The sequence below is a fragment of the Cnephaeus nilssonii genome, assembly GCF_951640355.1.
Source record: "Cnephaeus nilssonii genome assembly, chromosome: 5".
NCBI lineage: Eukaryota > Metazoa > Chordata > Mammalia > Chiroptera > Vespertilionidae > Cnephaeus > Cnephaeus nilssonii.
Window position 1 is genome coordinate 88,523,881 of NC_137076.1, and position 140,779 is coordinate 88,664,659.

At 54.0% G+C, this 140,779-nt stretch overlaps 3 protein-coding genes and 1 pseudogene across 9 annotated transcripts in view; 3 read left to right on the top strand and 1 right to left on the bottom strand.

Annotated features, from left to right (window-relative positions):
• The window catches only part of RPS14 (ribosomal protein S14), a 4,852-nt gene extending 3,909 nt beyond the window's left edge, over positions 1-943 (bottom strand). The window contains exon 1 of the mRNA XM_079770513.1: positions 788-943. The gene's annotated coding sequence lies outside the window, so the exon portion shown is untranslated. The remainder of the gene's footprint in view (positions 1-787) is intronic.
• Positions 944-1,759: 816 nt separating this feature from the next.
• LOC307099142 (GTP-binding nuclear protein Ran-like) lies at positions 1,760-2,782 on the top strand (annotated as a pseudogene). The gene is made up of 2 exons: positions 1,760-2,349; positions 2,743-2,782. The product of its transcript is annotated as a GTP-binding nuclear protein Ran-like (transcript).
• A 22,277-nt stretch (positions 2,783-25,059) lies between these two features.
• Positions 25,060-77,557, top strand: NDST1 (N-deacetylase and N-sulfotransferase 1). Of its 6 annotated transcripts, none has more exons than XM_079770509.1 (16): positions 25,060-25,245; positions 26,086-26,142; positions 52,320-53,219; positions 59,092-59,586; positions 62,549-62,636; positions 63,121-63,275; positions 63,907-64,092; positions 64,720-64,848; positions 65,611-65,793; positions 66,726-66,822; positions 68,343-68,466; positions 70,435-70,609; positions 72,692-72,862; positions 73,513-73,622; positions 75,283-75,385; positions 76,370-77,557. In XM_079770509.1, the coding sequence occupies exons 3-16, from the start codon at positions 52,707-52,709 to the stop codon at positions 76,487-76,489; spliced, it is 2,649 nt and encodes an 882-aa protein (XP_079626635.1). In that variant the 5' UTR covers positions 25,060-25,245; positions 26,086-26,142; positions 52,320-52,706; the 3' UTR covers positions 76,490-77,557. The 6 variants fall into 6 exon arrangements, with proteins under 6 accessions (XP_079626635.1, XP_079626633.1, XP_079626634.1 ...); XM_079770507.1 differs by lacking the exon at positions 25,060-25,245 and adding an exon at positions 25,530-25,664; XM_079770508.1 differs by lacking the exons at positions 25,060-25,245; positions 26,086-26,142 and adding an exon at positions 42,535-42,609.
• Positions 77,558-112,481: 34,924 nt separating this feature from the next.
• SYNPO (synaptopodin) overlaps positions 112,482-140,779 on the top strand; it is a 59,876-nt gene continuing 31,578 nt past the window's right edge. Inside the window, exons 1-3 of the mRNA XM_079770506.1 lie at positions 112,482-112,546; positions 113,322-113,367; positions 134,699-135,307. Of these exons, the coding sequence (XP_079626632.1) occupies positions 134,908-135,307 (400 nt within the window). The 5' untranslated portion in view covers positions 112,482-112,546; positions 113,322-113,367; positions 134,699-134,907. The remainder of the gene's footprint in view (positions 112,547-113,321; positions 113,368-134,698; positions 135,308-140,779) is intronic.

The following is a 140,779-nucleotide window of genomic DNA, read 5'->3' on the forward strand; positions in this document are numbered from 1 at the left end:
GCCTGTAAAGGATCCCGGGGAAGCGCGCCGCACGCGCGTGGGCCTCCGCAGCTGTGAACACTCTGGCAACCAGGATTCCCAGGTGTGTCTTCTTAGTGGAAAACACCCAGTGCAGCCGCTCCCTACCGGCCCTGACAAAACTTGAGTCCCACCCCCACCTCTGTCTTTAGGGTTAACAGGCGCACGGCAGGTGCTCAGCGAACACTGGCGTGCAGTCCCTAACCCCAATTTCTGGCTTTCAGAGGCCTTGCCCCGGGCGCCCAGAACTTGCAACGTGCCCGACTTGGCAATCAGCCCGACTTAGAAACACCTATCACAGGGTCGTTTTTCCTGCATTCCCTCCTTGAATCCTCACTACAACCCCGTGGGATCAGCGCAATCACTCCTATTTTCCAGACAGTTAACAAGTTAAGAGTTGAGGCGCCTGGCCTGCGACCGCCCAGAAAGAAGCTGGCGGGGTAAAGGTGGGAGCCCACATCAGACTAGAATCCGCGCTCCCTCCCAACCACGCCGCGCGGTCGCTTAAACGTAGCGGTGGTCATAACGCGGGGCCAAGGCTTTGGACGCAGGACCCGCACGCACCCCCACTTCATCGGCTCCTTCTCTGAAGCAAGACCTCCGCTTCCCAAGACAAGGCGAGAACCTGTGTCTGGGGTCGGCCGGCCGCACCCTTTTCTCCCAAAACCTGGCCCGGCTTCCGCGGAAAGTCCCCAGCCCCGCGCCCCCGGCCCCGCTGGACCCCCTTGCCACAGGATGCCACTGGATTGTCCCTGCCCAGGCCTCTTACCTGCGTGTCTCGTCCAGACTCCGCCACCGGAAAGAGAGATGGAAGAGGGCGAGGCTACAGGTCACGTGAGCGTCCCCGGAAGTGTACGTCTGAGGTCACCGGGCGAGGCCTCCCGGAAGACACCGCCTTTAGCGTTCACCAGGAGATGAAGACTCGCCCTCGGAATGACGGTTTACCTAAGGGAGCTGCAAAGGAGGTAAGAGGTTGGGTGTAGCCGGCAGCGGGCCGGTCTCAGACTGCACCATGCAGCCACATCTGCAGAGAGAGGCAGGCCTGTGTTTTAAGATGGCAGCCGCCCCGGCTGGAAGACTTCCGCCGTTCTGACCCCAGGCCTGATCAGCCTGGAGGCGCAGCGCACCCAGTGGCGCGGAGGGGAACAACAAAAATAAAACGGGCAATGAAGGGATTAAGCAAAAACAAGCAAGCAAACAAAAAAACCTCATAGACAAAAGTTTGGTGATTGCCAGAGGAAAAGGGCGTGCGGGGAGATGGAAGAGGGCAATGGGGAATATATGGTGGCAGAAAGAGACTTGACTTTGGATGGTGAGTGCAGGATGCAGTCAGTATGCAGATGATGTTATAGAATTGTATACTTGAAATCTATTTTGTTTTATAAAAGTGTTACTCCAATAAATTCAATTAAAAATTTAAAAACAGCCCTAGATGGTTTGGCTCAGTGGATAGAGCGTCGGCCTGCGGAATGAAGGGTCCCAGGTTCGATTCTGGTCAATGGCACGTGCCAGGGTTGCAGGCTCATGCCCAGGAGGAGGCGTGCAGGAGGCAGCCTTCAATGATTCTCTCTCATCATTGATGTTTCTATCTCTATCTCTCTCTCCCTCTCCCTTTCTCTCTAAAATCAATAAAAAATATATTTAAAAACAATTAAAAAACAGGCAATCAGAGTTTGGTGGACTCTGTACTGGGCAAAATAAGAATAAGTTATCCAGAGTCAGGGGGTTGGGGGGACATCAAATGGCTGTCCAAGGAGAGTTTCAAGTTCAGTTCAAACTTATATTGGTTGATGATGGTGGGACAGGAAAAACTACATTCGTGAAACCTCACCTGACTGATGAATTTGAGAAATATGTAGGTACCTTGGTAGCTGAGGTCCATTCCCTCCTGTTCCACACCAACAGAGGGCCTATTAAGTTCAATGTATGGGATGCAGCTGGTTAGGAGAAACTTGGTGGACAAAGAGATGGCTATTATATCCAAGCCCAGTGTGCCATTATAATCTTTGCCGTAACTTCCAGAGTTACTTACAAGAATGTGCCTAACTGGCATAGAAATCTGATAGGAATGTGTGGAAACATCCCCATCATGTTGTGAGGCAACAAAGAAGATGTTAAGGCAAAATCAGTTGTCTTCCACTGAAAGAACAATCTTCATTAATATGACATTTCTGCCAAAAAAATACAACTTTGAAAAGCTCTTCCTTTGGCTTGCTAGAAAACTAATTGGAGACTAACTTTGGCATTTGTTGCCATGCCTGCTCCTGTCCCACCAGAGATTGTCATGGACCCAGCTTTGGCAGCACAGTTTGAGCATGACCTAGAGCAAGGGTGGGGAACGTCCGGCCCATGGGCCCCATAAGGCCCACGAAATCATTTGGTCTGGGCCTGTCAAGGCATTAGGGGTGAGTTAATTAAAAGTTTGACTAAATATAGCAGGCTGACTAAGTTGATCATTTTGTATGGCCCAAGAATTCTATATAATAAAAGGCTAATATGCAAATTGTCCCCTTGATGGGGAGTTTGACCAGGGGGTGGGGCTGGCCGGCCAACCTCCTGCGTCCCTCCCCTCTCCCCGCCTCCCCGGGCTTACCCGCCCTATTGGCACAGGCCTGTTGGACCCTACCCATGCATGAATTCGTGCACTGGGCCTCTAATAATGTTATAAATATCCAAATGGTCTTTGGCAGAAAAAAGGTTCCCCACCGCTGATCTAGAGGTTACTCAGACCACTGCTCTGTCAAAGGAGGATGACGACCTGTGAGAAAGTGAAGTTGGAGCTCAGTATCAGAAATCTACTTTTATGGGCAACTGTCGTGTGATGTCGGGGTGCAGCATGTTTGCCACTTCACTATATAGCTAAGCAGAACGTGTGCTTGATCTTTGGGATGCTGAAGGAGATGAATGGGCTCTCAGAGCGAATGTGGCAGTTAAAAAAATAACTTCATTTTGGGGGCCTGCATATTTAGCTGTTTTAGAACACAGTTGTTTCCTTGCTTTTAAAAAAAATGATTTTAGAGAGAAAGAAAGAGAAACATTAGTTTGTTGTTCTGCTTATTTATCCACTCAATGGTTGATTCTTGTATGTGCCCTGACCAGGGATCGAACCCACAACCTTGGCATATCTGGAGGATGCTTTAACCAACTGAGCTATCTGGCTAGGGTTTCCTTATTGAGTTTCAAATATAAGACTGCTACAGTCACATCACAATATTCAGTGGTGAAACTTTGTTTGATCCTGAATATTCCTATTCCTTTTTACTTAGAATCAGAAAAAAAAAGTTGTATTTCAAATATCTAAAAGAAAAAATAAATTATTCGGTGCTTGTTATTGTATTCCAACCTGGGATAAGTGATTTATATGCATTGCTTCATTTAATCCTCACAGCATGATCAAATAGATACTGATTTGATTTCCCACTTATAGATAAGGAATTTTAACTGAGGTTGCACATTCGTGACCAATTTGGTATTCTGACTTCAAAGCCTATATGTTTAATAGCTACTTCCATATATCCCTCTAATAACACTACTGAAGGACCTTAAAAGATTAGAAAAATGGCCCTGACCGGTTTGGCTCAGTGGATAGAGCATCGGCCTGCGGACTGAAGGGTCCCAGGTTCGATTCCGGTCAAGGGCATGTACTTGGTTGCCGGCACATCCCCAGTAGGGGGTGTGCAGGAGGCAGCTGATCGATGTTTCTCTCTCATCAATGTTTCTAACTCTCTCTCCCTTCCTCTCTGTAAAAAATCAATAAAATATATATTTAAAAAAAAAGATTAGAAAAATGTACAGATGAAGATATGTGGAAGGGCCAAGAAGTAGGTTGCATATATTTATGTGTGTATGTATATGTATGCATGTACATATATATGTATATACACACATATGTGTATAGGTGTGTATGTATGTATAGGATATATGCCTATACATATATATAAGGCCCATGTAATGGACTTAATGAACAAAATGAGTAATTATGCAGAATTATCCAGCCCTTTGTGCACTGGAATTGATGCTGCTTACTGAACAACTTCAGCTCAATTTAAGGAAGAACTTCTTTTTTAAAATGTAGCATCCCCTTTGCCCTTTACAAAAGCAATTAAGTACAGAAAACCCATAAAATACAACATGCAGAATGGCAAACAAAAAAGAACAAAGAAATGACAGTCTTGCCCACCACTATTAACATCTTGGTATATACCCTTCTCAAACAGCATCTATGCACAGAAGAGACACTTTATTTTTTAAGAAAAGAAAATAATATTAGCAATATTTTTCCTTGATGGTTTAAAAAATCTATGCTCATTACGAACAATCCACACAATACAGAAAAGTATGTGAAAAAAGATAAAAGTCATCTCTATATTTTTTCTTCTAGAGATACCACCATTATCAAATTGGAACATCAATCCAGAAATAACTTTCTATACTTATATCTATTCCTATATTTTAATATGTAATATATAATTTTTTGTAATATACAATTTTACATAAATGAAATTGTATTCTATATGCTACTTGGTAACTTTTTTTCATCCAACATTATGGACATCTTCCCATAACAACTATTAGAGATCTGCAACATTTTAAACAAATATTTTAAATTTTATTATTTTGAATATTAAATGCATTCACAAAAATAACAAACTGCAAAGTTACCAAAAAGTATACAAACAAACAAACAAAAACCCTCCATTGCAGCTCTGTCCCCAGCAACCCAATCCTCTTCTTTGTCAGCAACCAGAATACCTGTATTGCAGGATATTCTTTTGTGTAGCTGTACCACTAATTTTTTTAACCAGTTCTCTATTGTTAGACATTTTGGTTATTTCCAGAATTTGCAAATATAGACAAAACTGTCAAGAACACACCTGTACTATTTTTTCTCAGGGAAAATTGCCAGAAGTCAAAGGCATAGGTATTTTACATATAGACATATGTTGCTAAACTGCCCTCCAGAAAGTTCTTATCAATTTTTATTTCTGCTAAACTGAAAATGTCTCCTTGTTGTATTTCTTCCATGGTTAGTAAGCTCAGCCATCTCTTTATGGGTTGTTTTGAGCATTTGCATCTCTTCTGTGAATTGTCTATTTTTATTCTTTGAAAAAGAAGGCTTTTTGTGCTCAATTAGTGAGTTCCCCAATAGAGGAGGTATGTTAGCAGAGACTGGAGTCTTGTCGGGGGATTCCAGACCTCTCAGCCTCAGCAAGGAAAGGCCTGGTGAAATGAACACAGCTTGATCTTATGGCTGAAGGCAATCCACACAATTCCCTTAGAACAAATTTCTCCACAGGAAAGTCTTATCTTCATCCCAGAAACCATTCAAGTCACTGTTTTCAAACTCCACTTTGGTTATTTAATCAACATGTTTATTATTTCTGCAAATAGTTATTAGCTGTGGGTCCTTGTGAAAAAATTGCCTTAGTTTTCTCATCTGTAAGTGGGATAATAGCAGAATCTTTTAAAATGTATAAACATATATCTTTACTGGTTATTTACTCAGTGTTAAGCTCTGAGATGCATTTAAACTAAGACTTGAAAACAGAATAGGAATTAGCTAAATGAAGGGGGAAATAATGGTCCAGGCAGGAAAAATAATAAATGCAAAGGTCCTGAAGTGGGAAGGCACTTGGAGAGTTCAAGGAAATGAAAACATGGCCTGTACCATGGGTGTACTGTGTGTGAGGGAAGAGGGCTGGAAGGTCAGGCTGGAGGAATGGTGGGAGCCACTTTCTGCAGGGTCTTACTTCCCTGTTGTCCTGTCTGTTTTCCCCATTCTACCCCATCCCACACACTGTCAACACTATGAGTACAGGAAATGTATTTACAATCACCTCTCACAGTTGTTGTTTTTTAAATTATATTTTTATTGATTTCAGAGAGGAAAGGAAAGGGAGAGAGATAGAAACATCAGTGATGAGAGAGAATCATTGATGGGCTGCCTCCTGCACACTCCCCCCTGGGGAGCGAGACTGCAACCCGGGCATGTGCCCTGACTGGGAATTGAACTGTGTCTTCCTGGTTCAGAGGTCGACGCTCAACCACTGAGCCTCGCCGGTTAGGCACCTCTCATAGTTTATTCATTCATGTAACATATTCTTATTGACCATAGGAGTGACTGGCCGAGATGGGCTTGGGGACAAGATCATTAGAGAAGAGCAGGTCAAGTGACCAGGGACCAAGTACCGGCAGCGTCATCCATGTGAATATTGAAATGACCAAGAACTAAAACAGAGACAAACCGATTGAGAGTGACTTTGAGTCCAGGGTAGAGCCCTCAATGATGGGAGGGTGTGACCCAGGGATTGGTAGATACCTGTGCTGAGGTGGAGTAATGGGTGCTACGGTATAGCAACAAGATTCAAAAGGAGTGTCTCCTAGGGAGATGGGAGGGAGAATGGCCTGAAAGTGACAATGAGGAGCAGAGAGGACAACATGCTCACATCCTGAGGCTTCTCCCTCCCCTCTCCCCACCTCTTCTCACTTCCACAGGCTGTGGAAGAAAAAGGAGAAGCCCTGGGAGGCCTGAGGGAGAATGTAGCAGCCTCAGGGGACAGACAGCCAGGTTTCCTAGGACAAGACGAAAATCATCAGAGAAAATGCTGGGATGGAGGAGATTCCTCTCCAGATGTTCTGGGATTCCTGAGGGTGGCAGAAGGCTCTGAGGCCTTGGGGAGGAATCGAGGGAGGGACTGAGGGGCTGCCAGGCCCCCTAGGAACCAGAGAGCTGGAGACAAGGGAGGCCCTGGGTGCAGGGCAGGCAGATCAAGGCAGCATGGGATGAGTGACTGACACTGTAGTTGCTCGGTGAATAATAGTAGCCCTGATAGTGCTCACTTTAATTGAACATTTACAACATGCTGGACCCTGTACTGAGTCGCATGCATCATCTCATTGAATGCCCTCACGAACCCTATGAGTTAGAAATTTTTATTGCCCTCATTTTATAACTGAGGAAATAAGTTAGTGATCAACAGCCATACGTGGTGGTGCTGGGACCTGAGCCCAGGCAATCTGACTCCAGAACCACACTATTTTTCATCATGGATCCAGGCATTTTTCAAATATCTGTTGAGTGCATGAATGCAGACAAGGAAATTGGCCTTAAGAAGGCCAAACCCAAGCCTTTTCCTGGACCCTCAAGCCCAGCCTGGAAGGCCCCTTACTTCCCATTCTTAGCAGCAGTTTATGTATGTGTATGTGTGTACACACACACACACACACACACACACACACACACACACATACACTAGAGGCCCGTTGCAAAAAGATTCATGCAATAGGCCTTCCTTCACCTGGCTGCTCGCACTGGTTTTCCTCCAGCACCCAGGACCCAGGCCTTCGCTCTGGCTGCCGCCTTCCACCTTTGCTCTGGCTGGAATCTTCGCTGACTCCGGCTGGAGTCTTCAGGCTTCGCTTTGATCTGGGCAGAACGCTGTTCCTGTAGCTCCCTCCGCCCCCCCCCCTCCCTCCCCCTCATAGCAGGCATCCTGCCCCTAGAGTGGCTGGGCGGCGAGGCTGCCACCATCTTTGTCCTGCTAATTTGCATATTACCTCCTGATTGGCTGGTGGGTGTCACAGAGGTATGGTCAATTTACATATTTCTCTTTTATTAGTGTAGGTGTGTGTGTGTGTGTGTGTGTGTGTGTGTGTGTATGCACACTTTTTTAAGCATGTGATTTTTCTTTTCTTTTAAATTGATTTCAGAGAGGAACGGAGAGGGAGAGAGAGATAGAAACATTAATGATGAGAGAAAATCATTGATCAGCTGCCTCCTGCATGCCCCACACGGGGAATCAAGCTCACAACCCAGGCATGTGCCCTTACTGGGAATCGAACCATGACCTCCTGGTTCATAGGTCGATGCTCAACCACTGAGCCATGCCAGCCGGGCACAACAGTTTATATTTTAATTTACATGTGGGATCCATCATCTCCTCCCTTTGGAGGGAAGTTCTGCAAAAGGGAGCAAGGAGAGAGTAGGGAGGAGAAGCTGTGGACCAGAAAGGGCGAGTTAGTTCACCCTAGAGCAGTGATGGGCAACCTTTTGAGCTTGGTGTGTCAAACTTCACCAAAAAACTGAGCATAACTCGGGTAGTGTGTCACTTTGAGGGAAAAACTAACTCCAAGACTCTAGTCGCAAATGTTTCATCCTCAGGAGCAGCAAATGTTTCATCCTCGGCATGCAGCCGCGTGTCATCAGAAATGGCTACGCGTGTCAGTGCTGACACGCGTGTCATAGGTTTGCCATCACTGCCCTAGACACACAGCCAGGCGTCAGAAACCAATTGCACTGAGTAGGCCCTGGGGCTTGGAGGGGGGCCAAATGAAGCAGCACCCTGCATTCTTCCTGGAAACCCCAAGGTCTGTCCTCTACAGGCGTGACCGGCCTGCAGTCTAAGTGTATGGGCCCCAGACTCTCTCAACACTTAGTATGTGGAGGGGAGCATTTCAGGGCCTCTGCCAAGGTCTTTGTCTAACCGGGAATACGAGCAAGAAATGTGGAGCTTGTGGCACAGGCTTAGCAACGGTGGGATGGGGGCTGGGGGACTATGGAGCCGAGGGCAGCTCTAGCCTGGCCAGGGGCCATTTAAGTAGAAGCCCAGTGAGGGAGTAGGGCTGAGCCAGGACAGGGAGAAGAGGTGGGGGAGAATTCTCAGGCTGAGAAAACTGCCTTTGGGGAGGTCTTGAGTCAAAGGAACTTGGGTCATTCAGAATCATTTGTGAAGTTCTCTGTGGCAGAGGGGAGGGAATGGTGGGAGGTGAGCTAGAAGGTTGGGGGATGGGCCCACGGGGGGTACAGGATCTGCATTTTATGATGGTGGGCAAGAGGCTAAGCACGTCCCCCCACCCCCACCTCCACCCCCCGCGACAGGCAGCGTTTCTGCTCCTAGGCCCAGCTCTCCCCAATGAAGACCATCGGGGCAGGTCCCACCCTAAGTGGAACAGACAACAGAGGGGCAAAGAATGCCTGCTCTCCCCGACGTGCCCACTAGATGGCGCCTGCTCTCTACACTGCTGGGGAATGATGGGGTACTGGCTTTGGTTTGGAGTGAAGAGCGTCTAAATCTGCACTTCAGTCAGGACATGCACCTGGGACACGGTTGTGTTGTCGGGTGGCCTTGGTGTACTTACTCCTTTTGTGCCTCATTACACCCCAAGGAGCTCAGATTTTTCCCCACATTTTCCAGAGTAGGAAGCTGAGGCAGGAGAAGGTTAGGGATGTGCCTAAGGTCCCTTGGCTGGTTCACAGTAGTGTAAATGGACACAGATTGCTAAGAGGTCTCCTAAATGCTGATACAGGCCTCCCTGCGCTTTGCCACACCACAGGACCAGGTTGTGAATGACCTGCTCTGGGTCACCCCAAAAGGAAGAACGGGGCCCAGGATACAGATCCCGGGTCACTTATTCACTTAGCACATTGGTTGAGCACCAACTATGTGCCAGGCACTGTGCTAGGCTTTGGAGAGTGATAAAGCAATGGGTAGCATAGGCATTGGAGCAGTCTAGCAGGGGAGGCAGCCAGCTGTTAAACAAGTAAACCGGCCAACAGTTTTATCATTTCAGGGTGTGGTAAGTGCTGAAGGAAACAGGCAGACCCGAGAAGGTTACAGGGGTGGGCTCACTCCCTTTGAGGAGGGAAAGACAGGACTTTATGGAAGAGACCAGAAGGGTGAGAAGGTGCAGCCATGAGAAGGGCTGGAGAAACAGCCAGCATTGGGGCAGAGGGATCGGCTGGCTGAGAAGAGCCTGAGGGACTGCATGGAGGTGGGGGCACAAGAGGGGAAAAGAGGTGAGATCATCCGGGAGGCCAGGGTTCTGTGTGCCCTGGTGAGGAGCGTGTGTTATATTCTGCAGGCCATGGGAAGGCAGTGAGAAGCTTTAAGCAGGGTGTGGCATGTTCTGATTTGTGTATTTCAAAGTCCACACTGGCTTGGTTTGGAGAGTCAGGTGACGATGGCCATACAGGTGAGACATGATGTTGGCTCAGAGCATGATGGCAGCTGGGAGGATGGAGGACAACATTGAGATTTGAGAGACACTTTAGAAGCAGAATCTACAGGATTTACAGATGAATTGGATACAGAGGTCAGGATCATTACAGGTCCTAAGACTGGGCAATAGATAGACCATGGGGCCTAGAACCCAAGTGGGGAGGTCATGACCTGGGTGGAGGGTGGGAATTAAGCTTAGGCCCTCTTATTTCTGGAGCCGCCTCGTGACATCGTAGTAGAAAGATGGAGCAGGCATTTGGGGCTCATGGGAAAGGTGGGGGCTACTGATGTAACTTCAGGAGCTTCTAGATTGTACTTAATGTCAAGGGATTGGATGAGATCACACAGCCCACTGTCCAGGCAGCTCAACAAAGAACGGGAGGTAGCGAGGGCCCCATCACTGTAGGTGTGCGGGGGAGCCTGGCTGATGGCTGTCACTGTTGCTGGAGAGGGGAGGCCCCTTTGAGAGAGGTGGAACAAAACGGCCTCTGAGGATGCCACAGACCAGGACCCCGTGTGGTCTTGGGGCTGCGTGGAGGAGTTGGACATGCTGACTCAGTCTCTTTGTCTGTTAGATCCTCCTTCCCAGTGGTATGTCCCTCACTGCCATCTGGCAGGGCCCAGAGACACAGGCCCCCAGGGTGAGGTGGGGGGTAGCCGTGGGGCTGGGGCTGTAATTTCAGCCGAAGGCAGGGCTCCTTAGTTTCAGTGCCACCTGGTATGAGGTTCCTCTTTCTGGCACCTCCCCCAGGACTGTCTCTGCTGACAGCCCCGCCCCTCCAAGGGCAACTACTCGGCGTCTCTCAGAGGAGGGCCAGGCCCAAGAGCAGCTACTGCTGCATGCCCACCTGGAAAGGCGTGGAGTCAGGTGGCACAGCATCCTGGACATGGGGGGTGGGGGTAAGAGGAGGGGGCTGCCAAGTCTAATTATTGTTTGTGAAGCTCTGTCACCTGCACCTGAGAGGCCCCCCAGACTTTCATCTTCAAAACTTCCCCACCAGCCTGGATGAAAGGGCCAGGGAGGGGCTGGGTATTAATAGTAATTATTAGTTTCGCTAATAAAGAGAAGGCACGGGATTAGCACCAAGCCCAACTCGTTCTCCTTGTCTGCCTCTTCCCTTCTTCCTCCAGCTCTGTCTCCCTTTTCCTTTCCTTTTGGCCTCCTTCGCCCTCTCTCCTCCCTCTTTCTCCTTCTCGTTTTCTCCCGGCTCTGCCACTTCCGACTGTCCTGGCTTTGAGGCCTCAGATCGAGGAGGGGTCTCCTTGCTGGGTCTCCCGCTGGTCTCATCAGCTCTCTGTGTTGGGATGTCTGAGCACCTGGATGTTTGGGGAGCACCCCTGTGCTTGTCTGGTTGCAGAGGGAGGGTGGGAGGTGATACAGGAGTGGGGGAGGGGTGTGTCAGGGTGTCTGTGTCCATGCATGCCTTTATGCATTCACTATTTTACAAATAGTTATTGAATACCTACTATGTGCTGAGCACTGGGTTGGGCCCTGGGTATTCAGTCCTGAGCAGGACAGCCCTGCCCTTGGGAAGATGGACAATACATAGTAAACTGACAAGTACACGTGAGGTCACAGATTGTGATGCACACTAGGAAGGGACAAACAGCAGACATGATGGAGAGCTATGCAGGTGGCCACTCTAGACTGGGGCCAAGAGGGCCTCTCTGAGGAAGTGGCTTTGAGTGACACCTGAATGATGAGAAAGACACAGCTATGAGAGGAGATTGGGAAAAGGGTCTGCGGCCAGGAGAACAGCCTTTGCACAAGCCTTGAGATGGGAAAGAACTTGATGTGTGAGGATATAAATGGAGGATAAGGTGGCAGGAGGGGTGGGTAGAGGGACAGGAACGAGATGAGTGGAACAGGGTGGCACATGGGCATACGGGCACGCCACGTCTGTACTCGCTCTGGGTCCCATGCTTGGTTGAGTGCTCTGCTGTGACTGTCTTGAAATTCTCAATTTTTGAATAAGAGGTTCTGCATTTTCATTTTGCATTGAGCCTCATAAATAATATAGCTGCCACTGGTTGGGGAGGCCAGCAAGTAAGTGAATGTCTGTGTGTGGAAACATGAGGGCCACTTAGCTGGTGTTTGGTGAAGGAAGGAGGAAGGAAAAGGGAAGGAATTTGTGCACACATGTGTGAGCTCATGTGTGACGTGTCACAGGGCCACAGTGACCTAGGCCAGCGGCTGCTGCTACATGTAGCTGCTGCTACTCAGACGTGCCCCCCACGTGCCCAAAGTCCTGCACGGCCTGCTCCATTTCCCAGGGCCTGCTGCCTGAGGGGCTCCCGGGAGCTGTGTGCACCAGGCCTGAAGCAGGCCCATGAACAGGGGGGAAGGCCAGGCTCATCCCAGGCCCTACGATGACTCCTCCACCCCAGGTGGAGACGCCCTGTCTTGCCTATAAGACCTGAGACTTTGGAGCCCGACAGACTGAGTTCACATTTGGCTTTGATACCCTGTGGATGCAAATACTGGACTTGGGTAGGTGATTTGCTTCTCTGTACCTCAGTTTCCTTGTCTGTAAAATGGGGTTCTCTATTGAGTTGCCGAGAGGATTAAATAAGGTAATGAGAGGAAAGCTCTTGGCAGAGTCAGAGCTTGGTAAATCCTTTCAATAATATTAATAGTTATTACAATAATAATAATAAATCTTTGGAGACTGGGATAAACATTTGCTTCTGCCTCCAAATACCTGCAGAATCATGAATGAGTCACTTATTTCTCCTGGGCCTCAGTTTCCTTTTCTGTTAAACTGGGTGATGGCAATCAAACCGTCTAAGCAGGCTGGCTGGGATGATCCGCACCATCACTGTGGAGCTTCTTTGTGAACTGATGTCAGTTGTTGGCACATTCCCGACCCCCACCTCCTCCATCTGGGGGCCAGATTTCTCCAAATCTGCCCACCAGGAAAGGAAAGCACCCTTTGGTTCTTGGCAGAGCATGGAACCATGTCCCTGAGTTATTGTTGCTATCGCACTGTAAAGTCTGCCTGGGAATGAACTCCAAGTTCAGGGTCAGTGGTTGGACAAGGAAAAGGAAGGTCCAGAAGTCGGGGCAGGGGAGGGGGAGGATGAGTTGAGGGAGGACAAAGGATCTGGAGCCCCTGCTTCCTTCCTCGTTCTGGGCAGGAAACACCCAGAAAATGGTGAGAATTAGTCTCTGACAAAGAGCCCAGGCAACAGTCTTGAGTGGGCAGAGCGCCCACTTCATCCAAAACCCATGGGAAACCCTGAGCAGCACCAGCAGCCACCTGGGGAGGGGCGCCCTTCCCCCGGAGGTCCTGGCCACCCCTAAGAAAGACCAGGAGCTCTGGGACAGGATGGCTGGTCCACATCTAGACGTGGCTGCCAACCAGCAATGTGACTGTGGGGCCACTTAGCAACAGTCACCCCTTCTCAGAGTGCTGCTGGGAGAACTTGGTGCTTTAAGCTTCTTAGCAAAGCCTGGCACATAGTGAGTGCTTTAGAAAGGTTAGTTATTATTATATTCCTTAAAACCTGAGGCCACCTACTGAGTTGTGACAGTCTGTCAGATCTGATAGACTAGTTCAAAGCCTTCCCCTATATTTTGCTGTATTTTGGGCTGGCAACAATCATTCATTCATTTGTTTATGCAGTAAATATTTATGGGCCATATTTATGGCAGCCAAGGGGAGCAGCTGGAGGGGGCAGGGCCTGATCAGTTCCTGGAGGGGCATGTGGGCGAGAACTAACATTCATTCAGCACTAGCTATGGGCTTAGCTTGTGAGCACTCAGACTCCCACTACCCTGGAGGTGGGTGACAGCCCAGTTAACAGCAGAGGGAGCCCAGGTGAAGTCATGGCTACAAGATCACACAGCTGCTGAGTAGCAACCCTGGGATTCGAACCCAGGCCCACTCCTAAGTTTCACTCCTAAGTTTGTGCTTTTCCAAATCTGGATTCCAGGTCTCCCTTCATGCTGCCGGCCCCACCTGCTCCCCCCTCCACTTCAGCAGAGCCAGATCCCAGAAGCCAAAGGTCGACTGTTTTCGGTTGCCCTCTGTAGCAGGATCTTTACCATTTCCTCCCTGATCCTCCTGACCATTCAGATGGCTTTGGGGCTTTCCTGGAGGGGAAACCCAGCCGGGAAACAGTCCAGCTTGGAAACTGTGAGTGCAAGTGACTCCTGACATTCTGCTCTTCAGCTGCAGAGTGTCTGGGTGCCTGGGAGCGGAGCAAGGTGGGGGCTCCCTGGATGGGTGTTGAGCCAATGATACCTCAGGGGCCTCCCTCTAGCTCTGTAGCCTGAGACAGGTCATAGCCCCACTTTGGGCCTCAGTTTCCCTACCTGTAAAACATGAAACAGGAACAAAGCCCCAGCACTGGCCCTCTGCAGGGCGTTAGGGCTGGGAGTTTGTGTGCTGATGGCAAACCCTCCTGCCCACCCTTCCCCTCAGGCTCTTGTGAGGATAAAAGGGGACTGTAGCTACAAAAGGACTTTGAAATGGAATCCAGAGCTGGATAACGGAGCAGATCCGGAGGCTGGTCCTTGTGTTGACTGAGACCCTCCACATCTGGCTGCAGCTCCTGCCTCACCCAGACTCCTGCCTGTGGGCCTGGAGCAAAGGAAGCCTGGGGCAGGGTTGGAACCTGGAGGCCTCTGGACCTGGAACAAGTATCCCAAATCCAAGAAATCACCCACATACGTATAATACTGGGGGCCTTCCCACAGCCTCCCTGCCATTCGGTGGAGCTGGATCTGCATCTTGACTTTTGCTGAAAGTGGAGCCAGGAGAGGGAGTTTAGGAAAAGGAAGAGGAGAGCCCATAGCTGACACTCTCCTTGTGCTTGGCTCAGGAAACCCCTCTGCTCTTCGGCCTGTTCCCCCATATGCACCAGTGGGGCATAGATCACATGACCTCAGAGAGACCTTCTGGCTCTCCCAGCCCCAGACAGTGGGTCTCTGACTTCTGCCCTCCAGGCTATAGCTTCCAGCAAATGGAGACCATTTCCACCCGCAGGGGACTCCACGTGGGGTTTTAACCGCACTCCCAGCTCCATCTGCTGCAGCCGCCCCCAGAGACTCTCCAGAGTGGACAGAAACCAAGGGAGGGAGGGAGGGGCCTGCCCCTCCCCTGGAGGACTCAAAGGCAGGAGTCTCACTTCCAGGCTCGTGCGCTTGGATGGAGAGATGACAAACTGGAGGGATGGCTGGCAAGGCAGCTATACATGGAGAGGCCGGCACCCCGGGCACAGGGTATGTCCGCGCCGTTTCCACGGGCTGGGCCAGATGGTGGGGGCAGCTGGGGGGGGGGGGCTCCTTGCTCCCTCACCTCCCAGGGGCTCTGCAGGGGCCTGGATTTCTTTCCACACGAAAAACACGTGGGGAGAAGACTTACCCACAAGCAGACTCCGGGAAACATTTTAATCTGGTGGAATCACAGTTATAGCATTACAGATGCTTAATATGCCACAGACTTCTAGAATCTCAGAGGCATAGCTTCCTAGAGTTTGAAGAAAGTGAGTCATAGATTTTAGGTTTCTAAACTGTGCAGTCCAACACTGTAGCCACTAGCCATGTGTGGCCATTGAACACTTGAAATGTGGCTAGCCTGAACTGAAATGTGCTGGGAGTCAGGTACACAGAGGATTTGGAGGACTTAGTACAAAAGAAAGAACTTAAAACTTCTCACTATTTCTTTATATTAATTACATGTTGAAATTATAATATTTGGGGTATATTGGGTTAAATATATTATTAAAATTAATTTCACCTGTTTCTTTTAACTTCTTAAAACATCTACTAAAAATAAATTTCATGTGTGGCATTTCAGAACTTCATTTTTTTAAAAATTGATTTCAGAGAGAGAGGAAGGAAGAGAGAGAGAGAGAAACATTGGTTTGTTCCACTTATTTATTCATTAATTCATTGAGCCTTGTATGTGTCCTGACCTTGGCATATCAGGACGATGCTCCAACCAACAGCTATCCATCCAGGGCCGCATTTCAGAACTTTAAAGGGACAGAATTTTAGACCCAGATTTCCAGATCTTTACGTCATTGAATCTTAAACAGTTACTCTCAGAGCCGGGAAAAATCTGAGAAGAGTTCTGGTCCTATTCCCACCCAACGCAGGGATCCTCCACCGCTGACCCGCGTCTGCTTACCCCTTCCCTTCACCCGGTTGTCACCCTGTGGAGAAATTGCTGCCCCCGAAGCTGCTGGGCCTTTGGACTGTTATGAGTTTTCCCAAGTTGGGTATGTGGGATCTGCTTCCCGAAGCTTCTTCCAACCTCGTGGTTGGCTCCCAGAGCACCTTCCACGGCCTCCAAGAACAAATCTGCTTCCCTCTCCCCATGAAAGGTGGGGAGTCCTGCAGGGCAAACCTCAACACCTTTGATACAGGAGCGTTTCGGGGACACCTCCCTCAGCAGGGACCCTCAGCTCCAGAGGATTCTCTCCATTCCCCATCCCTCAGCAGAACTGTTCCTGGGACCCCAACCATGGATTGAGGGTCCTTCCAGCTTCTCCAGTTTGTCATTGATCCTGTCTGTCCACTGGGCAACTGGCCTGTCCCCCAGGCCCTCTACACCCTGCCCTGTTTCCAGCTCCAGGAGGATGTATGATGACGGGTGACTACAGTTATTAGGACTCAGGGTGACACAGGAATCAGGAGGTCGGCTTAAGGTGTCCCAAATCTGCCTGGGAAGTGTTTTTTTCAGTTTTAAGAGACTCTGGGGAGGAAGAAGGAAGAGGCTTTCTCGCTGCCAGAGTAAGGGAGTCTCATTACCAAGTGGCGATGACTCAGAGGGCTCAGCAATTAGTGGAGGAAATCAGAGGTCAATCCAGGAGGCTTCCTGGAGGAGAAGGACCTGAAGCTGGGACTTGAAGGGCAGGGGGCAGTTAGCCTTGTGAAGAGGTGGCAGTGAGGGCATTCTGGGAAGAGGGGATGCTGGGCACACCTGGCACATACCCAGGCCTTGAGGGCTCCAGGCTGCCTGGAGTGGAGGGGTCAGAGGGTGATAGGTCTCTGAGGGGGGTCATCTGGCTGAGGATCGGTGGGCGTTAGCCTCTGGGGTGTGTGTGTGTGTGTGTGTGTGTGTGTGTGTGTACAATAGAGGAGTGTTGGATAAAATGACAGTAATGACTATAGTTATGCCAGGCATGGTGCTAAGTGGCTTCTCATTTAATCTTCTCAACCACCCTTTGAGGTAAGTACTATTATCCCCACTCTACAAGTAAACAATTGAAGCCAAGTTAAGTGACCATGAGTGAGGGCTGACTCTAGATTCCAATACAGGACAGTCTGGCTCCAAAGCTCTTAATCACTCAGAGGGGGGAGGTGGGGGGTGGTGAGTGTGTGCACAGCATATGAGTGAATGAGTGTAATTGTGCTGTGGGGGGTGGGGGTGGGCGTGGGGATGGTATATGAGTGTAATTGTGCTGTGTTGGGGGGTGGGCGTGGGGTGGTATATGAGTGTAATTGTGCTGTGTGGGGGGTGGGCGTGGGATGATATATGAGTGTAATTGTGCTGTGTGTGGGGTGAGCGTGGGGTGGTATATGAGTGTAATTGTGCTGTGGCAGGGGGAAGGGCGGGGGGTGTGGTATATCCCTTCCGTCTCCCTCACTCTTCTCTCCCCCAACTCCAGCTCCATCTCAGGACAGACCCAGTCCAGACAGGTGGGTATGAATGGAGGACCTTGGAATGATAAGAATGTCCGTGCCTGTTGGAGCAGATAGCCCCAGACAAGAGTCTGGCCACCAGGCCAATCCCAGAGCCAATTCCCCCTTGGAGTCAACACTTCCCCCCTCCCAGCCCCTCATGCTGGCACATCTCCAAGGGCCCGGGAATGGTGTCTAGACTTGGCCCTGGTAGTCCTTGCCTCGCCGGTGCCACCTCCTCAGCTTCTGATGCACAGACACACTGGGCAGTGGGGCGGGGTGACCGGCAGGGGCCTCCCCGGGTTGTCCTCGCTCAGCTCTGTCATTGTGATGGGGGCACTGCTTCTCCCCCTGCTCCTTCTTGGGCCTGGTTTGCCCACTGAATTCTTTCTGGAATCCTCAACTAAGACGAAAGGGAGCTCAGGAGAAAAATGCAAATGAACAAAGCGGGCTGGATGTGTGTGTATGGACTGGTGGCCACAGAGGACTGGGTGGGCAGCAACCCCCAGACCAGGTGACCCCCCCCCCCATCCCTCCCTGCTTCACTGGGTGGGGTTTTTCTGGACTTCTGCTGTGGAGGTACCAGGACCCTGAGCCTCAGTTTCTTTAACTAGAAAGTAGGAATTGTAATGCCTACCTCCTACCCCATGGGAGTGGTGAGAATGAACTAAAAGAATCGATGGGAATCTTGTGGAGAAATCCCACCCCTTTTTAAAAATTAATAATTAATATAATCTTTTTTTATTAGTCCTCATCTGAGGATATTTTTTTCCATTGCTTTTTAGAGTGAAAGGGAGAGGGGTAGAAGAGAAAGAAAGGCGGGGGGAGGGGGGGAGAGAGAGAGAAAGAGAGAGAGAGAGAGAGAGAGAGAGAGAGAGAGAGAGAGAGAGAGAGATCGAACATCATTTGAGAGAAGCACATCAATTGGTTGCCTCCCGCATGTGTCTGGGAATTGAACCTGCAACCCAGGTTCGTGCCCTTGACTGAAAATCCAATCCATGACCCTTCGGTTCAAAGGCCAACATTCTAACCACTGAGTGACAATAGCCAGGGCTAAATTAATAATATAATCTTTTTAATATATATATATTTTTTATTGATTTCAGAGAGGAAGGGATAGGGAGAGATAGAAACATCAATGATGAGAGAGAATCATTGATCGGCTGCCTTCTGTACGCCCCCCACTGAGGATCGAGCCCACCACCAGTCATGTGCTGTTGTCCGGAATCAAACCCGAGACCCTTCAGTGCACAGACTGACGCTCTGTCCACTGAGCCAAACCAGCTAGGGCTAATATAATCTTTTGATTTGAGTGCTGTTGAAAGTATTTAACTCCAGGTGATCAAGTGAAAGAGAATGAAGAATGAGGAGGTCAGATGGTGGAGGAGTGGAGGAGACATGGCCTGGGGTGAGGGCGAGGTCAGGGCAGATCCCTTCTGAGTAGCAGCTGAGAGGTTTGGGAAAGTTCGTCCCCCTCTGGCCCTAGGCACCTGCTGTACTGATGCTGGGGCTGAACTTGGCCTGGCCCTGCCCTGCCCTCAGAGGACTTTGAGCTGATTGCTGTCACATCATTTAGAGACCACACGTGCTTCGAAGTGTTTTTCTTTGCCAGGTTGTAATTGGTGCATCACAATGAACACCGTAAAAAGGGGAATTAAGTGATTTACATTTGTTTGCAAAAGCCATTATCTCCTCTGTGTGAGGATTCTAAAGATGCCCCATCCCTGTTCTCTTGGTCAAGTTGCACCCTCCAGACACTTGGAAGAATGTGGGCAGAAGGCCCGAAATGTGTATAGGCACGGCTCGGCTCTTCTGCAAGTTGAGGGGATTTCCCACAGGTTGGCTGAACCTCCACTTGCTCATCTGTACAATGGGGTGAAATCCTCTCTGTACCCACCTCTCAGGACTGCTGCAGAGTCCCCAGGAGTTGGTGTATGGGATTGGAAAATGCTTTATAAAAATCAACAGGAAAAGTGCTGCACCCGGGAGGGACTGTGCCGGCGGAGGCTGGCCCAGTGGCAGCTCCTGGGAGTCAGGGATGGCCCGGGGAAGGTGTGACACACATCCTCAGATTCTGCCGAAACAGGAAACCTGGCCCCAGAGATGGGGCTGCTCTGGAAACCAGCTGCCGTGCTCTGGGAACGCAGTGGCGTTGTTGACAGTGGGTGTACCAGGGGGAAGGGTGGGGAGGGAGCCCGTGGAAGCAGGGGAGCAGGCACAGACCCAGGTGGTCGTGCACAGTTTGGGACCTCGTGACACCTGGGTCCTGAGAGGTAGAGTCAAATAGTGACGAGAACTTTGTCTTGTAGTTGGGTGGGTCTGGATTTGAGACCAGCTCTACCACTCCTGTCTGGGTGACTGGGGGGAATTTGCTTCATCTCTCTGAGCTTCATGCTGTCAAGTAACAAAGGGAAAGCGTATGGCATGCTCCAGAGTAAGTAATTTTTTTTGGTTCTTTTTATTGATTTTAGAGAGAAAGGGAAGAAAGAGGGAGGGAAAGAGAGAGAGAGAGAGAGCGCGCGAGCGAGCGCTCACACCATGTGGTCAATGTTGTAATTACGGTGACCATGTTCTCCAAACCACAATCAGATCACATGGTCTGACAGAGGCTATTTTCTACCTCCACTGAAGTCCAACACGAAATAACATGTAGTTACACGTTCATTCAATCACCTTTTACTTTTTTTAAAGCAGCAAACAACGTGAAATTTGGATTGTCACTGACAAATCTCACTATAGTCCCACAAAATCATTAGAGCCAGGATTGGGGCCCATACAGAGCCCTGGCAGGAGCAGGAAGACTTCCCGGGGCCCGAAGGCTGAATAGGAGGTCTCTCGGCAGTGGGTGGCCTGAATGCCCTGGGGATGAGACCTACCCTTCTTGCTCTAAAGACCTCCCTGCTGGGAACTGGGGGTGCCGGCCAAATAGACGGCACTGCTTGTTTTCAGTTACTTTTCCCTTCCATGGTTCCAAAGACCTCCTGGGAAAAGGAATTGTTGCAGGCCATTATAACAACAGTTACACTGCAATGTATCTTCTGATTCATTTACATGGCTGTCTCCGCAGTAGACTATCCATTCCTGAGGACAGGGCCACAAAGAATGAATGAATAAATGAATAAAATACCACTGACGGGTATTTTATAGAAAAGCAGTGTCCTCTGTTTTATGACGACCCTGTTGACGTTCATCGCATCAGTATAGTCAGGCGATGTGAGCGGGTTCCTGCCCTGCGCCTGGCACTATGATAAACATGGTCCTCTCCACACAGAGTTTGCGCTCTAGAGAGACAGGCCGCCGACAAGTAGCTCCAAGGGTGATGAAGAGGCAGATGGGATGTGTGGAGCGGGAAGCATGGCCTGGGTTAGGGGTGTAAGGAAAACACGAGGAGGAAAACGCAGGCAGTGCTTATCATGTGATAGCGCGTTGAGGGTTCTACGATTTAAACAAATTTTTAAAAATTTATTGTTGATTTTAGAGAGAGAGGAAAGGAGAAACAGATTTGTTGTTCTACTTATTTATGCGTTTAGTGGTTGATTCTTGTATGTGCCCTGACCGGGGATTGAACTTGCAACCTTGGCATATCAGGATGATGCTCTAACCAGCTGAACTACCTGGCCAGGGCCACACTGAGGGTTTTACATATTTAGCTCATTTCATTCTCACAACAGCCCTATGAAGTACATAGTATTATTCCTGCTTTAGAGGCCAGGAAACTGAGCACAGAAAGGTTGAGAAACTGGCCCAAGGTCACACAGCTTGTGAGTGGGAAGCCAGCATTCATTCAGACCCAAGCAGTCTGGCTTGAGTGCACTCTTCACAAGGAATTGGGTAAAGGTGAAGGGTGGGTAGACCGTTTAGGACAAGAGATGAGACTGGACAACAAGGCAGAGAATTTGTCTTAGAGTAATGGGGCGCTGTTGGTGGTTTTTTCCCCAATATATTTTATTGATTTTTTACAGAGAGGAAGGGAGAGGGATAGAGAGCTAAAAACATCGATGAGAGAGAAACATCGACCAGCTGCCTCCTGCACACCCCCTACCGGGGTTGTGCCCGCAACCAATGTACATGCCCTTGACCGGAATCGAACCTGGGACCTTTCAGTCCTCAGGCCGACGCTCTATTCACTGAGCCAAACCGGTTTCGGCTGTTGGTGGTTTTAAGTAAGAAATGGGCACAAGGAAATTAGAATGGGCAATGTGGGCCCTGGCCAGTGTGGCTCAATTGGTTGAGCACCATCCTGTGCACTGAAAGATAGCTTCCTGGTCAGGGCACATACCCCTGTTGTGAGCTCAATCCCCTGTCAGGGTTCATATGGGAGGCAACCAATCGATGTTTCTCTCTGGCATCAATGCTTTTTTTCTCCTATCTCTCTCCCTCTACCTTCCTCTCTAAAACAAAACAAAACAAAACACATTTTTTAAAAAGAACGGGCAAAGCGGGATGTAGGTCATTAAGACAAGACATTAATGCAAGGCAGAGACAAGATGGGGCTCAGACGAGGGTGGCAGTGATGAAGAGTTGAGGTTGGGTTAGAAAAAACTGGAGGCTGAACCAGTGGGACTGGCTGGTGGATAGGATGTGGGGACCAGGCACTGGGGTCAGATTTCTGGACTGGATGTGTGAAAGGGTACCCAGGAGGAGGGGAGAAGCAGGTTGGGGTGGAAGATGAGTCCAGCCTTAGCTTTATGGAGTTGGATAAAGGTGCCCTTGGGACAGTCAAGGGGGGTGTCAGGTGGGCAGTGGGGGGGGGGCTTAGGGCTGAGAAGGGGGTTTGGGTAGGGGGAGCTGTCAGCATGAAGAAGGCCCCCAAAGCTCTGGGAGGTGTGGCTGGGTCCTGAGGGGAAGGAGGGGCAGGACAGTCTTCTGCTGAACCTCCCAGGGTGTGGTTAGAAATGCAAGTCCTTAGCTTCACCTAGACCCATGGAGGCCATTTCCTGGGGTGGGGCGTTGGCCTCGCCTTCTCACAGGCTTTCTGGGTGACAGTGAGCTGGAGGGCCTTGGGTACAGCTTGGGGAACAGCAACTCTGAAGACTCACAGGTGCTCCCCCAAAACAGTGGACCTGCAGCTCCATTGGCAAGATACAGCATCTCACTCAGCTCAGGTGATCTCCTTCCTCTCCACCTTCCCACACGGTGGGTCTTACCACTCCCTTCACCAGCTACCAATCTTCTCACTCCACCAGGCAGGCCCTCAGATAATTCCAATCAGCGGAGCACCTCACACAGGGCCGCTCATAATCTGCTCCTAACCCTCCTCTCCAGTTTTCTTTCTCATTCTTTCCTTCCTGTTTCCTCTGCTCTTTTCACCCTGTCCCCCTCCCCCTGCCTCCTGTCCATTTGACACTCAACTTTTCCTGAGCGTTCTCCATGTGGCCTTTGCACAGGTTGTCCCATGTGCCAAGAATGCCCATCTCCCTACCCCGATCCCACCCATTCTTCTTGCTCCTGGTCAGAGGCTGTCTCCCTCCCACCCCCCAAAACTCCCTCATTCTGCTTCCCTCTTACTGTGGGCCTTAGCACTTGCCCTGGGTGTCCCCAGCATGCCTTCAGCTCCGATAGTCTCTGGATACAGGGAGGGACATACAGAGCATCTCCAAACCCATGTCTCTTTACACGCTGCGTCTCCTTGCCAGGAGCACAGTGCTTGGCACAGAGAAGGTGCTCACAGGGCCTCATGCAGATAGAAATGGTCTTCCAAAGCAGAGATATGCATGAGCAAGATTCTAGGGCCTTGCTTAGCCTACCTAAGACCCAGACCATCTTCAAGGACCAGTTACAAACTACAGGAACATGGATTTTTAAATATATATATGTGTGTGTGTTTTTAATTGATTTCAGAGAGGAAGGAAGAGGGAGAGAGAGATAGAAACATTGGTGAGAGAGAATCATTGATTGGCTACCTCTTGCATGCCCCACACGGGATTGAGCTGGAAACCTAGGCATGTGCCCTCACGGGGAAGTGAACCGTGACCTCCTGGTTCATAGGTCAGTGCTCAACAAGCTATGCTGGCTGGGCAGGAACATGGATTTATAAAGGAGAATTTGCTGGTGGGTGCTGATTTCCCTAGTCATCCTGGTGGGGTGGTGGGAGTATGTACCAGAAGTCACAAACCTATCTTTGAAGATGGCCTGCAATTTAGGCTTGTGGCTGCTGCCATTAGGCTGTATCCTGTCTGATTACACTAAGTCCAAAGCTGTCACGTGGACCTATCTGGGAGTCAGAAGCCTGGTCCCATCCCCCAGCCCCTCCCCTGAGACATATGTGGGCTGGCTGAATACCCTTTCCCCTCACTACAGGACATTACCCTTTGGGGGCACCAGGATGAGTCTATCCTGCTCTCATGGTCAAACTTGGCTTCTCTACCTCCCTTTGCTCTGTTCTGGTTGCTGATGTTTTTGAGCTTTGCTTCTGTAGTTAGAGAATCTTGAGCTTCTGAAGGTCCTTAGGAAATCACCAATGCACTATTTTCTAAATAAGCCCAGCCTCATCCCAGACCCACCTGGAATCAGCATGTTGGGGGGAAGGGGAGGGGAGGGGCCTGATGGTCTACATATTAGCAAAGCAAGCCCCTTAAGGTTCACTAATCAAGCCCTTAAGGCTCTCCCCCCCCCCCCCCCCCCCCCCCTTTACAGGCTGGGCCCCGGAAGGGAGAAAGCTGAGGTCTGGAGCAGTCAGATCTGAGTGCAGGCTACATAGGAGACTTCCAGAAGTCATCTCATCTCTGGGCCTGGTCGTCCCATCTGTTTGCTGAGAGCGGGCGCTGTAACCTTGCCCCGTGCAGGGGTGTTGAGATGGCTGAAATAACACCGGGAGTGGGAAACTGAGACTCAGTGGGAGAAGAGATTTGCACAAGGTCATCCACCTCTCCATCTGCCCGCTATGTGCCAGGCTCTGGGGATTCATCTGGGAACAACTTGTTGGGGGAGATGACATTTTAGTAAACAGCGAAACCAGTAAATGAACCAGATAATCACGCTAGAGTCAGGGCAAAGGTGGGAAGCGGGGTGGGGGGTGGGGGATGGAAGGACTGCCCAGGAGGGGTCACTCCAGCAGAGACTTGGATGTCGGGGCGCCCTGAGACGAGGCCCAGGGCGGTTGTCCTAAGCCCGGTGGCTGCAGAGCCGAGGCCCCTCGGAGGCGCGGCGGACGCGGGTCTTTGTCTCCCAGGTTCTCGCTGAAGCATCTCCGACCCCCAAGCGCTGTTCTCCCTCTGACCCCGAATAACTTGTTGGTTTCCCCCGGGTTTGTCTCCTCGGGGTCACCACCCCCGGGACGTCGGGCAGCCGCCCCCAGTCCTCGTGGGTGCCGCATCTGACACCCCCCGGCCCCCGCCCCCTACCCGCTCCGAGACCGGGGTCAAAGGCAGCCGCGTCACGTGGTCGCCGAGCAGCACCGAATCGGCCGGGAGAGCCGAGGGAGAATCCGGGTGGAAACCGAGAAATCCAGCCCCGGGAGCACAGCGGGGTCCCGCCCGCCCCCGCCCCCGCCCCGGGCGCTCCCCGCACCCCCGCCGCCGGGCCCCCGGAGCCGGTCTTTGCCGGCACCTCGCTTCGTCACGGATCGAGCCCGCTCCCACGCCGCGGCTCGGGAAGGTGGGCGCCGGGCCGGAGGGGGAAGGGGACGCGGGGCTGGGGGCCCGGGCGCGCGGGCTCTCCCGTCTGTGCTCCGCGGGTCCCTGGGGGCGAGGGAGATCGCCCCAACTTTCCGTCTTCAGGGGGACCCCCAACCTCGCGGCCGCGGGAGGAGGGGCGGCTGTGAGCGGCCCCAGCGCCGTTCGGGGGGCCGGGATGGGGGCTGGGAGCCGGAGGGAGTGGAGAGGGAGGAGAGCGAGCGGAGGCGGGGCGGCGGCGGCGGCGCGGGGCGGGGGCGGGGGCGGGAGCGGCGGGGACGGCCGCGAAGGGGTTAACCCGGCCCGGGCCGATCCCGGCGGCGCTCGCAATGCTGGGGGACCCAGGCGTCCGGCGGCTCGCCCGGAGCGCCCCCTTGCCCGGGTAGCGCCCCGCTGTGGCAGGTAAGAGGCCCAGAGGCCGGAACCGGCCGGTCCCCAGTCGCCCAGCCGGCGGGGCCCGAGCCGGGCGTGCAGGCCGCGCGGCGCCCCAGCGGCCCCGCTGCAAGTTTGGGGCGGGCGGGCGCCGGGCGGGCCGGCGGAGCTGCGGGCCCCGCGCTCGGGGTGGGAGGACAAAGGGTGGGGGGCCGCGCGGGGGCCGGGGCAGGCCGGGGTGCGCGGAGGGCAGCGCGGCAGCTGTAGGTCACGCATAATGTCACTCACGAGGAATGCCCCCTCCCCCTCCCCTGCTCCCAAACAGGGGAAACTTTTGTCTGGCGAGGGAGGGGGTTAGGGGCCGGGTCCCCGCTTCAGGAAGGGGAAGGCAGCCGGACCGGTTTTCTCCGGGCTGTGAGCGGCCCGATCCACAGCTCCCCTCTTCCCTCAGGTTCTCAGGAGCGAGGAGCGCCGATTTGAACGCTGCCCTTTAACACCCTGGGACCAGGTGAGGAGGGGGCGCCCGTGGACGCGTGGGACGCGTGGGTTCTGGGACAGGCGGGGAATCCGGGGACTGGCCTCCCGGCTTTTTCCCAGATTTGAGCACCTGGGTCAGCCAGGAGCCATGCCAGGGTGAGGAGATATACTCCAGTCACGCCCCTGTGCTGTTCTTCCTCCCCTTCCCCCCCCCGCCCCCCCCGGAAAAAAAAACCCATTTGGAATGGCCTGGGGTAGTATTGGCCCCTGGTCTGGGGTTCAGACTGACCTGGGTGTCTGTCACTTTCCAGATATGTGATCTTGGGCTGGTTCCTTACCTTCTCCTAGCCTCAGTTTCCTCACCTGTGAAATGGGCAAAATAGAGTATCTGCCAGAATAAGGATGAAATAAGAACAGTGGCTTGTTTATATTCAACAAGTACTTATTGCATGCTTACTATGGGCCAGACACTGGGCTAATTGATTTACATATGTGATCTCATTTAATTCTTTGACATTACTATTAACCACATTTTACAGAGGGGGAAACTGAGGCACAGAATGGCAAAGGTCAAGTAGGTGGGAAGTAGTGGAACTTGAATTTGACTCCCCTCCCCCAGCCTGAGTCTCAACTAACAGGGCTCTATAAGGTCCTGCTATGACTGAGCTCACAGTTTCATTTTCAGTTGAAATTATGAGGACACCTGCTCCCTCTCCCCACGCCCCTTACCCCCAAGTGATGCTCCTTCTGGCGGTACTGGTGCGGGTGAGGTCTTTTGCCCTGGCTCTTGTTGTGGGCAGCTGGAGCAGGAGGGGAACTCAGTGGGAGCCTGGGCCTGGAGCTCCGTGAGGGTCCAGTTTCTGTTGCTGCCTGGATCCCTGGCAGGAAGGCTCTCCCAGTTCGGGTGGTGCAGGGAGGAGCCCGTGTCCCTGGCTTTGGCTGGGGACAGCTGGTGGCTTTGTCAACAGACCTCTCCCCAGCACCCAGGGGAGCGCAGTGGCTTTCATCTCCATTAGACCAGGTCACTTTCAGATCAGCAGGGGGCAGAGGTGGGGCCTAGAATTGAAGCCCTTGGGGTGATGAGAGCTGTAAGGCCGAGGCACTGACATCTCAGCATCCTCCTGTGTGACTCATCAGCAGTCCTCAGTGCTAAGCTTATGGGCTGCTCTAGGTACCCCAGCCCCAAAGGTTCTTGAGGATAGTAATGAGGAGTGGACTTTGAGCCAGCGTCAGGACTGCAGGATCCTCGTGGAAACTGCGTGTGTGTATGGGTGTTTGAGCCTAGGACACACGGCGGGTCCTCATTAAATACCCTGTAAGTGGATTAGTGGGGTGGCCCAGACTTCCACTGGCTTTAGTGCCCTGTGCAGGGGGTACCATCTCATATGATTGCTGATTGGACTTTCATTGGGGGCTTTGAGTAATTTCTTTAAAAATGGAAAGCAAATTGTTAGTGCATAAATGACGTCCTAAAACAATCGAGTGGGATAGATAATGAAAGAAGTTCTTGGAAGATGAAAGTTTGTGCATTGCTGTTCTAACTGCTCCGAGGGCAGGTCCAGCACTGTGTATTGGACCTGCCGGGCCCGTAGGCGTTTCCTGGGTCCCGAGAATACGGGCCCTCCAGGGTGGACAGTTCACTTTCAGCTTGTAGGGATGCCACTGGACAGTCCACGACTAGCTGGACTTTGAGGGGATTCAGAAACTCGGGGAAATGGGTAGAGGGGCCGGAAGGCTGAAAGGAGTCCTGAGCAATGGGGATGACTCTTGGCATGTGGTCAGACCTTCCTGTCATCATGATCAGAGCAGGGGAAGAGGCCTCTTGGATAGTCAATAGGTGAAGGGAGGGAGCCAGCAAGCAAGAAAAGATGGAAAGCTAGCGTCCCATCAACAAGGGGGTATGCAAGGAACAGTTTTGCAATCACAAGTTGAAGATGTGATCAGAAGTAAGAAATCATAGGCTGGGGTTGGCCTAGGGGCCAACTGAGAAACTCTGCATCTGAGAAATTCACCAGAGAAAGCTTAGAAATGGCCTCTGGTCTCTCTGCCCTGGGCTATTGACCCACCTTCCATACTCTGGGACCAAAACCAGGCCTGAAAGTCCCTAAGACTGGACAGAGGTTGGAATTTGCTTTGGGGTATGGCTTGAAATACCTGAACTGTTTGGAAGATTTGGACAGTCTTTATTTGAAATGGAACGTTAGAGTAGTTTGTTAAATAGCTCTGGGAAAAGTCTGTGGACAAGGGTGATGGAGACACAAAATGGGCAAAAGGTGCTGCTGGCTCCTGACTGGAGAGGCTGCCGATCTGATGGGGGAGGGAAGACAAGGATCAGGTGATGGTGAAGGTGATGGATGGGCTTTGTAAGGTCAGTGGGGCGGGGGGGGCGGGGGGGAGCTTCTTGGCTGCTAATGTCCACAGAGCTTCCTGGGGGAGGAAGTAAGTGTTGGTGAGGCGCAGGCTGGGAACCGGGCAGTGGGAGATAAGATTGGGCGGGTAGCTTGCAGTATCTGCCCCGAGCTTGGATTTTATCCTGAAGCCGGTGGGGAGGACAGAGGGTTGTAAGCAGCTCGTTGAGTCGATGCCTGTTGCTGTGCCTTGTGCCAGGCTTCTTACAGACGCCCCATTGAAATCTCACAATACCCCTTCAAAGTAGCTGCTGCTGGTGGTCACCCCCACCCCTGCCCCGTTTTCAGATGGGGAAATGGAGGCTCAGAGGGATCGGGTCACTTACGGAGCTATATTTGAACACAGGCCTGAACTGTTTCTGTTCTGCTGTGCTGCTCCTCTCGGGTCATTTGGCCAAAGATGGTGGCAAGACTGGCTGGGTGGAAACCAGCTCAGAGATGATGGTCCAGCAGAGAGATGGCCAGAGTGTGACTCAAGCTACGGGACTAAGAGGGAAGGCGGGGAGGCTGCAGGACCTTGTAGCTGCCTTGGGGACTGGGGTCATCACAGGTGGTCTGAGATTTGGGGAAGGACCATTAAGTGGCAGTGCCACTGCTTTCAAGTCCCTGCAGGGCTCTCTGTGGGGAGAGGACATAGTCTTGTCCTGTGTGGCTCCTGGGGGCACAGACAGCATCAAGAGTGACAGGGAAGCTACTGGGAATAAGCTCCTTGGCGAGGAGATAGATCCCCATCCCCGAAGGTCTGCAGAGAAGCTGGAGAGTTGGAGAGGCTGCAGGCAGCATGTACCAGGAGGGTCAGGCCTGGGTGACCTCTTTCAGTTCCCAGTTCACCCTAGAATATTAGCATTGGGGGTGGTGCTTGGCCCACTTCCACCCTGCTTTTCTCACAGCTTTTCGGAACTGCCCCTTCTTGTACATCTCGGGATGTTCCTCATAAATGCCAGGCCCGCAGGGCTCCGCCTGGGAGAGTCCTTGCCCCGTGGAATATCCTCCGCCCAGCCTGCCGTCCAGAGGCCCCTCAGGGTGTGTGGATCAGCCACCGGAGCCTGCGCTGGCGGAGACTGGTTTCACAGAGGACTGACCTTTTTCTTCCATTTCCCAATCTGTGAAATGGGTTCAATTTCTCTTTCCTCAAATATGAGGAAATAAGGCTGAATCATGAATCAGGCTGAATCAGCAGGGGTTGGAGGAAAGGGCTGGCGGGTTTGAAAGTGAGGAGTGGGAGGGGTTGGGGGCAGGGTAATCCCCTTCCTTCCCTGAAGTAGAGGCTAAAGCAGGATCTGCTGATCTTGGGAGGTTTGGAGCTTGGTGGAAGGGGCGGACATGATTGTCTTGGACCATGTGCCTCAAGGCTAGTCTGTCTGTCACCAAAGGAGTCAATTTGGGGATGAAGCACTCTTCTAGATGGAGGATAGTTTGTGTTAAGTTGCTTCCTGGCCCCTTTTATTACTACCTGTTTTATTTTTAGCTATAGATTGGAATTATTGAATTTTAAAATGTGTATCACAAATGAACACGTATTTACTGGAAGGCACGGTATGGGAGGTGGCTGGCTAGGTAAGTGCCCTGTCTCCCATTGGCTGCCTCCTCTCCTTCCCTCTGTGCTCCCTTTCCCTTGCTACCTCCACATCCCTGCTAAGAGTGGGGATGCTGCACTCTAGTCGCTTCCCCTCAACCCCCCAAATCCTTCCCACCAGTGCCAGCTCCAGTGTCACCTCTCCATGCAGTCATTCCTGATTCTGCAGAGCTGGCATTGCCCACTCCCTGCTTTATGTGTGCAGAACCTGTTATCTGGCCCTTCATGGGCCCTTCACACACCTGGCTTTGAATTTGGTTCCTCAAGAACATGTCTCATCTTCCCTAGGCTCCGTGCCCCAGAAGCAGGGGCTGGGTGTGGCCCATTTCTGCCCCAGCAGAGGTGGGCAGCATTGCAGAGTGGAATAGAAAGTCCTGGGTTCAAATCCCAGCACTGCCACCATTGGCTGTGGGATCCAGAGCCAGTTACCCAAATCTCTCTGGGCATCAGTTTCCTCAGTTGCAGGAGGAGGAGAGTAAGAATCCTGCTTTGCTAGGGAGGTCGAGCAGATCACAGTAAGGGCCCAGTACGTAGGAACTGTTAAAGTTAACAGTGGTTGTTATTATTATTGCTTGTTTACATCTAGGAAGCGATCTGTTCTTTCCAAATGAAGGGAAGGCTCCCGGGAGTTTGAGTTCCTGAACTTTCTGTCTCAAGGCTTGTTCGGGTGATGAAACTGAGGCTGGAGAGATGGGGCAATCTGCCTGGGGTATGGGAGCTGCTGGCCTTATTCAGGAAGCCTGGCAGGATTTCTGCTCTTTGTCACACCTGTTTTTCCTCTTCTCCCCTTTCATTCAGGATAAGGTGCTCAAGTTCTGTAAGCCCAGACTGGAGGCCATGTTGAACGGTATCTCAAACAGTGTGCCAAAGAAGATGACCTGGCTGCAGGCCCTGGGGCTGCCCTCAGGCCAGGGACCCGAGGCCCGGACTGTGTGCACTGAGGGCCGGAGCCTCCAGAGGCCTCCTGCCCGTCTCCCGGTGCCCTAGGAAGGGGGAGAGGGTGGGGGCAGGGAGAGGTGACCTAGGCCAGGTCTAGGACACAGACAGCAGCAGAGGCTGGGAACTAGGCTCTGGGGCCAGACAGTCTGGGTTCAAATCCCTGCTGGGCCACTTCCTACTTGAGGGACGTGGGGCAAGCTGTTTAGTTTCTTCATGAGTACAAAGGGGACCATAATTGTGCCCCTTTCCCAGCATCTAGAGAGATAACGCAGGAAGGTGCTAGGTTATGGTGATTGTTATACTGATGATGTTGTTATTGACTGAGTAGCTCACTTTACCCCCCCTCCCCCCAACAGCAGTAGGAGAGAGGCACAGCGTCATCCCCTTTTAGCAGATGTGATAGCTAAGTCTTAGCGAGGGGCACAGCTCAGCCTGGAGAGGTTCAGACTTGGGGGGTTACTGTCTGGGTCTGCTGGTTTCTGAGGGGCTGCTCTGGCCAGAGGAGGCACCAGAAATGAGGAAACGAACCAGCAGAGCTAGCCAGGATGGCAGGTTGTCTGGAGGTGTGGGGCAGAGTCCTGGCGCTCACGTGGTTGGGATGTGGCGGAGACTGGCCTGGTTCAGACCTGAGGTCTGGCTCCACGAAGCGGGGCGTGGATTCCCATCACCCCTAGGCCGGCCAAGGATCGGCCTGTCGGGGCAGGTCCAGGGTGGCGGTCGGTGAAGGTTTGCTGTAGTCATTGCGCAGCTGCAGCCACCTCTGGTTTACCCTGCCTGCCCAGGCAGAGGCCAGGTGAGAAGAAATGATTGTCGTCATTGCCGGGCCTCACTCATGCTGCACCCTCTGCCCAGCTTCTCCTCCTCCCCTCCTCACACCTGGCAGCTCCTGCTCTTCGGGAGTGTCAGCATCACCTCTTCCCAGAAGCTCTCCCTGATTCACCTGCAGGTTAAGTTAGTGGTTCTCAAAGTTGGTCTCTGGACCAGTTGCATCAGCATTACCTGGAAACTTGTTAGAAATGCAAATTATCTAGCCCCACCCAGACCTACTGAATCAGAAACAGATGGGGGGGCGGCGAGAAGAGGGAGGACCAGGATCAGCCCATTTTAAGACCTCCAGGCAATTCTGATGCGGACTAAAGTTGGAGGAACACTGGTTAGTTAATCAAAAAAATTGGATGCTTCTCTCCTAGGGCTGTCAACATCTTCAGACACCTAGCAAATGTGGGGGAACCGGGAAAGCCCAGTTTCTCACTACTCTGTCTTCAAGGAGCCACCATCTTGGAAAAGCTTTCTGACCCCAGCAAACAATCTTGTGATGCAGTGACGGGGTTCAGTAGAATCCCAACAGAATTACCGGAGACAGTGCTAGGGCCACGTGAGGAAGGCAGGGTTGGGGATTTGAAAGTGGGGGGCGTTTTGTGAGTAGCAAGGATGGATGCCAGGGACAAGCTGGCGTGTTCTGAGGCCGGGGCCAGAGCGGGTCGGGCAGAGTGTGGGTCCTGCTTCAGACACAGCTGTGAGCGGGGGGCGGGGGTGTGAGGTGTGAGCATGCGTGTGTGATTACAGTGGCCAGATGAGAGAGCCAAGGGGCCTTAGCCGTCACCAGTCCAGTGGTGCTAAGCATCTCAATAATTTTAATGATGATGATCGTGTAATTGCCACTGACATTTACTGGGAGCTTATCAGTGCTTGTTAGGCACTTCCATGTAATTGTATCTGAAGTAATCCGTGGAATAATCCTATGAAGCAGGCACTAGTATTGTCCCCATTTGTGAATGAAAACACTGAGGCCATCTAGCCATCGGGTGGTAGATCGAGGAATTCTATAGGATTCTGTAGGGGTGCTTAGAAGCCTGATCTCATTGGGAAAAGGGCGTGGGGGTTGTCCTGGAGTGTTTGTGTAGATTGCTTTTCTAAAGAGGTAGGCGTATGCCTTCTATCACATGAGTGAGTCGGGCTTGGCGGGTTGGGTAGGGTGGTTAGGGCTCAAGCCTCCAGGTTGGGCCTCTGCAGACACCGCCACTCTTCCCGTCCACGGAGGGGCCATCTGAGCACAGAGAGGCTCAGCGCCGCGCTCCAGGCCCCACCCTGAGGGCAGGAGGTAACATAAGGGAAAAAGTGGATCTCCTCTGGTTCTAGCAGGAAGGGTGTGGGGTCAAGATCAGAGCCCGCTGTCTACCCTGCTCTTCTTTCTGCCTCAGTCTCCCCAAGGTATTGCGCAGGAGCGCAAGGGCTTTCCTGACACAATGTTCCCCTTCGTTTCCTAGCGGGAAACTGAGGCCCGGGGAGGAGCAAGGACTCGCCCACACAGGCCCACACACGTTGTCACATTGGGACCAGAACCCAGAGTTCAGACCAGAGAAGGGTTTGTTTCCCCAAAACTGCCCCTGCTCCCCACCCCCCATCTTTGGCTGGGTAGCTGGAGCCCTCAGGGTGGCCCAGAGCAGTGCTTGGGGGGCAGAGATGGGTGTGTGCTGGGGAGAAAGCTGCCAAGGAGGGGTGGAGCAGCGTCCAAGAGGAAGAGAGCCAAGCAGCCCAAACCCCAGACGGAAACCAAATGTATTTTCTCGGTCCTCAGAGGATATTTGGAACAATGGAAGTAGGAAGGGGGAAGTTGGACTATAAAAAGGGCTTCTTGATATCCAAAAAAAAATAAAAAAAATAGAGTCTTTAAGTTTGACTTTTGTTTTTCTGGAGGATGTTTATGTAACTTCCCGAAGCACGATCCCAGGGCCCCGTGAAGTTTGTCAGGGGCTGTTTCTAGACTCGGGCTCTGGAGCTGGGAAGGACTTGACGGGGCCATCTCCCCATTTTACAGTTGGTGGAACTGAGGCTCTCCGAGGAGGAAGGGGCCTGCTTGAGGTCAAACAGTAAGGCCGTAGAAGACTTGGGACTAGAGCCTGGGTCTTCCGGTGTCTTGCAAGAGGCTGTTGTCTTGGCTTGCTTCTCTGAGGACCCCGGCATGGAAGCCCGGCTGGGGCTGTGCAGGGGTCCCCCTTGGAGACATGCAGAGCTGCTGGGTTTGGGAAAAAGGCCAGGTCTGGTCCGCAGTGCGGTGGGCCCACTAGATGGTGACGTGCATGGAGGGGAGGAGGCTGGATGGTCCACAGGCACCCCCTCCAGATGCTGGGGCCCAGCTGTGCACCGCCTGCCCAGCAACTGGGAGCTCTGAGTCACACCCAGTGGGTGCAGAGGCAAGGGCTATTGTGTGTCATGATTCATTCAGTTCTCCCAGTCCTGAAGGGATGAGTCGGCCCTGAGCACTGGTTTGTGCTCACGTCTGTGGACTTAAGCAGCTGTGAGTTTGGGCTCCAAGTTTACAGATGAGGGGGGTCCAGAGGATTCGGGGGAGTCCTTCCCCTCAGCCACCTCCTATCTCTTGATCCTATGTGTCTTAGGATCTTGACCCATCCATTCTCACCAATGCAGAGATCTGTGAGCCCCTGAAACCACGTGAACATTGGCAGGCATTTCTGTGCATTCTTTTTCTGTGGAACCTGTAGGTTTCATCAGGTTGTTAGAGGACTTGACCTCCCCCAGAGTGCTGACAGGAGGGCAGGGGTCGCGTGCCTGCGCCGCAGGCTTGAGAGGAGGCTGCTGAAGAGGCTGCGTAGTTGTAGTGGCAAGCAGCCTGGTGGCAGTGCAGTACCATGGTGCAGAGTGCGGTCGCCGAGGCCACTGTTGGGTTCCAAGCCAGCACCTTCACTGCGAGCCGCATGCTTCCGTTTCCCTATCTGTAAAACAGGAATAATAAGAATAGTTATGTGATAGACTTCAATAAGATAACAGACAGAAATGACTTATCCCCGGGCCTGGTGAAAGTTTGCTATTAGTTTCAGTTCCACCCTTGCTAATTTGCTGTGCAGTCCTGTTAAGTGCCTTATCCTGGGGTCTTAGTCTCCATCTCCGGCTCTGCATTCTGAGGTGGGCTCTCCAGGAACTGCAGGGCAAGGTCGGAGAGTGGGGTGGACAGGGGAGGAGGGGGACCCCCTCTGCATTCTGGGACTCCCTAGTCCAGCTCCCCACTCCGAGCCTTGAACCCATGGCTTTGTCCTGAAGGAGGGTTATGTAACCAGCCGCCTGGCCAGGCAGCACTCCGTTCTCAACCTCGCTTTGTCCCCATTGTCTCTCCCTCTCCCTTCCCCCGATGGAGCTGTTGCATTAGCCGACCTGTTCTTCAAGCTCCAGGGATGAAATCGAACCTGTGCTATTTTGCCACCAATTGATTTAGTCTGGAGGTTTGCTGGGCAGGTGGCCCCTCCTCCTACCACCTGGGGACAGACCGAGCTGATGCCTTTGTGCCTGCTTTGGGGATGGAGACAGGGACTCTTTATAGGGGGAAAGGCAGGCGGTAGGCTGTGGGCCCTTGACCCATGGTCCCTGTGGTTCCAGCAGGTATACCCACCCCCCTCCCCAGACTTCCTCCCCAGCAGTGCCCTCCCCACCCTCCAGGCCAGCACGGGAAGTCATCCTCCATGCGTTGTTCTCGGTCTCTTTTAAGAAAACCGAGGTCACAAACGGGCAGGCCACATCCGCCCCCCAGGCAGATTTTGCTTGGCCCATGCCCAGAATTGAACTAGTTGACAACAGGAGATTTTACATCAAAATCCCAACTTCTGGCTTTACTTCAGAAATGGGGAGACCATATAACTCTGAGCCTCCATTCTCCAGTGGCCTCTCCTGGAGAGGAGGCACACACACTCCACTTGGCCCCAGCCCCACCAGCCACTTCACACACTTCCCCATCTTTCTGGCCCTCTAGGCACCTGAGTTTGCAACTCTATCCTGGGGCCATGGGCTGCTTCTCTCCTTGTTGTAGTGGTACCTCTTCTATCTGCTCTGTGGGCTCCTTGAGGGTAGTGGAGGGTCCTGTGTCCCTCAAAACACTGTGCTCAGGCTCAGGGTGATGTACACAGCAGGAGCATAATAAGTGCTGCCTTTATGAATGAAGGTGTGGCAGTAGTGCTCCCACCAGCTGTGAAGGTCCATTTAATAGAGGCTCTGGACCCGCCTGCCCTGTGGCCCTCGAATCCTCTCCCCTGTAAGCTGTGGCTGCTTAGCCACTGACCCAGACAGCTTCTTAAGCTGCGGATAAATAGTCATGGAAAGTGTCCCCTGCAGCATAATCTGCGCCTGTCCCCACCCTGCGCTCTCCCGGGGCTCGGAGGGGTTGGGGGGAGAAGGGAGGCTGGGATCGCAGCCTTCAGAAGGCATGATGCCAGTCCTCTGCGTCCTGAGGGGACGGGACGGGAAGACGGGTCATTTCAGGTGTTTACTGGGCTGGCTCCCCCCGCCCCCCTGCCCTTGCTCCTTCGGGCCTTTCTCTATTTCATTCTCCTTCTAGAGTTCCTGCTTTAACCGTCAGCCCTTTATCCAGCTGTCTGTCCATCTGAGCTTTATTTCACTCTTAATTGAAATCCTAAGCATCCCTTGAGGCCAGCTAAGATGTCTCCTCCTGGAAGAGGTCTTAGCGGAGAGGTCACAGTTGCTCTGGGTACAAGAAAACCTGGGAATCTTGAAAAAAATGTGTGCAGATTTCTGTCCCTTCTTTGATTCCTTCAGTCTGGGGTACAGTCTCCCCTGCTCTGGAAGATTCAGACACAAAGGGCACCCCGCTGTGTGGGTCCTGTGGCAGGTAGACTGAGGCTTCAAGTGCAGACTGGACAAGCCATTTACAGATGGGTAAGCTGAGGTACACAGAGGGAGGGACCCTCCAATGTCATATGAGTGCGTGGAAAGTCGGGCCTGGACTCCAGGTCTTCTGACGCCCAGGCAAGGCCATACTCCTCTGTCCCCACCTCCCCCTGCAGGATCGGTGCCTGATCACTCAGTGGGGACAATCGTCTGATTATGATGACCTCGAGGCTGGGGCCTGGGAAGGTGAAGCCACCATGTGACAGCCACCCTAGGGCAGAAACCGGTTGGGTGTGCAATTGACCCCTCAGACATCCTCCATCCCTTTTTTTATTTTTCCTTAAACTGTTGCTATGAGCCTGTGCCCATTTCCGCCTGGCACTGGGCTTCACACTCTTTATTCTGAGAACAAAGCTTCCTTCTGATGGTCCTGCTGACAACAGGAAAGGGGCAGGCGTGGCACTGGGCTTCCCTCCTCCGCCTCCTCTTGCTGGGAGCATGGGGCAGCCTTTGTGGATGCTGGACCCCGGCAGCTCCGGGGGCTGGGAGGGAGGGCAGCGGCAGCCTGGCCCGTGCCCCTGCTGGTGGCTGGAGCCGCTCCGTGGGCCCAGCTGTCAGATTCGCAAGTTCTCCCTCAGTGGCCAAAAGTGTGGGCAAAGGCATCGGGCAGGGACCAATGTCATTGTCCTGTTCTGGTCCAAGCAGTGACTTGTTAGATTTGACCCGCACTGTGCATATGACAACCCTCTGGGTTTCAGCTGGCACAGGTGGAGTATCGTATTGGCCTCAGGTGACCCTGGTCTTCCAGGGGCCTGCAGAAACCGAAAGATGTGTTTAAACGAGGAAAGCAATAGTCCCTCATTCAACATCTCCTTTGTTCCTGGCACTTTTCTAGGCACTGGGATGCAGCATTGAACAAAACAGACCAAGGCTTGGGGCTGATGTTGTAGCGGTGAGATAGAATCAACAAGCCAACAAATACTAGTCCAGCACTAGCTACTAATCAGGCAGTGAGAGGTGCCTGCAAGAAAGATAAGGCTGGAAGGGAGGTGAAAAGTGTGACTTCAGGGAGTGGCTCTGCTGTGTCAGGTCATGGAAACCCCTGGTAAGGCGACAGTGGACTCTAGGAGGGCGACGGGGAGCCTAGGGTATCTGGGGAAGAGCATTCCAGGCAGAGGGAAGAGCATCGCAAAGACTTTGAGGCAGAAGGGTGCGGGGTGTGCTTGAGGAACAGCAAGGAGGCTGGCGTGGCCGGGGCAGGAAGAATAAGAGCCATCCTGGTGGGCGATGGGCCAAGGGAGTGTGCAGGGCCTCCTGGCCCAGCCAGAGGACTTACTGTTGTGTCGGAGTAGAGGGGAAGCGGCTGAGGGGCTGGCCGAGGTCTGACTTGTTTCGACGTACGTGTAAGAGGGATCGTGTGAGCTACCGCGTGGAGAGGAGACCAGGTGGAAGCGGGACTCTGGCCAGGAGGCTGCTGCAGTCACTCCCATGAGGGAGGACCTCAGTGTGGGGACGGTTGGGGAATCCCTTTCTGGCTCGATTTGGCAGGATGAGCCAGTGGATTAAACGTGGGGTGTGAAAGGTTTCTGTCCTGAGGACTGTGTTCTCATTTACTGAGACAGGGAAGGCTGCAGGACAGGCAGGTTTGGGGAGAAACATGGAGATTTCAGGTCAGAGGTGTTAGGTTGGCACTTACCCTGGGGTTGGGAGATGGTCCTGGGCCTGCCCCGTCTTGTTATTGAAGGGCGATTTCCAAGGGGCCAGGAGGGTACCTGGGAGGACTCTCCTGTGCCCCAAGGACCTAGTCTCTCTTCGTAAAGCTCCTCCTGCTTTTCCCTTCCTCTGTGACATGACCTCTCTGAGCCTCAATGTTCCCATCTATAAAATGGGCCAACTACAGTACCTGCATCAGGGTCACTGTGAGGGTTAAATGAGAAAATGTGCACAAAGCACTTATCCAAGGCCCTGTCGCACACAGCACCCAGTGAACCGGCTGTTAGTAGCAGTGGCCTGTGTCGTCGGTCAGATTGAAGGGTTTTGCCTGGTGGGTGGTGGGAGCCATGGAAGGTGATTGAGTAGGAGCATGTTTCACATGTGGATTGAGGAGGCAACTGTTAGTGTGGAGACTCAGGCTGAGCCCCTTCCACCTGCCAGAGTGAGAGCTGAGGGCCGGCACTGATGGACTCTCCTGACCTTCCCCACCTAAGAGTCTGCGTTGACTTGGCATGGGCAGCCTCTGCCCAGCCCAGGCCCCTTGGGATGGGGTGGCCATTGTCCCTACGTTCTCCTACAGGACCCCTTGTCTCTGTGTCCCAGGGCTGACCTTACGAACTGAGTGAGAGGCATTGAAGGACGGGTGACAGTGAGGGGACTTGAGTTGCATGTAGGGCTCTGGACAGGGCCCGCGGGGGCAGGGCAGGCCTGGAGTGCCATTCCACTGGGCACTTGTGTGAGTCAGCCGGGTGGCGCTTGCTGCCGCGGAGCTGTGGAAAGGTTGACAGAGGCGGAATGTGGCCCCCTCAGGACCCACACTTCAGTGGTGCCCAGGCATGCTGGCTGGCCCTGTGTTTTTCAAGCCTGTTTCCCAGCAGTCGAGCCGTGCCAGGATGGCCAAGGACATTTCAGAGTCCCCCAGGGCTCACAGCCAAGCTGTCACCAAGCATTGCTTGTTTTCCCAGGGTCCAAGGGTTTTTAGGGATGGAGGAGGCTCTGGAGATATTCCAGGGACTTTTCTCAACAGCTGGGTAAATTGAGAGAGAGCAAGGCACTTGACCAAGGTCTCACAAGGCTGCCTCCCTCCTATCTGCCACCTCCCTCTGTTCCCATGTCCCTTGCTCAGACTCCTGGCCTCCTGCCCAGATGTTTGTAACAACCTCCATCTTGTGGGCTCTCCAAGAGCTGTGTTTGTCCTTCTATTATCATAATCTTGCCATAACCTGCCAGGCACGCACACTGTTTGAGTGTGTCTGGTCTCCTGGTGCCTCTAGTCCCAGACAGAGCAGTGTGCAGCACCGAGGTGCTGAGCTCGGGCCCACAGCCAGACCACCCTCAGTTCGAATCCCAGCTCTGCCCCTTCCTAGCTTGGCGACCTGGGGCCAGATGCTCCACATTTCTGAGTCTTAGCATCTCCGTCTGTGAAATGAAAACTGTAGCAGTACTTAATTTACTGATAGTTAAATGAGATAGTATATAACACCTGCACGGAGTGAGCTCAACAATGGTCACTTTGTTATCGGGCCATCAGGGCTGGTTACACTGAAAAGTCAAGGGCACGGAGGGGAGACAAAGCCCTGGACGGGGAGGCGGGAGGTGCACACTCCAGATCCCCTCTCAAGCACTGCCTCGGTGTGTGCTTTTTGGGAAGTCACTCCTCTGCAGGGAACACCAGCTTCCTCATTTGAAAAAGAAGAAATCCCTGCTCTGTTCCTATAAGGTTGTCATGTGATGCCAAAGCAATGTTGGTGAAAAAGCTTGGCGTCTGTGTAATGATTTGAAAATGGCACAGCAGTGGCTGTGGTGTGCTGGTGGTGATGAGGACATTGTAGCCACAGCGGCGGGCAACTGGCTTGGCTGGAGGCTGGTCAGCCTGCAAATGCCCAGCGCCCATGCGGGCTTCCCGTCCCCGCCTGCGCCCGGCCTCCACTAGCCTGCCTTTCACATTAGCCTCAGCGTTGCGCCCTCGATGTGGGAGGTACAAAGACCCGATGGCATCTTCCAGGCCCAGTGGGTTTTGGGTGCTCTGTGGTTGATGTCATGGAATGCCAGGATGGAAGCCAGACACCAGTTTGAATCTCAGCTAAGCACTTCGCAGCTGGGAGCTTGAGCTTGCTTATCTGCCATGAGCCTCAGTTTCCACGTTTGTAAATGAGGCCCCGCAGGAGTGGAGCCAAGCAGTTAGCAAAGGGCCCCGCATCCAGTTACACAGCTGACGTTGTATAAAGTGTTGTCCACCTGGAGCGTGGTGACTTACGGATTTATGGACAGTGGGGAGTGGGGGTCATTGTGCCCGTTTCTGGGGTGAGCTGTGGAGGTCAGTTATGATCCCTACAGAACCGCCCAGCTTAGAGTTAGGAGGGCCCTCGGAGCCACCTGGCGTTATTCCATCTCACAGGTGAGCAAAGAAGGTCCAGAAAGGAGCCGAGGCTTGCCTGAGGTGCCTGAGGTGCCTGAGGTCACAGGCAAGGCTGGGACTAGGTGAGGCAAGTGAGGCCCCCAGAGCCAGCTTGAAGGAGTGTTGACTCAGGCGCGCGGGGAGGTGGCGCTCCCTCCCAGTGTTGCCAGGGGCACACCAGCACGTGAGGGGGTGCCTCCTGACCGAGCGCCTGCTGCCTCACTGGGCTCACCTAGAGGTCTAGGACCAGAACTCTGGTCTCCTGAGCCTTGGGAGTGTGGGGACACCTGTGAGGCACCTTCTAGAGTCTCACTGAGACCCCCTGGGTCCCTGTAAAAGGAGTCTGTGATATATAGGTCACCCGGCATGGTTTGCTGTGTCTCTGCTCTCTCGCAGCGTATGCTCCAGAGAAAGCGAGGCCTGCCTGTCCCCTCCTGCTCCCTTCCCTGCCAGCTGCGCCTCTTTGTGAGCATATTGAGCCCCTCGCCACCGAGGTGTGTTGGCGGGGGCTCTTGTCGCGGCGACAAGCCCCAGCAAGTCTGGAGGGACGAGGCCACTTTCATGTGGGCCTTGGGTCTCAGCAGGCCCCATGTTATGCCGGTCAGGCCTCAGAAGATTAGGGGCTTCTGCAGCTCAAGCGCCTCAAAGCTTTCTCTCCCTCCTTGGAGCCCCCGAGAACCTGGCTGCCCTCCCCTCTGGCCACAGGGCCCGGAGCCTTTCAGTTCTGTCTGGCAGGCAGCCTGGTTGTGATGTATCCTCCTGGGCCAGTCTGCCCATCACCACCACCACCAGGCCTCAGGTGACTTGTTAAGAGGTGGCCGGGACGGCTCTTCCCTGCAGGGGTGCCTGGGATTTACCTGGGGCTGGCAGCACCATAGGCCCCCCTCCTGGGGTGACAGGAGGGGCCGTGGACGGTCTGCCCAGTCTCCATCCCCAAGCCCCATGCATGCAAGCACACCATCTTTTTTCTCTATTTCTGCTCTTGAGGCCTCAAATTATGTCATTAGCAGGTTGCCTTGTGCTTTCCTTGGTGTCGCTAAAAAGGCAAAAACCCTGGCGGGTGGACGCTCTTCCATGTTTGCTGCCGGGAAGTGAGCCCAGGCCAGCCGGGCCCCGTTCCAGCTGCCTGTGTGGCCAGGTCGCTGCTTTCTGGGCTGCGTGAGGCCCTCCTCACTCTAGCACCTGACACTCTGGCAGTCACCGGCTTCCTCCCGGCAGGCCGGGGCGATGGGAAGGGCCAGCTGGGGTGCAGGAAGGGCCAAAAGCCAACGCCACAGCCGCTTTGACCACCAGCTGACCCCACCTGAGCATATCAGTCTTCTTCCTCTTCTCAGGACGGGTGGGGAAACTGAGGCCTGGAGTAGGGGAGGGCCTTGCTTAAGATCACATAGGAGGTCAGGCAGAACTGCCAAGCAGCTACGCTTGCTGCCAGCGAGGGCTCCTCCGCTCCTGGCTGTCACCGTTCCTGAGTGGGACCAGAAGCATAAGGGTCAGGGACATGCTTTCTCTTCTTCCGTGGGAGGCACCTAAAGCAGGGGTCCCTGCCGTCTGGGGGGATCCCTGGGCCGGGGACGGAATTGGGCTGAGGTCCAGTAGGTAGGGGCTGGTGGCCTCTGACCAGAGACGTGGTGGGGGTGGGGTGCTGAAGGCTTCCGGGAACATGGTTGGTGGCTCAGGGTGCCCTGGGGCCACCCCCTCCCTCCCGGGGAGGGGACTGGCTGACTGTAATGCCATTTGTCCTGGCTCTGGGATTAGGTGCGGCGTGTTAAGTGAGGAGTGGAGCCATTGAGAGGACGCGGTGCAGTAAAGCGGCTGCTGCCTGGAGCTCCGGTGGGTCTTGTCATTCTCTCCCTGGGTTCCCTGTACCCTCTGACCATGGCCCCTAGTGCCCTCGCTGCTCTCCAGCCCTCCCAGGTCTGTCTGGATGTATGTGTGCATGCGGCGTGTGCGTGTTCATACCCACGCAAGAGGGGCCCAGGGTGCAGAGGAGGGGGTTGGCTGGCCCCGGAGCCTGGCGCTGGGTCCTGTCTGCCTTCAGGACCAGAAGCAGGTTCCTTCAGTGTCCCAGCCCCTGGGGTCGCTGCAGGACTGGCCGGCAGCTCCTGATGGAGGGGAAGGAGGTGTGGGAAGGAAGGAAGGGATCAGTTTCTCTTGCGACTTGTGACAGCTTGGCAAGCCCGCAAATCCACCTGAAGCCGACAGGTCTGAGAGTTAAAGATTTACCGCAGGGCCATGGGGAGCTGGAATGGTGAGGTTCCAGGGTGCTCATGTGTCACGTTTGTGGCTTCAGTCCTGTCTAGACCTTGAGAGCCACGGCTCATCAAAGCCCACAGGGCCCCTAGAGGGTTTCCATGTTTTTAATGTGGGGCCAGTCAGAGCCGCCCTGAATTTTGTAGAATGTGGGTGAGAGTCCAGTAGCAGCCCTCAGTATATTCTCGAAGGCTTCTGTCCCCAGGAGGTCATCAGCTTCCCATCTGGTTCGCTCCCCTCATTGTCCAGTTGAAGAAACAGAAGCACAGAGAAAGGGAAGGCCAAGCCCGGAGGCACAGAGGCGCTGGGATGCTGATGTGGACTTCGGGCCCACATGGGTTTTGGCTTCCGCATCCACGAGATGGAGGTTCCCCAGATATGCCTGCTCCTCGGAATTTCTCATGGGGCATCTGGTGATGTGGGGTGGGCATGTGGGAGGGCAGGGGCTGGCCTTGACTGGCCTTTCCCTGCTCCTCTGCGGGGGTGGCAGCCAGGGGAGAAGCTCAGGGCGTGATAAACTTGCTTCTACTTCACTGGGAACCCGTGACGAATAAATGAGGGCACGCCGGCCGTGTTTGCTACAGTACCGCGCACGCAGCAGACCGTGAGGTTGTCGGTCACCATCGTCCTTCCTGTCGGTGGTTAGCTGAGATCTGCTTCTGAGCTTCACTCCTGCCTCTCTTTCCTCTTCCTTAGCAGGAGGCCTCTTCCTGGGGCATGGAGGCAGTCCCCTTTCTCATGTGGGGTTCCTGCCTGGGATGACAGAGGCCCCTGATGTAGGAGAAGGTAGGGACCCCCTAGCTGAGGTCCTGCCTCTCTGGGACCTGTGCTGGCTCTTCTGTCAGTAACGGCTTTCCCATTGCAGATTCTCCTGGGTTAGCCTACGTTTAGGCAGTTGGGGCCAGCCGCCCGCAGAAAGCCTCTCTCTGGATATGCTTTGGGCTGAAGACCTGGCTCAAGAAGGTGAGGAATGGTGGCTAGCAGGACTCTATAGAGGTTACAGGCAGGGGCTCTATGTGGGCTGGCTTGGGCTCTTAGCTCCACCTCTGCCTAGCTGTGTGACCTTCAGTCAGTTGCTTACTCTCTCTGAGCCTAGGTTTTCTCATCTGTGAGGTGCACATGTCAGTGGTACCACCTCTCAGGATGTGAGGATTGGGTGTGATAATTCAGGGGAAGCTCTCAGCACAGCCGGGTGTGGGGCTGGTGAGTTACCGGGAGCTCAGTCACTGCCGGCTGCTGTCAGCCAGGGAGGGTATGGTATTTGCAAAGAAATATCACTCTAGTCTTTTTGAGTGCCCGTGATCTGAGCCTAAGAAAAATAGGGATGGATTTGACTGTAGCAAGTGGATTTGGGGGTTGGGAGGAGGGAGCCCGATTCTGGGAAGCTGAATGGGCTCATGAGGATCATGCCCTGGGGTGGGCCTGCCCATCTGGGTCTGCGCTGGGAGCTTCAGGGGGCCTGGAGCCTGACCTTGGGACAGGAGGGCAGCTGGTCCTGATTTTCTTGTTCCCCATTCTGCGCCCCCCCCCCCCCCCCCCCCCCGCAATCTGACTTGTTTGTTTGCTCCGTAAGCCCTTTCCTCAGAGCTGGTGCAAAGGTAAACTCTCAACTCAGGCCCTGTTGGAAGAAAGACAAATTCTCCACAAGCAGGTCTACGTTCCTGAGGTTTCTGCTGGGCAGTCCCTGCCGGGGAACCCACAACAACCGGGTTGAGAACCTGCGAATGAACCAGGGTTTTATGCTTTGTTTGCTTGTACATTGATGGATGATTTATGGGTCTGCTTCCAAGAAGGCTCATTAGAGTCTGCTTTTAAGTTAAAATACACATAAAATGAATGAAAACAAAAACAGAAAAAGCACCATTCAAAGGGCCCAGAGAGTGGGATGTCCTGGGTGAACACAGAGGACCCGGGATTTGAAGGATGATGGGCTCGGTGGCTCTGTGCTGAGATTCCCCATCACCCCCTCATTAGCTCTGTGTGCTGGGGTAACTCAGTGGCCCCCTCTGGGCCTCAGTTTCCTTATCTGTGAGATGAGTGGAAAGTAGGTGACGGTGCTGTCGTAAGGGTTAAATAATAGCACTCAGACAGGCATATCCTGTCCAATAAATGGAAATTTGTATTATTAATGCATTCAGCTCGGAGATGCCTCATAGCAGATTCAAAAGGTGAAGGTAGCAGGCAAGGGCCCATAGCTCATGGGTGCCGACCATGGGTAGGAGGCCACTTCTGCCTTGGACCACTGCTTCTTGTGAAGTGGCGGACCAGTGTTCTAGTTGTAAGAGCAGCTGACATCTGGCGTTGCACGGTGGGATGCAGAGCAGGGGAGCTCCTCGAGGACTTGAAAGCCACAGCTGGCAGAGTCCCACCTCCCGCTAAGGCTGGCCCGAGAGGGGGATGGGCAGGGTTTTCTTGGACGAGAAAATGAACCAAGGTAGGTGGGGGGTGGGTCAGGCCTAGCAGGTGCATCCCCAGGGGTTTTCTCTCTCTGGGCCTCAGTGTCCCCGTGTGCTCACTGCAGGGTACACTGCACACTCTTTGGCCTTGAGACTGAGCTAGACTGCAACAGTCCCTTGGTGGTGGCCTTGGACTCCAGGGTGGCTGATGGGCAGCAGCTCGGCCCGAAGCCAGGCAGCACTGCAGGGCTGTGGGGGATGGGGTGTGCATCGAATTCCAGCAGAGGAGGGATTTGCTTCTGGTGTGGGCCTCCCAGCGGTGCGATTGAGCTGAGAAACTCCTGCACAGCTGGGAAGCAAATGTGGAGTATTTTCTCGGCTGTGCTATACATGTGGCTGGGGTAGGCTGGGGCAGGGTGGCTGGTGGAGTTTGGTGGCTGTGGGGTGTGTCTGGGCCGTGGGTGGTGAGGTGACTGTGCTGGGAGGGGCTGGGTCAGCTATGGGGAGTGTTCCTGGGATTGCTTGTGGGACTATCAAAACCTGGACGGCAACCATCCCTCCGCCCCCAAGCCCAGTGGCCATTCACATGCTTTTTAAAAATATATACTTTTATTTATTTCAGAGAGGAAGGGAGAGGGAGAGAGAGATAGAAACGTCACTGATGAGAGAGAATCATTGATCAGCTGCCTCCTATATGCCCCACCCTGGGGATGGAGTCCACAACATAGGCATGTGCCATGACTGGAATCGAACCACGACCTCCTGGTTCATAGGTCAAAGCTCAATCACTGAGCCACGCTGCCGGCCATTCACATACCTTTGAGCCTCTTTATAGGTGTCATCCTGCACCTCCTCTCAACTCCCCACCCTATTCTTGTGCCTGTGGCCCAGATGCCTGTGTTGGCACCATGTGAACATGTAAGCATCATAAGAGTTTTCCTGTGCTTTCGTGTGCATGTGAGTGTGGGAGATGTCGGGAACGTTTGTCAGGTGTAACGCAGGCAAGAAATCACATCTGGGCTGGCTGAGCATGCGGGCCTGTGAGGGCCTTCATTCATCCCGCAGCAGCATCACAGCAGAGACAAAGCCTCAGCCCACAGGCCTGCATCTTCAGTGCCCAGCGCCATGCGTGCCCCTAGTGGTGCTCAGTAGGTGCAGAGGAGGGAACAGGGAGCGGTCATCTGCTTGTCCCTGACTCCCAGCGTGCTCCCAGAGCTGGCCTCCCTTCCTCACTATTAGTTGGATATGTGGCCTTGGGCCAGTTCCTTCCTGAACCTCAGTTTCCAGGTCTGCTAAATGGATAATGTTTCTTAATCTATATCACTGTGTGCCAGGCACTTAGCTGTCATCTCTCTTAGTCTTGGCAGCGTATAGATAAGTAGTATAAACCCCATTTTACACTTGGGGAAACTGAGGCTCAAAGAGGTTGAGTGATTTGCTCAAAGGTCACAAGGTTAGTAAATAATGGAGGCCAGATTCAATCCCTGGCGGGCTGGCTCCACGCTGAGCCTGTAACTGCCATACCGACAGCCACTGCTGCCTCTCAGATTGTTGGGGGGTAAAACAGCATGAGGCATACAGACCTTCACAGGAGGCCCACTGCGCATAGTAGGCACCAAGTATATGCAAGTTATGTACAGGTGCATGTCACCGTGAAAGGCACAAGAAGCTCAGTCTCAGGGAGCTCTTGGTTGCACTTGTTGAGCCCACCTGTCCATCCAGGGCGGAGCTGGACCCCTCCCCAGACCTGATCTCTGGACCGCTTGGTCTCTGGGAAGGCCCATATAACTCTGCCTCCTTTCTCTCTGGGCCCTAGAGAGGATTATGGGGAACCAGAACATTTCAGAATAGGGAGCGGGGCAGGGAGTGACTTTCAACTCCCAAGCAATGGCCACAGTTACCGTGGTATTTCCCGAAAGTGCGGCGTTGCCATGGTATCTCCATGACAACCAGAGCATCTCATTCATTATCCCCAGCACCTTGGCAGGGAAAGCTGGACCTAGGGCTGGGAGAGCACAGTGGGAGCCTGGCTGAGGGTAGAGGCCTCTGTGCCTGCAGCCCCCTCATGCTGTCCTGCCATCCCAGCCAAGGTTTCCCTGCAGACTCGGGACCCCCTCTCATGGGGTCTGGATTCAAATTTCAGCTCTGCCTCTGACTAGCTGTGCGATTCTGGGCAAGTGACTTAATCTCTCTGAGCCTCATTTTTCTCAGTTGTAAATGTGAATAATGTCAGTATTAGTTGTAAAAGGGCTTAGCACAGGGCCCGGCTCATGGTAAATGCTCAATACATGGAAGCAGTAAAAATAACAATGGTGATAATTATAATGGTTGGTTTTTTTTAAATTATTATAGAAACCTCTGAGTGTCATGGAGGAATGACAAGATTTTGAGTCAAGACTTAGTTTCCTACGTGACTGTGGCAAATCACTTCACCTTGAAGCCTCAGCCTCCTTATTTGTGAATTGGGGATAACAACAGCTGCTCATTTATTCATGTCCTGAGTACTCAGTAAGCACCTATGCCTGGGAAAGTCTTGGGAGCTTCCAGGGTAAATCAGACTTATTCCTGCCCTACAGGGCACCCAGGCATATGGGGAAGGGGAAGAAAGGAAATTGGTATTTGGGGAGGCCCTCTGTGTGCCAGCTGCCAGGCAGGGCCTGCCCGCGCAGAGGTCAGGAAGTCCTGGTCCAGCCCCGGGACCTGCAGGCTACAGAGTGCAGAGCTGTTAGTGGAAACGCCCCGAGTCTACTCTGTATGGACCACACACTCAGGTGCACTCAGGCTCTGGGCAGGAAGCCAAAGGAGGGAAGGAGGGTGCCTGTGGCACTGTGTTGACGGGGGAACACATGGCCAGCCTACCCGAGGCAGGTGCTGCAAGTGCCTCCGCTGATGGTGGCCAGTAGGGATGCGTGCCCCGTGTCACTAGAACGTGCTCGTTTTAAAGGCAACCTAGAAGTTGTGTGAAATCTTCTGATTTTAAAATGTTGATAACTAATCTCAAATTAAAGAAAAATGTTGTGCAGGTCAAAGGGCACACATCTGCATCCTATTCTGGCCTGAGGTCCTGGTTTTCAGCCTTGGCTGTGGAGTGGGGATGGGTGGGAAGCCTGAGGAATGGGACCCCCCGGGGGCAGGAGGGGTCACGGTGCGTGGGGATGACTTCAGAGAGGTGATGACACTGGAACTGGGGTCTTGAAGGATGAATAAGTGTCCCAGGGGTAGGGGAGGCATTCCAGGCAATGGGAACGTCATTAGAAAGGCCTAAATGCTTGACCAAGATTGGTGACTGGTTGGGCGAGGCTGCAGTTTGGCTGGTGATGTCAGCAGGGCCCAGGCAGAGTCCGGGCCCTGGACAGCAGGGGTTGTTGAGGCCTCAGTCCCCAGCTGTCTTTGAGGCTTTGGTGGCTCCAAGGGGGATTAGAAACCCTCCAGCTCCCCATCCCTGGAGTCCGGGGTTCTGGCACACAGGCTATTGGATGAAGGCCTTGAATGACTGGGGTCAGACCTGTGAAAGGGTGCGGTGGGGCAGGGGGGGGGGGGTAGTGCTGGAGACCAGCTGGCTGGAGACCAGTGCTTATTCACAAAGCTCCTGGCTCCTCCCACCCCCATCCCAGGTACTTGGACTTATCTGGGGACAGGCTGGTGGGCCCATTTTCTTGCTTCCTTTACCCTCTCTCTAGCCTGGGCTGGGCTGGGCTTTACCATGGCCTTCTCCCTAGCCTCCTGGCCTCTAACCTTCTGGCCCCTCCCTGCCCAACCATCTAGTTCCTGGGAAAGGCCACAGCCTCTGCAAATGGGGATTCAGAGGGAGCACGCAGAGCTTTGCAGTGTTCGTAGGCTCAGTTATTGTCCACATGATGAGTACTTGAAATAAACAACAGGCATGATCATAGCGGCTGACCCTCCACGGTGTGCATCAGGCATGGCTCTGAGCACTTTATATGGATCAACTCACTTAATTTTCACAATGGGAAAATTCACATACTCTGGGAAGTATGTCAAGTTTTTCTCTTTTACAGATCAGGAAATGGGGCACAGAAAAGTTAACTTACCCAGGATTTCACAAGTACTGGGTGGCGGGCTTGGGTTTGAACGGAGGTGCCTGGCTCTATTAGCCTAGGGCTTTAGGTCCACGGATGGGTTTGGGGTCACAGGGTCTGGACTTCTTGAAATCATTACAGCATTTTCCAGGGCATGTGCATATTTTTTGATGGAAAAATGTTATCTGATTCCCACAAGGGTCTGTGTCCCCCAGATGTCTGAGACGCTGCTGATTGCATCATTACCACACACGCTGTTGGTGCAGTAGACCGAGGGCCAGTGCCCACAGCGCCAAGCCTGCAAGGGAAGTGAGGGTGGGTGGCCTCATGCCTCAGTGGCAAGCAGGGCGCCATTGGAGCAGCTCTCCCTCCCCCACAGGTCTGTCCTGGCCCCGGGCCGAGGGGTGGGGCTCACTGGGATCGCAGGGCAGAGGGCTGCCCTTATCAGTGGCAGTAGGACACAGGTGCACCCTAGGTATACACAGGACCAGTCGCCTCGGCCCTCCTGACTCCACCCAGGAAACTTGTCCCTTTTGCCTGCTGTCAGCTGGAACGTCTGAGGCCCTGGAAAGCCCACACACTATCTCAACTCCCAGCTGCGTGTGGTATGTGCCCCTCCCTCTTCCTACCCCTGGTCAGCCCTTACTTGTTCTGCTGATCAGCTCAGGTACCACTTCTTCCGTGAAGCCTTCCTCAGTCCCCTCCCTCCAGGGATGTTGGTGGCCTTCAGGTCTCAAACACTCTCCCTTCCCCACTGCCTTATAGGTGCCTGTTTCCGTGGTGGCCTTGGGTTCCCCATGGTGCTGGCACATAGTAGGGACTGAATTGTAGACTATCAGCGGTGAAAGAGCCCCTAGAAACCATCTGGCCCAAACCCCTCTCTAATAGACAGGAAGCCCAGAGAGGGCGGGGCAGGTTGTGCTCGGGGTCACACAGCACATTATGACAGAACTGGGAGCAGACTTGGTGACTGAGACGTGTCCTCTCCTTGCTTCTGAGCACACCTTTATTGTTGTTGTTGAGAATATTACAGATGTCCCCCTATTCCCCCTCTTTGCCCTCCTCCACCCAGCTCCAGCCCCACCCCAGGCCTTCAGCTCACTATTGTCTGCGTCCATGGGCTATGCATATATGCATAGAAGAGCTTTGGTTCATCTCTTCCCAACCCCTCTCCTCCCTTCCCCCTGAGATCTGTCAGTCTATGAGCATATCTTTTGAAAACATTTATTTTCTTATTTTCACAAAAATAACAAATGATTATTATAGGAAATTTAGGAAACGAACAAAAGGAAGAAAATAAGAACCCCTCCGAGATAATCATTGTTAACATTTTTTTAGATTTAGTACAAGTTTCTGGCCTATGCATAAAATTTTTTACCCAAAATATGACAATGCATACTGTTTTATACAAGTTTTCCACTTTAACAATCTGTATGGTAATTCTATTGCTGTGTCAGTTAATGTTCTTTGACGTCTTGTAAATGGCTGCCTGGGATGCCATCACATGCTTGCGCTGTAATTGCCAAAGACAGTCCCCCGTTGTTGGGCATTTGCTTTTGTAAACGGCATCTTTTGCTGTTATAAATACCACTGGGGGTGTATTTTTGCAGGGAAATCTTTATACGCTTTTCCATTAAGGATAAGTTCCTAGTATGAGTTCTTAGAAGTTCTCTGGCATGCCATGTCGTACCCATGTGGAACACCCTGGATTGCCTTGGATGGGGGGGGGGAGCGGGGGGACTTTGAAGATATTCACCCCTAAGTCTATGTCTTAGGCTTACATTCCCTCCCCAGCTGCACCAGCACCTCTGTCCCTGTCCCGACCCCCATCACCCTGGGGAGCTCTCCTGCTAGCCTTCAGCAGCTGCTTCCACTCATGTTGAAGGGCGAGTAGAGGGCTGTGTGTGTGGGAGTGCTATTTGGGGTGATGGAATTGGGGTCTTAGTATGGGTGGGTGGTCTCATCAACTCTCCAGAGAAACCCATACAAGCAGCATACCTGTCAGGGGTTGGCTGAGGGGGAGACTGGGACCCAAGTTCTGGCTGCCTGGGGCCCTGCCCGCCTTCCCTCAACACACTCGGGGTCCTGGTGTGTGTACCTGTGTGGCATGAGCCCTGAGGATGAAAGATGCCGGTGGCGTTGGGGCAGATAGTGACAGCTGCCATTTCTTAAGTATTGCTGGTGCCAAGCTCCTGGGCTGATGGACTCAGTCCTCCCTCAGCCCCTGCCCTGCGGCCCAGGTGCTGATCTCACAGATGAGGCACTGATGCTTGAGAGGGCCCTTCCAGCACAGCTCAGCCGCCGATGCCTCAGCCCTGGTTTGGCTGCTCTGCCTGAGCCTCAGTCTTTTCACCTGTCGGATGGGGCTGCTGGGCCCATTCAGAGAGAAATGGGGGAGGGGGGAAGCATTGCAGGTAATTGAGAGAGAGAGAGAGGACATGGTGTTCGAGTGTGATTTAGAATTCCACCTCTAGCTCCCAGGCCTGGGAAGTGTCTATTGTGTCCCTTCTTCCCTCTCCTGGAGTTTTCTTGGTCTGGTCTCTGACTCTGATAACTATAACAAATAGCAGCTGCCATTGTAGACACCAGGTGCTGGGTGCTGCTGTCAGTCATGTACACACCTTGTTGGACTTAATCCCCCAGCCTGTCTTGTGAGCTGGGTACCACCAGCCTCCCGTTTCACACATGGGTGAACGGACGCTCCGAGAGATTAAGGAGCTCTCGCAGACCATTCAGCCAGGTTAGGCAGCAGTCCTTGACCTTGGGCCTGCCTACGTCAGGTCCTGTGCATCCACCATCAGTGGACCCCCAAAGCCCACACTCTGACTCTTCACTTTCTGACTTCTCTCCACAGCCTTGGCCCCGGGGGCCCCGCCAAGCCAGCAGCATGTGGCATCCCCGGGCCTGCCCAGTGTGTTCCTGCCCGCTGCCGGGCCCCCCCAGGAGGCCCTGACGCCCTGGGGTACTTCTGCTGTGCACAGGACCACGTGGGGGTTTGCCATGGTGACATAAAGGGGCGAGGAGGAAGGAAGGAGCACAACCAGCCTGCGGACTGTGCCCCTGGCTGGGAGGAAGGGCCGGCGGCCCGGATCCTCCACTCCTACTGCCCGCTGAGGGCCTCGCTTGCTAACTGTCTGTGAATTGGTTGGCCCGTGGACAACTCCGGTGTCTCCTTCTGCGTGGGGCCTCGGGGTGGCCAGGGCAGGCCGGGCCTCCGGCGGCCGAGGTCTCAGGGACCAGGATGCCCACCCTGGCGCGCCTCCGCAGGCTGTGTCGGCATGTGTCCCCACAGGCCATCTTTTTCCTGCTGTTTGTCTTCTGCGTGTTCAGCGTTTTTGTCTCCGCCTACTACCTATATGGCTGGAAGCGGGGCCTGGAGCCCTCGGCAGACGCCCCCGAGCCTGACTGTGGGGACCCGCCACCTGTTGCCCCCAGCCGCCTGCTGCCGCTCAAGCCCGTGCAGGCGGCCGCCCCTTCCCGCACGGACCCGCTGGTGCTGGTGTTTGTGGAGAGCCTCTACTCACAGCTGGGCCAGGAGGTGGTGGCCATCCTGGAGTCGAGCCGCTTCAAGTACCGCACAGAGATTGCACCGGGCAAGGGGGATATGCCCACGCTCACTGACAAGGGCCGTGGCCGCTTCGCCCTCATCATCTATGAGAACATCCTCAAGTACGTGAACCTGGACGCCTGGAACCGGGAGCTGCTGGACAAGTACTGTGTGGCCTACGGCGTGGGCATCATCGGCTTCTTCAAGGTACGCAGGGGGCAGGGTCCCCAGCAGTTCAGAGCTCCAGCTAAGTTTGAATCCCATCTCCACGCTTGTTAGCCGAGTGCCTGACTTTTCTTACCTGTAAAATGGGTGTCATGGGAGCACCTGCCTCCCAGGATTTCTGTGAAGGTTAAATGGACGAGTGTATTTAAGGCACTAGGCACTGTGCCTGGTCCCTAGTAGGTGCTTTTTAAGGATTAGCTCTTATTAGGAGCACATGGCAGGGGGATTGCCTGCCATGCCTGGGACTTGGCATATAGCAGGTACTTGCCTGAAGGAGGCCCCAGGGATGGGTGGGAGGTAGGAGAGGATATGCTCTGCCAAGTCCCTCAAAACCTGTCGTGGCAGTCCTCCTGAGGGACGGGAAATGTCATCCCCATTTTGCAGATGAGCAAACCAAGGCTCAGGAGGGTTAGATTATGTGTATGTGTCCGTGTAGCCTATAAGTGGGAGAGCCAGGATTTGAACCGAGACTTAGACAGTTTGGGCTCTGGCTCACAGGCTCTTCCCTCTGGGCTGGGTGGAGTGTGGGGTTTATGCACCTCCTGAATTGGAGCCATTTTGCATTGGGAGAAAGGGAAAAAGGAAGTCCCAGTGGGCAGACCAGCTGCTCTGGGCTCGTGGGGCACCCAGAATGACTGCTGGGATCAGAGTCCTTGTTGACAGTGTCCTGGAGAACCTTGGGGAGGGGGAGGTTGGGACAGCTGGATGGACATCCAGAGGCTCTGGCCAAGGAACTTTGACCCACCAGAGGAAAGCAAACTTTGGTTGGGACCCTAGCCGGGTGCTTGGGGGCATCTGTTCCTTAATTGAGTCAGTACTTACTGAGCACTAGCATGTCCGAGGCCCCGTGCTGTGCACTGGGGCACCGTGGTGATCAAATGTGCAAGGTCCCTGCTGTCACGGAGCCGACATTGCAGTGCCGTGGGGAGGGGTGGGTGACAGTGAACAAATACACACACCCTGTGGCAGGTGGTGATGCCTTCAAAAAGAAATCAAGCAGGCCAAGGGCACAGTGGGCGATGGGTATGGCGGTTGAGACTGTTTTTGATATAGTGACTGGAAGGAGGTGAGGGAAGGAGTTGTGTGGCTCTGTGCCAGGGGCCTTCCCGGAAGAGGGGAGGGTAAGTGCATGGGTCCTGAAGCAGGCTCTTGCTTGGCATGAGCAGGGAGGGGAGCAGGAGGTGGCTCAGAAGTGGCCCATGCCCACTGTGGGATGACGATTCATCCCCACGCGTTCGTGGACTCCCCTGTGCACTGGCCCTGTGCTGGGAGGAGCCTGGTGTCATGACAGGTTTCCCACAGCGTGTTCTTACATGCGTTAATGCAGCAGGATGCTCTGCCACCAATTGAGGTTTTGTGGGCCAAGGAATCGAAGGCTCTTAAAAGTCCTGCAGTAGAGCAACCTGGTGAGATTTGTTCCCCAACTGGCTTGATCACAAAGCCTTTTACCTCACAGATCACCCTCCGGGAAATGCTGACCTGGTTTATGGCTTTATAGTGGCATAAAGTCAGACTCTCTTCATTGTCTGTTTCTTCTTTTCTCCTGGACTCTGTTCCCTTTCCCTCCATGAACTTCATTAAGATCGAGTCAGAGCCCCAGGCCTGACATTTATTGAGTGCTCACCCAGAGCCATGCCCTGCCTATATGCTTTACATGCATTAACTCATTGAACCTCATAAACCATCCTCCAAGCCAGGTAGATGCCATCCTGATTTAAGAGGAAGGAGATAGAGGCAAAGAGGGGTGAAGAAATGTGCCCATGTTCCCACCTCCAGTGAGTACAGATCTAGGGTTTGGACCCAGGCGTCTGGCTCTATAGGCCTCAGTCATAGCCATCATGCAGTGAGTTCAGGAACCTCAGACCATTTATTTAGTAGAATTTGCATCAGAGGCCACATCCAGTGCACAGAGCTCCCAGTCTCTGGAAACCAGGCAGTGGACTATTGTCCTTGGGCACAGTTGGTACAGCTGAGAACTTGGACCCCATCTAGCCCCAGTCCTTGCTCTACAGGTGAACATGAGGCCCTGGGAGGGGCAGGGGCATGCTTAGTAGGGTCAGTGGCAATTCCAGGTCTTCCTGCTCTTCCTACCCTATTGCATAACAGGAGACCCCCACTTGGTTTTGAGCAGAGACCTGTGACTTTCTACTCTTACTGGCGCCCTCTGGTGGTCAAGATATACATTTTGGGGCTCTTTCTGCAAGGCCACCTTCAGCACTGTGCATTGGGTTGGCCAAACCCAGATGGTTTGTGGACCCCAGGGATCTGGAGACTCATTTTCCAATTCACCCCGGTGCTGCATTCCCTCAGCATGAGAGCAAGGGCAGAAACGTCCAGACCCTTGATTAGATCTTGTTGTCACTTAAAAGCAGAGTGACCTTGGACAGGGTACTACTCAAGCCATCTGTAAAGTGGAGCCAATCACAGCTCCTGCCTCACTGGGCCATGTTGAAGATAGAGCAAGACGGGGTGGGAACACTAGCACAGTGCCTGGTGCCTGCAGCCGCCCAGTAAATGGCAGCTGTCATGCTTTGTCGTTTCTGTGGCTGGTGGTAGCACTGAGTCTTATGTCTCTGAGTCCTGTGCTCACGTGAGGTCCTTAAGGGTGGAGCAGGTCTTCATTGGTAGCCCCAGTTCCTGGGACTGACAAGGGCTACCCGACCTTTTTTTTTTTTTTTTTGCACACTTACTATGTGCCGGACACTGAGTTCATTGCTTTGCTTGCCTTACTATGCGTAACTCTCACAACTGCCCTGTGAAGCAGACACTTCCTTTACAGGTAAGGAAGTAAGTTAAATGGCCTGGATGGTGTGGCTCCGTTGGTTAAGCGTTGTCCCATGCACTGAGAAGTCTCTGGTTCAATTCCTGGTCAGGGCATATACCCAGGTTTCGGGCTCGATTCCCAGTAGGGGAAGTGCAGCAGGCAGCCTATAGATGTTTCTCTCTCATCAATGTTTCTCTTTCCCTCCCCCTTCTTCTCTCTCTCTAAAATCAATAGAAACGTATTTTTTTGAAAGTTAAATGGCTTTCTAGGATGACACAGCCAGTAAGTCAGAGCCAAGATTTGACAACCACACTTCTGGCTTCTAACCCAGAACAAGCTGACCCGAGGCCTGGAGAGGACACATGGGTTCTCAAGGTCATCAGCTAGTCACTAAGTCTGTACTGGGCTTCCCAGCGCCTGTACCAGAGCTTCCTTCCGCTGCCTGGATGACCTCATTGGAAGATTTGGTGTCTCCTGAGTGGGTCTTTAGTGCTGAGGGACAGGAGGGGTTCCCCTCCTGCGGGCAAGGCCTGCCCTGGGGGTCAGTCTCTGTGATGCCGAGGCTTACTCTCCGTTCCCTTCCCAGCTGGTTCCTTTCATTGCCGACAGAGTGGACAGTCAGCAACTTGGCTTTTTCCCTTCTTCAGTGTCTTCCAGCTGGGCAGCTGGCTGAGCTGCCAGCGCCTGGCAGTCAGCTCAGGGTCGGGGCTTTGAAATGGGATCCCCCAGTGCCTGTGGTCCAGTGTGACCTCCCAGGCCACAGCAGGTGAGGGACAGGGCCTGAAATGTACTTCTCCTCTTTGACCAGTGCTGGCGTGCAGGGTGGTGGGGAGACGGGTTGGGAGAGGTGGCCTCTCAGGGTGGGGCGCTCTGCATTGAGGCTTGGGGCAGAGTGGGCAGTTGGCAGGTATTCTGGTAACTGATAACATCAAATGCGGCTCCTATCGCGGTTTACCAGGCCAGGGCCTGCAGAGCCTTTGTGGGAATTAGAAAAAGCCCTCCTGCGTGAGGAGAGAGTAAGAGGCACCCTTGTGGGCAGATGCAACCCTACCCTGGGGCACAGCGGGTGGCCTGGTGAGTGCTCACTTGGCCAGCTCTCCAGGGTGGCCCTAGGCACCACCCCGCCTCCCTCTCTAGCCTCCCTGGTGCCCTTTGTCCGCTGTTGCTTTGCCCCACCCCACTCATTCTGCACACAGCAGCCAGGTGGGTCTTTTTAAAATGCAAATTGAACCTGTCATCCCTCTGTTCAAAACCCTTTGACAGAGTCTTCGATGGCTTCCCACTGCCACTTCCAACCTTCAGGTCCTGCAGGTCTGGCTCTAGCTGACCTTTCTGTCTCCTCTCCTTTCCTCTCTTGATCACTCTGTTGGCCTCTTGCCATTCCTTGGCTGTGCTGAGCCTCTCCTACCTCAGGGCCTTAGCACTTGCTGTTCTTAGAACCGGGCCTCTCCCTCTCCCCTTGTACATGCTTTCTCATTCCTCAAGCCCCTTTCTCCAGGAGGCCTTTCCTGGTTGACTACGTCCAGTCATCTACTATTCTAGAACTGTGCACCTCCTCTTGCAACATGTGCCTCATTGAAGTTTTATGTTTATTTCTGCGGTTTGATTGCTATCTCTCTGCCTTGCTCAACTTTAAGGTTCCTGAGGGCAAGGACCCTGTCTGTTTTTCCTCACTGCATCCCTGACACTACACACAGTGTCTGGCATGGTGAATAGCTATGGAATGAACAGATGAAACCTGTCATGTGCCAGGTACTGGAGAGCTGTCTGTTCCTCTTTCATTCTTGTTAAAAATTCAGTTACTCATCAAATATGTGTTTACTCTCACGGGGTGTCAAGCCTATGCTGGAAATGACAAAGCCCCTGCCCTCAAGAGGGTACAGACTGGTGGGAGAGAGACCCTCAACATAAATGCAGCAGCCAAGGTAAAGCGTGCTATAGCTGAGGCTTTAACATGGTCCCAGGAAGGCCAGTGCAGAGAAGAGGGTATGTGCATTGGGTTTTGAAGGATGAGCAGAAGTTTTCCAGGCCAAGAAGACAGAAAGGCACAGGGACAAGGACAGATTGTAGCATATCCAGAGGCTGGTGGCTGGGAGGGTTAGGGAGGTTGTGTAGGAGCAGGGCTGTGAGCCTAGGGAAGAGGGGAGTGGGAGTTGAGGGTACTGTCTGCAGGTCCCCAGGAAGCTGGGCAGCAGCAGACCCCGGGAGCTGGATTCCTGCGAGGGGGTGGCCTTGAGGGTGCTGGGGTTGTATGGGGGTTGGGAGAGCTGTGGGGTGGAGTGTCTGCACCCCCAGTGGATACCTCCTCTTTGTTCTCCTCTATCCTGGCATCACCTCGGATTTCTCCTGAAGAAAGCTTTGTGTGGCCAAAGCAGTTTGGAACCCCCCAGGAAATAGGGCCTGGTGGTCAGGTGTATGGGCTCTGGAACCAGACTGCCGGCTACAAACTGGCTCCTCCTGACCACTGTGTGACCGAGGGCCGCACGCCCCTCAAAGCCGGTTTCCTCGCCTCCTGAGGCTCATGTGAGGACTGATGCCACCGGCCCTGTTCTAAGCCCTCTGCCAGCATTACACTCATCCTCCTCCACCACCCCATGGGCTACTTCCCGAGTGCTCAGCCACATTTTACAGCAGAGGAGCTGAGGCAGAGAGGTTACATAATTTGTGCAGGGCCAGGCAGTCTGCTGGTAGAGTCCACGCTCTCCCTGATGGACCTCTCTCTCTGTGGTTTTGGGCAAGTTACCTAGCCTCTCTGGGCCTCGTTCTCCTCATCTGTAAAATGGGAATGACAGCAGTGCCTCCATCGTGGGGGTCCCTGAGGATTACTAGCAACCTGCATACAAAGCGCTTGAACCCAGTGCCTGGCTCCGGTAAGGACAGCATACATGTTAGCTAGTGTATTATTATGACAGGTGAAGCTGAGTTTATGTGGCCCTGTTAGCACAGGGTCAGAGGCGTGGCAACCTCCCTCCCCCCCCATCCCGGAAGGTGAGTGACATTACTGTTATCACACACTTGAGATTCTGTGGTCCCTTGGGGTTCGGGACATGATGGCTCTGTTTCCCCCTCCCTGCCTCACCCCGACTGCAGGCCAACGAGAACAGCCTGCTGAGTGCACAGCTCAAAGGCTTCCCCCTGTTCCTGCACTCAAACCTGGGCCTGAAGGACTGCAGCATCAACCCCAGGTCCCCGCTGCTCTACGTGACGCGGCCCAGCGAGGTGGAGAAGGGTGTGCTGCCCGGCGAGGACTGGACCGTGTTCCAGTCCAACCACTCCACCTACGAGCCGGTGCTGCTGGCCAAGACGCGCTCCTCCGAGTCCATCCCGCACCTGAGCGCGGACGCCGGCCTGCCCGCCGCGCTGCACGCCACCGTGGTCCAGGACCTGGGCCTCCACGACGGCATCCAGCGCGTGCTCTTCGGCAACAACCTCAACTTCTGGCTGCACAAGCTCGTCTTCGTGGACGCCGTGGCCTTCCTCACCGGCAAGCGCCTCTCGCTGCCTTTGGACCGCTACATCCTGGTGGACATCGATGACATCTTCGTGGGCAAGGAGGGCACGCGCATGAAGGTGGAGGACGTGAAGGTAGGGCCGGGGCGCCAGACCGGGTAGGGGGGCCGGCCCACCTGCACACCTTCCTGTACTCAGTCAGGACTTTGCTGTCTGCATCTCCCCTGCACAGTTAGGCCCTCCCTTGGCCGGTTGGCTTTATTAATTGCCTTATTCGAAGCAAGTGTCATTTAAAACTATAGCGAAGTATTGACTCTAGAGGAATTTGCATCTGGAGTGTGGAGCTCAAGAATGTATCTGGAGGAAGAGACCCAGCCCTGGAGACACAGATGGGAGCTGTGCAGGGTCGTTCACCCGCCTTATAAGCCAAACATGATTTTTAACTCTCAGAAATGTTTATGTCAGTACCAGAGCTCCTACAAAACTCCAAAAACAAGAGCTAGAGCCGGAGTCATACACAAGGCATATTTCAACTGAGGTCTGTGTAGACAGTGGAATGCGTATGTTTAACTCAAAGTGTGTTTACCAAACTAAACTGTCTGTACCAGCGTTTTGCAAACCAGGAAGTTTTACAAACGGCTCACTGCTAAAGAGAAGCCTGCAAATTAAGACTATTACGCAGTCTTAGAGTTTTCATCTACTCACTATTTTACTCAAAGTTATTTACAAAGGAAAGGCCCTCACTAGTAAATGGGGAATCGGTATCGGTTGCTGTGAATAGAGGGCAACCATAACAATCGCTCCAGTGAAAACAAAGCCGGGATTAAATTCTGCTGAGACACGCTGCCTCTGGCCGCCTGTCGCTCTTCTACGGGATTAGCAAGTGTCAGAGAAATATTAGCGCCAAACCGAGACTTCTTTTGATGTTGGGAGGAGGATTGGAAAAGAGATTTCCAAGAGGAATGCTTTTCACGCTGAGTGACTGTGCTGTCTCCATCCTCTGATATCCCTGTTGGGATTGGCCCTGGGCCTGGAAGGAAGGCTGGGGTGGGGGGTCAGGCTCCTGCCTTGGTCAAGAATAAATTCTCTACTCTTCCTCTCGCCGCCCTAGGAGGGCAGAGCAGATGGTGTTGGGAGTAGGCACTGTCTCGGGAATCAAGATTTGGGTCCAAGTTCCGATTTGACCCTCCTGGGTGACGCGGGCAGGTCCCTTCCCATCTCTGAGCCCCCGCTGCAAAGTGACAAGATGGGCGGATGGGAGGGTTGCAGGCTATTTTCTGACATCCTAGGCCAGGCATCCTCAAACTACGCCCGCGGGCCACATGCGGGTGTTTTTGCCGTTTTGTTTTTTCACTTCAAAATAAGATATGTGCAGTGTGCATAGGAATTTGTTCATAGTTTTTTTTAAACTATAGTCCGGCCCTCCAACGGTCTGAGGGACAGTGAACTGGCCCCCTGTTTAAAAAGTTTGAGGACCCCTGTACCTAGGCTTTCACAGAGGTGCTGGGGTGAGGCGTGAGGGGTGTGTGCAGACAGCCAGGCTCTGAGCCCTCCCACTCCAGCCTCCTGGGGCAGGGCAGTGTTGCTTTCATCTGCTTTATGAAACGTGTTTCCTCCTGAGATTTCTTAGGACGGTCTTCTGATGGCCCAACCTTGCTCTCTCCTGTGTCACCTGGGTCTTCGCTGCCTGTCCAGGGTTGACCTCATGTGGAAACCAGGCTCCAGGCTCACTGTATTCCCCGTGAACCTGGGGTTGCCCCCTGCCTGGTTCTTATATTCCCAATTTTAGAGTGGGAGGAATGCTAGCCGTCTGGAGTCTTTCTGTAAAAGAATACGAACAGAAGCGCCCTCTGCCGTTCGCTCAGCTCAGTGCAGATTGCACCACGCTTCGCCAGCCAGGGTCCCGTTTGCCTTAAATGTCCTTGTGAGTCAAAAAGGACAGAGTTGGGTTTTTTTCTTTAATCCCAAGCATGGGCTACACTGAGCCTTTCTTTCAGAGACTAGTGCAGGGCTGGCTGTCAGTGCACTTTAAATAATGCCAACAGCAGCTGCTTATGCAGGGCTTGGCGAGGGCCAGGCTTGGGCTCAGGCCTTCTATGAGTTGCCTCATCGGACCCTCACAGCAGCCTTGTGTGATGGGCCTTGTCGTAAGTCCCATTTTACAGAGCAGGGCACTGAGGCTCAGAGAAATGAAGTAACTCGCCCAAGGCCACCCGGCTGGAGCGTGCGTGTCTACCAGGCAGTATGTGGCCATGGTAAGATGCCGGTGGTGGCCCAGGGGGCCAGGGCATCGAGTCTGCCGTGTTTGGATAGCGGGCTCTTGCAGGTTTCTTAGCAGCCTTGTGTGTCATGCAAGGATGTTTTTGAGTCTTGATCCCAGAGTACAACTGTAGGTTTGTTTCAGAAGTGTCAACAACCCTTCATTGACTTGCAAAGCACTGGGCGTGCCATGCATGGGAACATTGCTTTGCTGGATGCCCAGTACATCTTTGGAAAGGTCATGGTCCTTTGACATTGGCCTTGCATTCCCCTGTGAGGAGAAGTGCTCCACATTTGACACGTGAAGACCTGGGGCTTACAGTGGCAGAGACCATAGACAGACCTACGACGTCACCATTTTTCATCATTTACCAAATGTCAGACAGTTCAACATGCAAAATCTTATTTAATTCTTCCAAGAGCCCCATAAGGAGATGCTATTACCCCCATTACTCTGGGGGAAACTGAGGCCTGGAGAAGTTATGAAGCCTTCTTAAGGACACACAGCAGAGCCAGCCTAGGGTCTAGGACTCCTCTTGCCAGAAGCCTGGTGTGGGTGGCCACTCGGGACTGACTTCAGGGGCATGGGGCCCGTGCAGCCACGCAGGGCCCCGTGCTCCGAAGGGCTTGTACAAGGTGTAATACTCTGCTTTGCCTTTTTGTCATTCTTCGTTTTGAGTAAGAGTCCCACATTTTCATTCGCCCCCCCCCCCCCCGCCCCGGGCCCCACAAATGTTTTAGCCGGTCCTGGGACAGCAGGACACTTCCAGGCCCTCAATGGGAAGAATGGGAGCTGCTGGCTCCCCCTCACCCCTTTCTTTCTCCTCTGCCATCTTAGGCCCTGTTTGATACACAGAATGAACTACGCACACACATCCCAAACTTCACCTTCAACCTGGGCTACTCAGGGAAATTCTTCCACACAGGTAAGTGGGCCCGCTGTGCCCCGCTAGCAACCTCCAGGGGCCATCACATCCAGACCCTCAGAGCACGGTGCCACAGGCAGCACGTGGTCTGATGGGCCATATTAGGGGCACATTTGATCCCTGTACCCTCCATCCCACCCCCCGGCCAACAGCTCACAGAACAGTCACAGCCCCAGGCAGAGGCCATTGGGGACAGCAACAGCATGCCTTGGCTCCCCCTGAGCCCACTATTCTGCTGTCCTGGGGAAGGTCTCCCTCTTGTCACCCCCTCCACCTCACCTATTAAAATGACTTCACTGTTTCTGCTTAAAGTGTCCTTGGATTTTAAGAAATTATAGAAATAGATAACGTCTGCTCCTGTGCTGTAGCTCAGGTTCCAAGCTCTGGGGGGCGTGGCATGGCCTCCTCCCATCCTGTGCACCTGCCCAGGTTGGAGGACCTCAGGGCAGGTGGCCGGGCTGAGCTGCCTGTGCTCGGGCTGCAGGTACTGACGCCGAGGATGCTGGGGACGACCTGCTGCTGTCCTACGTGCAGGAGTTCTGGTGGTTCCCCCACATGTGGAGCCACATGCAGCCCCACCTCTTCCACAACCAGTCCGTGCTGGCTGAGCAGATGGCCCTGAACAAGAAGTTCGCTGTCGTGAGTAAGATTCCCTCCGGGGCGGAGCCGGGCGGGCTAGGGCTGGGCTGGGGTCCGACGGCGGGCCTCTGGCTGCTTTCACAGTTCGGTGTGACAGCTCTTTATTAACATCTTCGTAACCCCTGTCGCATGGAAGCCTCACAGAGACCCCAAGAGGCGGGTATTGATAGCCTCCCTTTTAGACTAGAAACTAAAGCGCAGGCGGCCACACCAGCTAGTGAGACTTCAGCCCAGGCCCGTTTGTCTCCTGAGCCCAGGCTCTTCCCTTCAGGCCGGGGTGGGAGGCCCCTCAGCCAGGAGGGAACGAGGCCGGTGCTAGCTCTGCCTGGGCCACAGCCAGTTCCAGGCCCAGGCTGGCAGGAAAAGCCCCATTTTGTTCCTCGCTCCTGGGTGCTGGAGGGCACGGCACTGGGCCGAGAGTTGGAGTCCCAGCTCCGCCAGGCCCTTACTTGGAGACTCTGAGCACATCCCCTTCCTCCTGGGCCTCCCTGTCCCCGTCTGCACCACGAGGGCTTGGGCCCACTGCCCTGCTGCTCTGGCCGCTGATTTCTCTGTCCCGTTCTGCAAAGGGACATAAGGCCCAGAGGGGATGGGGCCCCCGCTCACCCTGCCCTGGCCCTCCTCTCCCCAGGAGCACGGCATTCCCACAGACATGGGGTACGCAGTGGCGCCCCACCACTCGGGCGTGTACCCTGTGCACGTGCAGCTGTACGAGGCCTGGAAGCAGGTGTGGAACATCCGAGTGACCAGCACGGAGGAGTACCCCCACCTGAAGCCGGCCCGCTACCGCCGTGGCTTCGTCCACAACGGCATCATGGTGAGTGGCCCGCAGCCGGCACACGGTGTGCACACACTCCCTCGGAGCACGGCTTGGCGAGCTGTTAGCATCTGACACGTTTTACAAGGATGGCCATCATTTTAGCTGCTGAGTGGAGCAGAGACTGTTGGGGACAAAGTGGGAGGCCGCAGGTCAGTTAGGAGATGCAGGCTTCCAGACGCGAGATGGTGGTGGCTTGGACAGGGTGCATGTTGGGACGGGATCAGGTTCTGGACTTACCTAGGAGTTAGAGCCAGCAGGATCTGCTGAGGAGTTGGATGTCGGGTGTGGGAGAAAGATGAGTCCAGGATGACTCCAGGGTTTTGGGCCTGAACTGCTGAAAGGATGAGTTGTCAGCCCAGATGGGGCAGCTGGGGGCGGCCAGGTTCATCCATCCATTATCCATCCATCCATCCACCCTCCACCAACCACCCCCCCTCAGTACCAGGCACTTGAATTAACTGCAGGATGAGGTGGTGACAAGACAGGTGAGTTCTCTGCTCTCTTGGAGCCCACAGTTTCATGGGAGGAGACAGATAATAAACACCCTGGCCGCTCTTAGGAAGGGTCCTCCCTCCTCCATCCATGCCTGGAGGTGCCAGAGTGCCTCTCTGTCCCCATCCCCAGGTCCTCCCGCGGCAGACCTGCGGCCTCTTCACACACACCATCTTCTACAACGAGTACCCTGGTGGCTCCAGCGAGCTGGACAAGATCATCAACGGGGGCGAGCTCTTCCTCACCGTGCTCCTCAATCCCGTGAGTGTTCCTCAGCCCGCTGGCGGGGAGGTGGGGCTGCGGTGCCCGTCTGCCCGAGGCAGGCCTCCCGGGCCGGGGAGCAGGCGTAGAGCAGGTGTGAGGGCCGGGAATTGGGAAACCCACTCTCCAGCCTCGGCTCTGTCCCTGCTCACATCATGGCCCTGGGCAGAGAATCTGAGCTTTTTTCCTTTTACAACCTCGCACTTCAGTATAGTAGTGTTAGCATTCTAAACCACGTGCTCTCTCCAGGCTTGGTGTGAGTGTATAAATATTTAAGTATATGTTAACGTACATAGTAAACAATGTATAAACTATATATAATACATACAATGTAAACTATTTACCTGAAATTTCTGGGCCTCTCTTTCCTTATCTGTAAAGTGGAAATAATAATTTGTGCTTTAATATAGATATCAAGATGTTAAATAGATATCAAGTGGTGGTACTATTTAGTTTTGTGGGACAACTAAGTGTTACCTTATCTTCCATGCACCACCACCCCGCCAAAAAAATGAAACAGAACACCCAAAAGGGTCAGCTTCCATCTCAGGGCTGTAGCAGTTGGTCAGTCAGATCTGCATTCACCTGGCTGTGCCCAGCCCAAGGTCACACAGGGAGATTGTGGGTGGCCCCGATGAACCTTGGACTGGTCATCGAGTGGCCCTTCAAGCTGAAGCAAGACCAAAAGGTCGGAAGTGGGTGAAGGTGGCTCAGAGGCTGACCAACCCCTGCCTCTCCCCCCGCTTCCCCCTCCTGGAGCAGATCAGCATCTTCATGACGCACCTGTCCAACTACGGGAATGACCGCCTGGGCCTGTACACCTTTAAGCACCTGGTGCGCTTCCTGCACTCTTGGACCAACCTCCGGCTGCAGACGCTGCCCCCTGTGCAGCTGGCCCAGAAGTACTTCCAGATCTTCTCCGAAGAGAAGGACCCGCTCTGGCAGGTGGGTGGGAGGTGGGGCCTGGAGGCCTTGTCGCAAGGAGGGAATGCCCACTGCTCACAGGCTCAAGCTCCAGACGTGGGCAGGGCTCAGCCTCACACCCTCGGACTCTTGAGTGTAAACTCAGGTGTACATTTGCTCTCAGGATGGGCTCACTCACTTGTTCTCATGCACATGTGTGTCCACCTCCCACACAGACGGACAGGCATGCACACTCACACACAGCCTCTGAAAACACAGCAGTACAACCGTCAGCGAATCTGATGTAGAGGAAGTATAGAAAGCAACTGCCAGCCCAGTTCGACTCTTAGTCTTCCCTGCCCTCCTCACTCCAGCAGGCCCTGAGCCATGGGAAAGGGGCCGATGGGAGGGTGGAGGGAGACCATTCTCGGGGAAGCCTGCCCCTGGGGACTGTCAAGAACTAGAGACAGAAGCTGGAATTAATGGCATGCTCATAGTTCAGAGCAGAGGTCCACAGACTTTGGCCCTGGTCTATTTATAGTCTTTCTGGGACCCAGCCACGCCCAGTCCTGTATGTACTGCCTGCGCCTGCTTTCAGGCTACACAGTGGAGCTGAATAGTTGCCACAGAGACGGGATAGGCTCCAAGCCTAAAATATTTACTAACATTTCAGAAGATTTATTAAGCTTATAGTAAAAGTTCTTGACCCCTGGTTAAGACACATCTCAGGCAGTTAAATTCAACAGCCACTGGTGAATTCCCTTTGTATGACAGACACTGGGCTGAGCATTTTGCTAGGACTGACCAGAAGTGGCCCCTGCCTGCCAGCCGCCCAGTGTCCTGAGGTGGGGATGTGACAAGGACTCATAGAGTAAAGCCCGTCAGTCAGGGTGTAAGAGCCACAAATCCACATGCCATGGGGCCCATTCATTGGGTTCTTGGCCCCCCTGACATCCCTCCCACTGTTGTTTTAGGACCCCTGCGAGGACAAACGCCACAAAGACATCTGGTCCAAGGAGAAGACGTGTGACCGCTTCCCCAAACTCCTCATCATTGGCCCCCAGAAAACAGGCAGGTCTCTTCTCTCTTGACCACCCTCCCCCTCGCCTGCTGTCTTAGCCATGGAACCCTGGGGACTACCTTGCCCTGGTCCCATTCCCCAATAACCTGCCCCCTCTTTCCCAGGAAGTAGGAGTGAAGTTGGGGTGAATATGAATTGCCTGTCAATGTGGCAGTGGGAGCAGGGAGCAGGGTGGAGGGTGGGGTGGGCATGGAATTCTTCAATCTGTCCAGAACCACCACAGCCTCAGGGAGCTCTCCCTGTGTCCTGGGAATCTCCAGTCTAGGCAGATGCCCAGATCAGCTGCTCAGCAAGTTTGAGCAATGCCAGGCAAAACTGGTTCAGTGCAGAGAGGACTGCGATCAGTTAGTCATGTGATCAGTTAGTCATGTCTGCCAGAGGTGCAGGAGGAAGTGGTGACACAATTGCCAAGTAAGTATCTGCCGTCCATACTCTCTAAGGCACAAACGGGTACCCTCATCTCATAGCAAAAATGCGGGACTCAGAGAAGTTAAGTGACTTCCTCTAGCACATTCAGTTAGGAAATGGCAGATCTAGGCCTTGAACCCTGGTCTCTGTGATCCCAGAACATACACTCTTTTTTTTTTTTTTTTTTCGTTTTGTTAATCCTCATTGGAGGATATTTTTCCCCATTGATTTTAGTGTAGGTGGGAGGGGAAGAGGGTGAGAGAGGAGAGAGAGAGAGAGAGAGAGAGAGAGAGAGAGAGAGAGAGAGAGAGAGAGAGAAACATCAATGTGAAAGCCACATCAATTGGTTGCTTCCCGCATGAGCCCCAATCAGGGCAGGGAACCTGCATCCCAGGTACGTGCCCTTGACTGGAATCGAACCAGGGACCCTTTGGTTCTCGGGCCAATGCTCTAACCACTGAGAAACACTCGCCAGGGCCAGAACATACACTCTTAATCACCAGAGTCTAAAGTCTCCTTCTCTGCTGGGGCCTCGTTGTAGCGTGTAACCATAGGCTCACACACAGGAAAGGAGTGAGCTCTCTCAAGGAGGAGGGGCAGGCCCTGTGCTGTGTAATGGGGGAGGGGCATGAGTGAGGGCACTCAGGAGAAGAGGCCTCGGAGCCAGATTTCTTAGCCCTTCAAGAATTTCACATCAACAGCCTGGAGGGTCTGGAGCTCCCTTTTCTCTGAGCTCCTCCCGAGTGCCAGAGAGAACAGAGGCCCAGGGCCGGAGGGGCCCAGCATAAACCTAGACCTGGTTCTGGGATTAGGAGGAGCCTGTCCTGAGTGGGGTGTGGCTGCTGGGGTACAATGGTGAGAAAGATTCTGAGTTCAAGTCCTCGTTTAGTGATGAGAATGCTGTGGTGGATTAGTGATGTCTGCAGTGGGTGCAGGAGTTGGGGTGTTCACATGCATGCCATGTATTTGCCATCCCAGGTTTAGTGTAATTCCTTCACTGTATAGCTGTGGAGACTAAGCCCCAGAGCACAGTGGAGAGCTAGAACCAGACCCCAGGATTGCAGACTCCAGGCCCTGGTCTCAGCCTCCTTCTGTCCCGCAGGCACCACGGCCCTCTACCTGTTCCTGGGCATGCACCCCGACCTCAGCAGCAACTACCCCAGCTCAGAGACCTTCGAGGAGATCCAGTTTTTTAACGGCCACAACTATCACAAAGGCATCGACTGGTGAGTGGGCCCTTCTGTGCACAGAGGGACAGGAAGGCCACCGCAGAGCCTGCCCGGGAGGAGGTCCGCGTGGCCACAGCAGGAAGCAGCTGTGCTTGCTCACACGCAGCTAAAGTTCCTGTAAACGGGGACAGAGCGGGGTGACCCTGGAGCCATGGTGTTGGAACCTTGTCACGGACAGGACGCTCGGTGACCCTCTGCTTTACTGCTCGGGGTCAGAGTCCAGCCCCTGCCTGGCTCGCACAGAAGCATCCTAAGTCCCAGAGGAGGCCAGGGACTCATCCAAGGTCCCAAGAGCTGGGCCAGAGCAAGGGGCTAAAATCCAAGTGTTCTGGCCCGAGAGCTGGCCCGTCCCACTGTGTTTGGCTGACCTCGGAACCAAAGTGTCTTGTGGGTCCTTCAGAGGCGGCTCGCTAGCCTTCAGGGAGTCGCCTGGGGAGTGGCTGACACCACAGCTTCACCAGAAGCCGTCACCGAGGTTTCCTGGGTGTAGGCGCCACGTGGGGATGGTGTTAGGTTCCGATTTTTAAATTTACATCTTTCTCTCCTGCTTGTCTTTTCTTACCTTATACATGTGTTCCTCTCCTGTGTTATTGTTATGTCAGTAGTTTACCTGGGTGGAGAGATTATGGCAATTCTTCTGTTTTGTTTTTTGGTATTTCTCTCTTGTTTTTCATCTCTCTATTTACCTACTTACCTACCTGTCTCTCTGTCTATATCTCTAAAATGGCTGCAACTATCTAAAACCTATTGTGGCCCTGGCCGGTGTGGCTCAGTTGATTTAAGTGTCATCCCATCCATGCACCCAAACATCACTGGTTTGATTCCCGGTCTGGGCACATGCCCCAGGGTGCATGCGGAGACAGCCGATCAGTATTTCTTTCACTCTGTCTGTCTCTCTCCCTCTCCCTTCCTCTCTATAGAAAAATAAAAAAGTAAAAATCAATAAAAACACATTTTTTAAGAAGTGAAAAAAAAAATTAAACCTATTGTGGTGAGATGTATTCTTGGAAGTCAGCGTTTTTCAGATTGCAGGGAGGGCTGTGCCGTGACACCATCTATTTAGCAGCACCATCAGCAGGGTCTGGGGCAGCATCCCATTAGCAAACACATCAATATGTCTGTGGCAAAGTATGTGAATATTTATACCAAGTAAGATTAATGTCAGCTTTTGCTGCCAAATGGCTTCGCTACAAACATGGGGAAAGCTTCTGTTTTCAGAGCTTTCTTGATCTAAGGATTACAATGGATTGTGGACAGAAAGATGCATTTTATGAAGAAAATTCAGAAAGAAAGAGCAGTTCCTCAGCCCCATTCCCAAGGTTTTGATTTCGTACATGTGAAGGGTGGGTGCAGGAACCCACCTGCCCCCATGTGGCTCTGATGAGGGACACCCCTGGAGGATCCCTGACTCACAGGTTAGAGTAGGGATCCCACACTTTAACTAGGGTGGACCTCGTGCACTTTGGTTCCCACGAACCCCTGAAAATGTCCCTCCATTTTGCTTGAGTAGGTGCCCCTGGGGTTCTGGAATGTTCATTCAGTTTTCTAAGGGACCTTCAACCTGGAAATGGCCTCAAAGGACTAGCATGGACGCTCACTCCGGGTGGGATATGGGAGGTTCATCTGGGAAACTGTCAGGCCGCTCAGAGTCCCAGCTCGCCCCCTAGTGGCCGTGGTAGTTGGGGCCCTGTCAGTTTTACTCTGGGAGCATCTGTTTAGGAGGGAGACATAACCCATAAGTCTTCAGATCCTCCTCACCCCAAGGATTTCCAGAAAGGGAGACTTGCCAAGTGCCATTCCTCTAGCATCATCCCTGCCAGAAGCAAGTCCTTGCTTGGCTGGGAGCGATGTGCCCTGCTTGCTTTCGGAAGTTCAACCCCCAGCGACTCTCACCCTCTGTGCTGTGTCCCTCAGCCCTTTCCTCAAGAGTTTTGACTGTGAGCCCCCCGTTTGGGCTTCCTGCAGGTACATGGAGTTCTTCCCCATCCCCTCCAACACCACCTCTGACTTCTACTTTGAGAAAAGCGCCAACTACTTTGATTCGGAAGTGGCGCCCCGGCGGGCAGCCGCCCTGTTGCCCAAAGCCAAGGTCCTGACCATCCTCATCAACCCAGCGGACCGGGCCTATTCCTGGTACCAGGTGAGCCGGGCCGGAGCAGGGACCTGGTTGGGGGCATGGGGCTCTGTCTGCTACTCAGCTATTCATTCATTCAACAAATATTTACTAGCCCAGCCGGTGTGGCTCAGTGGTTGAGCATTGAGCCATGAACCAGGAAGTTGAGGTTCAATTCCCTGTCAGGGCACATGCCCAGGTTGTGGGCTTGACCCCCCGAAGGGGGTGTGCAGGAGGCAGCCAATCAGTGATTCTCTCTCATCATTGATGTTCCTATCTCTCCCTCTTCGTTTCTCTGAAATCAAAACAATAAGAACAACAAAAACCAAATATTTACTAGTCATCTATGTGCCCTAGCTTGGCTCCTGGGATGTGGTGGTGGGTAAGAATGGAGTCCCACCTCCATGGTGCTTCTAGCCTGGTGGAGGACAGGCAGAAATCCTTGGTGAATCCCAGCCAACAGTCACCTGCCCACCCTCCTAGCTTTGTCTGGGGTCCTGCCTCTCATTCTGACGTCAAAAAGAGGTGGAGGCTGGGTCTGCTTTGATTTGGTGACCAGTGATCTGGGCTGATACTAACTGTGGCCCCTCACTGGATACAGGGAGGGGGCGGGGCGGGAAGTCAGAGGAGGACAAGATAATAGGACCTGCCATCCTCAGTGGAGGATGCAATGCCTGATCAGGTTAGGAAGTCACCTGGACTATACCCATGCCAGAGAGAGGATGACTCCTAGTCCTTCCTTGAGAACTAGAACTTGGATTTCGATAGCGTGACTTAATTTCTTCTGAACACCGTTCCACGGGCCTTTTTGGTGGTGTCCTTCCCTGCCAGCCATGTGATGTGCTGGGGTCTTGGGGGTACCTGCTCTACCAGCCAGTCCAGAAAGGCCCCCTCAGGCCACTGTAGGCAGCTCCCGTCCCCTCTGAGCCTGTGCACCTGGGTGTTGGTGGCTGTCTCCTCTCTGGGGCCTTGCTGTGCCCACAGCACTGGCAGGGGGCCGGCTACAGACCTCTCCCCTTCCTCTGAGCTGGGTGCAACCCTTGGTGGGAGTATGGGGACAGGTGAGGGTCCCCCGGGTCGACAGGTCCCTGATCTCTGGACCATGGGAATTCTGCGGATGCCGAGGGCTCATGGCATTATTTCAGGCGGTTCAAACCTGGCATTTCCCCCTGTCCAGTTCTTCCAATCCTTCTGTCTGTCTCCTCAGGCAGGCATAATGAAATATTCTAGACTGGGTGGCTTAAACCACAGGAATTTATTTCTCATCGTTTTGGAGGCTAGAAGTCCAAGATCAAGGTGGCACCAGTACAGCCACTGATGAGGGTCCTCTTCCTGGCCGTTAGACAACTGCCTTCCCCCTGTGTCCTCACAGCGGTGTGCGCGCTGGTATCTCTTCTTATAGGGACGCTAATCCCGTCGCCAGGGCCCCACCCTCGTGTCCTCATCTCAGCCTCATTACCGCCCCAAGGCCCCATCTTCAGTATTATCACATTGGGGGTCAGGGCGTCCACATGTAAATTTGGGGAGGGGACAGACATTCAGTCTGTAACACCTGATTTACATAAAGGAGAAATTTTTAATTTGGCACAAGTGGCACGTAAGTCCTTTCTAACGTTGCTAGGCTGTGTCTTCAACAAAGCGCGCGAGGTTTGGGGGCCGGGTCTGTAGCAGATGTTTGTATCTGACTGTGTTGGAGAACGTTGCATTATTTTTATTTATGAACTTTCTATGTGCGACAACTGTTCTAGTTTTCCATTCATGAGGGGATAGTGGGTTTTCTTTAGAAATTACTGTGTGTGAATAAGAAAGATGAGTCAATGTAAAGAAGAGTATGCTGACAGTGGCCTATGCAGGCGGTTTGTGGGTATTGCAGAAATTACAGAGATGGTATGCAAATTACCATGGTTTGGAAACTGATCTCCTCCAGCTCGTGTCTTGCAAAGATGAGGGAACTCGGGCTCGGAGGGGCCAGTGACTTCCCTGAGGTCAGATGTGAAACAGACGCTAGACTTGAACCCAGGGCTCTGGCGGCCTCATGGCTGCTCACCCACTCAGGCTTCTTCCTGCTTGCCTTCCAAGTGACCTGCCGACCTCTCCCCTTGCCCGCAGCACCAGCGAGCCCACGATGACCCCGTGGCCCTGAAGTACACCTTCCACGAGGTGATCACGGCCGGGCCCGACGCGTCCTCGAAGTTGCGTGCCCTGCAGAACCGCTGCCTGGTCCCCGGCTGGTACGCCACCCACATTGAGCGCTGGCTCAGCGCCTTTCACGCCAACCAGGTAGCCGCCTGTCCCTCCCCCTGGGAGGGCCAGCACAGTATGGGCGTGCTGTGGTTGGCAGAGAGCCGCCAAACCTCTCCCACCAGTCACGGGGCCAGAAATGCCATCCCTGGCGAGTTAAACCTTTGGGATCCTCGGAGGTTTCAGTCTTGTTTATCCCAAGGTTGATGTGTGAGAATTCCCCAAGTCCTTCTTCCATCACAACAGGGGCTGTCTTCTTAAGGGGACCCAGAAATCCCTGGAGTAGGTCCCTGGGAGGGGGTTTGGGGGTGTGGTGATGGAGGGAGAACCTGGTTGGAGAGGTAGGCAGGGCCAGATCGTGCGACACGTTTAGGAAAACTTGGAGGACTCGGGCAGGAGAGTAACATGTGCGCCAGAGAAGCCTGAGGAGAGGCCGAGAGGGCAGTTGTGGGGATGGGAGGAAGGGATGACCTCGGTCGGGGAGGCGGGCAGGGACCAGGGAGCTAGGCTCAGAGGACAGAGGGTCAGAGGGTCGGGGACACCTGCCGTTCAGAGGCGGGGAGGCAACAGACTCTCCAGAGTGTGGGGCCCCAGTTTGTAGCCATGGCTGCTGACCCAGAAAACGGGGCCTCTTTGCCACGGGAGTCCAAGCAGGTTCAATTGATGCCTTTATCTTTTCTGTTTTCCAGATTCTGGTCTTGGACGGCAAACTGCTGAGAACAGAACCTGCCAAAGTGATGGACACCGTGCAGAAGTTCCTTGGGGTGACCAACACCATTGACTACCACAAAGCCTTGGCGTGAGTGGTGCCTTGGCCTTTAAACGGGGTTTCCTGAGCAGGCACCTGGGCCAAACACCAAAGTGTTGAGTGATTATGAGAGAGACACAGGTCAATTATCAGGAACCAGCGTGAGCACGGACGCATGTCCTTGATGGCAGTTTAGCAGAAAAGCTACTAATAACATGACTTACGTCACATTTATAAATCTGTCCTCTGGTGGGTCCCACTCCTGGGGTTTTCTGTTCAGTCCGGGCTGGACATTTTCAGATGTTTCGTCTAAGTAAGTTAGACCAACAAGGAGCAGCCCCAATTCCCACAGGGTTTCTTAGTCTTAGATGGTGACTTAATGTAATTTAGGAAAAGTAAACCACAGATGCTGTTGAAGGCTAGTAATCCAGGCACTCAGGACCCAGTGCAGATGTGTGGATAGTGCCCTCCCCAGGTGAGTAAGGGCTCAGGGCTGGGCAGAGGCTGCCTCCCGGTGCCGGGTCACAGACAGTGGCGCCCTCAGCTGGCCCGGGGGGTCAGAGAAGGAGGAATGAAGCCCCTCCCCTGGCTGCCTTCTGAGGAAAGTCTCCAGCAAGAATGTGCCCTTCTCACTGTCCTGGAAGCTGAAGGTGGGGAAGGGAAGGTAGCCCCTCACTTTGAGGCGGAAGCAGCGAAGGGTGTGGGCTGTGACGTCAGGCATGCCTGGGTTAGGACCCAGCTCCATGACTTCCTCAGCTGTGCGACCTTGAGAAATGGCTTCGCTCCTTCAGGCCGACTTCCTCCCCTGTGAGTTGGGGACTTAGGTAATGATCCCTACCTCCCGGGGTCGCTGTGTCGAATGAAAGCATTCACGTGGAGCTCCTAGCTCAGTGCCTGGCATGTAACGCTGAAGAAATGTAGGTGCTGTCATCATCACCATCACCATTGTCTCTGCCCACCCCGTGCCCATTCAGAAATCACTATTTCCTTCACCCGCCAAATGTGAATTCTGTTTTCCTGCTGTCCTCATGCCCACGAGTCTCCTCACGGTTCCTGGCCTGGGGCTGAATTCTGATGCCAGGATGCCTCCCCTCCCCGTGACAGCTTCAGATCTCATCTCCCCAAAATGCCTTCGAAGGCCCAGCATGACTTCAAATCCCAAAGGCAGCCTTGCGCTGTCATTTCTGAAATTCACTCCAAAAAAACGAAACTTTCCAATGATGGCATGCTTAAATACAACTGCAGATATTGTAATTCTTCATAAAAATACAGTTCATTAAAAAAAAAATACCAAGAACCTCACTAAACTGCCCCCTCCATTGGATTCATGGGTAAAAGAGTGCTGCTCACCCCTGGGCTGGGGAATGCTTAGGAGAGGTTTCCGGGTGCTGTGGAGGTGGGGGTGCCCAGGTTATGGATTCATGTAGGATCTGGGGCTGCCAGCCCAGAGAAGGGGAGGCTCAGGCCACGTGAGCCGCCGCCAGCTGGGAAGAAGGGCAGGCTGGCTTAATGGAGTCCGGGACAAAACGTGGGCCAGCAGATGCAAGTGTAAGCCCCAGGCAATCGGTGGGCTCCAGAGGGCACAGTGGGCGGGGGGGGGGGTGGTTGTAGTCTCCTAGGCTCTGCCATTCCTGGGGTCGGAGGACATTGCCTCAGTGGGAAGGAGGTGGGCTAGGCCATCTCCCATCCCTGACTTTCCTCCCCTCCACAGGTTTGATCCAAAGAAAGGATTTTGGTGCCAACTGCTCGAAGGAGGAAAAACCAAGTGTCTGGGCAAAAGCAAGGGCCGGAAATACCCAGAGATGGACTTGGACGTAAGTGGTGGGCACGCTGCCCGCAACAGCTGGGCAAATGGACGGGGCCCCTGTCCTGGAGGGAGCCTTCTCTCCCCTTGACCTGAGCCCAGCACGTGGATGGCCTTGGCACTTTCTGGATGGTGTTCTTAACGATGAGGAAATACGGGTTGGGTTGTGGTGGATCAGAAATGATTTAGTCAAATGAGTATTAATTACCTTCTACGAAGGGCTGAATGCCACGGGGCTCCGAGGATGCATCAGACATGTTCTTTGCCTTCAAGGAACTCCTAGTCTAGGAAGGAAGTGAGTCACATACACCAGTAAGTAGTATACAAGATAGGAAGTGCTCCGTGCAGTAGGAGAGGTCCCCGAAAGCGCTATGGGAATTAGGGTTAGGGTTAAGGTTAGGGTTAGAGGGGTCTCTGGAGTTGGGCCTGAAAGGTTGGGGCCCATTTGGACCTATGGCAGGGAAGGATGAGGCATTCCTGTAGGAGAGAAGGGCAGGTACAAAGGATATAGGGGAAAGATCACACGTTGTGACTCCTTATGTTTGCCCCTGGTTTTTGTTTTTGTTTTTAAATAGTTTTTTAATTGATTTCAATGTGGAAGGGACACGGAGAGAGAGAGAGAAATATCAGTGATGAGAGAATCATTGATTGGCTGCCTCCTGCACACCCCACACTGGGACCGAGCCTGCAACCTGGGAATCAAACCGTGACCTCCTGGTTCATAGGTTGATGCTCAATCACTGAGTCACACTGGTCGCGCTCGCCCCTGATTTTAACTGGTTCTCTCTCTCCTCTGTATAACAAGAACTTGTCTTTATGTGCTACATTGGGTGCTCGTACTAGGTAGGAGTTTTCTTTTGGAGGCTACCATTTTAAGAAGACTGTGAACAAATAATGGGCATAGGGGATGGTGCCAGCAGAAGGGTGGTTTTAAAGAGGGGGGTCCCTCTGGGTCCGCACATCACCACAATCTGAGCTCTCCTTCCTGTTACAGTCCCGCGCCTTCCTGAAGGACTATTACCGGGACCACAACATCGAGCTTTCCAAGCTGCTGTACAAGATGGGCCAGACGCTGCCCACCTGGCTGCGGGAGGACCTCCAGAACACCAGGTAGCCGTGGCCACCACAGCCAGACTGACGTTTGTGATGGCAGGGACGTCCCGCGGCACGCTGAGCCAGACCGACCTGCAGAACGGGAGCTGGGCCTGGGCTGGCCAAGCACGTCTGAGCAATACTCTGCCGAGGCCCAGGCAGGGCCGGGAGAAGCCAGGCAGGCCCACCGCGCCTCCAAGCATCCAGCGCCGGGGCTGTGGCTGCTAGGACCGCCTCAGCCACCAGAGGTCCATCCCGCTCCCAGCCTGCGAGGGGGAGGCCACTCCTGGTAGGAGGGGTCCATGAGACTCTCTTTTCTGTCCCTCACTGTGTCCTACCGACCACGCCCTCTCCTCTGTCCGCCACGCCCTGCCCAGCAGGGAGTCCCTCAGTGTCAGCTGCCACATTTCCTGTCCCCCAGACAGTAAGGGAGAAGAGCCCAGCTGGGCCTTTTGCCAAACCAGGGAGCGAGACTGGACGCTTCCCTGCCTGTTTCGAGCCAGGCCCTCCCGAGGGGCCAGCTGGGGACCAGAGTCGGGCACAGGCTGGATGTGAGGGCGGTACCTCGAGAGAACTCCGAACTTCCACATACATTCTGGGTCAGACCTCACATCTCACCCGCCCTTTTTGGGGAAAGAACCGCTGATTCCTACAGTATCCACCCAGTCCTCCAGGCCTCCTCCAGGGCCCCGGGCACTGCCATGCCATTCGGACCCAGAGACCCAGGCCTCAATCCACCCCTTTCCCACCCTGGGGCCTGACACGCGTGGTGTTTCCTGTGGTAAAAGACTGAGGCGGTTCAGGAGTCTGCCGTATACATGTTCCAGTGTACATACGTGTCCCCACGCCCACAGCCTCGGCCCCTGGCCGACCTGGCGAGCTGGGGACACTGCCACCCACGCCCTTGCCCAGCGACCTGTGGCTGCGGGTTCGAGAGGCCCCTTAACCTCCCCAATACTAAGAAGCTAAAGTATTTTAATATTTTGTTTTTCTTCTTGGTGCCAGAGTTTATACTTTGGGTGCTGGGGTCGCACTGTGTTATACATATATATATATATATATATAATTTGTATATATATATTATATTTTTTTTGGTTGGGTTTGTTTTTAATTCAGTCATACAAAATGGTGGCAAGCCCCAGGCCCAAAGGGTGTCTTTCTCCGTGCAGGGAGGGAGGCGGGCGGTCTCCACGGGCCGGGCCGCGCGACAGTGCAGGTGCCCCGGGGGGGCTCTGGGCCGCCCAGGTGGACAGAGGCGGCGAGGTCCACGGGGAAGACCCACTCTCCCCAGGAACCTGGGGATTTTGGCCAAAGGAAACGGCGGGCTGGGCGGCGTGCGGCGGAGGCCGCCTGTCCCCCTCATGGTGCTAGGTGGGGAGCTGCCCGGAGCTGGAGCCGGGCCTGCAGACAGCGGGGCTCGGGCTGTTTTCTGGTTGGGGTCTGCTCCTGCCCCCTCTTAACAATGTGAAGGGACTAAACTGGGGCTCTCCCAGCCCCTCCCACTGCCAGTTCAGCTTTGGACTGACCCCCAGGAAGGCCTTTCCGAGAGCCTGCCTTGTTCAGAGCCTCGGGCCCCTCGAGGCTGGAAGGCCCTCTGGTACGGAGACGACGTCACCGCTGGTTGGGAGAGGGCTGGGGCGGATGAGCGCCTGCCACGGTCAGTGCTCTTCCTGCTGATCCACTGCCTCTGAGCCCTCCTCTCCCGCCCCTGCCAGGTCCTGCCCTCCCTCTCCCCCTCCGTCACTCCCGGACACACCACTCCTTCCCAGCCACGTGCCTTTGAGCCATTTGCATCCCTGTCTTGCTCTCCTCACCTCGAAAGGCCCTTCCCAGACTGCGGGGCCTGGGTCAGTCTTGGCTCTGAACCAGTTCCCTCCCCAAGTTCTCCACTGGGATGAGAGGGTTGGGCACTCGGGACCCGCTGCGTGTGGTTTCCTGGTCTACCCAGAAGCGTACCCACGGTGTTTCTGGCCGGGCCTCTGGGCCCGGGAGCCCTGAGCACGGTCAACCCCGCAAGGGGCGGGCGCAGTGTCCCGCAGGGCAGGGCAGGGCAGGGCGGCCTGCCCGCTTGTACGCGCATGAGGACCTGCCCGTGCGGAACCAGACTCCCCGAGTGCAGCAGTGACTTCCTGGGGCAAGTCCCGGGCCTGGGCCTCACTTCCCATTTGTCAGCGAGGGCGAGGGCTCCAGGACCTTGATGACCTCACAGCAGTCTGCCCTCTGGGCCTGGACGCCTGAGGGGCCGGCAGCTCCCCTTCTCCGAGCCCCGGGCCCGAGGAAGGACAGGCAGGGGTGAGACCTGTGGGCGCAGAGGAGACACTGGGGGTTGTCCGGGCCCTTCTGGGAGGCTGGGCACGGGCCCTGCCTCATACAGACCTGGTCACTGCTGTCACTTCCTTTCCCACTGATGAGTCTTTCTCCAGGACCCACTGCAGGCCCTGCCGGGGTTACGGAGGAGAGACAAGTCTCCCGGGCGCCCAGCGCGGAGCACAGGCCCCGTCGGGGGAGAACAGGGTCAGTGAGCACAGCAGCAGCAGCTTAGTGCTCCCTGACTCACTGTAAGGGTTTGGCCAGAGAGAGAGGGGTGGGGGGAGGGGGGGAGTAGCTTAAACCCTGTAGACTGCACCATCCCTTCTGCTGACCCTACCACGAGCCCTTGCCCCACAAGCTGGGTGCTGCGGGGAGGCCAGCTAACGCCTCAGCCGCTCGCGGCTCTAGAGCCACCGGCAGGGCAGGCATCTTGTGATGGTGGACGAGTCTGAACTTTAAAGATGGCCCTTTCCAAACCCCTAAGTAGGAGCAGCCGGTGTCGGGCCCAGGTGCGGGCAGAGGCCTGTCCGCAGCAGCAGAGCACTGCGGGCGGTCCATGGGTCCCCGCCGTCTAGACTTAAAATGAACATTTTGGGGCGTTAGTGTTCTCTCTACATTTCTGAACCAGCTTAAAAGTAAAAATCATGAGACTTCACCCCAAAATGCTGCAGGCTGCCTCTGTTAAGACTGAGGACATTCTTCTATGCGGTGGCCCAATATCTTACCTGAAACAATGATTTCTCTCATCTGCTCTCCAACCCGTGCTCTCATTTCCCCCAAATGACTTACACCTGGTTTGGAATGTGCATCCAATCGAGGGGCACTCACTGCATTTGTAACTGTTTAAAGCTCGTTGAATGTGGAGAAGTCCTGCTCACCTGGAGTTGGTAAACGCCGTTGCTTCGGCGGCCAGCGGGCCTGCTGCTCGGGGAGGCCGCGTTCTGCACTTTCCTCCCGGCGGCGGGACAGAGCCCAGCCCCTGTGTTGGCACGAACGCCCGAGGCTGTGTGGGGGTTTGCCCTGGTGCTGACTTGACTCCACCGTAAGGTGCCCCTCTGCTGCCACCTGTACCAAGTGCCAAAGCAGCAGAGGGGCCGGCGGGAGCTCGGGGAGCTGGGGAGGGCGGGAGGCAGCCCTGCAGCCAGGCCTGGGGCGGGGGGAGGCCTGGGGGCCCTCGAGGAGGAGGAGGCTGTGTGCATGGAGGCCAGACCAAGGCGTGTTGGGCCTCTTGGGAATGAGATGTCCCCGGCTCAGAAGAGCCTTTACTCCCCGCTTTGCTCCTGGTGATGGACCACAGGGCACCAAACTGCATGTCTGTCTTTTTCTGTCTCTGTCTCTCTGTCTCTCTCTCTTGTGGTTTCTGGGTCTTCAGTTCTTGGAGGCCCGTGGTCAGTGTGCACTGGAGTAGCCAGGCCCCTGGGATGTGCCAGGGAAAGGTCTAGCTAGGGAACCGCCCCCCCCCCCCACCCCCATCGTGGTGTAAGGAGAAGAGCACTGGGCTGGAGGCAGGAGGTGGGCGATTTCGTCCCAACTGGTACCTTAGCTGCATGGCAGTTTCCTCCCAGGGCCTCAGTCCCCCCATTTACAGACCGAGCAGGTGGAGCCACAGCCGGGGTTTTCACATGTCAGGAAAGAAGGGTCTGCCCTACTTGAAGAGGATGCAGGCCCAGGCAGCCCCATCCCCACCCCACTCCCTGCAGGCGATGCTGGGTTCTGGGTCTGCACCGGCCTAGACTGGAGACATTTTCAGCTCCCTGGAGGGATGGGCATGGGTGAACGTCAAGGGCTTGGGGAGACTCTGGCTGTGTTTTATCCTAAGTTCCTCCCTCTCTTCCTCTCTGTGGCCCTTGAGGAGAATGAGGGAGGAGAGGGTTTTCTATGACTATGCTAGCTTTTATTATCAGCAAGAGGGCTCCTTTTGTAATTTGTGCATGAAATTCATGTCATTTCCTGGGGAGAGGAGAGGGCTGACTGGAGAGGGTGGGGGGCACGCTGGGGGAGCAGGCCCAGGTTTCCTTCCCTTGGGGTGGGGAGAGGCGTGGAGAGGGGGCGCTACCCAGCTCACCTGATCAGGGCTCTCAAACCAGCCGTTTTGGGTTGTGTTAACAGTGGGAACCTTCCTCCATTAATGTACAATATCGAACTAACTGCTAATAAAGTGGGGTTCCGTTTGTATCCATTGGTCACGTCTGTCTGTCCGACCTTTGCGCAGGGCCTTGCAGAGGAGGGTGGAGACACAGATGTTTGCTGCACGGCCACTTGGCCCCCCTTTGGCTACCCGCCCCCCCCCCCCCCCCCCCCGCGCGCGCGCACACACACACACACACGGTGACTCGGTCAAATCAGAGGTCATTTCCATGGGGTTGTAAGATAGCTTCTCCAGAGAGCAGAGGCCTGTCCTGGGCAGCCAGCCAGGTGGGGTATCTCGGGTGACGAGGTGCCTTCAGACCTGCTGGATGGTGACAAGTGCTTTGCCCTGCTATGGAGGCTCAGAGTCTAGAACCAGTTATGACTTGTGATTGGGGACAGTTCCCTTTTACCTCTTGATCCTCAGTTTCCCTCATCTTTTAGGGTGCCGGGGTTCTTGTCCCAGCATTACGAAGGGTTCAGCAACCTGAAGAAAGGCTGTGCGTAGATTCAATGAGGAGTCCGAAGACGAAAGATAGTTTTGAAAGGCATTGGGGGTCAGAGGAGCTTCAGCTAAAGGAGCTAAAGACTCAAGTTCTTAGTTCTTAGTTGTTCGTCCCCCTTGTCTCATGACCCCTGCTTTTCTTAACAATTTGTCCTAAGGCGAGGTGGAGACATACACTTCAAAGGGCAGGGTTTACAGAAGCATTGTCAGATTGGGGAATAGCCTACAGCTGTTCAGGTGTTTGGCCAACAGGAGGCAATAACATGCAGATTAAGAAGCCCAAGCTGTCTGGCAGTAAACAATCCTATTCAGGTTTGGGGGTACATATGTGACTCAGCCCTTGTTGAGCCCCCAAGTTTCATCAACCTTTTGATAAAACTCTTGTAATTATGACATGCTGGAATTGGCTCCCAGCATTAGGGGTTTGGAGGGAATTGGACTTTGTGGCTGTCCCTGGAGAATTTGCTTAAAATACCAGATTCCCAGGCCATACTCTCAGAGTTTTCTTTCTGGCAGGTGTGTGTGTGTGTGTGTGTGTGTGTGTGTGTGTGGGCGGGGGGGGGGGGCAAACCTCCATTTTAACAACCTCTCCAGCAGCAGAGGCACCCGACTCTGGGAAACCCTGGCTCAGATGAATTCAGAGTCCCTCTGTCCAAGGAACAAAAGCTTTGGATAAAACCAACGACTTTCTAGCCCTCCCAGCCTTGGTTGCGATTTGCGGGAGGGTCCCTGGCCAGCTGTCTGCAATGCCAGTGTCTGGACCTGTTCCTCAGAACCTCCTGCAAGGCTTTAAAAATGCACATTCCCCGGCTCCCCCGAATCAGCCAAAAACCCAGCAATGTGCACTTTAACACAGCCCGCCCCCGTGTGAGCCAGAGAAGTTACAGAAATGTGGGTGCTGCCAGGGGCCTGCTGGGACCCCGCTGGGAACACCCCAAAGTGCCAGCCCAGCGGCACAAGAGCCACACCTGCAGAGACCACCTTGGGGGTTGTCATCGGGAGCTCGGAACGGGCCACGTGGCGTCACCACAAGAACACGGCAGAGGCTGCTCTACTGGGAACAGATCCAGGAGGTGTGATACGGAAGGGATGCCTGTGCCAGGTAAGGGGTTGGGCCACATCAGACATTCGTGACTTTTTACAACAGCATGATTCTTCTTTAAAGGGGAAACTTCATTGGAAACCAGGTGAAGGCAGGGTGCTCTGGCTGGGGTGGGGGTGAGGGTCTGGGCTCCGACCAGCTCTACCCCTCCTCCCTGTCCCCCATCCTGTCTGGAACCCTAAGATTCCTTGAAGCACGTTGTGAAAAGCCAGCCTGGCTGCTCTCAGAGGCCCCAAGAGTCCTGCAAGTCTAACAGGCTGAGTGAACAAAAACACATTAGATCCCCTCACCCCCAGCAGAGGGGAGTTCCCGCGGGAATCCCGCGGCCTCGGGGCAGTCCAGGCTCCCCAGGTGGGCGTTTCCCGGAGAAGCCCCGGCTCCTGGGCACAGGGCAGTGTGTTTCATGATAGCAAAGCACTGGAAACAACCTTCCTGCCCATCCCTGCGGGGGCAGCTACGGAGCCTCCAGGGCAGCCAGTGCTGACAATGCCGCTGAAGACAGTCCTGCCAGGGTCCTTTACAGTGTGACCATTGTGGGAAGAGAATACTGGATCGTGTATTTCTTCTGGGATTATCTATAATAATAAAAGGGTAATATGCTAATTAGACTGGATGTCATTCCCGGGTGCCTGCCACTGGAGGGAAACGCTCCCGGGTGCCAGTGGGAAGCTGGTGCGGCAGCCGGGGGAAGGAAGGCCTACTCTTGTACGAGTTTCGTGCATCGGGCCTCTAGTAGATACATATTCCTCACACCAAACTGGTAACAGGAGGGGGAGGGGACTGGGAAGAGGGGTTTTCCTAGGCGACTTGAACTTTGGCTGAAACATTTTTTTTAAAGGAAGATATATTCACCAGTAGAATGAAAATGTTCTAATAAAAATAACTGGGAGTGGGTGAAGCAGAAAGAAGCGGCTCCAGGCAGCCGTCCACTGTGAGATATGCCAGGACGGGGGTGACACTGCTGTCCTTCACCAGCCCGCAGGCTCCCAGCAGAGCTCAGGGCCCAGGCTCCCTGCAGAGCTCAGGCCCGGGAGGCCCAGGGCCGTGGGGGAAGTTCTCACCTTGCTGAAGTTTTCCTGAGCACTTGTCAAGACCCTGAGCTGAGGAGCCCGACTTGCTGTGTGACTCGGGGCAAGTCTCCTCGCCTCTCTGGTCTCCAGAGCTCAGCTTCCACAGGCCCACAGATGGGGCCTTCGAGTTAGCACCATCAGTCTTGGGGCAGACCAACGTTGTAGGAGAAGGACACAGCCTGTGCCGTTCCTGACAAAAACTGGTAACGTGAATCTAGCCAGGAGGAAACGCCAGACACATCCATGGCGAGGGACAGTTAGCAAATTAACTGGCCTGACCGCCGAAGATGTCAAAGTCATGAAAGTAAAGAAAAGCTGAGAAATGGTTCAAGATGAAAGTCTACTAAAGGGACCTGGCAATCAAGTGTCACAGGTGACCCTGAAGAGGTCCAGGACTAGGAAACATGAGCTATAAAGGATACCATAGGGACAACCGGCAAAGCGTGAATGCAGACTGTGTGGGTTGGAGAATAGTATTGTATCAACGTTAAATTTCCTGATTTTGATTATCGTACTGTAATGTAAGAGTATATCACTGTTCTTAGGCGACCCTGCTAGTGGTTCTCAACCTGTGGGTTGCGACCCACAGGTTGAGAACCGCTAGCAGGGTCGCCTAAGACCATCGGGAAACACAGATATTTACATTATGATTCATAACAGTAGCAAAATTACAGTTATGAAGTAGCAACGAAAATAATTTTATGGTTGGGGGTCACTACAACATGAGGAACTGTATTAAAGGGTAGCGGCCTTAAAAAGGTTGAGAACCACTGCTAGCAGGTCAGACTTATCTGGTGCAGTTCAGAATATGTCCACCAGGAGGCGATATCACACTATCTCAAGGCTAGGTCAGCGTGAACCTCCCCATCGAAGACTGGGGGGGTCGGGGGGGGGGCGGTAAAATGGTGGTGGGGTAATAATACTATAAATAAGAATATCAAATTAAATAACATGAATAATAAAAAGTATTTCTCACTCTGACTCAAGCAGATCCTCAGTAATATCTCTTAATCATCATGACAACCCTCTGAGGTAGGTATTATCAATCTCATGGCAAGCAAAACCTGGACATTTTGTGCAAAAGTTTGGAGTTGGACCCTTACCTCACACCATATACAAAAATTAGCTCAAAATGAATCAAAACCTAAATGTGAGAGCTGAACTATAAAACTATTAGAAGAAAACATAAATGCACATCTCCATGACCTTGAATTTGGTCATTGTTTCTTAAATATGACACCAAAAGCACAAGCAACAAAGGAAAAATAGATACATTATTTTTCATTAAAATTAAAAACTTCTGTGCACGAAAGTACACTAACAAGAGAGTGAAAATACAATCCACAGAATGGGGAAAAATATTTGCAAACCATATGTCTGGTAAGGGCTTACTATCTGGAATATATAAAGAACTCCAACAACTCAATTTAAAAACGAGTAAAGAATTTGATTAGACACTTCTCCAAAGAAGATATACAAATAGCCAACATGACAATATGCCCAACATTCTTAGCCATCAGGCGGGAAATGCAAATCAAAACTACTTCATACCTATTAGGATGGCTATAACTCATTTTAAAAGGAAAATTAATTTGGATGAGGACATAGAGAAATTGAAACCCTCAGACATTGCTGGTGGGACTGTAAAATAGAGCAGCCTCTGTGGAAAACAGTTCCTAAAAAAAAACAACAACCCAAAAACATTATTCACAATAGCCAATGCTGGGAACAACCTAAGTGTCCATCAGCAGGTGACTGGATAAACAAAATATGGCATATGCACACAGGGGAATGTTATTCAGCAAAAAAAAAGAATGAAATTCTGGTAAATGATAGAACAGGAATTAAACTTGAAAACATTATACTAAGTGAAATAAGCCAGACACACGAGGACAAATATGTGTGCTTCCACTTATATGGGATATCTGGAACAGGCAGATTCAGAGACAGAAGGTCGGTTAGAGGTGACCAAGAGCTGAGGGGAGAGAAGATGGGGAGTCATTGTTTCACGGGTCCAGAGTTTCTGCTTGGGGAGGTGGAAAATGTTGCCAACAGAGAGTAGTGATGGTGGCACAACAATGTGAATGTAATTAATGCCACTGAATTGTACACTTAAACTGGTTAAAATGGCAAGTTTTGCCACAATAAGAAATACATATATAGCACAAAAGGCAGCTCTTAAAAAATTGAGATGTAATTCACATACCATAAATAATGCTTTAAAAGTGCACAGTTAATTCAGTGCTGTTTAGCATTGTCACAAAGCTGTGCAAGTATCACCACTAGTTCCAGAACATTCTATCACCTCAAAAAGAAAGCTCATATCCGTTAGTGGTCATTCCCCATTCTTTTTCTTCCCAGCCCTTGGCAAACACTACACTACTTTCTGTTTCTATGGAGGATTGCTTTTTCTGGACAAGTCACATAAATGGAATCCCATGATCTGTAGTCTTGTATCTGGTTTCTTTCACTTGCCATAATGTTTTCAAGGTTCACCCATGTTGTAGCATGTATGAGTACTTCAAGCTGTTTTAGACGGTGGCCAAGCCATTTTCAGTCCCACCAGCAATGTCGGAGGGTTTCAATTTCTCCTGTCCTAATAAAAACTTGTCATGTTCCACTTTTTCATTATATCTCTCCAAGGGGGCGTGAAGTGGTACTCACTGTGGGTTTTGACTTGCATTTTCCTGATAATTAATGATGATGAGCATCTTTTCACGTGTTTGCTGGCTGTTCATATCTCCTGTGGAGAAATGTCTATGCAAGTTCTTTGCCCATTTTTAAAATATATATATATTGTATTGATTTTTTACAGAGAGGAAGGGAGAGGGAGAGAGAGTCAGAAACATCGATGAGAGAGAAGCATCAATCAGCTGCCTCCTGCACACCCCCTACTGGGGATGTGCCCACAACCAAGGTACATGCCCTTGACTGAAATCAAACCTGGGACCCTTGAGTCCGCAGGCCGATGCTCTATCCACTGAGCCAAACCGGTCAGGGCTCTTTGCCCATTTTAAAAAATATATATTTTATTTTTTTATAGAGAGGAAGGGAGAGGGATAGAGAGTTAGAAACATCAATGAGAGAGAAACATTGATCAGCTGCCTCCTGCACACTCCCTACTGGGTATGTGCCCACAACCAAGATACATGCCCTGGGCCAGAATTGAACGTGGGACCCTTGAGTCCGCAGGCCGACACTCTATCCACTGAGCCAAACCAGTTAGGGTGCCCATTTTTGAATTGGGTTGTTTGTCTTTTTGCTGTTGAGTTTGTAAGAGTTCTTTATATATTCTGGATGCTAGATTTAATTATTAGATAGGTCATTTAGGCCTTTGATCCATTCTGAGTTGATTTTTGTATATCATGTGGGGTTGGAGTTTAATTTCACTCTTTGGGATGTGGATAGCCAGTTGTCCCAGTAAGACGGTTCTTTGAGAAGACGGTTCTTTCCCCCACTGAATCGCTATGGTACCCTTGTCAAGATCAATTGTCCATAAATATAAGTATTTACTTATATCCTTAATTCTTTTCCACTGATCTATAGCCAGTTTTAGACAGTCTTGATTACTGTAACTTTGTAGTAATTATTGAAGTCAGGAATGAGTCCTCTAGCTTTGTTCTTCCTTTTTAAAATTGTTTTTGGCTATTTTGGGGGTCCTTGCATTTACACGTGAATTTTAGGATCAGCTTGTAAAAAATGTACCTGGGATTTTAATAGGGATTGTGTTGAATCTGTAGATCATTGGGGAGTTGCCATCTTACAGATATAAGTTTTCACCCTCCGCCATGCCAGGCTGTGTTTATGCAGTGCAAGGTGGGCACAGATTCCTTCTCTGGATGATCCCAAACAGCCCCATTAATCCCCTCTCCCTAAGTCTCTCCCTTCTCCTCCATCACAACATCTTTGGAGGCTCAGTTCCCCTACCTGTCAATTCATAGCCCTTAAGCCTCTTTTCTTACAGGAAGTCTTCCTGGCTTGCCTCTATATACTCTGTGATCACAGATATCCAAGATAGTCATTTACAAATTTAAAATTCTATATTAAAGAGTATGATACAACAATATAGAATATGATGTATGGATTATAGTATAGATATTTGACTATAGCACACTTCTATTACCACAGGACATGTTTTTATTACAGCACAGATAGGTAAATTATAGGCCTTTAGTTCCAGTGCACAGATTTATGAGTTAAGCATAATGTGGTAGAGCTGAGAGGCCCATCTAGGCTCTTAGTCCCTTTCTAACCCATTTTACAGACAGGCAAATTGAAGCTCAAGGGCACAGGTCATGGGGCTCAGGTGACTTTGAGGAGCCTTGGTCCCCATACCCCCTGCTCACTTGAATGTAAAAGCACTTAAGAATGACCCACCCACTTCTCTAACTGCCCAGCTCCTGGCAGCTTGTAGTTAAAAATGGGAGGCAGAGGCAAGTCCTCCGTGGCCAGGCCGGCCCCCATGCGCCCCCAGCATGGACGAGGGGCCAGCCATCTGCACAGCTGGAGTTGGTTACCCAGCTGTTTATGGGCCTTTGCCTCTGGCGTTTATAGTTCCGCCTTTGGGCCTGCTCTGCGTCCCCACTAATTAGATCAAGACGGCAGGAGGCCGTGTGGGGTGGTGGGAGCAGCGGGCGGGCTGGACCTGCGCCCTGGCTTCTGCCTCGCCTCCTTCCAGCAAGGGCTCCAGGCCTTTTACAAGGACACGGGCAGGAAAGCAAGATGGCGCCAACTAAAAGCAGGCGAGAAAGCAGGCGCACAGCGGGAGAATGTGGAGGCAAGAAGGAGGCTGAAAGTGTAGCCCCCGTGACTTAGACCCTTGATCTAGGCCAACTGTAGGGCCAGGCCTCTCCTTTTAAGAAAATGTCTTTTTATCACAAAAGTTACAGATATTCACTGTGGGAAACTGAGAACACACAGACGAAGGAGAAGGAAGGGAGGATGTCTGACCCCTCTGCTCTGCGACAACCATTGCTCACGTTTGAGGACGTCTCCTTTCTGGCTGACGTACGAAGTCCTTCTCCTAGAAATGAAATTCCGTTTTGCAAATCTCTTTTCAATTGTAAGAAACGGTCAACCCCTTTTGGTGATATTGCATGTTTTCTCTGCGACATCAAATTATGTCGTTTCCAGTTTATTGTGACCCAAGATTATTGTGACAAAATTGCAGTCATCAGGGAAATGCACGAAATCGCAAGACCAAGGATCCCTCTTGCCCTGGTGCCTGGGGTGGAACTTCTCCTTCACACCTTCTCCTGTGCAGGTTGCATGGCTGGGTCGGAGTTTACTTGAATGATCCCCTCGTATTGGACACCGAGGGCAGGTACACAGCTGTGGCTCGAAGCCCACGGGCAGCGAGTGGGATCAGGGCAACCTCCTGGTACCAAGAGCAGATTGGTTTCTCCCCCCGAAGTCTCAGTGCATCGGAAGCTAAGTCCTCAACAACATGCTGGCAGCAGTGCGTTCCATGGGGCTGTCTCCTGATGAAGTCTTGCTTGTTTTTATTTTTTAAAATTAATACAAGTCATACACATTCATCGCGGGGAAAATTTAAAAAAACGAATGAGTGAACCTAAGGAAATAAACATCACTCATGGCATCGCGATCGGCTCTGCCCGCAGTGTGGGGCCTGTGATCGTAAAAGCGAATGTGTACTGGCCGCGTGGTCTGTGCCAGTCACGCCGTGCTAAGGGCCAGGTGCCCCCCGCAGGGCCCTTCATCCCCCTTCACCGACAGCGCAGCGTGTGCTCCTCGGTTTCGTGACTCGCCCGCGGTCTCCCGGCTGCAGACAGCACAGTCTGCCCTTGGACTTGGGCCCCTCGCCCCCAGGTCTGCACTCCTACCCTGCTCCCCTGCTTCCCTTCCCTGCCTGCCTGGAGGGGGCCCTCTTCACATAATGCTTCCCAATCTGCTTCTTCCCCGTTGGAGGGGAACTGTGGCCGTCTCCGTGTCATCACCGCACAGAACCTGCCGGTGAACGTGCGGGTCCTTCAGATTTGTAGGATCATACACGAAGCTGTGCTGAACGTTTTTGTGGCTTAACCTTTGAGCACGTCCATAGTTACTCTCACAGAAATGCCTTTTCTAAGGACCCTGGCTGACCCGTCACGCCAAACGACAGGGGGCTGGTGATGTCTCCCCTTGAGGGAGACACCTGGTCCGTGCAGAAGACGGCAGGGGCCGCGTGTTCCTTAACGTGTCCTCCAAAAATGGTCCCTCCGCGGAGCCCAGAGAACCGCTGAAGGGCTCGGAGCCAGAAGTGACCTGCTCGGCAAATGACCCCTACGTAGCCGTGTGGGTGCAGCCCCCTCGACTCCACAGATGGTTGAGTTAAAAGAAGAGGTAACATCCTGTCTCCAGCGGAGGGGAGAGGACGCATCTCCTTCCTCCACAGAGACAGACTCTGAATTTGGGGCCAGTCCCAGAGACGCCCACAGGCCCCAGGGCTCTCCGGGAATCACGGGGTGGGGGAGGTGCCTGGAGCCCAGGCCAGGCCCGGTGCAGCCGGTGCTTGGCCGTCTCGGAGGACTGGCTAGGCAGGTAGAAAAGGACAGGGATCCAGGCAGGTGAGAGTGCAAGCAGAGCCGGAGGTGAGGGACAGAGGGCCAAGGGCTGCGATCTACACTTCATCCCAGTGGTGACAGGACGGCCACACTGGACACGTGACACTCCCTCCCTCCCTCCCTCTGTTCTCAAATGTCCAGGAGCCTCTTCTCTGCGCCACACTGTGCTGGGTGCTGGGAGGGAGCAGGGAGAGGTGGTCCCAGGTCCTCGGGACAGGGCCTAAGGAAGCTCTGGGGCGGGAAGGCAGCCAAGCAGGGAGCACTGCCCCCCACAGGCCCTGCACTGAGGCCCTCAGAGAAGGCCCTCTCCCTTCCCTCTGGCAGGCTGCCTGCCCCGGCCACGCCACGCATGCAGCAGGCGGCGTGGAGGCAAGAGCCTGGGCCCAAGCTGCGTCACGCGGCCTCACAGCCCAGCTCTGCCCCCTCTAGCTGTGTGCTGGCAGCCTGCTAGCTTACCCTGCCGGAGCCGGCGGCGTTTGGTTCTATGCAGAACAGAGCCACTGACAGCCGGAGGAGGAAGATGGGAGGAGGGAGATGGAGGAGGAGGATGGGAGGAGGAAGATGGGAGGAGGAAGATGGGAGGAGGAAGATGGGAGGAGAGGTGCCTGTAAGGCAGAGCAGCCCCCAGTCGGTGCTCACCAGCATTCGCATCTGGTCCCGCTACGGAAGCGGAAGCGCTCCTGCGGCAGGAGAGGTGGGGGAGGCAGGCCTCCTGGCCGACCCCCTTCATGGAGCGGAGGTCCCCCTAAAGCTCCCTTTGTGAGGCCCCTGTGAGGGGTGAACCACAGAGCTGATTGCAACCTCCCTCCTTCACAGACGAAGGCACCAGGGACGCCAGCCCCTTGCTCCAAGCGGGGGCCTCTCCCTTCCCCATCAAACCACCTTTGTGAGCCCCTGGCCCCGGGCCCCCAGCAGGCTGGACTCCAGGTATGAAGTGACACCGTGTGCCAGGCCCTTAGCACACACTAAGCATCACATCACGGAATCCTCACAGCCCTCCCCGCCCCCCCCCCCCCCCCCAGGGGCTGTTAACCCTCCACGCGGAGGGTGGAGCCAAGGCCGACTGAGACCACGCCTGGCGGGGTCAGGCCCCCGCCCCCACCAGAGGCCCCCTCCCTGCGGCTGCCCACCTGGCCCGTCCTGTGCGGAGGTGAGCCCGGCCGCGCTCTCACAAGGCACCATTCATCCACGCGGGCTGCTGATTGAAACCATGTGTGTGCGGCCGGCCGGGGTGGCGGCAGCTCCGGAAGCTGGGCCTGGCCGGGGCCTGTGGGTGCCGGGAGGACTGGGGGAGGAGGACCAGCTGACCCACAGCCTGCCGAGCTGGGGAGACCTCCCCCCACCCATGCGCACACGGAGGGGACCCTGAGCTGCGGCCCTGGCTCCTGGGCCCAGGCCTCGGGCGGACGCGGGAGGCAGAGGCTCACTCACTCCAGGTGAGGTCGGGGGCTGGCCTGGAACACCTCGCCCATTCCAAGGCTGTTCTTGGCACAGTTTTCTGAGGAAGGTGTGCATGCGCCCGTGTGTGTGTGTGTGTGTGTGTGTGTGTGTGTGTGTACACGCATGCACTGAACTCTATGCAGGGTGCCCCGAGCCCTTGGACTCATGATCACCGCCCGGTTCCCAAAGGGCGGTTTGGTGCAGTGGTTAAGACCATGGGCTCTGAGGCTAGCAGACCTGGGTTTGAGTCCCACCTCTGCTTCTTTCCGGCTGTGCCCAGAGGCTGTGTGACCGGAGGCAAGCTGCCCAGCCTCCTCTCCTCATTCACCAAAGGAAGACTGAGGCCTGGGCCCAGGGCCCAAGCAAAGGTGGAGCCAGTTTTAGGAGCTCATGGCGGTCCCCGACTCCTGATCTCTGAGTTGCGGCCTCTGGGAGTTTGGAAGGTGCTGAGCATGGGGTGGGTTTCCTCTGATGCCTAAAGGTGCCAGTGGGTGGGGGTGAGCAGGGGAGCGTCGGGTCCTGGCGGGTGGGAGGTAGCCACCCCTCCCGGGCCACGAACAGAGCAGGGCTTTGTTCCCGGGGCCGCCTCCCTGGCACTGAGGCCCCCACAGGAAGGGGTGGGCGGGCCAGGCCATGGCCAACACTGACCGCAGTCTTGGCTGAGCCGGGACCCTCCTGGGGCCTGGGGCCTCAGAAGGCGCCCTAGTTTCCCAAGGAACGCACGTTCTGCTGGCCACTCGGGCCTCGTCCGGCGTGAGGCTGGGGAGAGGGACACCTCGAGGCGTTTGGCCCTGGCTGGGTGTCTCCCATGGGGTGTCCGTGGGACATCCCCGAGGGTGGAACTAACCTCAGAATAGGAGCTCCCTGGAGACAGGGGTCCGCTAACCACCATGCGCTCTAAGGCCCGGCCCCCAATGTCAAACCCGGAAGAGCCCTGCACCTCCTGACACAGGACAGCAAGGAGGTCAGGGGGAGGGGTGCCCGCGTCACAGGCCTCGGGGGCAGAAGTTTAGTGTTTTCCTTGGGGATGGGGGCAGGCCGCCGAGGTAACGGGGAGTGAGCAGATGGCTGTGTGAGGAGGGAACCTGAGCCGGCGTGGGGGCCCTCGACTTCCCGGCTGAGGGTCTAGGGCGGCCACTCACCCTCTCTGAGCCTCTGCCCGCTTCCACAGCAGAGAAGCTGAGTGAGGTGGAGAAGGACCAGGCTGTGAAGCAGAACTGGGCGTGGGGAAGAGTATGAACTGGAGGCAACTTGGGTTCAGACCGCAGCTCCTCCTCTCTCAGCTCTGTGACCTTGGACAAGTCACCTTCTTCTAGAAAAAAGAACTTTAAAACACTTCCTCGTGGGATGATTGGAGAAACAAACTCGCTGACACATAGTCGTGGACTTGGCTTCCCATTAGGCCCATGCTGTGATGCCAGTTTTATGTGCCAATGTGGTCAGGCTGCAGTGCCCTGTGTTCAGTCAAGCACTTACCTAGGTCTCTTATGGATGTGATTAGAGTCCATAATCAGCTGGTGTTAAGTAAGGGAGATCGTCTAGACCAGTGGTCGGCAAACTGCGGCTCGCAAGCCACATGCGGCTCGCGAGCCGCGGTTTGCCGCTCTGTTGACTAATGAGTTTGCCGACCACTGCGTAAGGCACTACCCTTACCCAGAAGTTTTGACTTCAGGTTAAAGACATTAGTACATTATTAAAATGTTTTTTAAGTGTTTTTCCCTAAGGCAGTGGTCGGCAAACTCATTAGTCAACAGAGTGGCAAACCGTGGCTCGAGAGCCGCATGTGGCTTGCGACCTGCAGTTTGCCGACCACTGGTCTAGGTGATTGGGGGTGCCCTGGTGCATCAGTGGAATCAGTGAAGGACTGAGGGCAGAGCTGAGGCTTCTCAGAAGAATAAATTTCATCTGTGCCTGGAAGTTCAGCCTGCTGACTGTATTAGGCAGAGTTCTCCAGAGAAATGGAGAAACCGAACCAATAGAAGGTATATATTGTACCTCGCTTGTTTCACACACACACACACACACACACACACGCACGCACGCACGCGCGCGCGCACACACACACACACACACACACACACACACGGTGAGTTGGCAAGCTGGACACCCAGGAGAGCTGATGGTTTATTCCAGTTTGAGTCCAAAAGCCTGAGAACCGGGAGCGCCAATGCTTCAGATTGAGTTCAAATGCAGGAAAATGCCAGTGTCTCCGTTCAAAGATAGTCGGGCAGAAAGAACTCTCTTACTTGCGGGACGGTCAGCCTTTTGGTTCTATTCAGGCCTGAACCTGATTGAATGAGGCCCACCCACAGTAGGGAGAGCAATCTGCTTTCCTCAGTCTCCTGATTCAGTTGTTAATCTCACCTAAAAGCATCCTCAGAGAAATGCCCAGAATAATGTTTGACCAGATATCTGGACACTTCGAAGCCCAGTCACGTTGACACATAAAAGTAACCATAACCTATGGATTTTAGACTTGTCTGGCCAGCCCTAGAGTTGAGTAAGCCAGTTCCCTATAATAAATCTTTTCATATGTATCTCCTACTGGTTTTGTTTCTCTGGCTGAACACTGACCAATATACACTGAATGGCCAGATTATTATGATCTCTGAACGCATAATAATCTGGCCACTCAGTGTATATCCTATATAATAAAAGGCTAATATGCAAATTGTCCCCTCAACCAGGAGTCCGACCAGCAGGCAGGCCGGCCAACCACCCATGTCCCCTCCCCCTGGCCAGGCTGGCCGGACCTCACCCATGCACGAATTCATGCATCGGGCCTCTAATATATATATACTGAGTGGCCAGATTATTACACGTTCAGAGAGCATAATAATCTGGCCACTCAGTGTATATAGTAAGCTAAAATGAGAATAGTCATCATTATCATTATCATCTTCTCTGAGAAGTCCCAGCAGCAAGTCCATGGCAAATGCCACGGAGCCCTGTCCTGTAAGAGAGCAGAAGTCATGTTGTTTCTTCCATGACTCCTTGGGGGTCCAAGCAGCAAACACCAGTTCCTTCCCAAGCCCCCAGCAAGGCGGCCTTACAGCCCCATCCCACGACCAGGCTTGCAGAAGAACAAGCACAGAAGAGGAAGCACTTTCAGAGTGCCATTGCAGGCCAGGCCCACTACTTAGCACTGCACATGTTAACTACTCCAGTCCTCACAACAGCCCTCTGACGTGGCTACTGTAATTCTCCCATTTGACAGAAGGGGAAACTAAGTCACAGGTGAGCTCATGGAAGGGTCTTGGCACGCGTGTTGAAAAGCAAGTCGGCACAGATGTAAGGATTTATTTCTGGGTTCTCAGTTCTGTTTCACAGATATGTCTAGCCTTGTGCTGCCTTAATTATCGTGGTTCCATAGTAAGTTTTGAAGTTGAATAGCCCTCCTATTTGAGCCTTCTTTTTCAGGGCTGTTAGACTATTCCAGCTTGTCAATTTGTACAAAGTGGTCAGCTGGGATTGTGATAGGAATTGCATTGAATTTGTATATCGGTTTGGGGAATCTTAACAATGCTCATGGAGTCTCCCAGTCCATGGGTATATGATGTTTTTCCATTTATTTAGATCTTCTTTAATTTATTTCAACAATATTTTGTAGTTTTCAGAGAGAAAATTGACGTTTCTTTTGTTAAATTTATTCTTACTACTTTATTCTTTTGGATGGTCTTGTGCAGGAAATTGCTTTCTTAAGTTTATTTTCAGATTGTTCATTGCAAATGTGTAGAAATACAATTGATTTTTGTCTGTTGGTCCTGTATCCTACAAACTTGCTGAACCCGTTTATTATTAGTTCTAATCGTTTTTTAGTGGATTCCTTAGAAGTTCCTATACACGAGATTAAGTCATCTGCAAATAGAGATTAGTTTTACTTCTTTCTTTCCATTCTGGATGCCTTTTATTTATTTGTTTTTTTCTTGCCTAATCGTCTCTCAACGCTGCATGTTGAGAGAATAGGCAAGGGCAGACATCCTTGTCTTGGCCCTTTTCTTCGACAGTAAGAGAAGAGTGAGGAGAGAGCTTGGGTTTAGGGGTCAGACAGACCCTACCATTGCCATGCCTTGTGACTCTGAGCAGGTGACTTAACCTCTCTGAGCCTGAGTTTTCTCATCTGTAAACACGAAGATAAGCAGAGTGCTCCTCTCACAGGTATGGGTACGCAGGATCCCTGTGTGAAGTGCTTAGCTAGGTCTGAGCAAAGCCATGGGCAGGACGGAGAAGCAGGTGAGACGTGCTAGTGAGGGTTAAGGTGCTCCTCCAGGTGCCCCCTGGGGAACCCCTTTCCCCAGGAAAAGGCAGGGCCGGTGGGTTTGAATATGCAGACTGGGCTTGGTAGAGCTCTGTGGGCTCTAATAAATGGACAGGAAAAAAGATTCCATTACGCAGGAATGTCTGGGGAGGGGGAGGGAAGGAGCCGACTCCCTCCCAGCACCAGCCAGCCCTGCAGCCTTGATTGATGTGCCTTGCACCACAGCAGCGTCTGGGCCTGGCGGAAGGAGGCCCCTCCGCCGCTCACCCCTCCTGGAGCCAGGCCAGCAGCCAGATGTTCCTGGCCTTTGGGGAGCGGGGATGGGGGCAGGGAAGGCCGGCGGTGGGCCAGGGGGCAGCCGCCCAGATGTCAAGCCTCTACCTCCTTCTCGGCAGCTGGGCTCCCGGGGCCTTGGTCCTGCTGTTGACCTCTGGCCAGTGGCCCGTCTCCCTGGGCCTTGACTCTGTTCAGAATTGGGGACGGTGGTCCTCACTCACCCTGTCCTGATGGGAGGAGCCCAGAGCTACCCAGGAAAGGGCTTTAAGCTCCAAAGAGGAAAATGCCCCACCTGCCCGAGGCTCTGGTGGTATTCTGGCCAGAGCCACCAGGAGAGGCGTGGCTGGGGCCTGAGCATTGTGGGTGGGGACATCTAGGGGAGGTCTCTGGGTTTCCGATTCCGAGAGTCAATCTGATGCAGGGCGAGAAGGTGGCGTTCCACCAGCAGGAGCTAAGATATACCCAGCGTATTGCCTCCTGTGCCCAAGGACCATGGTCAGGCTAAGAGTTACACAGCAGCATCTCTGGGTTTTCCAATGATTTTTTAAAAAATATTTTATTTTTTTTTTACAGAGAGGAAGGGAGAGGGATAGAGAGTTAGAAACATCAATAAGAGAGAAACATTGATCAGCTGCCTCCTGCACACCCACTACTGGGGATGTGCCCACAACCAAGGTACATGCCCTTGACCGGAATCGAACCTGGGACCCTTGAGTCTGCAGGCCGACGCTCTATCCACTGAGCCAAACCAGTCAGGGCTCCAATGATTTTTAGAGAACGGGGAAATACATATGGAACAACAAAAAAGAAAACTAAACGCCCCCCAAGGCTCACCGTGAAGAATGATGAACTGCTAACATGTTCGTGTACATTCCTCGGCTGTTTATACTCTGGGTCTGTGTGTGTAAATATTTAAGTGTGCATATTTCTCCCCAAGTGGGCTCCTCACGGACAGCTGGCTCTGTGACCTGCCTTCTGGCCCTGGCGCGGGGGAACGGAGACCCACCCCCCCGCGGGCTGCTGCCTTTCCACGGTGCAGCTGCCCCGCGTTGCTGGCTTCGGGCGATTTTCAGTTTCCCAAATATGGACAACGCAGCGCCGAGTCTCTGCGCCTGCACCTTTGTACACATGGGGATCATTTCCGTCGGGGAAATTCCAAGATGTAAAATTGGTCCGTCAAAGAGTTTCGCGTATGGGGACTTTGGGGGGTAGATGAGCAAGCCGACTTTCGGAAAGCCTGAACCAATTTAACTCGCACACGCAGGCCCTCGTCCCCTCAACCCCAGCTCGGCTCCCAGGCTCGCCCTGGAGCCTGTGGCCATGTGCGCCCGCCCTGGCCCCATCGTTGGAGGAAGGTGGCTGCTGTTGGCTGCAGTGAGTCCCAGAAATACATTCTTCCCCTTGTGCTCTAGAGGGCACCACGGTGGAGAAGTCCTAGACCTTGGGCAAGTCCTGCCTGGGCCTCACTTTGCCCATCTGCAAATTGGGGGAGCCGGCTTCGCAGTTCTCTTCCAGTGCATATGGTCTCTGAACGCAGCATCTCTATAATCCCACCCGCTGCCGGGACTGCTGTGACTCCCATGGGCTCTGTGGCCGGCACCTCTGTGGGAGGAAGTCATTTTCTGAGCCTGCAAGGGCCTGTGCAGTGACAGGCCTGCTTACCACCAGCCGCACACGAGAAAACCAGGCTCGGGTGAGCAGCGCAACCGTACAGTGGGCAGCTGAGGAGGGCTTGGTGGCCGCCTTGGTTTCTTGGGGAGCAGGGTGTGTGACATCGCAGGAGCTGTGACCTCTCTGAGAATCGCTGAAGGGGAGTGGACATGGAGACGACCTCTCAAGGGTTCCTGGACCCCAACAATCCTGGGAGCTTTGCAGAGGCGGCGCCCCTTTCGTGACTGTCGCATGCACACACTCATTCAGCTTTGCCCGCGAGGCCCGCACGTCAGCCCCTCCCAGAGCATCCAGCATTCTCTTCCTGTCACACACATGCACACACATATGGAAGTCTATACTTCAGCCTCGCACATACGTGGTCATACTTAGACACACAATAACAATAATAGAATAGTAATAATTTTAATAACACATTTATTGACCATTTACTATGTGCCAAGCACTTCCCAGGCCTTGTTTAGTCCTCGCAACCACAGGCACCGATGAGGTGAAGGCACCTGCCTGAGGTCACAGCGGAGTGAGCGAAGGAGCCCCGCCTTGGTCCTCCCCACGTAGACACCTCCCTGCCTCACCCAGCCCTCGGTACACAATCCAACAGACCCCGCTCGTCCGGACCCAGGCAGCTGGAGACGCTGTAAATCCAGGCTGCAAACCACGTTCTTGGCTTCTGCACGGACCCAGCGTTTTCCCCGACCTGCTCTGAGCTGGAAGGAGACCTGCACTCAGCCACTTTGCTGAGTCTGTTGCTGAGTCCTTCCTTTTTCCACGGGTCCCCTGCCTCCTCCCTCCTTCCTCTGGGCCCTCTCAAGCCAACCTTGCGGACTACGACGGACTGTGTGTCTGGCTCCGAGGTCAGTGCTGGGCTGCCGTGGGACGATAGCCCGGTTCCCATCCTCCAGGGACTGACCGCTCAGCCAGTCACAGGAGGCCCAGAGGACGGGGTTGCTCGAGGTCACACAAGAAGCGACAGCAGAGCCAGGCCTAATAGCCAAGTCTCCCTCCACCCAGGCCGGGCCTTTCTGTGGGGAGACAGCACTCGCCCCTCCAGGCTGCCCTCACTGCCTTGGGTGAGGAAGGGACCGGGGCACCGAGCCGGTGAAGGTTTTGGCAACAGGGACCAAGCAGGCGTTAAAAGGATGAGCGAGAGGCTGGGGGGAGAGAGGAGCATTCTAGGAAGTGGGACCAGCTGTTGCCACGGTTTGGAGGCTGAAAGGACCGGTGAGCCCCAGCACCAATGAGGAAGCAGGCCTGTTGGGGGAGGCTGGTGCCATGCGAGCGCTTGGCATCCCTCAGGTTCTTTCTGGAAGGAGGGGCTGACAGGTCTGCAGTGATCCCGGGGACTCTGCCAAGGTTGGCCCCAGAGGAGCCCCGGGAGGCGCTGAGCCGGGCAAAGGTCTCCCTGGCATCACTAACCAGGCCTCATGGAGGGTGGAGCCAAGAGGCCCTGTTGGCTGGGCCACCCCCAGAGAGGGAGGCAGCCAGATGGGTGCAGGTACCAGGCTCTGAAGGTCCATGGGACACATTGGCTTCAAGCTCCCTGGCACATGGGGCAGCTGCAGGCCAGTATGCCAGGCGGCAGAGGTGAGTGCCGGGCGGAGGCTGGGAGACGGAGAAGGGAACCCAGCTGCACCGGCTGACTCGTTCGGGGTGGGGCAGCTGAGCCAGGACTGTGATCCCCACATCACTGTAGCAGACCCAATGAGGGATTCGGGCAGGAGCCTCCAAACCCACAGCCCATGGGATCACTTTCCACCCTGATTCCCCGTCTTCTAGTTAACTGCCTCCTCCGACATCAGGTCTCAGCTCAGGTGACCCTCCTCAGGGAAGCTCACCCCGATACCTGCCCCCCAACCTGCTTCACACACTGGAGGTGTGGCCAAACTCCGCCGGAATAGCCCTGTTGGAACTGAGGCTTCTCCGAGCATCGTTTGTGATTATCCTCTCGTGGACAGGGCTGTTTGATTGGTTTTGTGCACCTTCTGTGAGCTCGGGGAGGGCAGGAGAGGTGTCCGTTACGTTCACCATAGTATCTGCAGGCCCTGGCATATAGTCAAGACACAGGTGATATTTGTTGAACAAATGGGTGGGTGGACAGGGAGCTGTATGTATGAATGATTGGATGGGTGGATGGATGGGATGGATGGGAGGATGGGTGGATGGGTGTTGAGTGAAAGGGTGTGTGGATAAATGGATGCTGGATGGCAGGCAGGTGAGCAGGTGACTAAGTAGATAAATGGATGGGTGGATGGGTAGATGCATGAGTGGAAGGATGGATGGGTGCAACTTTGGAATGTTAGACTGTTAGAATGTCATCATGAGACTCTAGATGCAGACTCAGAGAGGTGAAGTAGATTTGTCCAAGATCAAGCCACGTGACCCCAAATCCCTGCTTCCTAACCACTGTGCCAACAGCCTCTGGAAAAGGGGTCAAACTCCCTTATGCTGGTCCTGTCTCACTGTGGTTTCCGTGTGACCTGGGACAAGTCCTTGGGCCTCCATTTTCTCTTTAAAGAAACGGTGATAAAACCCAGGGTTTCCCTTACCTTCTCGGGAAAGCCAGCCTCGCTGGGATTTGCCAGGCCTGGTTCTCCCCACACTTTTCTTAAAGCCCAATCCCGGGAACTGTCAGGCTGGGTCCCGGGCCTCTGGGGTGAGGTGAGCCAGCCTGGCCATCAGCCCTATCTCAGTGGGGATTTTCCACTCCAGGTGTGCCCGGGGTGGGAGGAGGGGGTGATGCAGGTTGTGGAAGGGGCTCCTCAGTGATTTTCTGGCTCCACATGCCCTGCCCGGAGCTTCCTCACTATTCGTGCGACCCCAGCCCCTGAAGCTGGGGGACAGCTCCAAGGAACAGGGGCTCCACATTTTGGCAAGGACGGAGCCTTTGTGGCAGCCACGTTAGAAAGTAGGTCTTAGGCCTGGACACAGGACTGCGGGAGTCACTGGAGAAGGGGATCTCAGTGTGTGAGTGTGTGTGTGTGTGTGTGTGTGTGTGTGTGTGTGTGTGTGTGAGAGAGAGAGAGAGAGAGAGAGAGAGAGAGAGAGAGAGAGGAGGCAGCTCCGTGCCCTGTGACAGAGGTGCGGGGTGTGGGGTGCGGGGTGCGGGAAGGGGGCAGAGACGAGGAGGCTGGGGCATCAGTCACAAGGACTCCTAGGGCCATAAAATCAGGCGGAGGCCTTTGGACTTTGCCCTCTCGGGTAAAGAACCATATATTTTTATTGATTTCAGAGAGGAAGGACGAGGGAGAGGGATAGAAACATCAACGATGAGAGAATCATTGATCAGCTGCCTCCTGCACACCCCACACTGGGGATCGAGCCCACAACCCGGGCATGGGCCCTGGCCGGGAATCAAACCGTGACCTCCTGGTTCATAGGTTGATGCTCAACCACTGAGCCACGCCAGCAGGACAAGAACCATTTTTTTAAAAAAGGCTTTCACTTTTTTCTTCCTTTTTTTTTTTTTTGACTCTAAAAGAAATCATATGCACGCTCATTCTAAAAAATGAAGGAGAAGAAGTACATAATACAACTGAATGCTCAGTAAGAAATAAATTTCCCTTCTCTTCTCCCCCGTTCCCTCCCTAGAAGGCACCCATATTGCCAGGTCTTTCATAGCCATGAGATCTAGGCCGTATGGGTCAATGTGCCCATCCCTCCTTCTTACACCATGGGCGCATATGCTACACGCCACTCTGTTGTGCTGTCTGCTTCGCCGATCATCTCTCAGCCTTGATTTCACTGCCACGTGCCGTCCAGCTGCACGGACGCTCTGCACTTCATTACCCGGTCCCTCCTGATGGACAGTGACATTTTTTTCTAGCCTTTTGCTTCCACAAACAATTCTGCAATGACTATGTCCTTGTTCATCCACGTTCGAGCACATGGGCTGCTACACGTGTCAGATCAATTCCTAGGGTCAGAGGTTCCGTGCACCCAACACTCCCTCCACATCATCCAAGCGCCCCCTGGGGAGGTTTTGAGCAGAGGATTGACAGGCCTCCAGGTCCAGGCCACTGTGCCTGGTGCCCTTGGCGAGGTGGGGAGAGTGAGCTATTTGGTGATGAGCCCTAGGTCTTGAGGACTGAGACAGGCTCAGGGATCTTCAAATGAGGGTTCACTCCGTGTCTCCGTGAGCTCCCAGCTCGGGTGCTCCCTGGAGGGAGGGAGGGAGGGGCCCCAGTGGACGCGTCCCTTGGCCGTGGGGAGAGGCCCAGGCCCACGGCCATGCACGGACCACATCCCCCAGGCTGGCTGCACGCAGCCCAGCCCGTGGGGAGAGGGCCGACTGCGGCATCAGCGAGGGCCGGGCCGGGTTCAGCCAAAGCCCGCGCAGAGGGCTGCCAGGAGTTCTTCTCTTCCTTTCCCCAAGTCTCAGCTTCGGGCCGGGGCTCGGTGTCATCCTCCTGCTTCCCGTTACTTTACAAGGCGCCCTGGAAAGCGCCAGCGGTGGAGGCCCTTTGATGTCTGGGCCCCGCCTGCCTCTGCCTTGGGGAGAAGCATCTTTGCTGAGGATCAGAGGGGAGTCAAGCTGAGATAGTCCCCAGGCCCCCCTCCCCCCCCCCGCCCCCTTCCATCCCAACGGCTCCCGTGGCTCTGCTCCAGCCAGGACGGCAGGCTCCTGGAGCGGGTGGGGCGGAGGGACCGTTACGGCCTGGCCCAGGCCCCTGTGATAGAGTCCAGAAGAGCACACGGAGGCCCAGGGAGGGCAAGGGGCTGCCCCAAGCCACACAGCGGTTGGTGACACGCTCCCTCTCAGGGGTGAGCAGACACTGGGGGCCGTGGGGGAGGGATTTCGCTGGGATCCTGGCAGCCTTGGGTTGTGGGTCTCAGTTTCCCCACCTCACTTCCTAAGACCTCTTCTGGCAGCTGAGGCGGGTGGTTCAGTGTGAGTGTCTGCAGCCACTCCTGGGTTCACTCCTGGGCTCTCTCTCTCTCAGCTGTGTGACCTCGGTCAGGCTACTGAACACCTCTGAGCCTCAACTTTCTCTTCTTTAAAATAGGATAACAACCATCCCCACCCCATAGGGTCTTCGGGAGGGTGAAATGAGAAGATTCAGAAAGTACTTAGCACAGTGCCCAACACCTGGAGAGCCTCAAGAATAGCTCTTATTGCCCTGGCCAGTCTGCTCAGTTAGAGCATCCCCCCCACCCCCGCCCTGCCCTTCCACACACACACCGAGGGGTCGAGGGTTGGATTCCTCAGGAAGGGCATTTATCTAGGTTGCAGTCTTGATCCCTGGCCCAGTGGGAACACGGGAGGGAGGCAACCAATCAATGTGTTTCTCTCACATCGATGTTTCTCTCTCTCTCCCCCACTTCCACTCAATCTAAAAGCAATGGAAAATATCCTCGGCTGAGGATTAAAAATAAAATAAAATAAAAGAACAGCTCTTATCACTGTTGTCACTGGTGATAAACAGGATTGAAAAGGGGGGTTTTGAAGGAGAAGGGGCTAGTGTGCAGTAGGCTTGCTAGTACAGGTCCCCGCCCTGTCCAGTCATGTTCTAGGAGAGGGCTGGCCCGGCACTGCAATCCAGGGAATTAGACCCTTCTCGGCTCCTCCTCCAAGGTCTTCTTCTGAGCCTCAGCTGGAGGGGGTGGGGGACGGGTGGGGAGAGGGTGCTGGGCATGGGTGGGGACACCGGTGGGGGTGGGAGGTGGGGGTGGGCGTCTGGGAGGCATGGCCCTACAGCCTGACTCCCAGGCGGGAGGCATCCAGAGAGGGAAAGGGGGCTGGTTTCCTGGCAGAACTGAAAAGCTGTGGATTTGACTTGGAAACGCATTGAGAAGTCCCTGGCGGCTGCCTCCTCAGAAACAGCCTCTCTGAAGTCGAGCCCAGGCCGGGGAGGCTGTTTTGTATAAAGGGGCTCGGGGGACCTCAGTGATGGAGGAAGGGCTAAAACCTTTCCCCCAGAATTGCAACACGCACAGCCTTTGCACTTCCCAGCGCGCCTGCCCCGGGGGCTGGAGAATTCCAGCCGCTGACCCTGCCTGAGTGGCCCGGGAGGAAAGGACCCTGCCCCAGGCACTCCCAGGTTTGGGGTAGGGGGCATCTTCTCAGGTAGCCTCAAGCCTTGTCCTGGGGGCTCCACCTGGCTGGTTCTTTTTGTCATATCTGTGCTTAGCCTGTGATTTTACTTGCATAACATTTTTTAAAACTGACTCACTTTTTAAGACCTTGCATGCATTTCTTGAAAAAGGAACTGCACGCTGCTACTGTAAATAGAAGACTTGCGTCACTTGCCACACAGAGTAACCCTATAAATAAAATACAATGAAAACAAAACAATGCTAGATTCTACATGGAGCCTGAGACTTGCTCTCTCCTTGATTAGAGAGAGAGAGAGAGAGAGATTAGCAAGTGTGAGAGAAAGACAGACTAGCAGCCACTAAGGCTTTCTCCTTGCTTTCAGCTGCCAGATAAAAATACAAGATGCCCGCCTGGCTGGCGTAGCTCAGTAGTTGAGCGTCAACTTATGAACCAGGAGGTCACGGTTCAATTCTCGGTCAGGGCACATGCTCAGGATTCAGGCTCAATCCCCAGTGCGGGGTGTGTGGGAGGCAGCCGATCAATGATTCTCTCTCATCATTGATGTTTCTCTCTCTCTCTCTTCCTCATCTTTCCTCTCTGAAACCAATAAAAATATTTGTTAAAAAAAAATACAAGATGCCCAGTTTATTTCAATTTCAGATAAACAAGGAATAATATTTTAGTGTAAGCAAGTCCTAAATAGTGCATAGGCCATACTTATCCTGAAAAAACTTCATTTGTTGTTTATCTGAAATTCAAGTTTAACTGGGCATCCTGTGTTTTTCGTTGCTAAATCTGGCCACCCTATCCTTGATGAGCGAAAGACAGTTTTAAGAGAACAACTTTCTCAGTGCTAGGAGATTTGATGTTTGCATGTGGTGTCCCTAATGCCACCAAAAATAATCTTGAGAAAGACTGCTCTGATTCAAGGTGGAGTTAGACCAAGGAAACACACAAGTGTGGGAATTTGGAGGAGGGGGGAGCTCAGTGGTTGGGGAAATTCTGAAAGGCTCCCTGGAGGGGAAGGAGGCTTTGGGGCTGGATCCTGAGGGCCAGCGAGTACAGCGGTCAGCGCCTTGGAGATCGGAACACCCTTCCCCCCTCCAACCCTAAGGCTGGAGAGAGAGGACACGCCTCAGGGATAAAGTCTTGACCCTGCTCTCAGAGGACAGAGGGGCTTGTGTTTGAGGAACTGCGGCTTGTGAGCATGAGTGGGTGCATGTGTTTGCCCAAATCACACCCTCTCAGGACACAAAAGGGCTTTTGAGGACACCTCCTCTAACACCTCCCTGAGCCCCTGCCCCCACGACGTAGGAATCTAAGCCTTGCTTGCACTCTCCAGTGACAGGGTGCTCACCACCTCCCTAGGCATCTCTGCCTGTGGTTGGGCAGCATGACTGTGAGAAAGCCCATCTTTAGACTCAACAGAAAGCTGCCTTCCTGTAGCCTTCTATCTGCATAGTCACTGGCTCGTGTAACAAAGTGCTCCCCGCCCTAGCCGGTTTGGCTCAGTGGATAGAGCATCGGCCTGTGGACTGAAAGGTCCCGGGCTCGATTCCGGTCAAGGGCACATGCCTGGGTTGCAGGCTCGATCCCCAGTAGGGGGCGTGCAGGAGGTAGCCAGTCAATGATTCTCTCTCATCATTGATGTTTCCATCTCTCTCTCCCTCTCCTTTCCTCCCTAAAATCAATAAAAATGTATTTTTTTTTAAAGTGCTCCCCTGTGCCCAGGAATGTCCTGAGGTTTGTAGACTGTGATGATAGCCCACTGGGGTCTGAACAGACCCCCTTTTTTGAACTGTGCCACTGACGACTTGATTTCCAGCTTCCTCATTTGCAGGCGGGAGGAGCTCAGTGGTTGGGGAAATTCTGAAATTCATTTGTGACCAGAGACGTTTCGCATGGAGGTTGGACATGTTCACAACACAGAGAACCGGCTTAGGGCCTCGGACCTGGGGCACTGCCTGGGGGTCCTGACTTGTACACTATCTTCAGGCAGGGAGCAGGGAAAGGTTGCCCGTGGGGAATGCTGGGAGCGGAGGTATGGAGGGGACCAGGACAGTGAGGGGAGTTCCTTTCTTGCAGATGCTCAGCCATAGGAGTGGCAGGAAGAGCCCTGAAGATCTGGGCTCTGTTCCCCGCTCAGTCCTTAATTTGCTGTGGCTTCAGGAAAGTCCCCTGTCCTGTCTGGCCTTAGCTCTGCTTTATGTACTAAGTGGCTTGGCCTGTTCCCATCAGTAAAACCATTTGTGCCTGTTCTGATTGATGGGCGCTGGCTGGCCCAAGTCCGTTCTGGCTGGAGTTCTGTGATGAGAAGGATGCTGAGGCAGTGTCTGGGTTCAGTGGGAAAACAGGTCGTGTGTGGGAGGTGGCATGGTGGTCCGGGAACTGCATCTGTGCCAATCGTCGCCTTGAGGGGTCTGCCGGCCTGGCAGAGCATAGCTCTGGGATGGCAAAGCCAGGTGACAGGAGATGACCAGGGAAGTCAGGGATGGGGTAGGCGCTGTCCCTGCTGGGGGGCGGGAGATGCCTGCATGGTTACGGTGGCCTGGCCCTGCCTTCTCCAGCCTGCAGACGATCACACGTGTGCTTGCCCACGCCCTGCCACCCAGCCGGCCAGAGCACAGAGGCGCTCTGTGGAACCCAGTGAGCAAGCCAAGACACAGGCTAGCGGGTGGTGTGGAAGGCGGCAGGGGAGGCTGGCGGGGTGCGGCTGTGGGAGTGCGGCTGGGCCGTCTCTGCCAGGGGGAAGGTCTCTAGAAAAAAGACGCGGGTCAGAGCTACACAAAAGGGCTTTCTCCCCATCCCTGCCCTGCACCGTCGGGAGGATGGAATAGGGGAGAACCCAGACTCTGAGTACCTGAGAGGGCTCATATCGAATCCCTCAGCTGGGCAGGGTCCCTAAAAATTCAGGAGTCCTCCCCAGCTATGGACAGGCCTTCCTAACAGATGGCATCTCTTACTTGGGAACACAGTCAAACAGGGGTTCCCACTACCTCCCCAGCTCTCTCCTCGGCTCCTCCCTGGTTCTCATGCTCTCTTACCACGTGACCTTCACAAGCCCCTTCCCATCCCTCTGGGCCTCAGTTTCCCCGACTGCATGAGGAAGGACTTGGGCAGGTGGTCTCTGAAAGCTCTCCCAGGTCTCGCATTGGGGAATCCAGATTCTTCGTGCTAAGAAGAAGAAGCTCTTGCCGCCTATAGCGACTTCCCCCAACCCGGTGAGGTAGGCGCGGTGAGCACCATCCCCCCACTTTTGTTCAGATGATGAAATTGAGGCCCCCGGTATGCACACCCCCCGAGTGTAGGGGTAGGGAGCATGCGTCATAACAGGCCCAACTGCTTCACTGCCTGTTTGCTATGTGGATTTCCACGTAGGACATGTTGTGAGAAAAAATACTGTGTCCCCAAATGGCAAGCCTCATGCTCTCCAAGGCTTCTGAGGTGGGAGCCGAGAAGGACCCCTCCGCGGCTGCACACGTTCCGGGTCGGGGCCTTGCCTGGGACTTGGGCAAGAGCTTCATGCGTCCAATGGCGATAAAGGGGATTTGCACATTTGTGACCAGAGACGTTTCGCATGGAGGCTGGACATGTTCACAACACAGAGAACCACAAAGTACACAGATGTCAGCGTCGCAAAGTGTTAATGCTGGAAGGATCTTTAGAAACCATCTGGTCCATCCATCCCTTCCTCCCAGCCCTTTACTGAGGGGAAACCGAGGCCCAGAAAGGGGAAGGGATTTGGTCCAGGCCACACAGCATCAGTGACAGAGATAGGACAAGAACTTGAGTCTCAGCTGCCTCCTGCGTGCTCTCTACTGAGGGACTGAGCCCTCAGCCTGAGCATGTGCCCTGACCGGGAATCGAACCAGCCAACTTTTGGTGCATAGAACGACTCCCAACCAAACGAGCCACCCCAGCCAGGGCCCAGGCCCCTTTCTAAGGAGGCAACAAGGTAGGGGGAGAGGGGAGGGGGAAGAAAAAGAGAGGGCTGGGGGTCTGGGGGCAGTCAGACAGGAGGTATGTGCGGCCAGTCGCCTGCTGATAAGAGACCCACAATGCCATTGCAGAAGGATATTTTATCAAGATGTAATTTTTCCCACTGCAGACACTATTTTCTTTCTCATGCAGACTACACTGACCTTCGAGATAAGGCACCTAGACATGTTCACACTAAGGCAGCCAAAACATGAGGCAGGAGGAAAAAAATTCCCTTCTTAATCTCCCCCCCACCCCAGCCCACTCCCCCCTCATTTCCTCTCATTCTCTCCAAGTTCTCATGTGCCCCCCCGCCCCACCTCCCTGGGGCTGGCTGGCTTCTTCCTGCCTTCCAGTAAGTCAGCCCAAAGGAGCCAGGAAGGTATGTGGCCCAGGGGAGGTCAAAGGAGAGAAGCACAGAGCGGCCTCCCCTGGGAACAGAGGCTCAGGCCACAGGCGCTCCCACCACCATGTGCCAGAGAGGGCGGCCGTGGGGGACATGTTTTTATGGGCTTCCCCTGGAACCTTCTCTCCCCGCCCCCACAACCCTGCAAATGAAACCCAGAGCTCTCGGGTTGGAGGGTTCAAGCTGGAGGTGATTAGAGCCTTTGCCGCCCGCAGATTCCCTACTCAATGACCCTCACTCCTGACCTTCTGATCCAAGGCCTGATGGGAATTTCTGGGGAAGGGGCTACCCTGCCTATTTCCATCTAAAAACTCCCAGACGTACGAGCCCTGGCCAGACAGGAGGTAGGAAACCCACCCGTCATTGCTGGAGCAGTACCTTCTGCTCTCTGGGCTCTCTTGGCCTCCGTCTCCCCATCTCCCCACGACGGAGGTTGGACTCAGGTGTCCTGGCCCTGAAATTCTAGCTTTGGCTTTTTCAGAAGATGATGTTCTACCTCGGGCCTCCTGGGCGCTTAGCAAGTTGGCTGTTTGGCCCCCGTGTATCAGTGCCCCGCCCCTGCTCTGCTCAGCTCAGGAAGTCCACCCCGCCCTTCACATCTGGATGGAATTTACCCCCCAAAGCAATTCAATTACCGGTGATCTGATCAGGACGGCTCATGTGTCAGCGGGGGCCCTGGTGAAGGTTGCTCTGCCAGAGAGGAGGGTGCCTGGGCCTGCGGTCCACACCTCTCTCAGCCTGGGTGCCTCCTGAGGGCCCTGGGGAGGCAGAGCTTGGTCACCGTGTCCTACTGAACAGGAGGTGCGGGCCCCAAAGGGGCTGCCACCCCCCCCCCCCCCCCGCCCTGACTCAGTCCTCCCATTCATGTAAGACCTAAATCAGCACATGGAGGCCAGAAGGAGAGGAAGATGGTGCATGACTTTTACACCAAGTGGCCCAGCCAAGTGCCCGGCCAGTGGAGTCTGTGAGGGTGGTAACCTCATGACTTATGTTCTGGTCCCTAGCCGGGGAGCCTGGCGGTCAAGGCTGGCGCCTCCCTGCAAGGCTGCGATAGGGCGGTGTTGGGAACCGAGCCTTCGCGTGCCCTCTTGGGAATTAAGAGCATCCCTCCTGTCTTCCTGTGGCTTCTGCTAGGTTGGCGCAAAAAGGGCAGTGGGCTTTGGGGTCTCCTGTTTCTTCAAGCCTGCATTTATTACCTCTTATTCTGAGCCCATTACTCAAGAACTGTCTTCCCTACCCCTCACTCTCCACACACACCGGAGGGTTCTGAGCCCCGGAGTTCTGGGCTGGGGTGCGCTGTGACCTTCTGCAGAGTGACCTCCTGGGAGTGGGGAGCACCAGGTTGCCTAAGGAGGGGTGAATCGGGCCAGATTGGAAACAGAGTGGGTCAAAATGCTCATGCTCATCAGCAGCAGGACCACACCGGTGCGTGCCCCTGCCCTCCGGGTGACACCATGGCAGGGGCATGGACATGGGCCGGGCCGGGCAGTGCTTGCAAGGCTGCGGATGCAGCACACACACACACACACACACACACACACACACACACACACACACACCCCTTCCTCCCAACAGAGAGTCTCCCCAGGACCACTCTAGTGTTCATTCCAGCAAATGTTCATTCATGCTCAGCTCTGATGTGGGGGGATGGAAAGTCTGGGGCAGAACCTCATCCCTCCAGGGGCTCACACTGGCCCTGGAGATAGAGAACACTGACCTAGAAGCCAGGAAAGAGCATGGGCTGGAGCCAGGTAAGGTGGCGCTTGAATGTGAGCTCTGCCATGTTCAGGCTGGGGCTCCAGGCAAACAGTTTAGCCTCCCCACCAGCCTCCTATGGTGCCAGGCTGTCGGGAACAAGTGTCTGGCACAGGGGACCTGCTCCACCAGTGGCTGCTTTATTATTATCTCACGAAACAATTAGCATCGAGACAAAGACCTGTCACCTACCCGGAAACCTTCCTGCTGCAGAGCCCAGCCAAGAACTCCCTGAAGCCCTCCTTCTGAAAAGGCCTCTGCGCTGTCACCACTAGAGTAGCAAGTTCACACGCCAAGTTCGTGGACCTGTCTCACCAGCGAGCTGAGGATGGGAGGCGGATGATGGGCAGATGACAGGGGTGGCCCAGATCCCTTGGGGCAGGAAGGCTTCCCGAGGCCTGAGGATGCCACACGGACATGGGTGGAGAGTCTGGGTTGGGAAGGAGCGGGTGCTCAGGTTGGGGACCAGGTTTCCAGGAATCTTGAATGTCCCCCCACGTCGTTGGCTGCACTGGGGCAATGGGAGCTGCTACGGGGTCACTGTGGGGAGGTGACAAGGTGCAAGGGCTTCTCCGGGAAGCTGCTGGGGGCTGATACAGCTCACACCGAGGGGCACCGCTGGTGAGGTGCCTGCTGGACCTGCCGGAACCCCGACAGGACTTAATGCCAGGATCCATCCACAACACGGAATTCCAGACAGGGACATCGCCATGCACTTGGCCAAGCCCCCTCACATCCTTCCTATCACATGATCTCCATCATTCAGTGAAATCATTGCCACCACTTCACAGAGGAGAAAAACTGTGTCCTTAGACTGGGGGTGTCACACCGCGGTTAGTGGCAGATTGAGGCCAGGAACCCAGCTCTCCTGCATCAAAACCCCTTTGTCATGGAAGGTTTGGGGTGCTCTGCCTGCCTACTCTCACTAAGCGCGCAGACACTCAGTGGTGACACGGTGCTGGCAATCAGGGGACCAGGGCTGGGGCCAAGCAGCGAGCCCCCTGAAGATGCTGACCACTGGCTCTGGCCACCAGCTCTGTTACTTCCTACCAGTGTGGCCTGGGGAAGCTCCTGGACGTCTCTGAGCCTCGATTTCCCCCGAACGGGGAGAAGAGATCGGCAAAGAGGGAGGCTCTTTCTCTACACCAGCCCAGGGAGGGTGCGGACTGGTCTCATGGTACCTGGTGCAGCCCCCGTGTCTGCACAGGACTTTGGTGGTAGAAACTCAATCAACATCATCCTCATGAAGTGTTCACGTTTACTAGGGGCACTTACTATGGGCCGGGCACGGTGCTAACTAAGCTAAGTGGATGGTTGGACAGTTGGTGAGAAGGGACTGAACTCTAACAGCAATGGGAAGCTGAGGCCACTGCTGTGGGGGTGGAAGAGGGGGACACTGCAGACTGGGAGGAAGGCACACTGACCAGAGGGAGCCGGGGAGCCGGGCATGCCTGCGAAGCGTGTCAGCAAGCGTGCTCTGAAGACCCGGGTTCAATGTTCTGCTCCGCCATCATCTTGCTGTGTGACTTTGACTGAAGCCCAGTCCTCTCTGGGCCTCTGTTCTTCCTCCTGGAGGACGGACGTAGGACACAGGACACCTGGAGCCAAGCTGTCAGGGAGGGAGGCTCCCGCACCTGAGGCCTCCGGGCCTGTTGGGATCTGCCAGCCTGAAGGGGATTTCCTGGGACCAGCCCAGTTCCCAGCCCTGCTGACGTCTCCCCTGGATGGGTGCCCAGAGTTGGGGGGTTTGCTCAGATCAGCCCTCTAGTGAGAAAGGCATGCGGGCAGGCTCCCAGACCACACCTGGGCCTGAGGGTCTCCCCACCCCACCCCTGAGGTGGGGAAGTGGGAGATCATCGCTCCTGCTGAAAGAAGGCACTGCCCCTTGGCTCAAGATCTGAGTTGCTGTGTGACCTCAGGCAAGTCCCTGCCCCTCTCTGGGCCTTGGTCTCCTGTCTCTGAAATAAGTAAGGCAAAGCTTTCCAAGGTCTTTCAGAACTCTGTCATTCTGCGGTCCTGCTGGGGGTTGGGGGTACTGGGACAGGGAGCTGGGGTGCGGGGGCTGGATTCCAGGGACTTGCTTTTCCTGCCGCAGAGCAGGAGGGATGGAGGAGGGCAGCGGGAGAAGAGGAGCCCACGGCCTCCAGGTGGCTGTTCGAGGGGGCAAGGCGAGTCTGAGGTTTTGGAAACATATTTATTTAAGTGTCCGGTGTCACCGGGGGCTTTTTCTTTGGGTTTTGAAATGCTCCAGAAGCCAGCACTCGGCTTGTGCGTGTGTGCCGAGCAGAACATGGGCTGTATTTATTCATCCTTTAGCCCGAGCCCTTAAAAATATAGACGGCTAATGTCTTCAGTATGTATGAAATATCCCATATGCTCGGAAACAAAAGGGGCTCTGTTATTAAAGTTTCATTTCCACACGCCCCCTCCCCTCCCTCCCGCCCGCCCCCCTGACACCCTGCCCTCCTCCCATCCTGCTCAGCCTGCTGGAGACAGAGCAGGATCGAGGAGGCAGGCGGGCAGCCGTGGCCAGAGCCCGGGCACAGCCGGGCCCTGCGTGAGTGGGTGCGGATTCTGGCTCCAGGTGAGGGGGGGCCTCGGAAGAGGAGAGCCGGGTCTTCCAGGGGAGAGGGGTCTCCGGGGTCCCCAGGATGGCCGGTGGAGGAGTGGGGGGCACGGTGGCCCTTCTTGTGGGCGCCGATGGGGCCGGGACCCTGGCAGGGCCCCGCTGTCTGGGACGGAAATGCCCGCTCTGCTGCTAACTGAAACCACATGTGTCTCTAGGCAGCGGGACAGAGACGCCGCCAAGCCTGGGGCCTGGGGCTTGGGGCTGGGGTGGGGGGGGAGATGCAGGCTGGCCCTCCGTGTGGTGTGCCCCGGGGCATGTGTGTGCGAGGGGGCCCCCCTCAGGAAGGGTTGGGGTCTTTTGCATTCGTACAAGTGAGAGCATGTCAAAGAGTGTGAGGGAATGTCTGAGTTCCGTGTGTGTGTGTGTGTGTGTGTGTGTGTGTGTGTGTGTGTGTTGTGTGTGGATGAGTGTGTGTGTGAATGTTCACGCGTGTCTGCGGAACTGGCCTCCCTCTTGGCCTCCTGTGGCCCGAGTCCTGGGCAGACTTCTACCTGTCGCCCAGAGCCTAGGATGGGGTGCCTCCTGAGAGGGTCCTCTAGGGGAGGAGACACCCCAGCTGAGTTGGTGGCAGCCCTTTTAGGCTGGGACTCCTCTGTGGCCCCCTTTTCCTCCAGCCAGTTGTCTTCTCACACCCATCAAGCACCTACCCATTTCCCAGGGCGAGAGGCTGAGGCAGAGAGCAAGGGGCTGCTAACATCCCTTCTCCCTGGTCTGTTTTCGTCTCTTTCAGAATGCTCGCCTCCAGGAGCGCGGCATGTTCACCGTGGCCCTAGCAGGTGAGAAAACCAAGCCCAGGAGAGGGCACGGCTTGCCCGCCGCCCCCGGGAGGCAGTGTGGGGCTGTCCAGACCTGGAGGGGTCGCGGGATGCGTGGGGCCTGGGCTCAGCCTTGGGGGAAAGCCTGGAGGCTGTGCTCAGGTTCTGTGGCAAATGGGGGCACCTGGCAGTTGCGGGGGGCCCTGAGTCCTGGGTGGTCTCTCCCTAAGGAGCGAGCCTGGCTGAGAGCTGGGTCCGGGTTCTGGTGGCGGTCCTGCCACTGCCTTGCTGTGGAGGTTGGGCAGGTCTCCATTCATCTCCGGGCCTCAGTTTCCCCATCTCTCCAAGGGCAAGGCTAAGCCAAGGTAGCATTTCCCAAGGTGTGGGCTTGCTGCTTCGAGAGGGTGCTGCGTGCACGACCAGTTTTCATCTAACAGAGGTTGCTGTTTTCACCCTTATTAGGGGAAACACACAAAAGCACATCAAGCCAGAGAGTGGATCTCAATAAAAATATAAACTACCCAGCCCAAATGAATGACGACGGGGGACCCCCAGGGTCCTGTCCACTTTGGCACCGGGCTGTCTTTATGCTTCCGCCATTTAAAGGATCCCGGGAGGGTTGGTTCTGGCTGTCTGGACCCGAAGGTGTGATCTGCTGTGTAGACCATCTTTTGGTCCCCACAAATTAGCAGCCCTGTATTCTTCGATTAGAGTGAAAAGCTCAGTTGTCATTTTGGAGTGGTGTGTGCGTGTGTGTGTGCGCGCGTGTGTGTGTGCGCGTGCATGTGTGTGTGTGTGTGTGTGTGTGTGTGTGAAGGGACAGAGGACGGAATAGGCAGATCAGCCCATCTCAGATCAGGGCTGGTGCCCTAGGTCAAAGGCAAGGAGTTTGGGAAAGAGATTGTTCCCTAACGGACATTTTCAAGTGCTTTGTCTGGCGTCAGCCTTGCTTTGAATTGCTAGGGTGTGTGGGTAGGCCAGGGGCCAGCCTGACTTCAGCTTTTCCTGCCATTCAGCCTTGGCTCCCTGGCCACTTGGCTGCATTTTATGAGCCAACCCAGGACCGGCTTGGGAGGGGTGGGGGGTGTGGGGAGCCCCTTGGCAGAGGCACGCCTCCCCCCCCCCCCCCCATCACTTCTCCAGGCTGGGCTGGTTGGAGCTGTGTCATTGGGGACGTGCCCCTGCATGCTTCCCCCTAACCGAGTGGCTTGCTCTTGCTCTTGTTCCTCCTGAAGAAGGTTTGTCTGTGAACCTTCACTGGTGATTGGTTTCATCCCTGCCTGCCTGCAGGGGGCGCAGCTGCCCCAAGGGTCCTCTCTTGTCTCACCCGCAAAAGGCAGAGGGCACCACACTTTGGCTCAAGGGTGTGGACGGCATCCTGGGGTGGGGAACGAATTCTTGACCCCTTCTTGGGGAGACAGCAGGTGCAGAGGAAGGAGCCCAGGGCAAGCCCCTGGCCCCCTCGGGGCCTCCGTGTTCCCATCGCCCCAGAGGACGGTGTCCCAGCAAGGCTGAGGTCATCCTCTAGCTCTGTCCTCGGACGCGGTGACATCTGTCTACTCCTAGGGGGGTCATGTTTCTCTAGAAAGGCGCCTTCCCGGGGGTGGGAGGTGGGGAGTTTTAGGGCCAGGCTCCCTGGAGCAGGGATGGGTCACATGGCGTCATCCACACCCTTGGGCCCAGGTTCAAAGCTGTTTCAAATCCCGGGGAAGCAGCTGGCCAGGGTCAGGGGCACATTCCCTGCTGGCCGGGCTTATCACATTCTAAGTGGCCTTGTGGGTGCCGCAGCCACACCCAAGGCCAAGGGCAAACAGAGGCCGGCGTTATGACGCGTTGGGCAGCTTTGTGGGCATCGTTACAGAGGGATCTGCCCGTCCGGGGAGTGGGAGGGCGCACAGCTTAGTGGGCAGGATGTGGGCTTAGAAAGGAACCTCTTCCTAATGAAACATTCTCAACTGGAAAATGAAGCTGTTTATCTGACCACGGTCCCCTTAAATATGTGGGCTAGGCCTGGGTTCAGAGGGAGGCCAAGGGTCCTCGTTAAACGTAGGCTACCCACCCACAGCGATGCCCCGGGGCTCCGCTTTGTTCGAGCTCACCTTGATTTCTTTTCCCTGAGTCCCGTAAAGGCAGAGTGTGGGGTGGTGACAAAGCATTTTACCTGTACAGTCACATCCGGGTCTACGGGTGACAGTATCGACTCCACGCCAAGGAAAGCTGAAGTGTGCTCTGGGGTCAGGGAGAAAGAATAAACAAACAAGAGGTCGGGTGGGCGGCACTCCGCTCCCACTGCACCTGGGACCGTGCTAGATCGCTGCATCTCCCTTAGCTCTGCTTTCCTCACCTGTAAAATGGGTTGTCGTGAACATCCAGGTGAGGAAGCCCACAGGCCCTGGCACACACTGTGTCTGGCACCTGATCCGTAATAGGTCAGAGGTGTCGGGCCTGTCAGTAAGGCTGCTGACTTAAGGAGCGAGTGGTGGGCGTTTTCCATAAGAGAGAAGGACACCGAGTGGTGTGCCCCGAGATGAGGGGAGAGCACCAACTCTTCCTCAGGCCTCAGTGCAGACCCAGCCGAGCCCCTCCTGGCTGTGTAACTTCAAGGGGGTTACTTAACCCCTCTGGTCTCGGTTTCCTCGTCTGTAACATCGGGGAAGCGACAGCACCTACCTCACAAGGTGGCTGTGGGGATTAACTGAGCCAACCTAAGGCTCCTGCACATAGTAGGTGCTCAGTGAACGCCGCCCAGTTAACTGGGAACCTGGAGGCCAGAGGCCTGGCCCTGGGCTGACCCCCTCAAATAGTCCCTCCCGTCCCCGGTCAGGACACAGCCTTTGTGGACAGGAAGACCGGGGACTGAGGCATGGGGAGTCCCAGGAGGCTAGTTTCAGATCTTGCTACAAACACTCCCAAACACCTCCTGGGGGATGCTGTGCCTCAGTGCCGGGCGGTGGACGGGCAGTGATCTTGCTGTTCTGATCACTGTCAGCAGGAGCACCGGACTAGTTCCTACTGCAGGAAACCAGGAAACTGAGGCTCGGACAGGGGGAGGGGCCTGTGTGGGCTCAACGTGGCAATGAGGCAGGAACTGGAGGTGGAGGCAAGAAGCTGGGAAACCGAGTGGGGAGAGAAGAGGGGGCAGCCCTGTGCCTACCCTGCCAGGGCCTCCCTCCCAGCTCTGCTCGCTGGAAGCAGGAATGGTTAACGGGGAACCGGGAAAGGAGAGAAACAAAGCAAACAGTCAGAGGAGCCCGGAGCTTGAAGAGCTGGGATTGTTTGGTCTGGCTGAGCACTCCTGGGCCACTCCCAGCAGCTCTGCAGACAGACTCCAACCCCCACCACATGTGTGTGTGCACGCACACGTGCACAGATACAGCTACACACAGCTACACACAGGCATACAGTCAGACATGCACACACACATATGCATACTGACACCTATGCAGACACATACCACACACACGCGCACGCACACACACAAAGCACGGAAGCTCCAAGCTCAGATGCTAGAGTGGCGGGTTTCTTCTAGCTCAGCCCCTCACTCCTCCCTATAACTTACACTAGCTCACCCTCCTCACTCCTCCCTATAACTTACACTAGCTCACCTTCCTCACTCCTCCCTATAACTTACACTAGCTCACCCTCACTCCTCCCTATAACTTACACTAGCTCACCCTCCTCACTCCCTATAACTTACACTAGCTCACCCTCCTCTCCTCCCTATAACTTACACTAGCTCACCCTCCTCTCCTCCCTATAACTTACACTAGCTCACCCTCCTCACTCCTCCCTATAACTTACACTAGCTCACCTTCCTCACTCCCTATAACTTACACTAGCTCACCCTCCTCTCCTCCCTATAACTTACACTAGCTCACCCTCCTCACTCCTCCCTATAACTTACACTAGCTCACCCTCCTCACTCCTCCCTATAACTTACACTAGCTCACCCTCCTCACTCCTCCCTATAACTTACACTAGCTCACCCTCCTCTCCTCCCTATAACTTACACTAGCTCACCCTCCTCTCCTCCCTATAACTTACACTAGCTCACCCTCCTCACTCCTCCCTATAACTTACACTAGCTCATCCTCCTCTCCTCCCTATAACTTACACTAGCTCACCCTCCTCACTCCCTATAACTTACACTAGCTCACCCTCCTCTCCTCCCTATAACTTACACTAGCTCACCCTCCTCTCCTCCCTATAACTTACACTAGCTCACCCTCCTCTCCTCCCTATAACTTACACTAGCTCACCCTCCTCCTCCCTATAACTTACACTAGCTCACCCTCCTCACTCCTCCCAATAACTTACACTAGCTCACCCTCCTCTCCTCCCGATAACTTACACTAGCTCACCCTCCTCCTCCCTATAACTTACACTAGCTCACCCTCCTCTCCTCCCGATAACTTACACTAGCTCACCCTCCTCCTCCCTATAACTTACACTAGCTCACCCTCCTCCCCTCCCTATAACTTACACTAGCTCACCCTCCTCCCCTCCCTATAACTTACACTAGCTCACCCTCCTCACTCCCTATAACTTACACTAGCTCACCCTCCTCACTCCTCCCTATAACTTACACTAGCTCACCCTCCTCCCCTCCCTATAACTTACACTAGCTCACCCTCCTCTCCTCCCTATAACTTACACTAGCTCACCCTCCTCTCCTCCCAATAACTTACACTAGCTCACCCTCCTCACTCCTCCCTATAACTTACACTAGCTCACCCTCCTCTCCTCCCTATAACTTACACTAGCTCACCCTCCTCACTCCTCCCTATAACTTACACTAGCTCACCCTCCTCTCCTCCCTATAACTTACACTAGCTCACCCTCCTCTCCTCCCTATAACTTACACTAGCTCACCCTCCTCCCTCCTCCCGATAACTTACACTAGCTCACCCTCCTCCCCTCCCTATAACTTACACTAGCTCACCCTCCTCACTCCTCCCTATAACTTACACTAGCTCACCCTCCTCTCCTCCCTATAACTTACACTAGCTCACCCTCCTCTCCTCCCTATAACTTACACTAGCTCACCCTCCTCTCCTCCCTATAACTTACACTAGCTCACCCTCCTCACTCCTCCCTATAACTTACACTAGCTCACCCTCCTCTCCTCCCTATAACTTACACTAGCTCACCCTCCTCACTCCTCCCTATAACTTACACTAGCTCACCCTCCTCTCCTCCCTATAACTTACACTAGCTCACCCTCCTCTCCTCCCTATAACTTACACTAGCTCACCCTCCTCACTCCTCCCTATAACTTACACTAGCTCACCCTCCTCTCCTCCCTATAACTTACACTAGCTCACCCTCCTCACTCCTCCCTATAACTTACACTAGCTCACCCTCCTCACTCCTCCCTATAACTTACACTAGCTCACCCTCCTCTCCTCCCTATAACTTACACTAGCTCACCCTCCTCTCCTCCCTATAACTTACACTAGCTCACCCTCCTCACTCCTCCCTATAACTTACACTAGCTCACCCTCCTCTCCTCCCTATAACTTACACTAGCTCACCCTCCTCTCCTCCCTATAACTTACACTAGCTCACCCTCCTCACTCCCTATAACTTACACTAGCTCACCCTCCTCCCCTCCCTATAACTTACACTAGCTCACCCTCCTCACTCCTCCCGATAACTTACACTAGCTCACCCTCCTCACTCCTCCCTATAACTTACACTAGCTCACCCTCCTCTCCTCCCTATAACTTACACTAGCTCACCCTCCTCTCCTCCCTATAACTTACACTAGCTCACCCTCCTCACTCCTCCCGATAACTTACACTAGCTCACCCTCCTCACTCCTCCCTATAACTTACACTAGCTCACCCTCCTCTCCTCCCTATAACTTACACTAGCTCACCCTCCTCACTCCTCCCTATAACTTACACTAGCTCACCCTCCTCACTCCTCCCTATAACTTACACTAGCTCACCCTCCTCTCCTCCCTATAACTTACACTAGCTCACCCTCCTCTCCTCCCTATAACTTACACTAGCTCACCCTCCTCACTCCTCCCTATAACTTACACTAGCTCACCCTCCTCACTCCTCCCTATAACTTACACTAGCTCACCCTCCTCTCCTCCCTATAACTTACACTAGCTCACCCTCCTCACTCCTCCCTATAACTTACACTAGCTCACCCTCCTCACTCCTCCCTATAACTTACACTAGCTCACCCTCCTCACTCCTCCCTATAACTTACACTAGCTCACCCTCCTCTCCTCCCTATAACTTACACTAGCTCACCCTCCTCTCCTCCCTATAACTTACACTAGCTCACCCTCCTCACTCCTCCCGATAACTTACACTAGCTCACCCTCCTCTCCTCCCTATAACTTACACTAGCTCACCCTCCTCTCCTCCCTATAACTTACACTAGCTCACCCTCCTCACTCCTCCCTATAACTTACACTAGCTCACCCTCCTCTCCTCCCTATAACTTACACTAGCTCACCCTCCTCTCCTCCCTATAACTTACACTAGCTCACCCTCCTCACTCCTCCCGATAACTTACACTAGCTCACCCTCCTCACTCCTCCCTATAACTTACACTAGCTCACCCTCCTCACTCCTCCCTATAACTTACACTAGCTCACCTTCCTCTCCTCCCTATAACTTACACTAGCTCACCCTCCTCCCCTCCCTATAACTTACACTAGCTCACCCTCCTCACTCCTCCCGATAACTTACACTAGCTCACCTTCCTTACTCCTCCCTATAACTTACACTAGCTCACCCTCCTCCCCTCCCTATAACTTACACTAGCTCACCCTCCTCACTCCTCCCGATAACTTACACTAGCTCACCCTCCTCACTCCTCCCTATAACTTACACTAGCTCACCCTCCTCTCCTCCCTATAACTTACACTAGCTCACCCTCCTCCCCTCCCTATAACTTACACTAGCTCACCCTCCTCACTCCTCCCGATAACTTACACTAGCTCACCCTCCTCCCCTCCCTATAACTTACACTAGCTCACCCTCCTCACTCCTCCCGATAACTTACACTAGCTCACCTTCCTCACTCCCTATAACTTACACTAGCTCACCCTCCTCTCCTCCCTATAACTTACACTAGCTCACCCTCCTCACTCCTCCCTATAACTTACACTAGCTCACCTTCCTCACTCCCTATAACTTACACTAGCTCACCCTCCTCTCCTCCCTATAACTTACACTAGCTCACCCTCCTCACTCCTCCCTATAACTTACACTAGCTCACCTTCCTCACTCCCTATAACTTACACTAGCTCACCCTCCTCTCCTCCCTATAACTTACACTAGCTCACCCTCCTCTCCTCCCTATAACTTACACTAGCTCACCCTCCTCACTCCTCCCTATAACTTACACTAGCTCACCTTCCTCACTCCCTATAACTTACACTAGCTCACCCTCCTCTCCTCCCTATAACTTACACTAGCTCACCCTCCTCTCCTCCCTATAACTTACACTAGCTCACCCTCCTCTCCTCCCTATAACTTACACTAGCTCACCCTCCTCACTCCTCCCTATAACTTACACTAGCTCACCCTCCTCTCCTCCCTATAACTTACACTAGCTCACCCTCCTCTCCTCCCTATAACTTACACTAGCTCACCCTCCTCACTCCTCCCGATAACTTACACTAGCTCACCCTCCTCACTCCTCCCTATAACTTACACTAGCTCACCTTCCTCACTCCCTATAACTTACACTAGCTCACCCTCCTCACTCCTCCCTATAACTTACACTAGCTCACCCTCCTCACTCCTCCCTATAACTTACACTAGCTCACCTTCCTCACTCCCTATAACTTACACTAGCTCACCCTCCTCACTCCTCCCTATAACTTACACTAGCTCACCCTCCTCACTCCTCCCGATAACTTACACTAGCTCACCCTCCTCACTCCTCCCGATAACTTACACTAGCTCACCTTCCTCACTCCCTATAACTTACACTAGCTCACCCTCCTCTCCTCCCTATAACTTACACTAGCTCACCCTCCTCTCCTCCCTATAACTTACACTAGCTCACCCTCCTCACTCCTCCCTATAACTTACACTAGCTCACCCTCCTCACTCCTCCCTATAACTTACACTAGCTCACCTTCCTCACTCCCTATAACTTACACTAGCTCACCCTCCTCTCCTCCCTATAACTTACACTAGCTCACCCTCCTCACTCCTCCCTATAACTTACACTAGCTCACCTTCCTCACTCCCTATAACTTACACTAGCTCACCCTCCTCTCCTCCCTATAACTTACACTAGCTCACCCTCCTCTCCTCCCTATAACTTACACTAGCTCACCCTCCTCTCCTCCCTATAACTTACACTAGCTCACCCTCCTCTCCTCCCTATAACTTACACTAGCTCACCCTCCTCACTCCTCCCTATAACTTACACTAGCTCACCCTCCTCTCCTCCCTATAACTTACACTAGCTCACCCTCCTCTCCTCCCTATAACTTACACTAGCTCACCCTCCTCTCCTCCCTATAACTTACACTAGCTCACCCTCCTCTCCTCCCTATAACTTACACTAGCTCACCCTCCTCACTCCTCCCGATAACTTACACTAGCTCACCCTCCTCACTCCTCCCGATAACTTACACTAGCTCACCTTCCTCACTCCCTATAACTTACACTAGCTCACCCTCCTCTCCTCCCTATAACTTACACTAGCTCACCCTCCTCACTCCTCCCTATAACTTACACTAGCTCACCTTCCTCACTCCCTATAACTTACACTAGCTCACCCTCCTCTCCTCCCTATAACTTACACTAGCTCACCCTCCTCTCCTCCCTATAACTTACACTAGCTCACCCTCCTCACTCCTCCCTATAACTTACACTAGCTCACCCTCCTCACTCCTCCCTATAACTTACACTAGCTCACCTTCCTCACTCCCTATAACTTACACTAGCTCACCCTCCTCTCCTCCCTATAACTTACACTAGCTCACCCTCCTCTCCTCCCTATAACTTACACTAGCTCACCCTCCTCCCCTCCCTATAACTTACACTAGCTCACCTTCCTCACTCCCTATAACTTACACTAGCTCACCCTCCTCTCCTCCCTATAACTTACACTAGCTCACCCTCCTCACTCCTCCCTATAACTTACACTAGCTCACCTTCCTCACTCCCTATAACTTACACTAGCTCACCCTCACTCCTCCCTATAACTTACACTAGCTCACCCTCCTCTCCTCCCTATAACTTACACTAGCTCACCCTCCTCTCCTCCCTATAACTTACACTAGCTCACCCTCCTCTCCTCCCTATAACTTACACTAGCTCACCCTCCTCTCCTCCCTATAACTTACACTAGCTCACCCTCCTCACTCCTCCCTATAACTTACACTAGCTCACCTTCCTCACTCCCTATAACTTACACTAGCTCACCCTCCTCACTCCTCCCTATAACTTACACTAGCTCACCCTCCTCACTCCTCCCTATAACTTACACTAGCTCACCCTCCTCTCCTCCCTATAACTTACACTAGCTCACCCTCCTCTCCTCCCTATAACTTACACTAGCTCACCCTCCTCACTCCTCCCTATAACTTACACTAGCTCACCCTCCTCACTCCTCCCTATAACTTACACTAGCTCACCTTCCTCACTCCTCCCTATAACTTACACTAGCTCACCTTCCTCACTCCTCCCTATAACTTACACTAGCTCACCCTCCTCTCCTCCCTATAACTTACACTAGCTCACCCTCCTCTCCTCCCTATAACTTACACTAGCTCACCCTCCTCACTCCTCCCTATAACTTACACTAGCTCACCTTCCTCACTCCCTATAACTTACACTAGCTCACCTTCCTCACTCCTCCCTATAACTTACACTAGCTCACCCTCCTCTCCTCCCTATAACTTACACTAGCTCACCCTCCTCTCCTCCCTATAACTTACACTAGCTCACCCTCCTCCCCTCCCTATAACTTACACTAGCTCACCTTCCTCACTCCCTATAACTTACACTAGCTCACCCTCCTCTCCTCCCTATAACTTACACTAGCTCACCCTCCTCACTCCTCCCTATAACTTACACTAGCTCACCTTCCTCACTCCCTATAACTTACACTAGCTCACCCTCCTCTCCTCCCTATAACTTACACTAGCTCATCCTCCTCTCCTCCCTATAACTTACACTAGCTCATCCTCCTCTCCTCCCTATAACTTACACTAGCTCACCCTCCTCACTCCTCCCTATAACTTACACTAGCGCAGCCCCTCACTGCACCCACCATAGCACCTACCACGCACACCTGAGCTCTAAGCTCTCCACGTATGTAAACTTGTTTAATCCCCACAGGAGCCTGGGACGCAGGCACTGATTACCCCTGGTTTGCAGACGGAAAAACAGGCTCAGGGAGGTGAAGGAACTTGCCCGAGGTCACATAGTTGGTTCAGCAGCCACTCCAAAGCGGCCCCCAGAGCGCCGAGCCCAGGGGCCGCCCACCGCCCCACACTGTCTCTGAGGGCAGCGGCTCCGGCTCTGTGCCAGGCACTGGGCTCAGCACCATCACCCCCACTGTCCCTGCCAGGTGAGGCAGCAACTTGATGCTGCCCCTTTCTCAGGCCCAGGGGCGGGCAGTGACCTGCCGAGGTCACAGAGCGTGGAGGAGCAGGGCTGACGTCCTAGTGTGTGCTGAGCCTAGGCTTGGGGGCGAGGAGAGGCGGGGCAGTTAGGCCAGCACCCTCCAGCCTCCTCTTTCAGCTTCCTCTGCCTTAGCCCCGTTTCCTCACCGGCCCGGCCCCTGAGACCTTGCCTGTGCAGCGTCTCACCCCCTCACCCCGTGCAGCCCGCCCGCCATTGCCTCAACAAGTGTGTCCTGAGTGTCCTTAATAACAGCTTTGGATACTGTTGACAAAACATCTTTCCCTTTCATTATTTTATTCCATCCTGTATGTGTGTGTTGCGGGGGGGGGGGGGGTGGATAATTATTTTCTTTTATCTTGGCTCCACCACTCACCGAGAGTCCTTTCCAGCAGAGAGCCGAACTGACTGAAATACATAACAGAGTCCTCCATTGAGCTCAAAGCTTCTTGCTGAGTGAGTGAATGCTGAGCAAACAGACGCGGTGCCAGCCCTGGTGGGACCAGGGGGTGACCAGCACTCCTTGAGCCCGTCCCATGTGCATGGCCGATGCTTCTCCCACAACCTTTCACTCCCTCCTCACAACAATGCCTAGGAGGTGGTGCTATTATTGGTCCCATTTTACAGATGAGGAAATGGAGGCTAAGAGAGGCTAAATCACTCTTCATGCCCTTGTCTCCCCCCCTTATATTATGGACATTCCAACCCCTGTCTGCTGCCCTTCTGCCCACACTAGACGCCTTGGCGGCAGGAGCCACTTCTCTTTTCCCTGTTCCGCCCTTGGGGTCTTGCAGGACGCCGGCCCCCAGTGGCACGGGTAAGTGTTTATTACATTCAGTTGGGTGGAAGGAACCTTAGGGAAAGCAGAGGGGGATGTGGTGAGGAAGAGAGGATTGGTGAGAAGACCAAGCCAGGGCAGACAGCAGCATAACTCAGTGTCCGCCCTGGCAGCCGTCCTCAAAGACCACTTCACCCAGTGCCTCCCCTCCCCCCCCCCCCCAGTCAGGTTTGGGACTCCCTCTAGGGAAGCCTGCCAAGGAGTTCCCCCGGCTCTGCTTGTTCACCGCCGGCGACAGGTTGCTCAGCACCTACCGAGGCATGAAGTAATCCAGCGAAATGACTTAGCTTAGTGCCAGGTGGTCCCCTGATCGCTGATCGTTACTGAGTGCTCTCTCTGCGCCAGGCACATGACGTCCACACCAAAGCCGTAGGGACGATCATTATCCTAGTTTTACGGATGAGGAAACTGAGGCACGGAGGGCTATGTCACTTGCCTGAAGTCTCACAGCTGGGAAGTGGCAAAAAACAGAATACAATTCAAAGCCCGGGACGGGACACTGGAGCGCAGGCCCTCCTGACCTGTAGGCCAGCGCTGTCCATCAAAATCAATGCAAGCACGCGTGCCATTTTAAATTTTCCAGCAGCCACACTAACAAAGTAAAAAGAAGCAGGAAAAAAAATATATTTGTTTTAATGATACATTTATTTAAACCCAAAGTAGCATCATTTTAACACGTAATGAATCTGAAAAAAAAACAAAAAACTGTTATTGAGACATTTTACCTTCTTTGGGTACCAAGCCTTGGAAACCTGGTGTGTATACTTTATTTGCAGCTCATATCAGTTTGAATTCACCAGATTTCAAGTGCTCAGTCGCCCAGGTGGCTGGTGGCCACCATACGTATTGGGCAGTGCAGGTCCATTCTAGACTGCCCTTGAATGGACAGTGGTGTATCTTAGTGCATGGGAAAGATGTCATACACGTTAGCCACTATTACGATGATTTTTATCCCCGCTTGCTGTTGATGGTGGTCCAGGGGGAGGCTGAGCTGAGGCCCCAAGCCCTTGGCATCAGCTCTGATGTTTCTATTCTTAATCTGAGTCCTCCGAGCCAGCAGCTTGATGGCTCCCGGGCTGAGCCAAGCTGTGAGCCTTGGGCCTCTGGGTGAGAAGAGGCAGCCGAACTCTCTCTAGGAGAAGAGGGAGCGACCAGGCTGAGGTCTCCATCTCCCCGGCCGGCCAGCTGAGCACCACATGAAGTGAGGCCTCTTCGGGGTTTATCTGGCCCATCTGCCTGGAGTGTGTGGGGCGGCCAGGCGCACATGTGGAAGGGAGAGGGCCAAGGCTCCTCCTTCTGTGGTCCCTGGAAGCAGCACCTCCTGCACGCTTTAGGCAGAGTAGGTCTTTAAATAGAGCAAACAAGCAAGCATCCCCACCACTCTTCTAACACATTTTTTTCCAAAAAAAACCAACACACAAACAACAACAACAAAACCCATGAATTAAATGAAGCAGGAATGGGGGTCTGTACCGTCCCTCATCTCTCTGTGGTTCCTGGACAGCTGCCAAGTGCTTGCAAAGAGGCAGGCAATGTGAACCAGTGGTTCCCAAGCCAGTCTGCACACTGGCATCACATGGGAAATTTCAAAAATATACTGGTGCCCCAGAGGTTGTGGCTGAATGGTCTGCCGTGTGGCCAGGGCTTTGGAACGTGAAAAAGATCCTCAGGTGATCTAACACGGGGACAAGTTTGGAAACTTCCGTGCCATCTCTTAGAGGCACAACTCATGTAGCTCATGTAGCCCTCACAGCGGCTAGGATGCCGGTGTGGTTATGGTTCCCACTTTCCAGATGGAAAAGTTGAGGCTGGCAGCCTAAGTTGCGTGGTAGGAACCCGCTAGCCAAGGTCCTGCTCGGTGGTGTGCTGGTAAATGCTTAACAGCTGGCTCTCTGGGAGGGAAAAGAGCCCTGCTTTGTAGCATCTGCCCATGTCCATGGTGCAGGGACTCCCACCAGGGCTGGTTGGAAGCTACCGGAGTGATGTCACCGACTGCAAAGTTGGGAAGTGAGTCACACAGTTGGCTGACGGGTCAGCTCGGCGGCCCCAGCACACGGCTGGGTCACTCTGCAGGGTGAGCAGGAGGTCCTACTGAGTGGGAGGCAGCTACGGTTAGTTGTTTCCTGAATTTTAGCCTTAGAATCCTCTCCCAAATGAAAATTTGAGAACCCCAATATACCCAACAGGTACAAAGCAGTCTGTTATCAGTAGAGGTTTATTTTATAAACTTAAATCTTAATCTCTTGCTCCTGTTCAAATTGGGCGTGGCCAGTCTGACCCCCAGGGTGAGGGGAGAGGGACTTGTGAGGGGGCAGGAGGTGGCCTGAGGAGCAGCCCCTTCTCAAAGCCAGGAGCCTGTGCCCCGGGCCCACCTCTGACCCTCACCCCCCAGGTGACCTTGGACCAGCCCCTGCCCCTCTGGGTCTTTGTTTTTTTATGTGCCCGGAAGGAGATGGGACTGCAAGCAGGACCCCAGGGACATGGTTTCCCAGGCTGACTCTGACCCCGCCACACCTCCTGCCCGACCCCAGCCAGCCTTGACCCCGTATTTATATCCATGACGTCAGTCTCTCCAGTTCCGCTGAAGCTGATTCCCTGGCCCACATATTTATGAACCCAGCAGGGCAGAAATAGATGTGACGTGCATGGAATTTGGCTGATTTTGTGAACAGGCTGGATTCAGGGCATCCATTTGGAATGGGCCCGAGCCCGCCTTCATGCTGGGTGCCGGGAGGCAGGGGCAATCCACAGCCAGAAGGGCACTTAGGGACCCCACACCCAGAGCTACAGTTATTTGGTTGGTGGTCACTGAGACCCAGGAGTGGAGGATGTGGCCAAGGTCACAGAGGGCATGGCAGAGCCAGGGCCACAATGAAGGATTCTTTGGGCTGTGCAAAATGGCCTCTCCTCGGCCCTCCGAGAACCCCCCAGTGTCCGCCCCAGCTTTCAGGTCCCAGCTGGGTTGTTTTCCTGCTCAGGGACCAGGGGCAGAGATTATCCTCCGTGAGCCTCCATTTCCCCATCTGTTAAATGGGGATAGTAGTAGGCGCCTTCCTCGTGGGATTATTTGGGGGAATAAACAAGATGGCACTGAATGTAATGTATCGTCACGGAGCCCTGCACATAATCAATGTTTACTAAGCAGACTCTTGTTCTGATTATATCCTTAGTCACCCCTTAACAAAAAGGGACAATTATAATAACAAAATTGCATCCTTTTGAGCACTTACATGGTTAATTTATTTGACCTTCACAACAACTATATGGTATTACTAGAGGCCCAGTGCATGAATTCGTGCACGGGTGGGGTCCGGCCAGCCCAGCCCCAATTGGAGTGGATAGGGGCTGAGTCTGTTGGGAGGAGGAGATGGCAGGAGGCTGGCCTGCTGGCCCATCCCGATTGGGGCTGATCAGGGCCAAGCTGGCTGGGGGAAGGGACTATAGGCGATTGGCCAGTGGGCCCCACCCCCGATTGGGGTTGGGGGGCCAATTGAGGGTGGGGTCAGCCATGGGGAGGGGCTCTGGGCTGTGGGCTGGCTGGCTCCACTCCAGAATGAGGTGGAGGGTGCCAATCAGGGCCAGCGGCCTGGGGGAGGGGCCATGGGTGGTTGTCAGTAGGCCCTGTCCCTGATGGGGTGGGGGGGCCGATCTGGGGTGGGGCTGGGCAGGGGGAGTGGCTGCAGGAGGTTGGTGGGCCGCCCCCACCCCCTATTAGGGGGTGACCAGGGGCAGGCTGGCCGAGGGAGGGGCTGCAGGCCTATCCGTGGTGGGGCTGGCTGATCAGGGATGGGGCTAGCGGGGGTCGGGGGAGAGAGAGGGGACTTTTGGCCGGCCACCCTGCTCTTGATCGGGGTGGGAGAGTCCAATCAGGGGCAGGCCGACAGGGGGGAGGGGCTGCGAGGATGGCCGGCCAGCCCCATGCCCTGATTGTTATGGTCGTTATGGCCGTTACAGTCGCTGGCTTTATATATATATATATATATATATATATATATATATATATATATATATATAATTATTATTATTATCCTCCAACTCATTGTATGGTATGTGCTTTACATTGAGGAGACACTCTATCAAGTTTATTTCCAAGTAATAAACTTGAAAAAGAATGTTCTCAAAGAAATAATGCCAATATGTGAAATCCTATTTTTATATACCAGGTCATAAAAAATACTCAGTCTTAAATGGTAGCCATTTTCTTAGTGAAACATGAATTCTAAAATGGTGAGCAATTGAATACTCGGAATATTAGCATCAGAAATATACCGTCCAGGCTCCGCCAGGCGTGTGTTCCTGAGTTCACCACCTAATATTGACTTTATGTGTTGATAGTTGCACATATTATGAGAATTTAACATAATAATGAACTTGAAATACACATGCCATACAAAACACGGGGTGGCAGCTGTCAAGGCTTTTTATGTTAATACCACTGTTTTCTCTGTCCTGATGGCACGCTGCACGCCTCGGTCCCCTTTCCTGCTTAATTATTTTTCCATTGCACTTATCACCATCTGACATACTTTCTTATTTATTTATTATCTGTCTACCCCAACTAACATGTGAGCTTCACGTGGGCAGGGTGTTTTCTCTTTTGTTCACTGGGTACCGCCAGCACTTAAAATAGCGGATGGCACATAGGCGTTCAGTGACTATGTGTTGAATGAATGAATGTGAATGATTGAGTCTGAATCCCCATGCTACCAAGGAGGCAACTAAAATTCACTGAGATGGGTGACTGGGTCCTGCTACGCTGAGGCCTGGCTAACACTCATCTCCCCGGAGACCACCCAGCGTCCCAGCTTGGGGGGTTCTTCCCAGCTTCTCACAGCTACCTCTCGCCCGGGACTGTTTTCCTGATGCTCCCGCAGCTTCCCGTGAGGCCGGAGCAACACTGGCCCCTTCTGCCCCAGGAGGTGGACAGGAACAGAGGAGGGGAGTGAAGTAGGGAGGAAGGAGCAGAGGTCAGAGCAGGCTGGGCAGCCTGGGCAGTGATGGCTGGGGGCTGAGGCAGGCAGGAAGGAGGCCAGGATTGGTCAGCGTGTCCTGCAGGACGGGAAGGAGGGTGGGTGATGTGGGGTCGCACTTGCACATCCTCTGGAACTGACTCTGGGAAACGCTGGGAAAGGGCGGGTCCAAGAGGATTCAATCTTGGTTACGATCAGTCCCACCAACCACCCTGCCCGAGGCCTTTTTCAGCTGGGGAGGCAGGCCCACGGAGAGGAAGTGACTCTTCCAAGAACACAGCACAAGGCCATCACAGATGCCAGGCTTCCTCGTGCTCACCAGTCTGGAGGTTGGAGGAGCCTGGGATGCCCCCTCTAGAGACAGGGAGAAGAGACCCAGCTTGGCCCCATCCCCTCCTTGGGAGAGAAGCACTACGGCAGGAACATACTCTTTGCTCAGATTCTTGGAGGCAACGGGAGCTCTCTTCCTAGCGGCAGGGAAAACTCAGCTCTGGACAGGCCAGACACGACTCCCCACCCGCTCCTGATGCCGAGCGGGGTGGGGTGGAGTCGTGGGGCCGGGAGGTGCACCTTGAGCCATCTGGACCAGTTCTGACTTACCCTTTTCCCCAGGGTGACTCCCCAGTTATATGCAGTCAATGCCTCAGCCACACTGCATTCAATATTCCACTTGATAAAGATTTATTGAGTGACGACCATGTGCCAGGCAATGTACCAGGCACTGGAGATAGTTTCCTCCCTCTCTTCCCCCCATCCTCCTGCCCTCCTTTCCTTCCTGCTCACTCTTCACTCATTCATTCATTCATTCATTCATTCACTCATTCATTCAGTAACTACTTAACTATTGAGGCAGCACAGCTTTCTGGGTGACAGTGATAGTTGGAGCTAGACTATCAGGATATGAACCCTGACTCAGTCACTTACTGGCCATGTGAACTTGGCAAGTCACGTAAGCTTGATTTCCTATCTGTGAAGTGGTGATAATAATAGCACCTTCCTTGTAGGGCTGTGATGAGGATCGAATGATGCAGGCGAAGTGTCTGGAATAGCACCTGACATAGTAAACACTTCATAAACATTGGCTATTATCATTGTTATTATGTGCCTGGCACTGTGCCAGGCACGGAGGAAATGGCTGTCCAACACGCCCTCCCAGGGATCCTGCATGTCGCCGTCTGCCACTTTCTGGCCTGGTCTTCCTCCTCCAGCCCCTCAGCCAGGCCTCCGGTCCCAGGCCTCTGCTTGGACTCAGGGAAGCTCAGGGCGGGCAACAAGGGGGAGCGGGTGGCTCAGGGGGAGCAGGGCTGTGAGGAGCTGGAGCGTGTGCCTGGGCTCCTGGGTTCAGGCCTGCTGTGCAACCCGGGTGACCCCTTCCACCTCTGAGGGGAGGACAGGGGCTTGGCTGGGCTCCATCAGCCCTGCCTGCCGAGGCTTGGCGTCCAGAGCCTGCGGCTGGGTGAGAGATGGGGACTGGGGGAGCTGGCGTTCGAGGACCCCTCTCTCATTTCTGCGGAGGCTAGAGCAGGCCCTGTGCGGCCCACTGTGAAATGGGCCGCAGAGACAGGTGTGCTGTGCGTGAGCTTGCCGCTGCGGGGGCTGTCTGCAGCCACCGAGGGCAATGGGCCCTGCTCTACGCTCACCATCCGTGTGACTCTGGGTACGGAATTACTTTCCCATGCCTCAGTTTCCCCATCTGTAGACAGCACTCACACGCCTACTCCACCAGCACTAGCAAGTGGCAGCTGTCCAGCCGGTGTGGCTCAGTGGTTGAGCATCGACCTATGAATCAAGAGGTCATGGGTGGATTCCTGGTCAGAGCACATGACAAGGTTGTGGGCTCAATCCCCAGTGGGGGGTTGGGGGGGGGGCATGCAGGAGGCAGCCGCTCGATAATTCTCTCCCATCATTGATGTTTCTATTTCTCTTTCCCTCTCCCTAACTCTCTGAAATCAATAAAAATATATTAAAAGAAAGTGGCAGCTGCCATTGTAGTTATGGGCCCCAACCTCCCTCCCTCCCTCCACCGTGCCCGGGGCTCCGGAGCAGGGTGGGTGTTCCAGGTCTCAGGCCCACACGGGGCCTGCCCAGGCCCACCCCCCCGCCCCCCCCCGGGTTGGGAGCCCTCCTCCTGGGAAGGGAGACTTGCGTTGGAGTGCTCCTGCCAGCCCCTCCCTCCCGGCTTGGCAATGTGAAGACAACGCTAGCCAAACATATTTGTGTGGGTGGCGGAAAGTTAACTTTTCCGCCTCTCTCTTCTTTCCTGGAAACCGTGGCCACCATCAAATACAGCAAAACAGAAGCAGGGATAGAGCGTGAGGCCCTGTGGGGCGTGAGAAGGAGCCCGGCCCCCCATGCCCACTCCTTCTGCCCCCAGCCATCTGGCCCTGTGGTGGTGTGGGCGGCGGGGTGGGGGCTCCAAGTGCTTAGAATCATGGCACCCTGCAATGCCAGGGCTAGACAGACACCGCCCCCCCCCCCAACATCCTTTGTCTCAACCCCACCATTGTGCCTTTGAGCAAAATGACTCCAAAATGCAGAAAGCACCTGCCCAAGGTCACACAGCCAGTTAGGGCTCTTCAGAATTCTACTGGCCTTTTATGAGATTTTAAGATTCTTTGAAATTCTAATGGCAGAAATCCGGCAGCAGCTGACGCGTGAGAAAGAATTTGGAGAGGAACGAGGCCTTGGAGCTCTCTCTGCTGTGTCTCTGTGTCCACCATGGCGGCCCAGGTGTCAGAGCTGGGGTCAGGTCTTGGCCCTGTCGCTCTGTGACATAGGCCAGGAGTCACTTTGCCCACCTGAGCCTCAGTTTCCTCACCTCTGCAAGGGGGTAATAGTAACCGTCCCTCCCTCGGGGGTGTTGTGAGGGTTTTACTTCAATTGCCCTAAGTGAAGAGCCCAGCACCCAACAGGTGTTCAATCTTGTGAGCGCCCATCCCTCTCTACACAGAGGCTGGCTTCTGTCAGCGAGGCCGCTGTAACAGGTGCCCGCTATCTTCCTGATCCCGATACTTGTTTGCCTTCCCCGGTTTGGCATTGATTTTCCCCAGGGCCTGGTAATGTGCTTACCTTTCCTCTTGCCTGCCAGACTCTCCCTGGCACAGCTCCAACCAGAAGCGGAGGCCCTGACCCAGCCTGCTGGGGTGGGGGTGGGGGCGGGGGCGGGGGTGCCTAGGGACCGAGGCCTGGCCTCCAGGTCAAGTACCACAGCAGCTGAGGTCAGTCCAGGCCCTGAGGTCACCCATGTCCACAGACTTTCCCAGTTCCCAGGACTCTCACTGCCCCTGGGGCAGCCAGGGTGTGTGTAGGGTTCTCCTCTCCCTATTTGCAAAGGGTGAGATTCAGACGTTCACACTTGCGAAGCTCACACGGCTGCGAAGTGGTGGAATCAAGATCTGTTAACCGAGATCCGCAAATTCCAAGTTTTCCTCCATTGGCCCTGTGTTAGGTCTGCCTGCCCATCTTGGAGCATCTTGTCCACCTCCGCTCTGTGCCTCCATAAATGATTTGCAAACCTTTGTCTCCAGCCTGGAACATCTCCCCCGGAAATCCCAAATCGAATCCATCTCCCTGTTCCCCTGAACACCTGCTCCTCGGCTCCTTCCCGTTTATTCCTGATCTCTATTGATGAAAATCACGAAGCCACACTGTCACCAGAGCTGCATCCTAGACTCCTCCCCCTTCCTCCACACCCACTCTCCATCTGCCTCCCAGCCCAGCCAATTCTTCCACCCAAGTTTCTCTCCCATCCATTCCCCCCTCGCATCCCTATAGGAAGCCTCCATCCCCTCTCTCCTGTGTAATCATCATAGTTAACATTTCTAAATCATCATGCTGTTATTATTATTCCCTATTATCATCCACAGCTCCCACCACCACCGGATTTTAAGGTTTCATGAGCCAGTCTACCATATCTTTTTTATCTCCACTGTATCCCCCAGACCTTTTATAGTGTCTGAAATGTGATAGGGACTGAAGAAATGTTTTGTGGGATGAAGAAATAGCCAACATGTATTAAGTTGCATCTCAGAAACTGTGCTAAGTCCTCTGCATGCATTTTCTCACTTAATCTTTTTTTAAATATATTTTTATTGATTTCAGAGAGTAAGGGAGAGGGAGAAAGATAGAAACATTAATGATGAGAGAGAATCATTGATCAGCTGCCTCCTGCACGCCCCCTACTGGGGATAGAACTCGCAACCCGGGCATGTGCCCTGACTGGGAATCGAACCGTGACCTCCTGGTTCATAGGTCAATGCTCAACCACTGAGCCATACTGGCTGGGCTCACTTAATCTTTAATGCAACACTATGCTGGAGATATTATAGTCCCCATTTTACAGATGGGGAAGCTGAGGCTCAGAGAGGTCAAGTGACTTGCTGCCCATCATGTGAGCAAGTGGCAGAGCTGGGATTCCAGCTGAAAGCCTGTCATGTAAGCACATCACTGCACCGTCTCCCTTGGTGCACAGCCTTCTCAGGGGTCCCTGTCCCCAGCCTTGCGCCCTCTGTCCCACCGTTTCTGTGATTCCCGTGGCAAAGGTACCTTTGGTGGATGTTAGAGAATTCTTTCTAGAGGGTGCCCAGATAAGTATTGTTAAATAACTAGATATTTATTTAATGTGTATTGGGAAAAATGACTTAGCCCAACATACTTGTGGTTTTCCTGCAATTATTGCTTAAGTCCGAAGTATTAGAAGTTATATAAAGTTGATTTACAGAAAAACATTAAGCAAATAAAGTGTCAAATGGCATAAGGATATGGCAACAAGTGGGGATGGGGAGTGCCTGAAGCACTCCATGGATGTGTGTGGGACCTGGAACCCCAGCCGGTTCTCAGGGCGACCTGAGGGGGACAGGTCTCACGGAGGACGCAGCCGGAACAGTCTGCGAGCTGCCTCATGGGCTGTTTCCTTTCTCCCTGCGCAGATAGATCGTCTTGAAGTGGGGGCCTCACTGACCAGAGACGGGTTAAGAAGGACAGCTTGGGGGCCCACCACCCCACCCAGCCCCGGAAGGCCGGCAGTTGGACCCCGCCCAGCTCTGTGAGTTGCCGGAGGAAGTTAAAGCTGCAGAGGACCCGAGGAGGCCGGAGCGGAGCTCACACAGGTGGCCTGCATCACTGCGGAGGCAGCACCATGCTGGGCCCCCACCTGCCACCCCCGCCCCTCGGACCCAGCGAAAGCCGGCCTACCCCCTGCGCCTTCCGGATCCCGGATGGGAGCTACAGGTGTCTGGCCTTGGAGGCTGAGGAGAGCGGTGGCGAGGAGAGCCTGCAGGGAGAGGCCGGGCTCCCGGACCTGGAGGAGGACAGGGTGGCCAGCAGGCATGGGGACAACTCCATCTACAGAGCCACCCCAGGGGCACCAGAGTTGCCCAAGGCCCTGGGCATCCAGCCACCCAGCTTCTCCAGGGAGGCACGGAGGGAGCTCCAGCATGACGACAGGGCCCGCCAGGACTGGGACGTGGTGAAGGCCCGGCAAGTGATGACAGCCAGCCCCAGCCCCAGCCCCGGGCCCAGGATTCCCCAGAAACCAGGTAAGCTCATGTCCCGTTTCCCCTGGACTTAACACAGGGGCTTTCGGCCATATTTTCCCATGATGCATAACAGCCCATCACAGTCCCATGGGCAGGCCCAGATTGACGGCTGTGGGGACGACGGGGAGGCTGTGAGCTGCAACCCCAGCTGCCCCACATCTAGGGCCATCTCCCTGCTGAAGAGGCCCGTGGAAAGGCGGTCAGAGAAAGCTGTGCTGGTGCGCTTGGTTGGAAACAAATCCATCTCTCACTTTTGTCTGCCCTTTAGTCATTGGTGCTCACAAATGACTGGACAGTGTGAACAGTTTATGGGGCAGGACTGCCTGGTTGAAGGTTTTGAGTGCCAGCTACTTGAGGGTGCTGGGGACCCAGCACTGGGCAAAACAGGTGTGGTTGCTGCCCCTCACGGAGTTTATGAGGTAGAGACTGAAGACTGATCTAATCTGACCTCCTAATCTTACGGGGGGGGGGGGGCGTGGCGGGGGGGCGGGGGGAGACTGAGGCTCAGAGTGAGGAAGCGAAGGACCAGGTCACTCAGCCTGTCGGTGACCGAGCTGGACGCACACTCCTCACCCAGGCCTCGGTTGTCCATCTGGTAGCGATGACAGAGGCAGGACCCACATCACCTGGGCTGCGGCGAGGACCCAACCACAAGAGGTCGGGGAGAGCTCCGTGCGAGCTACCCGCATAGAAGGACGGGAGGAAGGAAGGAAGGGCGATAATAGGCGCAGGCGTCCTCAGAGCGGGGCGGGTCAGGGAAATCGACACTGAATCACCTCCACCGGAGGCCCATGGAAACGCTGAAGTGGGTCCAGATGGGGAGGACGGGAACTGGGCCGCTCGCTCAGGCCCGGGAGGGCTTGTGCGTCAGAAAACTGAAGGAACACTTCATTTCTCTGCGGGCGTTGCTGACGCCCCGGTTGGCATCTCACCAGCCATCCTGCCCACTCTTCTTTCTGAAATAATTCTTTCCGGGCTCTGATCACCCACCCCCATGGCCACCCCCCACCACCTCCCACACTTGGGTCACACAGGGAGCTGGGCACACACAAGGAGGGGCCTTCAGTGCATCTGGGGCAGGAAGGAGGAGGGCCCAGCAGCCTTGAACTTGCAGGTGGGCCCTCACACCAGAGTCAGCCCACATTCCGTTCCCCTGGAGCCCGAAAGCCCGGGACTTGCTTCCTTCCCTCTCACCGACCAGGGCTGGGGGCCAGGAGACTCGGGTGCTGGTCTGGAACCGATGCCGACTAGCCAAACCCCAGCAAATCCCTGCCCCTGGGTGAGCCTGTTTCTTCATCTGTGAAAGTACATAAAATTACGAGCCCTATCTACTTCATAGAGCTGTTGTGAGCTACAGTGATCTTAGATGGGGCAAGGTTTTGGAAATGTGAGAGTAATCTAGAAAAGCATGTAAAGATGTTAATAATTAAAATGCTCATCATCAGCTCAACAATACAACAGCTATTATTTGTTAAGCCCTATGTGCCAGGCCCTCTGCGCTAAGAGCTTTACACATGTCATTTCATTTCTTCTCATAAGGACCCCAGGAGGGACATACTGTTATTTTCTCCCATACACACATGAGAAGACTGAGGATCAGAGAACATACGTGATTTGTCCTAGATTCATGGCTAGCAAGCAGCTAAGCCATGATCCAATCACAGCTTTTTTTTTTAATAAGGAGCTTTGGCTGTGGCCACCACTGTATTCTGATTTATAAGGGAGAAGTGTGGTCAGCTGACACCTGGAGTGGAAGAGACCACAGAAGGAGAAGGGAGAAGAAGGGACTACATTTAATGAGTCATATGGAGCTAGGTCTTTAGTGTCTCCTTCTCATTGATCTCACTACAGCCCCTCAGGGCAGGAATGTTCCCATTGTACAGGTGAGGCGACTGAGGCTCAGAGACTGGGGCCCTTTGCCCAAGGTCACCAAGTCCATGTTGGAGCTGAGACTAAGGTCGTGCTCTTGCCTCACAGTCTAGTTCATTCCTCTCTCAAACATCCAGCCAGATGGTCCTCCAGTTCTGCCCTGAACATTTCTAGGGGCAGAGGAGACAGAGTGACCTCGGGAGGATGGAATGGGCAGGGAAGACTCCTCAGAGGTGGAGGCAGGAAGGGAGCTGGCTCTTGCAGGAGAGGAGAAACCGGGTGCTCTGGGGCCAGAGCCACACTGGCCTTCTGCTCCCTTGGGAAAGGGAGCGGTCAGAGTCCCTTCTCCCGCCCGGAGATCCGGAGGGAAGAGGCCAATGGAGCTGCCAGGTTATTAGTGGATTAGGGCTTCCTTTTAAAGCTTCCTCCCATTACCCGAGGAGTATAAGCATCTCCAGACAATTACACCCGTCCTCCCACCATTATAACTGCCTCTCTTGACAGCTTTAAGTATGGGTCATGACATCTTCTGCCTTGGGTACCCACCACTTGAATGGGTGGGTACCAGTGCCATTGCTCTAAGGCCTGAGTACCAGCTGAGCAGGGCAGAACGGGGTCCGTGGCAGGCTGGAGAGTCAGGGGTACAGACAGATGAGGTGGGCAGCAGTTGAAGTTCCCTGCCCCCAGCTGCTGCCAACTTGGGAGAATATACGAGGAAGGAAAGTGTCACGTTGGACTCATTATTAGGCCTCAGCCCGCACTTCTTAGTCCACAGCTCACCAAGAGAGCCCCCTGAGGCAGACAGGATGTCCTCTCTGCAAAGTCTCAGCTGGTCATAACTGGAAGGACTCATTGAGATTACTGTGGAGATAATCCGTGGAGACTCTGAAGCCCAGAGATGGCAATCAACTTGTCCAAAGTCACACAGTAAGTCGGTGGCAAAGCTAGAGCTAGAACCCAGGGCTTCTGCCTCCCAGCTCGGCTGCTGGGCTCTGTGCTAAATGCTTTGTATGGGTTACTTCATGTCATCCTCTAACTAACCCTAGAAAATTCATACTTTTCTTATCTGTTTCACAGATGAGGAAACCAAGGCAAAACGAGTGTAAGGGTTACTTCATTTTATCCTCTAAATAACCCTAAGGCGTTCATACATTTCTTATCTCTGTTTCATAGATAAGGAAACTAAGGCAAAGTCTCAGGCCTGAGGCTGGAGGAGCTCAGAGTTGAACCCGGGGAGGTGTGGCCCATGCTTTACCCTCTGTATTGCCTTGTCTCCATGGAGCGGAGGCAGCAGGCTGAGTTCTTCCACCCACCTGGGGCTGGGAAAAGGTTGATCAGGCTCTGGGGGATGGTAGAGGATTCTGCGAAGCCATCTTCCTCCCCCGTGGAGACACTCAGGGAGACGTAGGACTCACGCTGACCTCACGTGTGGCTTTGGAAAGTGACTTGCCCTCCTCTCCAGGCCACTTGGTATTGGGGGTTTGGGGTATCTGGAGGACACTGCCTGAGCCTCTGGGGTGAATCTGGGTTGTCAGATGAGCCCTGCCCCTGGCCATGTCTATCTAGAGGAGGCAGAGGAATCCGTGCCCATGATAAGAGCCTACGTTGGTCACTGGCCAAGGACATGGCCCTGCTCCTCAGTCCTGTGGGAGAGAGGGCAGTCAGAGAGGCAGGGTGCCCCCACTTCTCCTCCCACTCCCCAACTCTACAGGGACCATAATAGGAGGGTGATGGTGTAGGAGCAGGGCTCACAGGTTCGTGTATACCTCACATGTACACTAACACATACCTACTCACACCCCACAAACATGCATGTAAACATACATAATGTATACACATCATGTTATGCAAACATGTGTGTATATGCACATGTGCACACGTGCATGCCCTCAGGCACCCACACACCCATGCATGGGGTATACATCCATAAACACCCTCCCACAACCCCCCCTGACCCATACATGCCTTTCACATGTATCAGATTTGCATACTTAGCTATAGTCCCACCTGAAACATATAAGCACACAGATTCCCTCCCTTAGATACAGGTTAAATCATGGTCTTTTCTCCATTTTCTCTTGCTCACACACCTACACTTTGCAATCTCTCTTACATATGCACACGTTTTCTTTTACAGGCATTTCCACTCTTGCACGCCCACTGCCACACACCTACGTACAGAACGAACCACTTTCTGTCCTCCTTCCTTTTCCCATCTCTTTCTCTTTCATACCCACCCACACAGTAATCCTAGCCTTTCTCTCTCCTCTCTCTCTCACCCACACAGTTTGTTTCCTGGTTTCCCACAGGCTGGGCTGTAGCCACTTTCTTAGCGCACACACTCACAGGGCAGGCCATATACCCTGCCTCGTGCCAATCTCCAGGGCCCCTCTGTGCCTCCCACCCCCACCTGGGGCGGCCCCAGCACAGGAGCATCCACAGTGTCAGGGGGATTCTCTGTGACCCAGGAGGCAGAGCGGCCAGGGAGGGTTTATCCTCTGTCACCTGACCTGGGCTCTGAGCCCGCCCACTGGGGCTAGGGAATGTCCCCAAACCAGGCCACCTGCAGCTCCGTGTTTGGGTACACACCAGCACATTTCTGACTTCCTTTAGCAGAAACCTAACCACAGAAAGAACTCGACATAAAAGACAAATGAAAGTGGAAGCACCCTGGTTGAAGGGCTGGGGTACATGGAACCCAGGGAAACTTCGGTGAAAACCCAGGCCAGCACCTTCCCAAGCGTGGTTTTGTTTCAAAGTTGTTGGGAGAGTGAAGGGTGCTTGTTCTCAGTCCTGTTCCAAGCCCCGTAAGTCTCCCCGTCACTGGGAAGGGGCACCAGAATGTGGGAATCTCGACTTTTAGCAGCATCCCATGTGATTCCCATGCACACTGATTGCTGCCCGCCACGGGGCTCTGCTGGGCTCAGTCCCAATGGAGTTCAGTTCAATGAAAAGATGGGGAACTGAAGCCCAAGGGACACAGGGCTTTACTGCCCTTGTTCTTACTGGCCGACTGGTTAAGCCAGGGGGTAGCCCCAGGCTGCAGGGTGGTGGGGAGGGTTGGGGGGTTTGACAGTTCTCATCGGCCCAAGTTCTATTCTAGTTACTGGGGCTGAGGGGGAGGAAGGTGGGCTGGAGGGGGTCCTGCACCTGTGACTGAAAGTGGGGAAGTGGGAGGTGGCGCTAGTTATGGGGAAAGAATCACAAAGACCGATTTAAGTCGGGGGTGTGGGGGGGGGGATAGTGGCGAGGACAGGGAAAAAGGTGGAGATGAGATGGATGGGAAGTCTTGATGAAACTAGTGGAACAGAAAGCAGAAGGGGTGACCTAGAGATGTGAAAATGAGAAGGAAACAGAGAGGCAGACAACCAGACAGCAGAGAGTGAGGCAAAAAGGAGAGGAAAGATGGAGAGATTGGCGACCCCCCGGGGACTGGGGGACCGGGCACTGGAGGCCGGACTCTGTGGGGGTGGGGGAGGGGGAACGTCGCACCTCGGAGGGCTGGGTGGGGTGGGGCGGGCGAGAGGGCGGCGCTAGGGCCCGGGGGAGCGGCCTGCCGGAGCGCGGCTCCTCGCCCGTCCAGCCCTCCCGGCTCGGGTCCCG

Coding starts and splice junctions, on each gene's coding strand:
- NDST1 (XM_079770509.1), top strand. CDS start 52,707: ATGCCCACCCTGGCGCGCCTCCGCAGGCTGTGTCGGCATGTGTCCCCA. Junction 65,794..66,725: donor AGAAGGACCCGCTCTGGCAG/GTGGGTGGGAGG, acceptor CTGTTGTTTTAG/GACCCCTGCGAGGACAAACG. Junction 70,610..72,691: donor GGGCCTATTCCTGGTACCAG/GTGAGCCGGGCC, acceptor CCTTGCCCGCAG/CACCAGCGAGCCCACGATGA.